General features: G+C 52.0%; 3 protein-coding genes and 1 pseudogene across 6 annotated transcripts; 2 read left to right on the top strand and 2 right to left on the bottom strand.

Moving 5' to 3' along the window:
* Nucleotides 1-21,414: 21,414 nt before the first annotated feature.
* MAPK13 (mitogen-activated protein kinase 13) lies at nt 21,415-29,329 on the bottom strand (the record flags this gene model as incomplete). Its single annotated transcript, XM_080709738.1, has 12 exons — nt 21,415-21,497; nt 21,719-21,895; nt 21,994-22,072; nt 22,231-22,310; nt 24,119-24,190; nt 24,277-24,391; nt 24,491-24,538; nt 25,328-25,357; nt 25,491-25,599; nt 27,876-27,934; nt 28,732-28,861; nt 29,211-29,329. 12 exons carry the CDS (start codon nt 29,327-29,329, stop codon nt 21,415-21,417), a joined length of 1,101 nt encoding a protein of 366 aa, XP_080565864.1.
* Nucleotides 29,330-39,196: 9,867 nt separating this feature from the next.
* Nucleotides 39,197-95,843, bottom strand: MAPK14 (mitogen-activated protein kinase 14; the record flags this gene model as incomplete). 3 transcript variants are annotated; one of them, XM_080710952.1, is made up of 12 exons in its annotated part: nt 39,197-39,264; nt 39,709-39,882; nt 41,099-41,177; nt 49,844-49,923; nt 55,978-56,049; nt 56,968-57,082; nt 57,820-57,867; nt 58,498-58,527; nt 60,052-60,163; nt 68,568-68,626; nt 73,634-73,763; nt 95,728-95,843. In XM_080710952.1, the coding sequence occupies 12 exons, from the start codon at nt 95,841-95,843 to the stop codon at nt 39,197-39,199; spliced, it is 1,083 nt and encodes a 360-aa protein (XP_080567078.1). The 3 variants fall into 3 exon arrangements, with proteins under 3 accessions (XP_080567078.1, XP_080567079.1, XP_080567080.1); XM_080710953.1 differs by lacking the exon at nt 49,844-49,923 and adding an exon at nt 42,924-43,003; XM_080710954.1 differs by lacking the exons at nt 39,197-39,264; nt 41,099-41,177 and having other exon boundaries at nt 39,766-39,882.
* On the top strand, nt 91,446-91,777 carry LOC308273651 (elongin-C-like; annotated as a pseudogene). The gene has a single exon. The product of its transcript is annotated as an elongin-C-like (transcript).
* Nucleotides 95,844-98,628: 2,785 nt separating the features above from the next.
* SLC26A8 (solute carrier family 26 member 8) lies at nt 98,629-131,029 on the top strand (the record flags this gene model as incomplete). The annotated part of the gene is made up of 20 exons (XM_080710419.1): nt 98,629-98,813; nt 103,251-103,390; nt 107,923-108,039; nt 110,689-110,870; nt 114,409-114,573; nt 115,644-115,793; nt 116,803-116,885; nt 117,404-117,551; nt 119,808-119,921; nt 121,305-121,382; nt 123,565-123,660; nt 124,709-124,815; nt 124,888-124,957; nt 125,948-126,040; nt 126,116-126,244; nt 127,372-127,731; nt 128,868-128,922; nt 129,009-129,265; nt 129,726-129,764; nt 130,631-131,029. 20 exons carry the CDS (start codon nt 98,629-98,631, stop codon nt 131,027-131,029), a joined length of 2,967 nt encoding a protein of 988 aa, XP_080566545.1.
* Nucleotides 131,030-136,322: the final 5,293 nt, after the last annotated feature.

Below are 136,322 nucleotides of genomic sequence, written 5' to 3'. Positions count from 1 at the left end.
CAGAGTCTAACAAAACATGGAAGACTGGATGTTCAAAAGACAAACAGAAGGCTATGGGACAGCAAACTACGGGAAAAGAGAAGGCGGTTAGGGCTTCAGGAAAGAAAACAGGCTGGCCCGTGTGGTGCACGCCTGTAGTCCTAACTACTTGGGAGACTGGGGCAGGACACTGCAGTGTATGAGTTTAAGACAAACCTGGACAATGTATCACGATCCTATCTTTGCCAGGCATGGTGGCTTACGCTTGTAATTCTTGTGGTTTGTGGAAAGCCTCAGCCACTTTAGCAAAGCCCTTCCCAACTTAGTGAGACCCTGTTTCAAAAATAAAAAGACTAAACACTAGGGCTGGGGGTGTAGCTCAGAGGTACAATGCCCCTGGGTTCCATCCCAAGGGCTGGGGAAAAAAAAATCCTATCGCAAGAAAAGGAGCCGGACCTGATGGCACGGGCTTGTAATCCCAATACTTGGGAGGCTGGGACAGGAGGATCACAGTTTCATGGCTAGCCTCAACTACTTATTGAGACCCTGTTTCAAAATAAAGAATAAAAAATAGGGATGGGTATAGCTCGGAGGTAGAATCCCCTTGGGTTCAATACCCAGTATTAAAGAAAAAAAAAAAAAAAACCTCAGAGAATTAAAAATCTTCCAACTCTTTTTTTTTTTTTTTTTTTGGTGATACTGGGGGTGGAACCCAGAGGCTTTCTACCTCCGGGCTATACTCCCAGACCTGTTTTTTATACTTTATTTGGAAACAGGGTCTCACTAAGTTCCTGAGAGCCTCACTAAGTAGCTGAGGCTGGCTTCGAACCTGTGCGATCCTCCTGTCTCAGCCTCCCAAGTGTGGGGATTACAGGCGTGTGACACCACACCCGGCTCTTCCAACTCATTTTTATCTTGATCACAAACCTGTCTTTTCTGTCTCTCTTGCAATGCTGGAGATGATACCCAGTTAGGCAATGCACCCTACCTCATAGACACATCCCCAAACCTTTTTTCATTTTTATCTGCGGGTCTGGGGATGGAAGCCGGGGGCATTTGACCTCTGAGCTACACCCTCTGCCCTACTTTTTATTCTTTAATTTGAAACTGGGTCTAAGTTGCGGAGAGCCTCACTAAGTAGCTGAGGCTGTCCGCGAACCGCGATCCTTTGGTCTCAGCCTCCCGAATGCTGGGATTACAAGCATGCGCCATCACACCCAGCTCCCCCAACCCTTTTATTTTATTTTATTTATTTATTTTTGGGTGGTACTGGGGGTGGAACCCAGAAGCTTTCTACCTCTGGGCTATACTCCCAGACTTTTTTTATATTTTATTTGGAAACAGGGTCTCACTAAGTTGCTGAGAGCCTCACTAAGTAGCTGAGGCTGGCTTTGAACCCATGCGGTCCTCCTGTCTCAGCCTCCCAAGCGCGGGGATGACAAGCGTGCACCACCATGCCCAGCTCTCCCAATCCTTTTAAAATTTTACAGAATCTCATTGAATTGTATAGGCTGACTTCAAACTTGACGTCTTTCTGAATCAGCCTCCTGAGTAGCCGGGATTACTTACTTATTTATTTATTTATTATTCACTTATTTATTTGCAGTACTAGGGATTGAATCCAGGGCATTTTACCTCTAAGCTACAGCCCCAGCCCTATTTTATTGTTAATTCTGAAACAGGATCTCACCAAGTTGTGGAGGGCCTCACTAATAACTGAAGCTGGCAGCAAACCTGCGATCCTACTGTCTTAGTGCCCAAAATACGATTTTAAGCATGTGCCACCATGCCTGGCAAACTTTTTTTTTAATTTTGAAACAGGGTTTTATTAGGCTGATGAGTCTGTCCTCAAATCTGTGACCCCTCCTATCTCGGCTTCCCAAGTACTGGAATTACAAGCATGCACCACCATGCCTGCCCAGTTATACTTTTACAAATTATAAAGCCCATTTCCTTTTGTTATTGCTCATATTATATTTGGAGCCTGTATAGCTACTATCATGTCCATTTTACAGATGAAGAAACAGAAGCTCAGAGCCAGGCATTCATGGGAGGGCACACCTGTAATCCCAGTTTTGTTTTGTTTTTGGTGGTACTGGGGATTAAACCCAGAGGCATTCAGCCTCAGAGCTACAGTCCAGCTTGATTTATTCCTTATTTGGAGACTCCCCCATAAATAAATAGGGCTGGGAGTGTGGCTTGGAGGTAGCATGGCCCTGAGTTTAAGCCTCAGTACAAAAATAAATAAACTGAGGGAAAAAAAGCTCAGATAGGTGCCACTCAACCCAAAGCTACCTAAGTGAAAGCTGGTCTGGTACAAAAAGGGCAAGCTCAGTTCTTACCTCGGCTGTGTATAGCCCAAAGAAAGTCAATCTCTCTGTGCCACCACCAGTAAAATAGGGGCAATAAAATCTACCTCTTTTTTTCTTTTGGTGGTACTGGGGTTCCTGGAAGCCCTTCTACCTCCGGGCTACACTCCCAGACCTACTTATCTATCGATCGATCTATCGGCAGATCGATCGATAGATAGATTTTTTGAAACAGGGTCTTTTACGCCAGTGCGGCTGGCTTCAAACCTGCGCAATCCTCCTGTCTCCGCCTCCCAAGCGAGGGGGGGGGATTATAAGCGTGTGCCGCCACCACGCCGGCTAAAATCTACCTCTTAAGGGTTGCTATACGTTAATAAGTATTATTAACTTTTTTTTTTTTTTGGTAATGGGATTGAACCCAAGGACCCAGCTTTTTTTTGGAAAGTTACAGAGGCTGGCCTTGAACCTGCCATCCTCCAGTCTCAGCTTCCCAACTCCTAGGATCACAAGTGTGTACTACCACATCCGGCCATTACCATATTTAGCTATCTCTTTATTTATTTATTTAGTGGTGTTGGGGACTGAACCAAGAGGCAGTCTACCTTTGAGTTATACCCCCAGTCTGATTTTATTTCTTACTTAAAAACAGAGTCTCACTAGATTGCAGAGAGCCTCACCAAGTCCTGGCCGCTGTCCTTGGACCCGTGATCCTCCCCACCCAGCTTAACATCCTTATTTAAAAGGCCTTCCAGGCCCAACTTGACTGGAACAAAACAAAAAACTTGCCCGAGGAACAGTGCTCAGCAGGTACACACCCCATTTGGAGATAAAGGACACAGAATCCTCATAGCAAATTTCTTTCAAGTTTCAGAGATCCTTGGCCACTAGATTCCTTAAAGATAGATTATCAGGTCCTTGGATGGAGAATATAGCACGTGCCGAGACCCTGGGTTTGACACCCAGCACAAAATAGAGCTGAGTGTAGTGCCCACGCTATAATCCCAGCATTTGGGAAGCTGAGACAGGATGAACTCAGGTTCTAGGCTAGTCTGAACTCGGTGAGACCTGGTCTCCAAATAAAAAATAAACCAGGTATGGTGGGCCACGCCTATGATCCCAGAACTTGGGAGGCTGAGACAGGAGGATAGAAGGTTGGAGAACAGCCTTAACAAGTAGTGAGCCGGGCGTGGTGGCGCACGCTTGTCATCCCCCGCGGTTGGGAGGCTGAGACAGGAGGATCGCACAGGTTCGAAGCCAGCCTCAGCTACTTAGTGAGGCTCTCAGCAACTTAGTGAGACCCTGTTTCCAAATAAAATATAAAAAGGTCTGGGAGTATAGCCCGGAGGTAGAAAGCCCCTGGGTTCCACCCCCAGTACCACCAAAAAAATAATAATAAGTGGTGAGACTCTCATCAACCTAGTGAAACTGTTTCAAAATAAAAATAAGAGCTGAGAGCTGAGTGTGACGGCCAATGCTTGTAATCCCAACATCTGGAAGGCTGAGACAGGAGGATCGCAGTTCCCGGACAGCAACAGCGTGAGCTACTTAAGTCCTTTGCAACTCAGCGAGACCCTGTTTCAAAATAAGGAATAAAAAATAGGGCTGGGGGTGTAGCTCCGTGGTAGAATGTCCCTGGGTTCCATCCCCAGGACTGCAAAAAATAAAGATAGAAAGATAAAAACAAGAGCTGGGCACAGTGGCACACGCCTGTAATCCCAGTCCTTGGGACGCTGAGACAGGAGGATCGCGGGTTCGAGGAGACCTCAGCAAGCAGCAATAGTCTCATCAACCTACTGAGGCCGTTTCAAAATAAAAAAATAAGACTGAGGACTGGGGGTGTAGACTGTAGGCACAATGTCCCCGGATCCAGTCCCCAGTACCACAAAAATGGACAAAAAATTAAAAAGAGGGCTCGGGGTGGCGCTTGGAGGTAGAGAGCCCCCGGGTCCAATCTTAGCACCACAAATACACATACTTATCTGTGACTGCGCCGGGAGGCCGAAGGCGGGGGTGCGGCCCGGCGGAAAGTGCCTGCCCGGGCGCGCCGGCAGGGCTCGGACCCCCGGCGCGAGTCGCAGAGCCGACCGCGGGCGGGCCCGGGCGCCTCCACCTACCTCGACGCCAACTTTGCAGAGTTTCCAGCGCCCCTCGCCCGCCCGGGGCGGGTCCTGCTCGCGCGTCCCCGCGGCGCCCGCCCCGAGCGAAGGCGCGCGGCCGGGCAGCGGGCGGCCGCCGCGGGGAGCCCGCCGCGTTTTGGCGGGAGCTGCCCGGCCGCCGCCCCCGGCCCGGCCGACTCGGCGTGACGCCCGCGCCCGCGCTGCAGCCGCGCCGCCGAGGCCGCCCGGCGCCCTCCGGGGGGAGCCCGACCCCGCGCGAGGAGAAAGGAGCGGAGTCACATCGCCTCCCCGGCGCCGGAGCCCGACGGACGCCGAGGGCGACCCTCGCAGAGAAAGCCAGCGCCGGCGAGCGGGCGCGCGGGGCCCGGGGGCGGCCGCCCATTGGCCGCCGCGGCTGCCCGTCACCGGGACCCCGCGGGCCCGGGGCCGCGCGGGGGGCGGGACCCGCCGCCGGCCCGGCCAATGGGGGCGCGGCGGGGGCGGGGCCTGGCGGCTCGGCTTCCCGGGCCGGGAGGAGACAAGATGGCGGGTGCGGGCGGGGGTCCTCGCTGTGGGCCGGCCCTCGCCCGCCCGCCCGCCCGCCCGCCCGCGCCCCGGCGGAGACCGGCGCCGCCCGGCCTGCGCGGACCCCGGCGGCCCCGGCCCGCCCGCCGCCGCCGCATTACCTCAGCCGCCGGCCGGCCGGCCCGCCGCGAGCGGCCCTGGGCTGGGCGGGCGGCGCGGCCTCCTCCGCGCCGAGCCGAGCCGAGCCGGCGCGCGCCGGGCCGCCGCCGCGCCCGGGGGAGGAGGCAGAGCGCGGCCGCCGCGCCGCCGCCACGGAGCCGGGAGGAGGGGCCGCCCGCGCAGGCCCGCCCCTCGCCGCCGCCGCCCGCGGCAGGTGCGCCGCCGGGCCGCTCCCGCCCGAGGCGGAGCCGGGACGCGAAGTTGGACGGCGGGCCCGAGGTAACCCGCTCTCACGGTGGGCGCGCACGCCGCCGTCTCCGCCCGCAGCCTGGCGTGGCCGGGAAGCGGCGAGTGACTGCCCTGGGGCTCTCGAAGGCCGACCCTGACACGTTGGCCACTCTGGGTTTAGAAAACAAAGTTAAGGAAGAAAAGGCCCCTTACCCGCAAGTTGAAAAGCGTGCCTCGCGCGATGGCAGGCTAAGCACCCATTTGTAATGTTTCCAAAGCGTCTGGGGCAAGCCGCCTTCGCCCGGGACGATGAGTGACCCACTCTGAAAGCGTTTCCTCTGTCCGAGCCGATGTAGCGGGAGAGACCTTCACGATTTCTTGCTTGGTTCTGATGACCCTGGACCTGGGTTCTCGAGTGGCGAGAATGAAAGCTCAAGTCTCAGGACGCAAGCCTTTCACACGTTTAAATTGCACCTTCTAGCCGGGTGTAGTGGCATGCGGCTGAAATCCCTGTACCTGGGAGGCCGAGACAGGAAGATCTCAGGTTCCAGGACAGCCTCAGCAAGTTGTGAGACTCATCAACCTAGGGAGAGACTCTGTTTCCAAATAAGAAATAAAAGCCGGGCGTGGTGGCGCACGCTTGTCATCCCAGCATTTGGGGGGCTGAGACAGGAGGATCGCGGTTAGCGGCCAGCCTCAGCTACTTAGGCCCTCTGCAACTCAGACCCGGTTTCAAAATAAAAAGAATAAAAAATAGGGCAGGGGAGCGGATGTAGCTCGGAAGTCGAATGCCCCTGGGTTTCATCCCAGACCCGCAAAAAATAAGAAACAAAGAAAGAAAATCGGGCTAGGGAGCTCAAGAGCAGAATTCCTCTGGGTTCAACCCCCAATCCCACACACAAAAATAAATAAACAACGAAATAAATAGCCTGTATTGCCTCTTTGGGAGAATAGGTATTCGTTATCCTAAGAATTTAAGTACAGAGTTTAAAAGTTTGTTTAGCCCTAGGGAGGAAGTTAATTTGCTTTAGAAAAGTGTTTTCTGAGTAGATCTTAGCATTTTGAGGGGAGAGGGATGCGAAAGACTTCTGTTAACCATCTTCTAAGGAGGAGGAGTGGTCCGTGGAGCCAAGCCAGGGCAGGGTAATGTCTTGGTGGCTGTAAAGATGAAACAGTGTGCCTTACAGTCAGGCGTTCTAATGCTCCGGAGAATCGTCATGTGAAGGGAACCTGTGGGAGAGAAGACAATTAATTGTGGAAGAGAAAGCCCTAGAGGCGAGAGAAATTGCAATTACTTTTAGTTTAAAAAGGAAAATCTGAAGACAGAAACAAATACTGAATATCATTTTTTGCCCTTTTTAAATAGAGTTATCAACCATTTTTACATATGACTGAAAAGTTATTTCTTCTTACTTTTTTTGTGTGTGTGGTACTGGGTATGGAACCCAGGGGCATTCGACCTCTGAGCTACACCCTCAGCCCTAGTTTTTATTCTTTATTTTGAAACAGGGTCTCACTGAGTTGCAGAGGGCCGCACTAAATAGATGAGGCTGGCAGTGAACCGCGATCTTCCTGTGTCAGCCTCCCGAATGCTGGGATTACAAGAGTGCGCCACCACACCCGGCTTAGTTATTTCTTGAAGAATTTGTGATGGGCAGCTCACTTTCCCCACTAAAATGAAGGAACAAAGACTTGAGAAAGTGCTGTGGCTTCTACATGTTACAAGACAATGATTGTGTGTGTGCCTGTGGTACTGGGGATTGAACCCGGGACATTCTACCTCTTAAGATACACCCCAGCCCAAATTTTTTTTATTTTTTTTGTTTTGAAACAAGGCTCGCTAGGTAGTTGAGAGTCTCACTACCTGCTGAGGCTGACCTCGAACTGTGCTCCTCCTCTCTCAGCCTCTCAAGTCCTGGGATTACAGGGCTGCACCACCATGCTCAGCTAAAGTAATGATTTAAATGCTGTTGAATACACATTGTCAACCTCACATGAGTGATTTCCAGGCTTTTACATTCAGTGCTTTCATGTTAAGACCTTATTCTCCCCCGGTGCTTCTCCTCCATCTTCACCTTCCACCTTTTTTTAATGGCAGCATCACACAGTCATCCTCGGTTTCATTTTTCACACTGGGGATTGGTTTCTGTTAGCATAACTGCACACATTACCAGTTTGCTGTGATGTAATCTCAAATGTAACATGGAACAATTATGTCATTAAAAACAAATTTGGAACATATATCAAAGATCCCAGAGGCACTGAGCACAATTGGCTTTAATCTTTAGCTATTTTCAAGAGTTTAAATTCACCAGCCCCTGGCCTTCCCATTAAACCATACAGCAATTAAGGTCAGTGAATAGGAGCAGGAGCCTTTGATTTCATATAGTTGTTTCTACAAAAAGTCCTCCATCTCGACGTAGACACTAACTTATTTGGAATAGGAGAATGCTTTACATTCAAAACTAAAAGAGGCGGGGGAAAAACTAAAAGAGGGAACAAATACAAAAGTCCCCATTACACACACACACACACACACACACACACACACACACTTTTATCTTTTTGCCCCATCATCTCTAGGTATCTTTTCGGTGTTTTATTATATCAATTCTCTCTCCAGGATAGAAACTGTGTAAAGAGTCAAATACTAAAACCACTGGATTAATAAAATATGTATAAGAAAAAATAGGCCTTGACTGATGGCTAAATTATTTTTAATAGAAGATTCCTTCCTTAGACACTTAGCTAAAAGAATTCAAAACCACAATTTGGAGGAATGTTGGAGATTGGAATCATTGTGATATTTTTAAATGCTATAAGGCAAATGTTTTAAGAATATGGTTTGCTTAGAAAAAGGGGAAAAAAGCCAGGCATGGTTGTGCACACTTGTAATCCCAGCATTCGGGAGGCTGAGACCAGAGGATCGTTGTTCACAGACAGCCTCAGCTATTTAGTGAGGTCCTCCACAACTTAGTGAGACCCTGCTTTAAAATAAAGAATTAAAAAAAAAATAGAACAGGGGTTGTAGCTCGGAGGTCAAATGCCACTGGGTTCCAACCCCAAACCTGTAAAAAAAAAAAAAAAAAAAAAAAGAGAAAAATAAAGTTTAGTTAGATTAACAACAGGTTTTAAATAGAAACCACACCCTCTGAATTTCAGTCCATTTATTTATTCCTAAAAAATACGTATTGGCCACTTATTTTCTATGTCCCACGGGTACAAGTTTCTTTGGAAAATAATGACAAAAGTTCAACCTAGAAAGGGACGAGTGATCATCTGGAAAGGCAATATTTTTTCCTTGCCTAGAGTAGATACACTCAAGAAGCCATCCAGAAATTACCAGAAAACATGCTGGAGAAATCAGATGAGGCAGTGAATAGCAGAGACACCTCAGTTCCTCAAAGAGGGCTTCTGGAGGGCGGCAGCTTCTTCAGCCAGGTTCTAGATGGGGATGGATGTGAACTGGGAATGGTGTGTGATCTGATGACAAGCAGCATGGGAGAAGGGACGGTATGGACAGCAGGGGATGGTCAGGAAATTATCCCAGCTGGTCTGTACGGGCAGGTGTTAGAAGAGACAAGGCTGGGGCCGGGCGTGGTGGCGCACGCTTGTCATCCCCGCTCTTGGGAGGCAGAGACAGGAAGATTGCGCAGGTTCGAAGCCAGCCTTGCTGGTTTAGGAGACTCTGTTTCCAAATAAAATATAAAATAGGTCTGGGAGTGTGGCCTGGAGGTAGAAGGGTTTCCAGGAACCCCAGTACCACCAAAAAAAAAAAAAAAGAAAGAAAGAAAGAAAAAAGAGAGAGAGACAAGGCTGGGCCTTTAGACCCAGCTACTCAGGAGACTCAATTAAAGCAGGAGGCTTAATTGAACCCAGGAATTCAAGACCAGCTGAGGACCAGAGTGAGACCCCATCTTAGGGGGGGGGGAGGTTAAACTGGGAAGGAAGTATGGCAGGGAAATTGGGATTAAAAGAAATACCTACATGGTGGTACACACTTGTAATCCCAGTACTTGGGAGGCTTAGACAGGAGGCTCACTGATTCAAGGATACTCTTAGCAAGTAATGAGACTCATCAACCTAGTGAGGCCCTGTTTAAAAATAAGAATAAAATAGGCTGGGGGTGTAGCTCGGAGATAGAACGCCCAGAGATAGAACGCCCCGGGTTCAATCCCCAGTATCACACACAAAAAAGAAAAATTCCCAGCCAGGTATGGTGGTGCACGCCTGTAATCCCAGTACTTGGGAGGCTGAGGCAGGAGGATTGCAGGTTCCTAGCCAGCCTCAGGAATTTAACAAGACCCTCAGCAACCTAATGAGACCTTGTTTCAAAACAAAACCAAAAAATGCCAGGTGAGTGGCACACACCTGTTAATACTAGTATTTAGGAGATTGAGACAGGAGGATGGCAGGTACAAGGACAGCTTCAGCAATGTAGTGAGACTCAGCAACTTAGTGAGACCCTGTCTCACAACAAAAATCTAAAAAGGCTGGGGTGTAGCTCAGAGGTAGAATGCTCCTAGGTTCAATCCAAAAGAGAGGGAGGCCGGGCAGACAGGCTGGCCAGAAGGAAGGTTGGCTTGCCATGAGCAAGGTGCTTACTCTATCAAGAATCCTTGCTGCACTTAACAGGAAACCAAGTCAAACTAGTTTAAATAATAAAGGAAACATGTTGACACTCATAACTAGACAGCGTATCTAGCCTTAGGGAAGGTCAAATCGAGAGACTCAAGGCATGCAGCAGGACACGCTCTTACGGCTCATCGTCTGCCAGGTACGAATGGTACAGTGGTGAGGAAGCCCTGCGGCCCGGAGGGAGGTCAGACCTGGGGCACGGCTAGGGCCAGAGGGCACGGCAGGAGGCGCTTCTCCAGAGACTGGGCACGCCCTACTGCATTTGGCAAGTCATTAGCTTCATGAGCTAGGCAGGATCGGATCCCCAGTATCCCCAGTGTAGACTAGAGATGACAGGGAGACGAGAAAGAACTTACCACGGGAAGGGAGGCGCTATGAGAGTAAAAAGGCGTCACCCAGAATGATGGGAAAGGGAGGCTCTGGCCGACACTGGCGAGCCACTGATGGAGAAGATGGAACGCAGTGTGGCTTCAGGTGTTTTCCCTGGTACAGCCGCGGCAAATGAAGAGGGGCAGCTAGCCAGTGGCGGCTCACGCACACCTGTGATCCCAGGACTCGGGAGGCTGAGGCAGGAGGAGCGCAGGTTCCCGGCCAGCCTCAGCAAGTCGTGAGAGTCTCATCAGCCTAGTGAAACCCTGCTTCAAAATAAAAATAAAATAGGCTGGGGGTGTAGTTCCAATGCGGAATGCCCTGGGTTCAATCCCCAGTGCCACAAACAAAAGAAAGAGGTGTCAGAGAGGGGAGGGGTGTGAGCTCCTGCTGCAGCTGGGACCCAAGGGCCAACCGAGTCTCTGGAGCCTGAAATGCACATGCATCCCATGATGTTTTTGTGAGCTGCTGGTCAGTTTCTGTACCATAATTATCAAGGCCAGAGAGATGAGAAGGATGTGTGTTCAGACTCAAGGCTCTTCAACCTACTCACGAGAATAACTGGAGGGGTGCGCGCCTCAGAAGCCAAGCCCCTCGGGAGCCAGCCAGCCTTGGAGCAGGGGCAGCTCAGTCCTGGGGTCGACCCCAGGCCATTCTCCCGCCTAGCGCCAGCTCAGGGAAGAGGATTTTGAGGGGATGTGGTTCAGGCTGAGCCACCAGCGTGAGGGAAGAGTCATGTGTGCCAAATAACATACCAACCAATGAGCTTCACAGATCTAATTGGCTTTTTTTTTTTTTTAACAGTACTGGGGATGGACCCAGGGGCATTCTACATCCGAGCTTCACTTCACCCCCAGCCTTATTTTTTATTCTTTATTTTGAAACAGGGTCTCACTAAGTTGTGGAGGGCCTCACTAAGTAGCTGAGGCTGGCCAAGAACCCGGATCCTCCTGTCAGTCTCCCGAATGTGCTGGGATTACAAGCGTGCGGCACAAGTGTGCGCCACCACGCCTGACTTCTAATTGGCTTTTGCTAGCAGTTTGTGAACCAGAAGGCAATCCAGTCCACGCAACAGAAAGGCGCTCCTGCTCTGGAGAGCAGGAAGTAAGCTGCAGAGCGAGAACGGTGAGCACATCCTCAGGATCCACAAGCCCGGGCCTCTCTCCTTGCACGGACGCCAACAGAGCCTCACCGGCTTAGTGGCTGCGGCTCTTATCTCCCGACTTCTCGAAGTCCCATCTTACAGCAGCACAACTTGAGTTTTGCTCTGGTGTCCTGGACCCTCAGCAGAAGTGACTCCGCTTGGGGCCTTGTCCTTTTCTTTACCAGGAGGAACAATAGAAAATTGATTAAGAAGCAGTGAAGTACCCTACGAAACGTAAAAATGTGAGGTGTGAGTGGGAAGGTGCGATGGAGTCGGAGCCAGGAGTCTGGGGGTGGGAAACAGACCTGCAAAGACCTGTCCTTGAGAGTGTGGAACAGGGAGATGACTCCAGCGACTCCCTGCTTTAAGACATGCAGGCCAAACTGGGCTTGGGTGCGCACACCTGTCATCCCAGCACTTGGGAGGCTAAGACAGGAGGATTGTGGTTCTGTGGACAAGCTCAGCTACTTAGACCCTTTGCAACTTAGTGAGACCCTGTTTCAAAAAAAAAAATAGGGCTGGGGGTGTTACTCAGAGGTAAAATGCCCCCGGGTACCACACCCAGTACTGCAAGAAAATAAAAATAAATAAATAAAAAGAGGCTAGGCGTTGTGGGACACACTTGTACTCCCAGCATTTGGGAGGCTGAGACAGGAGGATCGTGTTTTCCGGACAGCCTCAGCTCCTGAGTGAGGTCCTTTGCAATTCAGTGAGACCCTGTTTCAAAATAAAGAGTAAAAACTAGGGTTGGTGTGTAGCTCAGAGGTAGAATGCCCCTGGGTTCCATCCCCAGTACCGCAAAAATGGGGGGAGGTGACTATGAAGGCTGACACCAGAATTCTAGAATTTGAGGCTTGCTTCGTAAAGCAAGGTCCCCCTTACCTTGCCCACAGCAAGGCAGACCTCCCGTGCTCACAGTCCTTAGTGAGAGGTGTTTCTGTTTCTACAACATGAGCGGAAAACCAAAGATGGCCGCACTGAGAAAGGCCTCCCCATGCAAATGGAGCCCAAAATGGAAAACCAGAAAAACTTCTGATGCTAGAAACAATTCAGGAGACAGAATAAAAACAATAAATAATTCATATTTTCTGAGATACAGCTTGATACAGCTTTTTTCATAAAAATAAGTTGTAACTGTGAAAAATGAGCAAAGACAAAAATGAATTTTTGAAAATTGAAAACACAATTTCTGATTTTAGTATGATGATGGCATTGTTTTTATTTTAAATTTTTTGAAGGCATATAAAATAAGTAAACTGCATCCAGGCATGGTGGCAGATGCCTATCATCCCAGTACTTTGGAGGCTGAGACAGGAGGACACAGGTTTGAGGACAGAGAATAGTCTAGCTAGCCAGGAGTGGTGGCGCACGCTTGTAATCCCAGTACTTGGGAGACTGAAACAGGATTGCACGGGTTCGAAGCCAGCCTCAGCTACTTAGTGAGGCTCTCATCAACTTAGTGAGACTCTGTTTCCAAATAAAACATAAAAAAATAGGTCTGGGAGTATAGCCTGGAGGTAGAAAAGCCCCTGGGTTCCACCCTCAGTATCACCAAAAAAAGAAGAAAAGAAAAAAATAGATCTGGGAGTGTAGCCCAGAGGTAGAAGGCCCCTGGGTTTCATCCTCAGCATCACAAAAAAAAAAAAAATAAATAAAATAAAAAATAAAAAAAAACCCAAAACCTTAGCTATATATGTTTTTTTTTTTTTTTTTTTTTTTTTGTGGTACTGGAGTGGAACCCAGGGGCTTTCTACCTCCAGGCTATACTCCCAAACCTGTTTTTTATACTTTATTTGGAAACAGGGTCTCACTAAGTTGCTGAGAGCCTCACTAAGTAGCTGAGGCTGGCTTCGAACCTGTGCGATCCTCCTGTCTCAGCCTCCCAAGTGTGGGGATTACAAGCGTGCGCCACCACGCCTGGCTATATATGGGGTTCTTTAACACAGTATAATTGAATTTGAAATGAACAACAAAGGGGGTACATTTTATTTATTTATTTATTTATTTATTTATTTATTTATTTATTTATTTGTGGTACTGGGGTTTCTGGAAGCCCTTCTACCTCCGGGCTACAGTCCCAGACCTATTTTTTATATTTTTTTATTTGGAAATAGGGTCTCTTAAACCAGCAAGGCTGGCTCCAAACCAGCGCAATCCTCCTGTCTCCGCCTCCCAAGCGCAGGGATTACAAGCGTGCGCCACCACGCCCGGCAAAGGGGGTACATTTTAAAGCTCACATGTTTGGAAATATAAACAAATTATAAATAACTTATGGCTGGGTGTGGTGGTACACGATTGTAATCCCAGTACTTAGGAGGCTGCGACAAAAAGATCAGGATTTATGGCCAGCCTCAGCTACCTAGTGAAGTCCTCTGTAACTTAGTGAGGCCCTGTTTCAAAATAAAAGAATAAAAAATCAAGCTGGGGGTGTAGCTTGGAGGTAGAATGCCCCAGGGTATAATTCCCAGTACCACTAAATAAATAAATAATTTATGGACTCAGGCTGGACATGATGGCACACACCTGTAATCCCAGTACTAGGGAGATTAAGACAGAAGGATCACAGGTTTGAGGCTGGCCTCAGCAACAAAGTGAGACCTTTATCAACTTAGCAAGACCCTGTTTCAAAATAATAAAAAATATTCTGGGTGTGGTGGTGGCATGTTTGTAATCTCAGTACTTGGGAGTCTAAGACAGTAGGATGGCAAGTTCAAGGACATTCTCAGCAAGTAGTGTGAGATTCTCATCAACCTCGTGAGACCCTGCTTCAAAATGAAAATAAGCCAGTGTGTCACACGCTTGTAATCCTAGCATTCGGGAGGGTGAGACAGGAGGATCACGGTTTGCTGACAGCCTCAGCTACTTAGACCCTCCACAACTCAGTGAGTCCGTTTCAAAATAAAGAATAAAAAATAGGGCAGGGGTATAGCTCAGAGGTAGAATGACCCCAGGTTCCATCCTTGATACTGCAAATAAGTAAATAAATAAATAAATAAAATAGGGCTGTGGTGTAGCTAGTGGGCAGAAGGCCCCTGGGTTTCACCCCCAGTGCCACAAAAAAATTCTGGACCCCAAAAGAGAAACATAATGAAAATTTGGAAAGGATATTGAAACAATGACTAGCAAAACCCACACCAAACCCACAGAGTTGAGGAGGGCCTGCTAAGTGTCTGAGCAGGGCCACAGTCCTGCGTCCCGTTCCAGCCTCCCAGGTACCGAGATCACACAGCGTGCACCACCGTGCCCGGCTCTCAACATTTCCTTCCTTCCTTCCTTCCTTTCTTTTTCTTTCTTTCTTGTTGTACCGTATTGTGGGGCTGACGATTGAGCCCAAGGGTATTCTACCTCAGAGCTATACCCCAGTCCTTTTTTTTTTTTGAAACAGAGCCTCACTAGGTTGCTGAGACCTCCCTTAATCACAGAGGCTGTCCTTGAACCTAGGATTACGGGCGGGCAGCACCATGCCTGGCCACCAATATTATTTCTGGCGGTACTCATACATGTCTATGATCATTGTGTCTTTCTGATGAAGACTGGCCCCCTTTCATCTAATAACGGGGGCTGCTTCCAACCTCGGCAGCTAACAGATGGCCGACTCCAAAGCTGCCCTTTCTCCTCGGTTCTTTGAGTGTCCTCCAACCCCTGTTATCAAATAACACATTCTCATCCCTTGACTGTCAGAGGACGACTCGCACCTGTGGGTCTGAACTGACCCAAGGAAGACGTAGACCCGAACTGTGCCCTTCTGATAAACACACCAGCGGGAGCTGCCTCTGTGGAGCTTCAAAAGAAAGGACTCAGAGAAGACCAAACACGAATGACATCCCTTCCGGTGGGTGTGCCTGCGTGGCCCTGAAGAGCTAATGCTTCAAAGGGACTCGATTTCTTTGGGTAGAATTCAGGGCCGGTTCCTGAATGCTTGAATTCGCTGCTTTCTCTGATTTGATAGTAAATTAATGAATTTCTTTTTCCTTCTTCCCAAAGGATTGCCCCAATTATTTGATTTGGCAAATTGGGACAGGTGCCGGGGTTTGGTAATAATCGGATGTGCAGCCCTCTGTCTCTAGTGATGCTTCTGGTCCTGAAAAGCTTGTGCTGGATATGGTGTAGCCACTCACGGTGTTGTGTGCTTATTGTTTGCGAGGTACGTGACTGTTTAAAAATTCTAATCTAAGCCAGTTGTGGTGGCGCACGCTTGTAATTCCTGCATTTGGGAGCCTGAGACAGAAGGATTGTGGTTTGAGGACAGCCTCAGCTACTTAGTGAGACCCTTTGCAACTCAGTAAGACCCTGTTTCAAAATAAAGAATAAAAGAATAAATAGGGCCAGGCGTGGTGGCGCACGCTTGTAATCCCAGCATTCGGGAGGCCGAGACCGGAGGATCGCGGTTCACAGACAGCCTCAGCTACTTAGTGAGGCCCTCTGCAACTCAGTGAGACCCGGTTTCAAAATAAAGAATAAAAAATAGGGCAGGGGGTGTTGCTCAGAGGTCAAATGCCTCTGGGTTCCATCAAAACAAACAAACAAACAAACAAACAAAAAATCCACAAGTGTGCACCACCATGCCCAGCTCTATTTTTTTTTGTTTTCAGTACTGGGTATGGAACCCAGGGGCATTCTACCTCTGAGCCACATCCCCAGCCCTACTTTCTTATTCTTTATTTTGAAACAGGGTCTCACTGAGTTGCAAAGATTCTTTTCTATTTGTTAAATATACTTTTTTTTCATTTGAGTTAATTGAATATTTTAATCTATTTCAGTTTTTATTTTGCATTATTTTATAGTGGTTCTAGAAATTTTAATGTGTTTCCTAAACTTAGAATAGTCTACTTAGATTTAATACTGTGTCATATCACTCAGAATATAAGAATCTTGAAACAGAACAGTTCTGCTTATCCCAATCTGTCTTTTATGCTGTGATTTTCATAAATATTACATGTAAATATGTTAAACTCCACAGCATAGTGCTATATTCTCTACTTTAAATATTTGTATATCTATTTATTTATTTCTTGGCATTTGTTCTACCTCAGAGCTACACCTCCAGTTCTATTTTATTTTTAACTTTTTTTTTTGTGTGTGTGTGTGTCTGGGTCTGGAACCCAGGGGCATTCTACCTCCGAGCTACACCCCCAGCCCTAGTTTTTATTCTTTATTTTGAAACAGGGTCTCACTGAGTTGCAAAAGACCTCACTAAGTAGCTGAGGCTGCCCGCGAACCACAATCCTCCTGTCTCAGCCTCCCGAATGCTGGGATTACAGGCTTGCACCACCACGCCTGGCTTAATTTTAATTTTGAAACAGCATCTCACTCAGTTGCTGAGGCTAACCTCAAACCTGGAATCCTCCTACCTCAACCTCCCAACTACTGAAATTACAGGCATGTGCCACTGAGCCTATCAATGTGTGTGTGTGTTACTGGGAATTGAACCTAGGGGCATTCTACCATTCAGCTATACCTCCAGCCCTATTTTACTTTATTTATTTATTTATTTATTTATTTATTTATTTATTTATTGCAGGTCTGGGAATTCTTTCTCCGAACTACACTCCTAGCCCGGTTTTTTTTATTCTTTATTTTGAAACAGAGTCTCACTGACTTGCAAAGGGCCTAAGTAGCTGACGCTGTCGTGAACTGCCATCCTCGCCTACAAGAGTGTGCCAGCGTGCCCAGCTTCCTCCAGGCCATTAACTGGCCGGCTCACACCTTCAAACGCGGGTCTCAGGAGACTGCTTTCAGTTTCTATGTGTTTTGCTCTGTCCCAGGTCGGCCGTCAGCCAAGGGTTTGACTGAATTTTATATACACTTTTAAGAAGCTTCTGTGGCTTCTCCTTTTTTTTTGGAGTTGTTTCCAAAGCCTGTTCTCTGACTTGTCAAACCAGTATGACTTGCAGCTTACACTGGAATTCTGGCTCTCCACCTGCTCACAAGTTCCTCCCCTCCCTTCCTCTTTTTTTCTTATTCTTTTGGGGGAGGGACTGGGAATGGAACCCAGGGTGTTCTATCTCCGAGCTACACCCCCAGCCCTTTGTATTTTCTTTTCCTTTTTCTTTCTTTTTTTTTTCTTTTTTTTTTGCGGGTCTGGGGATGGAGCCCAGAGGCATTTGACCTCCGAGCCACACCCCCTGCCCTATTTTTTATTCTTTTTTTTTTTAGAGATTATTTATTTATTTATTTGTGTGTGTGTGTGTGTGGTACTGGGGTTCCTGGAAGCCCTTCTACCTCCGGGCTACACTCCCAGACCTATTTTTACATTTTTACTTGGAAACAGGGTCTCTTAAGCCAGCACGCGCGACTGGCTTCGAACCTGCGCGATCCTCCTGTCTCTGCCTCCCAAGCGCGGGGATGACAAACGTGCCCACCACGCCCGGCTTTTATTCTTTATTTTGAAACAGGGTCTCACTGAGTTGCCGAGGGCCTCACTAAGCAGCTGAGGCTGTCTGCGAACCAAAATCTTCCGGTCTCAGCCTCCAAATGCTGGGATTAGAAGCGTGTGCCACCACGCCCGGCTTGCATTTTTTTTTTTTTTTTTTTTTTTTGAAACAGAGTCTTGCTAAATTGCTGAGGCTGGCCTCAAACTTGTGATCCTCTTGTCTCAGCATCCCCAGTCCTGGGACTCCAGGTGTGTACTACTAACATGCCCAACGCACACCTGGACCCCTCGAGTGTCTCCCTGCTGCGGGCCTCTCAAGTGCCCTCAGATAATTGTGTCTCTTCTGATACTACACCAGCACGGCCCTGGCCCTCAGTTCTGAAGAAGAACCGACCCAATCTGGGCATGATGGCGCACGCTTGTAATCCCAGTACTTGGGAGACTGAGACAGGAGAATCGTGCAGGTTCGAAGCCAGCCTCAGCTACTTAATGAAATTACCAGCAACCTAGTGAGACCCTGTTTCCAAATAAAGAATAAAAAATAGGGCTGGGGGTATAGCTTGGAGGTAAAATGCCCTGAGTTCAGTCCCCAGTACCACAGAAATAACAATAGGCCGGGTGTGCTGGTGCACACTTGTAATCCCAGCATTTGGGAAGCTGAGACAGGAGGATGGCACAGGTTCGAAGCCAGCCTCACCTACTTAGTGAGACCCTGTTACCAAATAAAGTATAAAATTGGTCTGGGAGTATAGCCCGGAGGTAGAAAAGCCCTGGGTTCCACCCCAGCAAGAAAAGCAAAAAGAAATCCTAGCGAGTTGGGCAGGATCGCCAAGAGCCTGGAAGGCCACTGATGAGCCCGCCGTGGAGGGCGGGCGTAACATGATGCGGACCAAGTAGATGGGAGCCCAGCTATTGAGGTGGGGATGGAGAGGTCAGGAAGACAGGGGGGACGGGAAGGATGCAGTAGAGAAGACAACTGTGACAGGGAGTGTGTGTCCACTGTACCGGTGTGTTCCCGACTTCTTCGGTGTTATCACCCCCAGCTTACAGATGAGGAACCTGAGCCCAGCACAAGCGTAGGCTGGTAGGGAAGGCTGAAGCCAACACCCATGGCCGCCAGGCCCGAGGAAACCCACCTGCCGCCTGCAGCAGGCCCCTGCTCCAACTTACACGGAAGTCCTTGAGTGTGTGGAGCCCACGACCTGGGGAGAGCCGCCCAGCTTCGGTCTACCTAACGCCCCTGAGGCTGTTCCAGGTAAGAGCTTGCCAGCCACAGGTAGGAGAGATACCGTTCTGCCATTTTACATAAGAAGGGGCCAGGGGCACGGGCACACGGCGCTGCCTGGGCTGCAGCGCTCACAAGCCATCTCCAGGACAGCAGCAGGTGCGGGCCACCTGGCCCTCCCCACGCCTGGGCTGCACGGTTCTGAAGACTGATATAATTTATCGTTGCGCTGGGGATTGAACCCAGGGGCATTCTACCACAGGATACATCCACAGCCCTTTTTTATTTATTGTTTTTATTCCGAAACAGGGTCTTGCTAAGTTGCTGAGGCTGGCCTTGAAGCTGTGAGCCTCCTATTGCAGCCTCCCAAGTACTGGGATTCCAGGCGTGCAGCACCGCACTCGGGTTCCAGAGCAGCACTCCGGAGACGCTCGGGCAGAGCCACACTGTGGCTCCCGAGTGAGGTGCACCCAAAGTGAGGCGCACCCGAAGCCCTCAGGCTCCACTTTTAACTCGGGGGTCCTGACCAACAGCCGGGTGGGGAGTGCAGTGAAAGTGGCTCTAAGCACGCCTGGTAGGGTTAGGGCAGCCGGCTGGGGCGGGGACGGCCCAGGCTCACACGCACAGCCCAGGCCTGCTGAGCCGACCCACAGCCGGCCAGCTGTCTCCCAATAAGCCCCAGATCTGATGTGACGCGGGGACGCCCGACACTCCTACACGGAGCTCCTGCCAGCGCGCTTCGGCTGCTGCAGAGCGGGAGGCGGCTGTCAAGGCCACTGAAGCTCCTGCGGGCGCCGAGCAGGAGGATCAGTGTGCTGCGGAGCCAGGAAGCGGCCGTCTCTGCCTTCTGCAGCGCCTACCCCCAGGCCCACTCTCTTTCTCTCCTTTTTTTTTTTAATTGTTTTTGAGGATCTGGGGGTGGAACCCAGGGGCATTCTACCTCTGAGCTATACTCTAGCCCTGTTTTTTATTCTTTTTTTTAATGGGTCTGGGGATAGAACCCAGGGGCATTTGACCTCTGAGCTACACTCCCTGCCCAATTTTTTATTCTTTCTTTTCTTTTTTTTCTTTTTTCTTTTATTATTATTTTTATTTTTATTTTTATTTTTGTTGGTGGTACTGGGGGTGGAACCTAGAGACTTTCTACCTCCGGGCTATACTCCCAGGCCCATTTTTTATATTTTATTTGGAAACAGGGTCCCACTAAGTTGCTGAGAGCCTCACTAAGTAGCTGAGGCTGGCTTCGAACCCGCGCGATCCTCCTGTCTCGGCCTCCCAAGCGCGGGGATGACAAGCATGGCCACCACGCCCGGCTTTATTCTTTCTTTTGAAACAGGGCCTCTGAGCTGCAGAGGGCCTAAGTAGCTGAGGCTGTCCGCGGACTGCGGTCCTCCCGTCTCAGCCTCCCGAGCGCTGGATTGCAGGCCTGCGCCACCACGCCGGCTTCCGCAGGCCGGCTCTTGCTTCTTTTCTTGACTGCTCCTCCCAGCCCAAAATAACCCGAAGGCGGCACTCGGCCTCCCTCGCCAGCTTTGGCAGCCAGGTGCCCTGCGTGCGCAGTCACCAGGCCGGAGCCCAGCCCACAGGCCCTTCCTTGAGGCCACAGGGTGAGTAGGTCTCACATCCCCGCCTCCTGGGTCCTCAGAATGTGACTTGACTTGGACAGAGTCTGCAGACATAGTTAGTGGGATGGAGGGTGATCCCTGGATCAGGGTGACCTGGAGTCCTTTCGCAGTGGTTCTTTTTATTTTTTAAACAGTTCTTTATTTTTTGTGGCACTGGGGATTTAACCCAGGGACATTCTACCTCTGAGCTATACCCCAGCTCTATTTTATTTTTCGCTTTAAAAGAAGGTCTCACTAAATTGCTGAGATTCTCGCTAAATTGCGGAGGCTTGGCCTCAAATCTGCAACCCTCCCGTCTCAGCCTCCCAAGTACTGGAGTGACAGGCATGCACCACCATGCCCGGCTTCCCACCAACACTTGGATCGTGGACTTCTGGCCTCCGAATCTGTGTGAGGATCAATTTCTGTTGTTTAAGCCTCCTGGTGTGAGGTTGTTTGTTACAGCTGCTCCAGGGAGCTGGGGCACATCCGTGGCCACAGCCCCGCCTGGCTTAGCTGGCTCCTCTCAGCCCCGCGGGTGCTGGCAAGGGAAGGGCCCGGCACTGGGTGATTCCCCCACTCCTGATGATCGAGCTCTGTCTTGACTGGCATCTCCGACTTTACCCTCTGGGCCCGATGCCCGCGCCAGGGAAAGGCACTGACCTCCCTCGGGAGGCTATATTCCAATAGGGCTGAGGCTTGAGCAGTGAGAAGTCCCGGGCTCAGTGGGCAGCAGTCACAGGCTCGGCGGGCCGGGCGGGCCGGTCACTGCAGCTTCATGCCACTCCGGCGCCGCGAGTCTTTCCGGGCGATGGGGCTGAAGTTCACGATCTCCTTGTAGATGTGCTCTGGGAAAGATGGGGGGCGTGCGCTTGAAGGTGGGGGGTCCTGAGGAGGGAGCCCACCCCCTGCAGACAGTGGGCAACAGGCTCAGCCCAGGAGAACCAGGCATGCATGGAGATGCAGCCACTCGGAAGAGGGGGAGTCTGGGAGCCAGGTGAGCCCACCAAGGCCACGCGCTAAGCCTGGGTGCCAGGAACACGAGGACGCTGGAAGACCCCAGTCTTACGTTTCCACTCATCCACCGTGAGTTTCTCATGTTCTAAGGAATCGTCAAATGGCTGCTGGGCCTCTGTCTCCTCCTCAGGGTCCCGGAAGGGCTCGAAGAAGGGGTGGGCTAGGGCCTGCGAGGCCGTCAGCCGCTTGTCCACGTCCAGCTCCAGCATCTTCTCCAGCAGATCTGTGGCTACAGCAACAGGGCCGTGGTGAGCCTCGCGCCCCAGCCCAGCCGGGGAGCCCGCCCGCAGGATAGGTGGGGGCCAGAGCAGGCGGGGAGGGGCTCACCCTGTGGGCTGGCGCGCGGGAAGAGCTGAGTAAAATCCTTCTTAGGGCTCTGCGGCAGGGACTGGATATAGGATTTGGCCTGGGGGACAGAAAAGCATGGGGCCCCTCAGGGCTCGGGGCTCAGGTCAGAGCAGGAGGGAAAGCTCTAGTGAGAGTCCCTCCTGGGCCCCTGCCTGGCCTGCTGGCTGGGTCAGCCACACACTTGGCCTCCGCAGCGCAGGCCCTGCCACCACCCACCGCTTTGTCGTTCAGCTTCTGCACAAACTCCGTGCCCGGCACCCCGGTCACTTTCAGGATCTGGGTGAGCTGGTCCAGGTCTGTGTGGCTGGTTAAGGTGCAGCTTTGCTCTTTGCTGGGCCCTCTCACCCGCCCCGCCCCCAGCTGCCCACGTGGGAAGGAAGGGTCTCCTGGCAAATGCTTCGGGGAGTGTGGCCTTTCCAGACCTGGTCCCACCCTGCCAGCTGTCAGCCTCCCGGTCTCTCCCAGGACCCTCATGCTGGCAGCTGGGCCCTACAGACCTGCCTCTGCATCTCCTCACCAAAGGCCAGCCGGCTTCTGCACGGTAGCATACTGAAGGGATCTATTTTTATTATTTTGCATATCTGCATTTTAAAACTATTCTAGCTGGGTGTGGTGGCGCAGGCTTGTAATCCCAGCATTCCAGAGGCTGAGACTGGAGCATCAGTGTAAGCAGACAGCCTCAGCTACTTAGCCAGGCCCTTCGAAACTCAGTGAGACCCTGTTTCAAAAAGTAAAAAGACTAGAGCCGGGCGCGGTGGCACACGCTTGTAATCCCAGCACTTGGGAGGCAGAGACAGGAGGATCCCACAGGTTCGAAGCCAGCCTCAGCTACTTAGTGAGGCTCTCGGCAACTTAATGAGACCCTGTTTCTTTTTTTGTTTTGCGGGTCTGGGGATGGAACCCAGGGGCATTTGACCTCTGAGCTACACCCCCTGCCCTATTTTTTTATTTTGAAACAGGGTCTCACTGAGTTGCAGAGGGCCTCACTAAGTAGCTGAGGCTGTCCGCAAACCGTGATCCTCCGATCTCAGCCTCCCAAATGCTGGGATTACAAGTGTGCGCCACCACGCCCGGCTTAGTGAGACCCTGTTTCTAAATAAAATATAAAATAGGTCTGGGAGTATAGCCTAGAGGTAGAAAGCCTCTGGGTTCCACCCCCAGTACCACCAAAAATAAAAATAAAAAGACTAAAAAATAGGGCTGGGGCAGTAGCTCAGAAGTAGAATGCCCCCCTAGGTTGCTTCTCCAGTACTGCAAAAAGTAAAAAAATATTATCCTACAGGGTGCGGTGGCACAGTACTTAGGCCGAGACAGGAGGATTGGAGATTCAAGGCCAGCTTCAGCAACTTAGCAGGACCCTGTTTCAAAATAAAACATAAAGCAGGGCTGGAGGAATAGCTTAGTGGTAGAGCATCCCTGGGTTTAGTCCCCAGTACCACAAAATGAATGAATAAATACAATTAAATAAAAAGGGCTGGGAGCATAAATCAGTAGTAGAACACCTCTGGGTTCAATCCCCAGTACCACAAATAAATAAATAAATAAATAAATAAATAAATAAATAAATAAATAAATATGCCAGCTGTGGTGGTACGCTTATAATCCCAGTATTTTGGAGGCTTGAGACAGGAGGATCCCGGTTCACAGCCAGCCTCAGCTACTTAGGGAGGCCCTTTGCAACTCAGTGAGATCCTGTTTCAAAGTAAAGAATAAAAAATAGGGCTGGGGGTATAGCTCAGAGGTAGAATGTTCTTGGGTTCTATTTCTACTACTGCAAAACAACTATAACAAAATGTGATTATTCTACAGGGAGTATGTGTCACTGTCTACTAAGAAAAAGAGCTATTTAAGCCAGACATGGTGGTGCATGCCCGTAATCCCAGTACTTGGGAGTCTCAAACAGGAGGATGGCAGTCAAGGCCAGCCTCATCAATTTAGTGATGCCCCCTGCAACTTAGTGAGACCCTATTTCCAATAAAAATAGGGCTGGGGATGTAGCTCAGAGGTGGAGTACCGCCGAATGAATGAATGAATGAGTAAATAGGCGAGTTATTTTGTATGTGGCAGGAAGGAGCCCCTGCACTTGGTTTCCAGCACAGGATACAATCTTTCCCCTTGAACAGAGTCTTCCCGGTCAGCATCTCTGCCATGATGCAGCCCACAGACCAGATGTCCACTGCGGAGGGAGAAGGGAGGGGAGGGGCCGTCCATCAGACCAGGCCCAGGCTCCCAGGACGCCCACCGGCCCACGCCACCACTGACCGGTCTGGTTGTAGTGCATCCAGCTGAGGATGACCTCGGGGGCCCGGTACCAGCGCGTCACCACGTAGCCGGTCATCTCTGCATCCGCATGTCGCGCCAGCCCGAAGTCCAGGATCTACGGCTCGGAGAGTGCAGGAAGGAGGAGCCGGCTGAGGAGAGGGCGCTCCCGAGCAGCCTGCCCCACGCCGCTGCCTCGCCGCCCCACGCCACTCACCTTCAGCTCACAGTCCTCGTTCACGGCCAGGTTGCCTGGCTTCAGGTCCTGGGGGCAGAGAGGGAGCCCGGGCTGAGAAGCAGAGACACGCCTGCATGGCCTCCATCCCCTCCCTTCCTGCTGGAGGGCGCGCTGACCTCGGCCAGGGCCCTTCCCTCTCAGGCCTCGGTGTCCTCCAGCGGCTGGTCTGGTTCTGCAATGTCCCCGGCCCCAGGGGTCCAACTTGCCAGCTCAGGGCGATCGTGTGGGCAGCCATGCCCCCAGACATTCTCAAGAACATGGAGACCCTCCCACACGCCTCCAAGGCCAACGCTGGGTCTGAGCGCTCATCCCGAGTCCGAGATGCCTCCTCTCCCTCCGTTTTATGATTTTGGTACTGGGGTTGAACCCAAGGGTTTCCACTCTCTGAACTATGCCCCCAGCCCTTTTTCTGTGTGTGTGGTACTGGGGTTCCTGGAAACCCTTCTGCCTCTGGGCTCCACTCCCAGACACCTGTTTTTTTATGTTTTTATTTGGAAACAGGGTCTCTTAAACCAGCAAGGCTGGCTTCGAACCTGCACGATCCTCCTGTCTCCGCCTCCCAAGCACAGGGATTACAAGCGTGCGCCACCATGCTCTGCGCCCCCAGCCCTTTTGAAACAGGGGCTCGCTAGGTTGCTGAGGGCCACGCCAAGTTACAGAGGCTGGTCTCGAGCTTGCGGTTCTCCTGTCTCAGCCTCTCAATTACTGGGATTACAGGTGTGTGCCATCATGGCCGGCTTCTCTGCCATTCCACACTCCCTGGCTGCCAGGAGACCCCACTGCCCCAGGAAGTGGGCCCCAAGAGGAAGCACTCACCCTGTGGACAACCCCAGCTGAATGGATGTACTGTGTCGGGGTGGGAGAGAGAAGGGGAGAAATCAAGGCTGCACCGCAGGCTCAGGACCCTCCAGCCCACCCGGGCATGCTGCCCACCCTCCCAAGCCCCGAGTCCCCTCTGCCACCCGCCACCTCCGCCCACCTTAAGACCTTTGAGCATCTGGTACACCAGGTACTGGACCTTCTCCTCGCTGAACTCCATCCCCATGATCTTCTGCAGGTCGGTCTGCATGAAGGGCATTACCAGGTAGCTGGAAGGAGCGGGGACCTCTTGGTGCCACTCCAGCCTCTATTGGGGCTCCTGGCTCCCAGCCTCCCCCAGGGCCGGCTGCCAGGTTGGCAGTCGCTGGATGGAGCCAGGTTCCCGCTCTTCAAAGGTGCCCTCTCCCTGCCCTCCGTGCCCTGCAGCACCACAGAGGCGGGTTAGCAGCCTCTGCCAGTGCCTCCTCCCCTGAGGACCATGCCCGCTGAGCCTGCTGCGTGCATAGCCACGCACCGGCCCCTTGAGAGGAAGCCAAGACCTCAGGCTCTGGGGGTGGGGGAAAGTGGCTGAGCTCTTGTGCTCTGGCAGGACTCTGAAGGGCCAAGGTCAGCGAATGGTAACTGTTACTCAAGGTAGTAACAGCAGAATCCCTCCACAAAAAATAGATTAGAAGCAGGGCGCATGCTTGTAATCCCAGCATTTGGAGGCTGAGACCGGGGATCAAGCTGAGGACAGCCCCAGCTCCTTAGTGAGGCCCTCTGCAACTCAGTGAGACCCTGTTTCAAAATAAAAGAATAAAAAATGGGGCAGGGGGTATAGCTTGGAGGTCAAATGCCCCTGGGTTCCATCCCCAAACCCGCCCCCCACCCAATAGAGTAGAAAAGAAATAGTTCTGGTAAAAAAGGAGACATGATGGGGCCATCTTCAGGAACCTCTGGATGTTTGTTTTTACAGTACTGGGGTTGGAACCCAGGGCATTCTACCTCTGCCTCTGAGCTACATTCTTTTTTTTGTGTGTGGCACTGTGGGTAGAAAGAACCCAGGGGCTTTTCTACCTCCAGGCTATACTCTCAGACCTATTTTATACTTTTATTTGGAAACAGGGTCTCACTAAGTTGCTGAGAGTTTCACTAAGTAGCTGAGTCTGGCTTCAAATCTGTGCGATCCTCCTGTCTCAGCCTCCCAAGTACAGGGATTACAAGCATGTGCCACCACGCCTGGCTGGCCCTATTTTTATTTTTTTATTTTGAAACAGGGTCTCACTGAGTTGCAAGGCGCCTCCCTAAGTAGCTGAGGCTGTGAACCGCGATCCTCCTGTCTCAGCCTCTCGAGTGCTGGGATTATAAGCGTGTGCCACCATGCCTGGCTTAGTTTTTATTTTGAAATGGGGTCTCCCTCAGTTGCTGAGGGCCTCCTGGCGATTATGCTGGCCCAAGCCCACGCTGCAAGCCCAGAGCTTTCTCTGCTGAGGCCCAGATTGATTTGCCAGTGCTGATTAAACATGCAGGCGCTCAAGGCTCTCTAAGAGGGAAGGGCCCAAAGTCTTATCTTGCCCCCAAGGTCTGTTCTTCCTGCCCCTCAGTATTCCAGTCAGGAGCCCAGGCACCTCCCACCCGTGCCAGCTCACTCGGACACTGTATCCGGCCAGACACGACATTCACTTGGTGCTACCTGACCACAGGTCCCAGAGAGCCCTCGGCACCCCATCTCTGCTGCAGGCGGAGGTCCGAATCCTGAGCCCCCATCTCCGTGCCCCCCCCCCAGAGGTGCTCCCTGCCTGTGCAAAAGCACCCGTCAAATCCACCCTGACTGCATGGCCACTCTGCTCAAAACCTCCATGCAGCCAGACGTGGTGGCCCACACCCACAACCAGCAACTTGGATGACAGAGACAGGAGGATCGCAGGTTCACAGCCAGCCTCAGCAACTTAGGCCCTGTGCCATTTAGTAAGGCCCTGTTTCCAAATAAAAAAGTAAAACAGGGCCAGAGTATGATTAGAGGTAGGATGATCCTGGGTGCAATCTCCAGGACCATAAAAACACACAACAACCAAACCTCCACACTCGGGCTGCCCATAGCGGAGTTGGGACTCCAGGCCTGGAGCCGTGGGCTTCCCCTAGCACCCGGCATTCTCAGTATCGTCCCAACAGACCAGCCTCATTCGAGTAGGACACTAGCAAAGCCGGACATTTAGCCACTTCACTTCCTGGATTAGGTCACCCAAGCCTCAGGTCACACTCAAAAAAGGCCCAGGTCCCGAGCTACTCCTGGGTGAAGGGAGTTGGTAGGAACGCTGGGGGCTGGGGGCCCACCCTGGTGTTGGTAAAGCTGGGTAACGGCAGAGTAACTCTGCAGGCAGCTTCCTCGGGCAGGCACCCATGATACCCATGATGCCCCTGCCTCTCTCTCCACCCCTGGCAGAGGCCCCTTGACAGCCCAGGGACACCAGGATGCCGGGGCAGGAGGCCCCCCATCCAGGAGAAAGAATCTGGATGCCCCCCAGCTTCGTGGCCGGCAAGCCTTGGGCCCTTGTGCCCCACTCACAAGTCATGGAAGTTGCGCAGGGAGGAGGCCGGGGTGAAGACATCCAGGAGCCCGATGACCTGGAGAAGAGGTTGCCACTGAGGGCTGGGCCGCCATGGCTGCTTCTGCCCTCTCCCCAGTCTGCCGGCGCCCACCCGTCCCTGGCACCGACTTACAGCAGCAGGCAGGTCCCCAGGATGGAAGCAGTAGAAAGGGTGAGGCCAAGGAGGAGCCCCAAAGGAGGGGGAGGAGGTGGGGGGGATGGGGCGCTCACTGTGGTATGAGTGGGCTCAGACCAGAACCACAGGGTCCGCAGGGAGGGAGGGAGGGAGGACGCCTCTCCAGGCTCCCTGACCTCCGTCCAGCCCACAGGGCTGGCCTGCTGGAAGGGGATGGCAAGCCCTCTGACACGTTCCCCTCCAGCTGGGGACCCTGCAGGGAGGACCTGTGGTTCCTCTGGCCGCTCCCACCAGACAGGACAGCCCAGTGGTCACACGCTCAGGTCTGGATTCAAACCCAGCCCTACCACTCACTGACTGCACAGCCGGGGCTTTTCTGAGCCTCAGCGTGCCCATCAGTGACACCGGGAGCCGCTCCTTCCGGGTTATGGAGAGGGCTGCGAAATTAGCTCCCGCCAAACCCGCAGAGGAGGGCCTGGTGCTGCTGTTGGTAGCAGGATCCCCTGGGCCAACCTCGTCCCAGCTGGGCAGGTGCTCATAGACAAGCAATCACGCAGTGCCTGGCCTGCTTCCTCCTGACCAGCCAGCTGATGTCGGGAAGTGGGCAGGGCAGGCCCTGGCAGCCCTCCCTCCCCACCCTTCTCCCAGGCCTGCCCGGCCTCCGGCCTCCGGCCTCCCTGCCTCCCTGGCGTGCCTACGTTCTCATGGTGCATGTGCTTCAGCAGCAGGAGCTCCCGGTAGGCCCGCTTGGCGAAGATCTCCGACTGGAAGGGCCGGCTCAGCTTCTTGATGGCCACCCTCTCCCCTGTCCGCTTGTCGATGGCCGAGCTGTCGGGCGCAGGCAGGTGAGCGGCAGCCCCAGCCCACCCTCGCCTTGCACGGCGACCACCACCCAGGCGCGGACTGCGGGGCAGGGGACAGGGGAGGGGGCAGGGGAGAGGGACGGGGGGCAGGGGAGGGGGCGGGGGCAGGGGCAGGGGCAGGGGGCAGGGGAGGGGGCAGGGGCAGGGGCCGGCCCCGGCAGGCCACAGGGGCCGGGGGAGGGGGCCGGGGCCAGGGAGGGGGCCGGGGGAGGGGGCCAGGTCCGGGTCCGCCCCGCCGCCCCTGGGTGCCGAGCGCCCGGCCCCGGCCTGGCGTGTGTCTCCCTCGCGTCCGCGCAGGCGGGCTGGGGGCTCACCACACGGCGCCGTAGGCCCCGCTGCCGACGTGCGCCGGGCTCAGGTAGGTCCTGGGCAGCTCCCAGGCGGTCTTGTTGACGTCCTGCTTGTAGAAGCCCTTCTTCCGGAGGAGGCTCATCCCGGGCTCCGGTCGATCGCGGCGGCCCCGGCGAGCTGCGGCTGCGCTCTCGGCCCGCCCGCCACCTGCCGCCCGCCCAGGTGCCCAGGTGCCCGCCCAGGTGCCCGCCCAGGTGCCCAGGCGCCCGCCCAGGTGCCCGCCCCCGCCGCGGGACAGGCGGGGCGGGGCGAGAGGGCTGGGGAGGAGCCAGGGCGGTCTCCCGCCGACCCACACCCCACCCGGTTTTTTAAATTTCTTATTTGGCGATAGGGTCTCGCTAGGTTGATGAGTCTCACTAAGTTCCTGAGGCTGTCCTCGAACCCGAGATCTTCCTGTCTCAGCCTCCCAAATGCTGGGATTACCAGGTGCCCACCACGCCCAGCTCTAAACTCTTTGTTTTGAGACAGGGTCTAAGTGCAGAGGCCTCACTGAGTAGCTGAGGCTGGTCACGAACCTGCGACCTTCTGTCTCAGCCTGCCACGTGCCGGATGACAAGCATGCACCACCATGCCCGGTTCTCTCCCATTTTGAAGAAAAGCCAGGCAGCATATCATTTTGTTCATATTTTTTTGTATCTGTGAGTGATAAAGATAAAAACCCCACAAGGTCATTCTGTGTGTGGTACTGAGGATCGAACTCGGGGCATTCTGCCTCTGAGCAACACCCCCGGCCCTTTTGATTTATTGAGAGACACCGTCCCACTCAGCGGTTGAGGCTTTGCTGAATTCCTGAAGCTGGCCTCCAGCGTGATATCCTCCTGTCTCAGCTGCCCACGAGCTGGGATTACAGACGTGCGCCACCACGCCTGGCCCTTTTTATTTTTTTGGTACTGGAAATTGAACCCAGGGACATTCTCCCTCCAAGCTACACTCCCAAGCCGATTTTTATTTCTTATATAGAAACAGGGTCTCAGTAGGTCACTGGGTCCTCCAGCAAGCTGGGGTCTGCACTTCTGAGCCCCCGAGCCCTGGGCCGCAGCCCCTCCCGCACTGCCCTGCTACGGAAGGGTCATTTCAGGGCGGGCGGGGGAGCTGGATCCACGGAAGGCCCTGAAGTGTGGGCAGGGAATCCGTCTTGCTGGCAGAGTAGAGTAATAAGTATGCGAAGCTGGGCGCGTTGGCGCGTACCTGGGAGCCCAGTACTTGGGAGGCTTAGACAGGAGGACTGCAAGTTGGAGACCAGCCTCAGCAACTTATTGAGACCTTGTTTCAAAACAAAAAATAAAAAGCGGAGCCTGGTGACACACACGTGTAATCTCAGCATCTGGGAGGCTGAGACAGGAGGATAACATTCGAGGCCAGCCTCAGCTCCTTAGTGAGGCCCTTTGTCAAAATAAAGAATAAGAAATCAGGCTGGGGTGCAGCTTGGAGGTAGAATACTCCTGGGTTCCATCCCCAGCTCCACGAAAGAAAGAAAGAAAGAAAGAAAGAAAGAAAGAAAGAAAGAAAGAAAGAAAGAAAGAAAGAGGGAGGAGGTGTAGATCAAAAATAGATTGCCTGTAATCCAGCACTTGGGGGAGGCTGAGACAGGAGGGTCGCACAGGTTCGAAGCCAGCCTCAGCTACTAACTGAGGCTCTCAGCAACTTAGCGAGACCCTGTTTCCAAATAAAATAGAAAATAGGTGTGGAGTATATCCTGGAGGTAGAAAAGGCCCTGGTACCACCAAAAAGAAACAGATTGCCCCTGGGTTCCACCCCCAGTACTCCCCCCCCAAGAAATGATGAAATGATGCGATTAAGTGTATGGGATGCAAAGAGGAATCGGCCCCTCTGATACGAAGACACCTCTGTAGTGCCGCTGGGCTGGCCGTGTGCCGCCGGCCATTACTCAATGGGGCGTTTTACCCCGGCTCAGGAGGGTGAGAGACTTGTGAGTCAGTGCTGCCATTAGCCTTATTTAGCGATGAGGAGCCTGAGGTCCCCAAGGTGAAGTCACTTGCGCAGGTCACGGGGCAGGGAAGGGACAGAGCTGGTGACTGAGCTGTCCGGGTCTGGTGTCAACCCGCACGCATGGCCCCGAGGCGACGCGGTATCTCCACGCAGATGGGCCCTGGTCCCCAAAAGAAGGGCCTGTGCTATTTATGTATTTATTGTAGTGGAGATGGAACCCAGGGGCGGTCTATCTCTGAGCCACACCCCGGCCCTAGCTTATTGTTTATTTTTTTGAGGTACTGGGAATGGAACCCAGGGGCATTCTACCTCTGAGAGACACCGCAGCCCTATTGTGTATTTTTTATTTTGCAACAGGGGCTCACAGAGTTGCAGAGACCTCACTAAGTAGGATCACGTGAACCGCGATCCTCCCGTCTCAGCCTCCGGAATGCTGGGATGGCAAGCGTGCCCGCCACGCCCGGCTCGGCCTGTGTCCTAAATACCCTGCCTAACGGCCTCCCGAGGCCGTGTCTACTACCCAGCCATGTCTCCCTGGGTGCAGCCAACCCCAGGGCGCTGGATGTGTCCCCTGCCTCCCCTGGGCTCTGCTCTGGCCCTGAGCACCTGTGGGAGGGAAGCGCCGGGGTGGGTGCCAGGGTGCTGCAGGACTTGGCAGCACTAGCCAGGGCCCGGATTCGGCAGCAGGGTGGGCCCGGGGAGTCGGATTTGAGGCCGGGCTGCGGGCAGGTGAAGCTGTCCAGAGGGACCCGGGACCCGGGCCTCTCCAGGTGAGGTCCAGCAGGAAGTGGGCTTGCACCAGACCCTGGGTGGCAGCTGGAGCCTCTGTCGGGTGTCTCCGGGAAGCTGAGCTGGGGAGAGGCTGAGAATCTGGGGTGCTGCCCTGTCCGGCACCGGCTCGGAAGCCACTTGAGTAAGGGTCAGGAAGTGATTCAGGCCGTGGACTCTGCCGACACGGACCTCAACCTAGGGCCTCACTGGCCCTGTTGACTCAGAAGCCTGACGGCCTGGGTGGAAAGGCCTTGGGGTCCACCTGGAGGAATGGAGAAGGAGGACAGGGAGGAGGAGGACGGGGAGGAGGAGGGCAGGATGCTGACTCTGGAGCTCTGAGGGCCCCTGCTCCTTCTCCCCAGACACAACATGGCCGTGCCGCCCCTGGGCTGTTTTGCAGGGACAGGAGTTTGGAAAGAACCCGGCGTGTCCTTGCCAGCTCTGCCTGTACCTTCTGTGTAACCTTGGGCAGAGCTCCTCCCCTTCCTAAGCTTGTGGGTCCTCTGTGTAAAATGGGGTGATTTATTTATCTTTGTGGTACTGGGGCTAGAAGCCAGGGGCATTCTACATCCGAGCTATACTCCCAGCCTTATTTTGTAGTCTTTTAGTTTATTTTATTTGTGGGTCTGGGGATGAAACCCAGGGGCATTCAACCGCCGAGCTACACCCCCTGCCCTATGTTTTATTCTTTATTTGGAAACAGGGTCTCATTGAATTGCAGACGGCCTAAGTAGCTGAGGCCGTCAGTGAACTGCGATCCTCCAGTCTCAGCCTCCCAAATGCTGGGATCACCAGCATGTGCTGCCATGCCCGGCTTACCCTTAGCCCTTTTTACTTTTTTTTGGTGGTACTGGGGCTTCTGGAAGCCCTTCTACCTCCGGGCTACACTCCCAGACCTATTTTTACATTTTTATTTGGAAACAGGGTCTCCTAAACCAGCACGTGGCTGGCTTCGAACCTGTGCAATCCTCCTGTCTCTGCCTCCCAAGCGCGGGGATTACAAGCGTGCGCCACCACGCCCGGCGTCTTTTTACTTTTTATTTTAAAACAGGGTCAACCTTCAGTTAAAAAAAAAAAACAAAACAAAAAAACAGAGCCAGGCGTGGTGGCGCACGCTTGTAATCCCAGCGCTTGGGAGGCTGAGACGGGAGGATCGTGCAGGTTCGAAGCCAGCCTCAGCTACTCAGTGAGGCTCTCAGCAACTCAGTGAGACCCTGTTTCCAAATAAAGTATAAAATAGGTCTGGGAGTATAGCCCGGAGGTAGAAAAGCCCCTGGGTTCCACACCTAGTACCACAAAAAAGGGAAAGTCAACCATGGTGGCGCACGCTTGTAATCCCAGCATTTGGGAGGCTGAGACAGGAGGATCGCAGTTCCCAGACAGCCTCAGCTCTTGCTTAGTAAAGCCCTTTGCAACTCAGTGAGACCCTGTTTCAAAATAAAGAATAAAAAATAGGGCTGGGGGTGTAGCTTGGAGGTCGAATGCCCTGGGTTCCATCCCCAGTACCGCAAAAAAAAAAAAAAAAAAAAGAGGGGGTACAGAGAGGTCGAGGTGACTCCCCCAAGGCCACACAGCTCATGGACACTGACACCAGGACTTGGCGGAGGCAGCTTGCTGTCAGCTGGAGGCTGCTGTGCCGCAGCACTGCATGGGAAGGGCTGTTTTGCTTGTTGTTGTTGCTGGGGTGTGTGTGTGGGGGGGGGAGGGGGGTGCCTGGCATTGAACTCAGTGGCATTCCTCCCAGTTACACCTCCAGCCCTATTTTATTTTTTATTTTTAAACAGGGCCTCACTAAGTAGCTGAGGCTGGCTTTGAAACCCACGATCCTCCTGTCTCAGCCTCCCAAGTCCTGGGATTACACGTGCGCCACCACACGCGGCTTTGCCTTTGAGAATGTTTAATTTCCGCCGCGGGCTACACAGCACTTTCTGGAGATTCCTGGCTTCTCTAACCAAGAATCTCCCGCTGCCGGGCTCCCAATCTAATCCCGGGAGTGGCCAATGCACCCCAGGGCTGTCAATCGCCCCAGTGGAAACACCCCGCCCAGGCACCTTCACGCCATCAGCCCCGTGTCACTGAACACGCAGCTGAGTCGCCAAGTCACACCTCAGAGGTCACGATGAGCTGGCGTGGTGGTGCATGCCTGTAATCCAGTTGTAATCCCAGTACTTGGGAGACTAAGACAGGATTGTAGGTTTGAGGCCAGCCTCAGCAACTTAGTGAGACACTATCTTAAAAAAAAAAAGACTGGGAGTGTAGCTCAGAGGTAGAACCCCTCTGGGTTCAGTCTTGGTACCAATCATAACCGCCATTGCGAGCTCCAGGGTGCCACTGTCAGCCCAGGCAGGGCTGCAGCAGGATGAGCAGGAACCGTAGCTGGTGCAAGCCACGCGCCAGCGCCCCGAGCTGGTCCCGGAAGGAGGGCGGGCAGGTGAGAGATGGCGGCGCTGATTCACCTTCCTGACCAGAGCCGCTCCCGCCAGCAGCCGCCAGTGGCCAAAGTCCACATGTTCTGGTCTGTGACAGGCGGGCGCAGCCCTGGGCTGAGCTGTGACCGCGGGTCCGGGTCCTGGCCCTGTCCCGCTCTGCTTCACGGGGAACTCAGTTTCTCTCCCTCCCTGATTGCGCCCCTGCCTGAGCTGTCCTCCCATCTCAGCCTCCCATGTACTGGGATCAGAGGCGCGAGCCCTGTGCCTGGCTAAGTTTTCTCTTTTCGTGGTAATGGAGGTTGAGCCCAGGGCATCCTACCTACCTCCGAGCGACACCCCCAGCCCTACTTTTTATTCTATTTTGAATCAGGGTCTCACTGAGTTGCAAAAGGCCTCACTAAGGAGCTGAGGCTGTCTGAGAACCGTGATCCTGCTGTCTCAGCCTCCCAAATGCTGGGATTTCAAGCATAGGCCACCACACCTGGCACTTATTTTTATTTCAAAACAGGGTCTCGCTCCTTGCTACGTTGCTGAGGCTGGCCGCAAACCTGTGAACCTCCAGTCTCAGCCTCCCAAGTCCCAGGATGACAGGTGTGCGTCTAGCCTATCAGTGACCTTTCAGACAAAACTCAGTTGTAAGCATCTTGAGGGTATGAGCCGGATTTCTCCTGGTGCCGTCTGTCTAGGTAGCAGTGGGTCACACGTCTGGAATAAGGTGGCCCATTGACGGCCGGGGAGGAGGCGGTTCCTCCAGCTGAGCAAGCAGGTGGTTGTGTACTTTGAAGGACAGAGGCTAAGGAATTTGTAGCTTTGGCAAGACTGAAATTATGGCAGGTCCAGAAAATAATGCCCGACTCCAGTTCACTGGCATTAAAAACCTTCCAACTCATACTTTCACAGGATGAATGGACTGTGTACCGGCCACTCACGAAGGCACTGCTTTGTCTGATACTTTAGCTACAGTCAAAGAACTCCAACTGTGAGAGCGACATAAATGCTTCTCAAGTGTCTGGCCACATCTGTAAGCTCTCAGGCCTGGAGAAGCTCACATCAGCTCGTCAGGTAATATTCAATTTGTATAATAAATTATGAACCTGGAAAATAAAAAATAACAAAATAGGGCTGGGGGTGTAGCTTGGGATGCCCCTGGGTTCAATCAATCCCTAGTACCACACACAAACATTTTTTCTTTTGGTGGTACTGGGGTGGAACCCAGAGGCTTTCTACCTCCGGGCTATACTCCCAGACCTGTTTTTGGAAACAGGGTCTCACTAAGTAGCTGAGAGCCTCACTAAGTAGCTGAGGCTGGCTTCGAACCTGTGCGATCCTCCTGTCTCAGCCTCCCAAGCGCGGGGATTACAAGCGTGCGCCACCACGCCTGGCTTCACACACCACGTTTTAGTCATGCCAGGAAAGAATAATAGTTAGGAAAAGCCGAATGCTGACCACCTACATTCCAGTAAATTCAGCGCAGGACAGGAGGGGGGAAGCCACCACCTGCTGGCCGTGGGCGGAGGAGTTTCCTAACCCTGAGCGATTCACTGGCTGGCCTCCAGCTGGGGACACTCCCGCCACGAGGGCTGGCGCCATCACCTAGTCACTGCCGGCTCACCGGGCTGGACGTGGGCTCCGTCACGCCTGTGCAATGGCCTCGAGGAAATGGCCCTCCGTGTCACAGCACCTCGTGCTAAAGGCAGATGGCAGAGGCAGCTGAGCCTGGGCCTTCCCCGGAAAGCCCATCACCCAGAGGCGGACTGGCCCAGAAACAGCTCCGAGCGTCCTGTTGTTCTGCTGTGCCAGAGCCAGCTCCAGGACGGCTGGGATTTGATTTTAGTTGTTTCCCATATTTCTGGTGGCTGACACACAGATGGCGCCTATAGACAGAGATCAGAATGAATCAGGTGTAGCCGGGCGTGGTGGGCATGCTTGTAATCCCAGCATTCAGGAGGCTGAGACCTGAGGATCGCGGTTTGCGGACAGCCTCAGCTACTTAGTGAGGCCCTCTGCAACTCAGTGAGACCTGGTTTCAAAATGCCCCTGGGTTCCATCCCCAGACCCGCAAAAAAAAAAAAAAAAAAAAAAAGAAAAAAAAAAGAATGAATCAGGTGTAGTGGCCTGTGCCTGTAATCTCAGTACTTGGAAGGCTGAGCTAGGAAGATCACAGGTTCAAGGCCAACCTCAGCAACTTAGACCCTCTGCAACTTGGTGAGACCCTGTTTCAAAAAAACAAAACAAAACATACACATGTGGGTGGGGGTATAGCTCAGAGTAGGATGCCCCTGGGTTCAATTCCCAGTACCAAAGGAAAAAACAAACAAACAAAAAAAAACAGGGTTTAGTTAAATTAGAGAGCCTCATGAGGTTGCTGAGGCTGGCCTCGAACCTGTGATCCTCCTGTCTCAGTCTCCCAAGGATGCACACCGCGCTCGGCTTAGGCCCTACGGCTTGTAGGTCATTTTGTAGGTTTCTGTTACAACTCAGCTGTCCCTGGTCCAAAAGCAGTCCCGGACGATATGTAAACAAACGAGTGTGGTTGTTATCTGATAAAACTTTATTGACGGTACTGAATCTGAATTGCACATTCCTTTTCACATGCTACGAAAATATTGCTCTTTTGATCTTTCCCATCCATCTACAAACGGGAAAAGCCATTTTTAGCAAGCTGTACAGAAGCAGGAGGTGGGCAGGACTGGCTCTGACCCACCACCAGGCCACTCTCACACCCCAGGTGGTAATACAGACGGTTCCACGCAATACCTGGTTTATCTGCTTTCACGAAGCCACGCCAATTCCCGGACTCATTTCACCAGGACTATTTAGCCAAGGAGCTCTTTAAATGGCTTCTAAGTTTTACAAGTCATAGCAAGACAGTCAGAAGTGTAGGCCAGACCACAGCAGAAAGAACATTGACATAATGCCATACTATGCATTAAATAAAACGGCCAGGAGAAAAGCAGTCAATTTGAGAAGAGACTCACTGAATGTGAAAGCAGGCTTTATTTCACCAGTGGCAGTTACTGCCCGAGTCCTATGGCGTAGCCGGTTCCAGCCAAGTCTGTGAGTGCACACGGAGCGGCAGCTTGCCCCGTCCTTTGTCTCTGTTCAGGGAAACCAGGAGCTGGGAGCGTGATCTCGGAATCGGCAGCTCCTCCCACGGGCTCCGGAGCACGCAGCCTCCCAACACGTATGTGGTCCATGTGCAAAGACCTTTTCTTAACAGAAATATCTGGAACAGTGTTTCTGTTGGAAATCACACTAGCGTTTGCAACCCAACACGGCTGAGGAAATCCATCCTGCCGGACGCTGGCTTCCCTCCGAGGGCGGAGGCCTCCCTGCCTCTGGCTGAGAGCGCAGGTTCAGCCTGGCCCTGGGCACGCGTGCCACGCACTGGCAGAGGGGAGGCCCCGGGGCCTGGTAAATGCCAGATGCGCCACCCTGTCCCGTTACACACAAGGCCTAAATACCTGGGCCCGATGCTGAAAACTCAGAAAATCATGAAGACGATTCTTCTCCACCCCTGAGGATATTTCATCTTTATAAAGGCGAAAATACAAAATATCAAAATAATTTGCCCTTTCTCCCCATCTAAAGGAATCACATTTTCAAAGGATTCCTGCAAAATACAAAATCCTGAAACAAAAATTTATTTCTCCCCAAACCAAGACCAAGAGATCAGTCACCGTTCAGCTGCCTAGAGGCCCTTTTCCACGGAGGGGCAGAAGAGATACCTGTGACCTGACCGTTCAGAGGGAGAGCAGAGGAGCTTGCGGCCTCACGAGCTTTTATTTCTCGCTTTGACTTTCAGCAGTGGTCTTGGCGTTGGCGTTTGGGAGTGGAGAGGATGATTTGTGTCCCAAAGTTTGGGACAGTCCGGGGAAAGCTCCGGTAGCTCCCCAGGTCGCTGAAGCCCAGATGGCAAGAGTGAAGACGCTCTGCAGCCAGCGGCCACCGTTTCCCATCAAGGGCACCTGGAGCAACCACTGCGCAGCAGCCTGCGGCGCCGGAGCTGCGGCGGAGGGTGCAGGGGGCGGCCGGACACGCGGCCGCGCCTGCTCAGACCCAAGACCTGTCAGGCGCAGCCGCCCTCGCTGGCAGTGGCGGGCACCGGCCTCTGCACCCAGGCGAGGGCAAGCGGAGGGCAGTGGCGCAGGGGCAGGGACGCCTGGGCTCCCGAGGAGCCGCCGCAGCCCTGTCCACTTGCCTGGCTCGGAATATCAGTGCGGGGACTTTTCACAACGATACTCTCCTCTCCTCCTAAGGCACAAGCATGTCTCCAGTTTCCAACATCCGTCAAGTTCCGAGGGCCACACAGCCAGCCGTCCACGGGCCGGTGCCCGGAGGTGGCGGGCGCTGGGGGCTGTGCGCGCGGCTGGAACGGCGGCGAGGCCTGAGCAGCCAGGTGCGGGCCCTGGCTCCCGGCCCTGGCCCCCATGCTGGGGGGTCACCAGAGGCCAAGCAGCAGGCGCATGACGGGACAGGGGCCTTCGTGTTTTACTTGCGTTTGACAGACTCTCAGGCTGCCTGGGGGACTCTCAAAGGAGCAGGCAGAGGGGCAGGAGGCGGCCACGAGTCCACGCAGTCACTGGGATCAGAGTTCGCTCACGCTCGGACCCTTCCTAAAGACAGACAGACAGACACACACACACACTCACATTCGCACACGCACACACGCGGGGCGCACACACTCCCAACTCCTTCCACCACAGAGGGGATCTTCGCAACAAGAGGCACTTGAATGGTATCTGGAGAGTCCCCGCGGGAAGGTCCTCCCTCACAGTGAAGCTGGCCCGGCGGAGCGCTCAGGACTCCATCTCTTCCTGGTCGAGGGGCGGCGGCACGAAGCTGATGACTTCATCGTAGGTGAGGCCTAGCAGTGGGGGAGAGCAGCGTGAGTCTTTGCTAGGGAGCCTGTCGAGGCTGGCGGCTGACGGGCCGCCCCCAGGAGGGTCTGGTCCCTGTGCGCGGCTCCCTGACCTGCGGTTGCACAGGAGAGCAGAGCCCTCCTCGCTCCCCGTGCTGCTGAGCAGCGCGACAGCTCTGAGAAGCTCAAACTCAACGGGGACGAGAGCGGCTGTGCCCAAAGCCAGAGACAGACATCTCAAGGGCCCAGGGCCAGCGTGGGGCGCACGCCTAACCCCAGCATTCGGCGGCACTCGGTGGCCAGCCTCAGCTACATAGTGAGGCCCTCCGCGACTCAGAGGGCCTGCTTCAAAATAAAGAATAAAAAAGGGCCGAGAGTGCGGCTCGGAGGCAGAGGCCCTGGGTTCCATCTCAAGGCGCATGTGCAGGTCTTGCAGACCTCAGGACTTACTTTTCCACTCATCGATAAGGAGGTCCCTGCTTTCAAAGGACTGATCGTAAGGGTCGGCTACTGGCTCATCGTCAGGGTCGTGGTACTGAGCAAAGTAGGCGTGTGCGAGGGCCTGGGCGGCTGTGATCCTCTTGTCTGAGTCCAGCACAAGCATCTTTTCCAGCAAGTCAACAGCTGTGAGCACAAGTTGGAAGGAGAAACAGTGTGAACGTGTTACAAAAAACTATGCTGTTAATAAGCAAATACGATTCTGACCCTTCATATCCAAACAAAAGAACTCTCCAAAGTAGCTGTTCTAGGATATACACACACACACACACGTTTTTATTATGTATACATGTATGTATACATACATGAATGCACGGACATGTAGGTATATATGTATACGTGTGCATGTACACACACATACTATACACACTTTGTGTGTGGGGTACTGGGGGTTGAACCCAGGAACATTCTACCTCCGAGCTACACCCTCTGCCCTATTTTTTATTCTTCTTTCTCTCTTTCTCTCTCTCTCTTTCTTCTCTTCCCTCCCTCCCTCCTTCTTCCTTCCTTCCTTCCTTCCTTCCTTCCTTTCTTTTCTCTTCTTTTCTTTCTTTCTTGGTTCCTGGCCTCGAAGCTGTGCGACCCTCCCGTCTCCGCCCCGAGCGCGGGGATGAGCGGCGTGCGCCGCCACGCCCGGCTTGTTCTTTACTTTGAAGCAGGATCTCTCTGAGTCGCAGAGGCCTGATCAGCTGAGGTGCCCGCAAACTGCGACCTCCCGCTTCAGCCTCACGAATGTTGGCATGACAAACATGCGCCACCACGCCCGACTTCGTGTGTCTGTCGTTTTTTTTTGGTGGTACTGGCGTTCCTGGAAACCCTCCTACCTACGGGCTACACTCCCAGACCTATTTTATATATTTTTTATTTGGAAACAGGGTCTCTTAAGCTTTGAAGCCGCGCCATCCTCCTGTCTCCGCCTCCCAAGCGCGGGGATTACAAGCGTGCGCCACCACGTCCGGCTTCATGTGGTTTTTAAAAGAATCCAAAAAGAGCTGCACATGGTGGCACATATCTGTGATCCCAGCATTTGGGAGGCGGAGACAGGAGGATCTCAAGTTAGAGCATAGCCTGCAAGCAGTGAGACTAACAACACAGGTGGACCCTTTTAAAAATAAAAATAAAATAGGGATGGGGTGTAGCTTAGAAGTGGAATGCCCCTGGGTTCAAGCCCCAGTACAAAAACTTAAAAAAAATCTAACAATACAAACACAATAAACACCATGCTTATCATGCTCCAAGACTGACTTAATGGTGCTCTACTTGGTTAGAAGGAAAAACTTTAAATCCCCAACTAAGATCACAACCAATTTTACACCACAAAGTGAAGACACGGTCAACTTACCCAAGGGGTTGGCACCAATAAATACATTTGCGAAGTTCATCTTCGGCATCTGGTTCAAAGACTGGATATAGTTTCTTGCCTGTAAAAACAAGGGCTTTCAGAGTGGCTCTGTTCAGGAGGCCACTGCCCTGGATGTGCCGTGGCTCTGAGGAGGAGCAAGGGTCGGCTGGCTGTCCCCTCGCTGGCCCCGACGCCGCGCCCGACTCTGTAGGAAGGCTTCCCTCTCGCTGCTGCCCTGCCGCCCCCGTGGACGGCCACCCCATCCATCCCTGCCGTGTCCCAGTTGTAAGCAGCGAAGCCCCTTTCATTAGCGTTCCGTGAGAGCAGAGTTGAAAAACAAAGGCTCCGAGAGCTCAGACGGCCCTTCCCGAGAGCTTCCCTACACAGCTAGCTTTGCCAGAGGCGGCTTTGCGCAGCGGGCAGAATCTCTGTGATCAAAGGTAGACGAACTCCGCACACACGCCTGGCTGGGACCCCGCCCGCCTGAGCTCGTGGGCAGAAGGAAGAGAGGTCAAAAGACCCGTCTTCTGCAGAACAGCCATCCTGCCTCCACACGGCTGCAGGGGCACCTCAGCTGCTGGAAAGGGCCCGCTGTGGCGCTGCCTGCTCCCAAACCACGGAGGGCACCTAGGAAGACGTGCCCAATCACTAACCCTCAGGATGCAGGCTGAGCCGAGGCCCGAGATCCTCTTGTCTCAGCCTCCCAAGTACTGGGATGACAAGTGTGCGCCACCATGCCTGGCACCTTTAAATTTTGAAACAGTGTCACTAAACGGTTGAGGCTGGCCTTGAACCTGCAATCCTCCTGTTTGTCTCCCAAGGACTGGGGTTACAAACGTGCAACAACGTGTCCAGTGCCCATCACCTCTGATGGTCAAACTGAAATAAGGTTAAGTGACTAAGATCTGGTAAAGAAAGCATCTAAGTATTCTCAATCACTCTCTAGTATCTGTATATTTTCTTTTAAATATAGTACACCAATTAGTACTATTATTTTATTTTACTTTGCGAGCCTGGGGCTGGAACCCAGGGGCATTCGACCTCTGACCTACACCCCTATCTTGTTTTTTACTCTTTTAGTTTAAAACAAGGTCTCACTGAGCTGCAGAGGGCCTAAGTAGCTGAGGCTGTCTGCGAACCGTGATCCTCTGGCTTCAGCCTCCTGAATGCTGGGATTACAAGCGTGCGCCACCACGCCTGGCTCTAGTACTGTTATTTTATAGTTGTTTTTTTTTTTTTTTTTTTTTTTGCGGTACTGGGAATGGAACGCAGGGGCATTCTACCTCTGAGTTACACCCTCAGCCCTATTTTTTATTCTTTATTTTGAAACAAGGTCTCGCTAACTTGCAGAGGGCCTAAGTGGCTGAGGCCGTCCGTGAACCTGCGATCCTCCCATCTCAGCCTCCCAAGTACTGGGATTACAAGCGTGCGCCACCACGCTAGATTTTCTTAATAAAGAATCCCGTGATCATTAGTGAAGATTGACCCAGAGAGCATGCTTGTAAACTCTCCAGGTCATACACCTCTGGAGAAGACATCGCCGGGCAGTGTACCCTGGCGGTGGGCATAGGGCCTAAGCCAGCCGGCCCCCAGAGCACCTGACTCATGTAGTCCAGTAAAGAGAACTTTGTTTCCTGTTTACGAGCCTAGGTTACAGTCTGGAGCCCACAGATCGGATGACGTGTTATCCTGAGTGCCAGCACCCCGCAAGAGCACATGGGCAGCCACACAGTGACGTGAACAACCGTGCTGGTTACAGATAGACAGGCACCGAGAGGAGAGTGGCCTTCCGCGCCCACATCCCGGCCAGCCCGCTCCTCCTCACCTCGTGGCTCGGCATCCTGTTAATGAGATAAGCTGGGGGGGTCCCCGTCAGACGCATAATCTGCTGAAGCTGGTTAATATCTTAGATGCCTGGTCAAGGGCATTGTTAAATATATGGTGCAAAAAAACAGAAAGACAAAAACTTGCAATTCAAAAATTAAAAAAAAAAAAGTAAAAAAGCTACCCTAAAACAAGACAAAACCAAAAATCCTACTCCTCGCCCACCTCGGCAGGGGCACGTTTCAGTGAGCAGCACGCGTTATCAGACACGTAACCAGTGGGCGGCCGTGCAGGGAGCAGAAAGGAGCTGTATCTGGTCTCGGCATCAGCATCACCGTTATCACCCTCATTCTGGGTACTGGGCATGGAACCCAGGGGGCATCTACCTCTGAGTTACTCCCCCTGCCCAATTTTTTTTTATTCTTTATTTTGAAACAGGGTCTCACTAAGTTGCAGAGGGCCTCACAAGTAGCTGAGGCTGGCCTCGAACTTGCGATCCTCCTGTCTCAGCCTCCCAAGTACTAAGAGGACAAGCATGTGCCATCACACCGGTTCTGTATCCCTATTTTTAAGATAAGCTCTTGTAGACTGCTGAGTGCCTTGCTAAGCTCCTGCGGCTGGCCTCAAACCTAGAAGCAGACCCTTCTATCTCAGCTTCCCAGCTCCTGGGATTACAGGTGTGCGCCAGCACACAGCTTAGCATCATCTGTACAGTTAAATATTTTAGGCTTCCTGGAAACAGACTGATCCAGGATGATGCCAGACAGACAGCTGCTCTCAAGTACTGACAGCCAAGCCTCTTTGCCCGTGGGATGGAAGCAGACAATGATTTAGAAAAATCTGACTCAACCTCGGGCCAAATAAAACATCCAATGTATTAATTCAAGGAAGAGCCATTTCTGGGGCACAAGTTTTCCAAGGTACTCTCTCTCCCCACTAAGACACAGGGGGGAGCGTGGGCTGAGAAGTAATTAGTACATTTAAAATACATGCTACAAACACACGATGTAAGAGGAGGTGGGGGTAGGGGTCAGGGCAAAAGCAGAACAGAAGCCGCAGGTTGCACAGTATCAGAGCATGCCGCGAGGATCGCCTGTCTAAGCCTCTCCAGCGAGTGGGCAGATTAACACTGACAGCCAGGAGAAAGCGCGCAGAACATTCTAGAATTATCTGCAGAACAAAGGGCGGAGTTACAAGGCTTTCCTCACGTACAAGCACACACTTAAGTTGCACTCCAAACGTCTCCCTTTTCACTGTGCCATTAGTATCGGCACAATCCTTTTTCTTCCAAAATATTCTAAATATTCATTTATTACACCGTCCCACCGAAAGCAGGAGTGATGGTGTTACGGTTGGTTTGGAATGTCCCCTGCAGAAAAGCTCCTGGGCTGGAAACCGTTCCCCGACAACAAGGTTCCGAGGTGGGGCCGCTGGGGAAGGTGGGCCACTGGAGGCGTGGCCACCCCACAGACCTTCCCGCCCGCCAGGCCGCTCCTGTCAGGTATTCTGGTCACAGCAACACGAAGCTGAGGAAGGCAGACTGGCACCGACAAGTAGGAGTGCGCCGCGACAACCCCGGCGGCGCTCAGGGCACCTGGGCACTGGCCTGCGAGAGGGATTTGGGAAGGACTAGAGACGCAGGCCGGAGAAGTCTTAGGATGCTGCGGGCTCAGCCGAATGGGCGGTTCTGGGGGAGCGCAGAAGGCCAGAATGCCAACAGGGACGTGGACAGTGAAGACTGAGCTCGCGGGGGCAAGGAGGGCTCCACGTGGGGCGGCCTGCACGCCAGAGCTGTTACATGCTGGCAAAGATGGTGTTTTGACCATGTCCTGAGACTTTCTGTGCGACTGAATTTCAAGGTGATGGACACCTGGACTCAGAGGAGGAAGTGTCAGAGTATTCAGGCAGCAGCACGGACACTGTTGTCCACCTTCAGCCAGCTTCACTGTGAGGAGCAGAAGCAGAAAGCAAACCAGAAAGACCTTAAAACCTTGCAGTTTGGCCAGAAAAGCATGTGGGAAATGGAGCCACGGAAGGTGCATTGCTGAACAGAGGTTAAGTACTTCACAGAGACAAAAGAAAGAGCACAGAGCAGCTCCAGGGAGCAAGAGCCCGCGGCAGGCGCAAGGTTCTGAGCGTGAAGCTCGGGGAAAGAGCTGTGGGGCACCCTGCTCAGAGCGCCTAGAGCTTGCTCAGGACGCACTCCACCGCGCTCAGCCGCTCAGGCACGCAGAGGCCCCTGCAGCCCTGCTCACGGACGGCCCAGGCACTGGCGGCAGACCTCGGCGGTGTCCACGCGGTGCCGATTCTGTAGGAATGCACGACGACGCTGGGGCTGGGTCATGGAGACTTCACCCAGATCCCACGGGAAGTCCCGGGAGGCCAGGCAAAGCAGCAGGGCAGGAACCCCTGCAGGCAGGCCCTGGGGGCACAACTGGTGCAGCTGTGGGGGTGAAGCTGCAGTGGAGACCCCCATAATGAAGAGCTGTCAGGAACGAGAACATCTGGCAGGAAGGATTAGAAGCTGCAGGCGGTGGGGTGAGCACACCAGCTGCGGCCCACAAGGGCACAGGCCGTGCAGCTTCTAAAGCCCACCGTGGTCACACGCACACCATCGCCCCAGGCCTGACCGGAAACCACAGAACCGGAAGGCACCCTGCTGGGTTGGTCCCTCCCCCCCCAAGCCCCTTCCTCCCTTCTGGAGTACAAATGTCTACTCCATCCCCTCAGATACTGAAGAATGTAACTTGCTTTTTATTTTTACACAGGCCTGCTGCTGAGAGTTTACCTTGAGTCTCAGAGGAGACTTTGGACTTTTGAGCAATGCTGGAACCGTTAAGACTCCACCGGGGTAGAGTGCACTTTGTACTGTGAGATAAGCGGAAGTTCTTCATGGCCAGGGCACAGGGTTAGGGTCTGCGTCTAGAATGCTCCCTCAAGAAAGCGCATATACTGAAACATGGGCTGTGGCCTCGAGGGCTGTCAATTCCCAGCCACGACCGTTCTGTCTCCGCTTCTTACCGCCAAGACCAGGGCAGCGTTCCTTGACATGCTCTGCCCCGTGATTTCTGCCTTGGAGCCAGCCAACTATGGACTGAAACTGCATGCCCCAATAAACGTTCCCTCCTTTAAGTTATTTTTGTTTGGCATGGTGATGAAAAATCTGCCTAAAACACATGCCCGGTATTTAAAATTCTCAACATCAGGCTCACCTCTTTTTTCAATTTTATTAGTATTATTTATTGCGCTACTGGGGATGGAACCCAGGGGCATTCTGCCTCCAAACTACACCCCCAGCCCTAATTTTTATTTTTTATTTTGAAATAAGGTTTCACTAGGTTGCAGAGGGTCTCACTAAGTAGCCGAGGCTGGCCGTGAACCTGCGATCCTGCCTCAGCCTCCCGAGTACAGAGATTACAAGGCTGTACCACCTCGCCTGACTCGAAGCCCCTTTCTTTTACCTTCCTGGCTAACGGTTAACTCACTCCGCAGTTCAAGTACCTCTTTTTTTTTTTTTTTTTTGTGGTACTGGGGATGGAACCAGGGGCGTTCCGAGTTATACCCCTGGCCCTACTTTTCATTCTTTTTTCAATTTTATTAGTATTATTTATTGCAGTACTGGAGATGGAACCCAGGGGCATTCTACCTCTGAGCTACACCCCAGCCTTATTTTTTATTCTTTATTTGGAAACAGGGTCTCACTGAGTTGCAGAGGGCCTCACTAAGTAGCTGAGGCTGTCCGTGAACCATGATCCTCTGTCTCAGCCTCCGAACACTGGGATCACAAGTGTGCCACCACGCCCAGCACCGCATTGTTTCCTGAATAATTTTCCCACTTAAGTTCACCTTTGACCTCCTGGGGCCAGCCATGGGCTTCCTCCACCCTTCCTGCTCCTGAAGCCCAAAGACAGAGGCAGCAAATCCAGTCATGTATCGTTTTTCTAACACTCGAACAACAATCTGTAGATTTACCCTTCAACAAATGACATAACAAACGGTAGTTTGCACGCCAGATCAACAGAAGGGGGTCACAAGCAGCAAGGGCAGGCGGCGAGTCAGGCCTCTCTCCCTTCTGCCAACAGCACTCGGCCAGCGCTTGCTGTTCCCTTCAGTCAAATAGGCTGAAGGAGGCCCCCGCCTGCCAGGTTAAGACTCTTTCTAGAGAAGAATGCAAGTCAGGCATTTGCTTTCTTTTTATCTTTTGTGGTACTAAGGATAGAACCCAGGGGCGTTCTGCCTCTAAGATATACTTCTGGCCCTATTCTATTTTTTATTTGAAACAGGGCCTTGCTGAGCTGGTAAGGCTGGCTGCAAAATCTGTGATCCTCCTGTCCCACCCCCCAAGTGCTGGGTGACACGCGTGCGCACCACGCGGCCGGCGGGGCTTCAGCCGTCTTCAAATGATCTCGCTCTTTCACCGGTTCCCACAGGTGCTGGGACACCAACACCCATCAAGTAGGTTCTCTGCTCTCAGCCTCCATCAGGACCGTTTAGATAAACTCCCTCCCATGCCACACCCTCTCACTAACATCCTATTACTTCTTAACTGGATTTCTTCATAAACACTAACATTACTACCTCACTATGCGCACGCACGTGTGTGTGCGTGTGTGTGTGTGTGCGTGTGTGTGTGTGTGTTGCTGGAGATGGAACCCAGGGATGAGCGTCTGCAATGCTTCTGTCCTGGCCTTCCAAGTACTGGAATTAAAAGTGGGAGTCCCCGTGCCCCGGTACTTTGCTACTTCTTAGGAGTAATAGAGACAGCCCTCGGCTTTCCATTTCTGCAGTAATGTCTCTGTTAATGTTTGAAATCTTTGGACAACTGTACTTACCTGGCTTTGTTATTTTTCCATTCTGCACTCCAGAGATCAGTGCTTTTAGGATAAAAAGGGACACAGGCAGTGTCATGAACATCTGCTTAATCTTGCCTACCTTTTTGAATCCATGATTTTCTTTCCTTCCTTCCTTTCTTTCCTTCTTTCTTTCTTTTTTTGGTGGTACTGGGGTTCCTAGAAGCCCTTCTACCTCTGGGCTACACTCCCAGACCTATTTTTACATTTTTTTAAAATTTGGAAACAGGGTCTCCTAAGCCAGCGCAAGTGGCTGGCTTCGAACCTGCGCGATCCTCCTGTCTCTGCCTCCCAAGCGCGGGGATGACAAGCGTGCGCCGCCACGCCCGGCCCCATGCTTTTCTTAACTAGGCTTTTCCCCAAGCCTCCCTCTGCCTCCACGCCCGTTAGCTAACCTAAACAAATGCATAAAAGAAAAAAGACCCATCCATCCGAAGATCTTCTCTCTTCTTCCATTCACTCTAATTCATCTTCTGTATCTTACAAAGAAAAACACCTCTCCTTGTCGACACTTTCACGAGAGATTGCAGTTGAGGTCTCGTTATCAGAACACCTGGAATCTATACTCAGCTCTGCCAAACCACTCAGCGCAGGCCTGGCGAGCCACAGCTTTTCTTTCCCTTGCTCCCTTATTTTAAAAAATTAAAAGAAAATGAAATAGCGTCTACACAATCTTCTGTTGGGGTAGAAATTTAAAAACTGGTAGGCAGGTGTGGTGGTGCACGCTTGTAATCCCAGCATTCGGGAGGCTGAGACTGGAGGATCACGAATGGTGGACAGCCTCAGCTGCTTAGTGCGGCCCTCTGCAACTCAGTGAGACCCTGTTTCAAAATAAAGAATTTTTATAAAAAATAGGGCAGGGGGTGTGGCTCAGAGGTAGAATGTCCTCGGGTTCAATCCCAAGTACCACAAACAAAACAAAACAAAAAATCCAGGCATGGTGGTGCAACCTTGTAATCCCAGCATTCAGGGGGCTGAGACTGGAGGATCACGGTTCGCGGACAGCCTCAGCTACTTAGTGAGGCCCTCCGCAACTCAGTGAGACCCAGTTTCAAAATAAAGAATTTAAACTAGGGCAGAGGGTGTAGCTCAGAGGTCGAATGCCCCTGGGCTCCATCCCCAGACCCCTCCCCCCCCACACAAAACAACCCTGCATAACTAGACGGTGGTACTCTCCATCTTATTAGGGACGCGGTGCGCAGCTAAAACTCACCTGCTCGTGCCTGCATCAGCCCACCCAGCAGCCCTCGCACCAGGCAAGGAGGCCTGGGCAGGCGAGCTGGGGCCGGGCTCCAGTCGCGTCCCCTGGCCCGAGCGCCTGGCAGCAGACAGGGGAAATGGGGAGGCTGTGCTTTCACGGCTTCTCTCCCACCTCTGGCCCCCAAGTGGCCAATGGCAGGCAATGAGGGCCGTGGGCAGAGTGGCATTATCTAATGTCCCAGCCTTTCCACGGCACAGAGGCCGGAGGGAGGCTGGCCAGCACCCACCCCCACGGGCCCGGGAGAGCAGGCTGGAGGGTCTCCGCGGAGTGCTGAGGGGTGGGGAAGACCCCCCCACCCCCCCGCACACAGTGAGGGAGCTGCCGCGTCTAAGATAAACAGCCAAGTCGGCACCGGGGAGGACACAGCGGTAAGCAATGCGCGTCGCGTCTGGGGTGTCCCTTCCTGCCTCGTCCACACTGCGCTCTATCAGTGATGGGTTTACAGAAAGGCTTGGTAAAGGTCACGACCTGGGATCGAACACTGAGCAAGATGCAAAAAGCGCTCTTGAACATAAGCAGGACTTGAAGAGAGATGAAGTCAGGACTCGAGAAGACAGAGACAAGTTTCCCAGAAATCTCTTAAATCAGTCGGAGTCTTGGATCTCATTTTTGCTAAGAGGCAGTAGCTCAAGAGAGGTTCCCGTGATTTAAGAACATACCCAGATAAAGACAGAAGAAAACACACGCTCCCGCAGGCAGGCAGGCACAAGCATGCACACAGGCGTGTGCTCACACACACCAGGGTCAAAGGACAGGGCCAGCGCCAGAGCCCCGGGCAGAGGGCACAATCGGAGCAGAGGGTCCACTCACAGACTCCGAGGAGATTTTCTTCAAAAGCTCAGCCCCTGGGGTGCCGACGAGTCTTAAAATGAGCTTCAGCTGATCAATATCTAACGGTGGGCTATAAAGGAAAACGCTGGGACAATAAAATGCAACGACACGCAACGACAAACACAACATACAGACAAGACGCCGCCGGCTCCATGGCCGGCTCCTCCGTGGCGTGCACGTGGCGGCTCCATGGCCGGCTCCTCCGTGGCGTGCATGTGGCCCTCGTCGCCCAGCCGGCCAGGCCAGCACCCTCGGCAGCCTGGCTGTCAGCGACAGCGGCGCAGACACAGGCTCGGTGTCCACCACGGCGGCAGCGGGCCCATTGGGGCCCGTGCCCTCGCGCTTCACAGAAAGCGCTCGCGGGGCAGCAGAGGCCGGCTCGGGTCCCCGCAACCAGTCAGGGACCGAGGAGGCCCCCAGCCTCGTGGAGACAAGGCAGCGATGTTGGAGGCGGGGCTCGGTGTGCGCACATAAGTCAGCAGTTCTGGACGGTGACTTCCTAGGGCGGCCCCCACCTCCCCAGTTAGAGCCAGCAGCCTCTCCCTCCTGCTCTGGCTGCAGGCAGGGCGTGTGCGGCGTGACCGCCAGCCAGCAGAGGGCGCCCTGCCCCCGCGTGGCCTAAGGAAACCTCAGGCAGGCCAACCCAGCAGATGCCTCACACCTTGGAAGGGCTCTGGCCTAAGCCTGGGCGCCAAGCCTCCACCTGCAAGCCAGCACCTGGGGTGTGCACCAACCGGAGGAATAGGGTGAAGGAGGGGACGTCGGCCAGCTTGTGCTCTGCCCTCCGATTTCTCGGCACTGGGATTGACCCAGAGGCGCTCTACACTCAAGCTACACCCCAGCCTGACTTCCTTATCTGGAGAGGTCTCCCTAGGTTACCGCAGCCGGCTGTGAGCTTGGGGTCCTCCCGTCTCAGCCTCCCAATACTGGAATTACAAGCGTGCCACCACGCCTGGCTACTTTTTATTCTTTATTTTGAAACAAGTTCTCACTAAGTTGCAGAGGGCCTCACCATGCAGCTGAGGCTGGCCATGAACCTGTGATCCTCCTGTCTCAGCCTCCCAAGTACTAGGATTACATGTGTGTGAACCACACTTGGCTTTTATTTTTATTTTAAAACTGGGTTTTACTAGGTTAACGAGAGTCTCACTACTTGCTCAGACAATCCTAGAACTCGCGATCCTCTTGTCTCAACCTCCCAAGTACGGGGATTGTAAGCGTGTGTCAGCATGTCGGCCGATCACGCTTTTCAACTCCACTCTGCCCTCCACACCAGGACAACCACAGCCCATGGCGAGCAGTCCAGAAGCAGCACCTCACTCGATACCGGGCTCCACAGAGGCCTCACGCGTGCACCCACAAGAACAGGCAAGTGTGGTGCCCACGGAGCACAGACAAGGCAAGCCTTGATGGCCTGGCCGCCGACGATCAGAGGTGTGCGAACCTGACGTGGAATTAAACACGCCCAGGTCTGCAAGCACCGGCGTCAGGAGACGTCCCCACAGTCCTCAGAGCTGCCGGCTGGCCCACGGAAGCACAGGCCAGCCTCCCAACAGGAATGGCTGCTGCGAGGCCCCGGTGCTATCTGGGCGGCCAGAGCCAGCTGGGCCGGGAGCGTGCCAGGCGGGTTGCTGCGTCCTGACAGCCCCCCGCAGCAGCCTCGGCCTTCTTCCCCAGACACAGGACGTGCCTCCTGTAGGGTTAAGATGGGCTTGAACTGTAATGGTCACCCCGCCAATTTGAAATGCCTAACTCTCCCAAATCTTTCTAATGGAAATGAAGACGACAACCACTCTGGTCTGAGACGGCTTTCTTATCTACTGGGATTAAACCCAGAGGCAATCTACTGCCCAGCAACATGCCCAGCCTCCGTTACTTTTGTTTTGAAACAGGGTCTCGCTAGTGGCTGGAGCCTGCAGTGCCCCACCGCCACCTCCTGGGTGCTGGAAGCACAGGCCTGAGCCCCCGTGCTGGCCCAATGACCACCTCTGGGAGCAAGCTCTCTGTAACAGAAGGAAGAGGTGGTCGCATGAACAGTAAGCAGGACAGACAAACCAGCAAGCAGGCCAGAAACACCGACCGACAGGGAACGGGGGCTCGGACACGGGGCAGGCGGGCGTCCTACCACCTCCACGCACTGGGCGCTCCCATACCCTCCCCGTGCAGGGAGTTGGAGAAGAACACTCCAAAATCAATAAACAGTAAGCAAAGCGGTAGATAAATAAAAAGAGGACGAGCACCAGAACAGGCTGCAGGACCGAGCTGCTTCAATGAAGTAACTCCAGAGACGGAAGCTGACCCGTGTGTGTGGGGTGGGCGGGAGCCCCGAGAGTGACGCAGGACAGCCTCCTCCTTCTCTTCTGGGTTGTCAAGTCATTTCTCCTGTCACACAAAAATTTCCTAAGAAACCTGTTAATTGATGAACCCGAGGACTCAAGTCTTCTCTCAAAATACAACGTCAAGAGAAAACAAAGGACCATTCTAAAATATTTTTCTTCTTCAACATTTATTAAGATACTTGCTTTTAGCATCTATAGTAAAACTGCTTTTGAAAAATGAAGAGCCGGTGTGGTGGCGCACGCTAGTAATCCCAGCATTCGGGAGGCTGAGACCGGAGGATCACGGTTCACGGACAGCCTCAGCTACTTAGTGAGGCCCTCTGCGACTCAGTGAGACCCTGTTTCAAAATAAAGAATAAAAAAATAGGGCAGGGGGTGTAGCTCGGAGGTTGAATGCCCCTGGGTTCCATCCCCAGACCCGCAAAAAAAAAAAAATAAAATAAAATAAAATAAATAAATAAATAAATAAAATAAAAAGACTAAAATATAGGGCTGGGGATGTAGCTCAGAGGTAGAATGCCCCTGAGTTCCATTCCCAATACTGCAAAAAAATAAAAAATAAATAAAAAAAAAGAGAAAAGAAAAGTGAAGAAGAAAGCTGGGAGCAGTGGTGTGCACCTGTAACCCCGGTACCCGGGAGGCGGGACAGAGGAGCTCAGGATTGAGGTCAGCCTCACAACTTAGTGTAACCTGCGGGCACACTGGGTCCAGCCCCAGCCCCACAAACAGGAAGGCGGAAACAGAGAAGCGTATCTGAAACAGCGAGTGCCCGGGGGGCTCGTGGCCGCCGTGGCTCACCACCCGGGCAGGGAGCACACGGGAACTTGTGGTGCTGCTCTTTGTCGTGTGGCTTGTCTGAACTCTTTCACGATGTTTGGAAAAGAACAACAACAACAACAACAATAAAAAGGAGTCCACACGCAACACGCGAGCCGGGAGCAGCTGACCGCCAGGGGCTCCCAGCGCGCCGCCTCCCACCACACCGTGAGAACCCGCCTCTACGGGGAGCTCCTGCACCGAGTGTAGTGACCTGACGCCCCGGGACAGGGCGATGCCGAGCAGCGTGGAACGCATAACAGGGCTGAGGATTCACCTTCTCTCTTCCTTAAGCTGCCGCGTCAAGCGCCAGTTACATCCTGAGTTCAAAGTCAGCGGCACCTGAGTGAGTCGGCACTGCAATCCCCAGCCGGGACGCGCGGCACAGCGGCCATCCCCCGCGTCGAGGTTGGGCTGGGCCCGGGCGCCTACCCGAGCCACTCCCCTGCCCTTTCTATTTTGCTGAGGCTGGCCTCAAACCTGTGACCCCCTCACACGGCCTGCCAAGTACTAGGGTCACAGGCGTGTGTCTCCATGCCCGGCTGAGGGCTCTTTTCTTGAATCTGCAAAGTCACAAGAATATTAAGACAGTGGAGAAGACTGTCCAACACCATGAATATAATTAATGCTAGCAGATTATATAGTAGATATATACAATATAATGAATGCCAGTAGATTGTATACTTAAAAATAGTTAAAGTGGTAAATTTTGTATTATATATTTAACCACGAAAGTCCTTTTTTGTGTGTGGCGCTGGGGACTGAACACGGGGCATTCTTTCAGCTACTCCCAGCCTTTTCATTTCTTGTTTTTGAAACAGTCTCACTAAGTTGCTGAGCCTCAAACCTTGTTGCTGAGGCTGGCTTCAGACCTCCCAATACTAGGATTACAAGCCTGCGCCACCAGGCCTGGCTCACAAAAATGCTTTGAACTCAGTTTCTAAGTTCTGAAAGGGTCTGCCATCTGAGAACACAGCAGCCATGCCACAGGACTTGAAGGCCTCAAGAACCACACTGCCACCTCTAACTGGCCCCGGCGTCTGCCCTTCACTAGCACAGAACCGAAACCAGCGTCGGCACCGTTAGTGCCACACAGGCACCATGGGGTGGGCGGAGGGAGGAGCAATGTCCGCCAAGGCCCGAGAAGACAGGCTCCGGGCTGAGCGCTTGCTAGACAGCACCTCACGGAGGCCTCGCGGCAGCCTCCTGAGCTCTGCACCACCACATAACGAAGGAATCCGGGAGGCCTGTCAGGCTGCTGGAGGCAAAAGAGCTAAGACCCCACCTTACGCCTGACCCCTGGTCATGGCTGCGATGCTCACGGCACTGTGTCCACGGAGGCGCACGGCTCCAACAGACCCCTCAGGAGAGCCACTGCTGCAGAGGAGGCGCCAAGGGGAGGCCAGACTTTACCCTAGTTCTCTCTGCCTGGACTGTAAACTAACTCCCCCCAACACACACTTGCTAAGAAACAGGTGTGTGGTAACAGAAATAAAGAATAAGAGAGACATACTAGGATTAGACTAACTTAAATCCAGCGGTGGGCAAGAGGCGGCGGGCGACTCAAGGACTGCAGGTCGGAGAACAGTCTCAAGTAGTGAGACTCTCGGCAACCTAGCAAGACCTTGCTCCAAAACAAAAAATTAAAAGAGCTGGGGGTGCAGTTGGGAGGTAGAGCGTTCCTGGGTGCAACCCCCAGCAACGCGCACACACCGGTGCAGGGGTGGGTACGAGGTGAGCTACGCAGGGAGCCCGAGCTCCCGCCATGCAGTCCTAGCCAGAGAGCAGCTTTACCTGGGGAACAGAGGCTTTACGGTTCATGAGGAAAGTACACTGTCTAGCAGATGGTTAGAATGGACACACGGATAGATAACATGAACGTCCTGGTCACCACAGAAACGCTCTCCAAGGGTTAGGGAAGGCAACAGACGCTCTGGTTTATAAACTCAGTGGGTTCAACGTGGGGGAGAGCTAAGATGGCTTGAGATCTCTGAGTGACTGAGCAGAGGTAAACTGGCACTTCTAAAGCCTAACCAAGGCCGCTGGAAGGCCAGTTCACTGAATTTTATCAAAACAACCCCAAACAAATTCTAGACTTTTTTTTTGTACTGAGGATTGGACCCAGGGGTACTCTACCTGGCCCTAGCCTTTTTAATTTTTATTATTTTGAAATAGGATCTAAGTTGCTGAGTCTGCCTTGAACCTGCCGTCTTCCTGTCTCAGCCTCCCAGGCAGTGGGCTTACAGGTGTGCGCCACCACTGCCACCAAGACACGTTTTAACAATGTCTCTCCCCTAAACAGCTCTCCCAGGTGGAATGAAGGGAGTTCCCACAGACTCCACTTTGATGACAGGATTACTTAACTGTAAAAATAAGAATGCGGTGATGAGGAAAGGGGCTGAAATCAAGCGGTGATCAGCCATGAACTAGATGGGGTTTAGGGATAAGCCTCGGTTTGTCAGCCACGCGTGCTGGAGAACACAGGCACAGGGGGACGCGACCGTCTCGCTCCTGGCGCGACACAGTCAGCGGACACATCATTGCGGGGATCCAGCACAGCACACACAGAGCGGCCAGGCACGACACCCTCGCATTGTAGAGGGCACCTGTGCTCACTGGGGTTTGTCCGAGGACACCGACCCTGTCGCTGGGCCTAGAGCGTCCCCTGAGTGTGTGCGGATCTCTGAAGAGCTGTGGGCGGTCACAGAGTAAGGGATTTGCTGAGGAAGGATGGCAGGTGAAAGGGGTTTTCAGCTCATGAAAAGTTTTTTCCAACTCACAAAAACAAAGTAAAGCCTGTTTCCTGGCAAACTCCTCAGCGAGAGGGCAGACCTCGTAACGCACGTCCAGAATGTAGACAAGAAATAGAGAAGCTTCCCTGCAGGTGAGTAGAGCGAACACACGTCCACGGACACTGGGAGACAGACCCACCGGAAGCCGGAGCTTCTTAAAGGATACGGTCGGTACCAGGAAACAAGGTCCTCCCGGTCAGCAGCTCCGCCATGATGCATCCCACCGACCAAATGTCCACTGGCAAGAGGAAAGAGAAGAGGCACGCGGTCACTGCGGCCCGCCTGCCCAGTGGAGCCGAGACCAATGTTTAAGACGGCTGAGGTTCAACATCATACTCTCCTTTGGCGGGGACTGAGCGCGGGGGTGTCCTGCCGCCCAGCTGCTCGCTCAGTCCTCTCTTACTTCCTGTCTCAAACGTCCTGCGAGGTGGCGAAGTGTCTCACTGCTTGTGGGGATGTCCCAGAACCTGCGATCCTCCCGCCTTAGCCTCCCACATACTGAGATTACGGCCATGCGACACCATACGTGGCTTCATACTCATTTTTATAGAAAAAAATAAGCTTATTAAGGCCTTTACCTCAGTAGAGGGCTTCACAGGTGGGTAAGTCAGAACATGCTTAAAAGAACTAAGCTCTTCACTGACAAAGTAGTGGGCTCCCCCGAGTGTTATCAGGGTTCAGATGATGAACCAAGCAGTTGTCTTAGGTGGAGTACTCAGGAAATGGCACGGACATCTCAACACACACACTCAATGGGTCGTCACGCAGTGTCAACGCTGTGTGGAAAAGCCACTTCCCGTGTGAGCGACTGCAATACGCTCTACTGCGAGCTATAAAAAGGGTTCCTGTGGGAAAGAAGTCCCTCCTTCCCGCCACCTCTACTTCCATGACTCTCAAGTGCATCCAGTGTAGTCTTTTGTTTGAAATTTTGATTTTTTCGTGTGGTCTTGGGATTGAACCAGGAGTGTTCCACCTCTGAGCTACACCCCCAGCCCTATTTTTTTTAGCAGGATCTCACTAAGTTGCAGAGGGACCGTGCTCACTTGCCGAGGCTGTCCTCGGCTCACCACACCCCGTCCCGGCGCCCTAAGCGTGGGGACGACAGTGGCGGGCGCCGTGCCCGCCAGCAGGGTCCCCCGCAGACCCGCAGCAGCACCTGTCTGGGTGTAGTGCATCCAGTTCAGCATGATCTCGGGGGCCCGGTACCACCGCGTGGCCACGTAGCCGGTCATCTCGTCGTCCGTGTGCCGCGCCAGCCCGAAGTCCAGGATCTACGGGAGAAGAGACACCGCCGCTGAAGCAGCAAGCTGCGAGACACACAAGGCGGGCAAGAGAATCTGTGCTGTCACGCCAAAGGGACTGGACGGCACTTCCGTGAACAGAATTCTTCGTCCAGGCTGAGAATGCACGGTAGACACCCTACAGGGACATTAAAATATCAAAACAAAAATGTTCTCCCTCCCAGCACTCGGGAGGCTGAGACAGGAGGATTGCAGGTTCACGGCCAGCCTCAGCTACTTAGTGAGGCCCTTTGCAACTCAGTGAGACCTGTTTCAAAATAAAGAATAAAAAAATAGGGCTGGGGGTGTAGCTCAGACGTAGAATGCCCCTGGGTTCCATCCTCAATACCGTAAAAAAATTTTAAAAAGCTAAAAAAACCCTAAAAAAAAAAGGCCTGGGGGTGCAGCTTAGAGGCTGAATGCCCCTGAGTCCAATCCCCTGTACCACACAAAAAACAAAACAAATAAAGAATAAGTGATACACTGCATTTCTAATTTAACTTTACTTTAAAATAAAAACATACCATCAAAACCCATTTTCAATGTCTGTTTCATTTTAAACACTGACTCAGTCTATGGCTTGAATTTCAAAGTCTGATCTTCCTCAGGACCACTTGAATTTTCGGATACAAAGCCATCGCTTCCAAATCCACTCCCCTAGGAGTCTTCCAGGTCAACCCAAAGTGTAGGCGGGACGGAAGCCAGCGAGTAGTGTCTTCTCCCCTTACCTTCAGCTCACAGTCCTCATTCACAGCGAGGTTGCTGGGTTTTAGGTCCTGGGGGCGAGCAGACAGAGGTCACGATTAGGAGCCTAACAGGTCACGAGGATCCCACAACAGCAAGAGCCCATTCTGCTAGGAACAGCCAATCTCCATCCGGCGTCAGTATCTAGACCCAGTTAGATCAAAACTGACACAAACAATCCTCCCCCTTCATTTCCTGTGGTACTAGTTAAGCCCAGGGGCGTTATGCCTCCCAGCTACGCCCCACCCTATTTTCTCTATTTGGAAACAGGGTCTCACCAACTTGCTGAGTCTGGCCTTGAATGTGCAATCCTCCTGTCTCAGCCTCCCAAGTACTGGGGTTATAGGCATGCACCACCACGCTGGGCCTAATCTTTCCTAATCAGTCTGAATTTGGAGCAAAGTTGCAATCAATTGACAAGACTGCTTGGAAGGCTGAGACAGGAGGATCACAGGTTTGAAGCCAGCCTCAGCAATGTGCTGAGATCCTGTTTCTAAATGAATCAGGGCTGGGTGTGGCCTGGAAGTAGAAAGCCCCTGGGTTCCATCCCTAGTAGAACACCCCCCGAAAAAACATTCGACCTGCCAGAACTCTGGTGAGCTACCCCTCTTCCACTCCCCACCCCACACCCCAAGCGTTTCGATCAAAGCCACGATACATACCCTGTGAATGATGTCGGCTGAATGTATGTACTGCAAAGAAAAAGAAAAGGAGTTCAACGAGAGCTGGGCGCCTCGGCCGCAACCTCTGCAGCCTCGGCTTCTTTGTAGATCGTCTTCATTCACCGTGAGCACTGCCGGCTCAGAGCCAGGCCTGGGGGCGCACGGGAGGCCGGGACAGGAGGATCTGGGCTCGCGGCCAGCCTCCGCTACTTAGCGAGGCCTCTGCAACTCAGTGAGACCCTGCTTCACAATGAAGAAGGAAAATAGGCCTGGGGGCGCAGCTTGGAGGAAGAGTGACCCTGTGCTCAACTCCCAGGACCACAAAAAACCACAAAAACAAATAAAACCTTAATTATGAGCACGTCATTCACCTCCCCAGTGAGTTTGCACTGCGTGGTGCTAAGGCCGGGCTCCGTAAGGGCTGGGGCCACTAAATATCAAGGACAGTTTAAATTTAGAGCTCTGTTTATCTGCTCCTCCCGCAATTAAATTAGGTCCTTGAAGAGGTTTTAAAGCCTCAATATGACAGTGACTAGATAAGTAGATTGTTATCAATAAACTATTATATTTCAGATGTAACAATTAAATCCTTCTGTCTCAGATATTGTGTGTGTGTGTGTTACACTGGGAATTGAACCCAGAGATATTCTACCTCCGAGCTACATTCCCAGACCTATTATTATTATTATTATTATTATTATTATTATTATTATTATTTTGTGGTACTGGGGATGGAACACAGGAGCATTATACCTCCGAGCTACACCCCCTGCCCTATTTTATATTCTTTTATTTTATTTTGAAACCAGGTCTCACTGAGTTGCAGAGGCCCTCACTAAATAGCTGAGGCTGTCCGCGAACCACGATCCTTCTGTCTCAGCCTCCTGAATACTGGGATTACAAATGTGAGCCACCACACCCGGCCTAAGTAGCTGAGGCCCTATTTTTTTATTCTTTACTTTATTTTTTATTTTATTTTACTTTATTGTTATGTTTTTTGGCGGTACTGGGGTTCCTGGAAACCCTTCTACCTCCGGGATACACTCCCAGACCCATTTTTGTTTTTATTTGGAAACAGGATCTCTTAAGCCAGAGAGGCTGGCTTCAAACCTGCGCCATCCTCCTGCCTCCGCCTCCCAAGCACGGGGATTACAAGCGTGCGCCACCACGCCCGGCTATTCTTTATTTTGAAACAGGGTCTCACTAAGTTGTGGAGGCTGGCCACAAATGTAGGATCCTCCTGTGTCAGCCTCCCAAGTACCAGGATTACAGGTGCACATCACCACACCCAGCTTCGGTCTCAGGCATTTACACTGAAGTGTCTGTGGATGGGATGATGGTGCCTAGGCTTGCTTTAAAATAATCTGTGACTTGGGAAACACAAAAGACATAAGGTAAGAAATAGTTTTGGCCAGAGTGAACATGATACAATCTTTACTGTGATTCTGCATTTGAATTTTCCCTAAGAAAAGTTATTTATTTCTTTTAAAGCCTTAAACGGGAAAGAGGGGAAAAAGAGGAAATTAGCTTCTCAAATATATGCTCTCGCCGCACCTTCAGACCTCGGAGGATCTGGTAGATCAGGAACTGCACGTGGTCGTCCGTCAGCTTCTGGCACTTCACGATGTTGTTCAGGTCGGCCCCCATGAGATGGGTCACCAGATACCTAGGGAGAAGGAGCACCAGTCATCCACTCCAGGCAGGCTCCTGTCTTCAGAAGACTGTCACAAGTTTTCAGGCAGGCACCAGGCTCAGGGGCAGGGGCTTGCCCAGCATACCTGAGGTCCTAGTTTGCATCTCCAGTACTGCCAAAAACATGTTAGGCTGGGAGAAGAACTCCACGTGAACGGTGCTCTCACGTGTGCACGGGTTCCTAGGTAGGATCCCAGGCGCGCACACACACACACACACGTAATTTTTTAGCCAGGTACAGTGGTTCAGGCCTGTAATTCCTGTATTTGGGAGACTGAGACAGGAGGACCGCAGGTTTGAGGACAGCTTCAGCAACTTACTGAGACCCAGATTCAAAATGTAAATAATAGCTGGGCGTGGTAGCACACGCTTGCAATCCCCGAGCTTGGGAGGCCGAGACAGGAGGATCGCACAGGTTTGAAGCCAGCCTCAGCTACTTAGTGAGACCCTGTTTCCAAATAAAAAATATAAAATAGGTCTGGGAGTGGAGCCCGGAGGTAGAAAGCCTCTGGGTTCCACCCCCAGTACCACCACAAAAAAAAGTAAATAATAATCATCATCATAATGATATTAATGATAAAAGGGCTGCGGGTGTAGCTTGAGGGCAGAATGCCCAGATTCAAGCCATAGTGGTAACTAAAATCTCTGCGACTACTTACTGAGGGGCAGTGGCAGCAAAAGCTCATTGTGACGCCCTGTTCTAATCTGACCACCAGCCACTGTGTCTGAGTTTTACGGTCATTCCCGTCTGACTCATCTTTCCCGTTTCTCTAGAGTAGAGAGCAGCACGGGACGAGCCGGCGCGCCGGCGTCCGCTTGGTCGCAGCGCTCCCCTCGCACGCTGAGTGCGTTCCCAACCCACCAAGGGTGTGCGCCTCCAGGCAGCCGTGCCCGCTTGCAGCTCCGGAAATGGAGTATCCTTAGATCTCCAAGCGCGACTCTCCCCTCACAGGAGCCCAGTCAGAGGCCGCCGGTGACAGCACTCCTGCTGAGGGAAAGGCAGGCAGGAGGAAGCCTCCAGAACGCCTTCGCCCGCAGCGCGCGGTGCTGCGGATGGGCGCCATCTCTACGGGGAGATGAGCTTCACGTCCAACAGGTTCACCTCGGAAATTCTAGACACAAGACCTTAACCCACTCAGTACGGCATTACACGGTAGGAGAAAAGACCGGCCTGGGACTAAAGCGGTTACATTTTAAAAGTTAAGGTAGGTGTTTTCCTTCCTAGAAGAGGAATTGAAATTCTTCTTTGTCCTGATCTTAAGGTTAGACTTCAGCATTTCTCTTATTTATTTATTTATTTATTTATTTATTTATTTATGGGTCTGGGGATGAATCCAGGGGCACTCGACCTCCGAGCTACACTCCCTGCTCTATTTTTTATTCTTTATTTTGAAACAGGGTCTCACTGAGTTGCAGAGGGCCTCACTAAGTAGCTGAGGCTGTCTGCGAACCACGATCCTCGGGTCTCAGTCTCCCGAATGCTGGGATTACAAGCGTGCACCACCACGCCCGGCTTCAACATTTCTTATTTTTATTTATTTTCATTTTATTTTATTTTTTTGGTGGTAGTGGGGTAGAACTAGGGGCTTTCTACCCCTGGGCTATACTCCCAGATCTATTTTATATTTTATTTGGAAACAGGGTCTAAGTTGCTGAGAGCCTCACTAAGTAGCTGAGGCTGGCTTTGAACCTGTGCGGATCCTCCTGTCTCAGCCTCCCACGAGAGGGGATTACAAGTGTGCACCACCACGCCTGGCACATTTCTTATTTTTAAAACATGCATGTCTGTATTACTTTGAAGAGAAGGTAAATGAACCCTCAACATAATTTGTGTGTGTGTGTGTGTGTGTGTGTGTGTGTGTGTGTGTGTGTGTGTGGTACTGGAGTTCCTAGAAGCCCTTCTACCTCCAGGCTACACTCCCAGACCCTTTTTTTTTTTTTTTTTTGAAACAGGGTCTCTTAACCGCGATCCTCCTGTCTCCGCAGGGACTACAAGCGTGCGCCATCACGCCCGGCGAACCCTCAACATAATTTAAAGCATAAACTAGACTGGGTGTGTGGGGGGACTGGCCTAGGACCTCTCGCGTGCTAGGCAGGTAAGTTAGACTCTTTGAAGCGCTTCCTAAAGGCAGCTTTGGTTTCAGAGGAGCCGCAAGCACACAGGAACGGGCGGAGGCGGCAGCTCCTGCGGGCCTCGTCCCTCGGCTCCTCCAGGGTCCCAGCAGTCTGCACGCTGAGCCTCACAGGGGCCCCGCTGCATACAGGAGGAAACGAAAGAGGACGAGGATCGAGAGCCTGCTCAGGAGAGGGGCTCAGTCCCTGGCATCACAGAACAAGAGCGGAGCCGCGTACTCCAGGACGCAGAATCAGAGCGCTATCTTCGGGGAGCTCCCCCAACAGTTAATACTTATGATCAATAATGACCTCTTTTCTTAAAATTGATACTGGGGATTGAACCCCTGGGCATTCTACAACTGAGCTACCCCATGGCTCTATTTTATTTTTTATTTAATAGAGCCTCGCTAAGTTGCTGCGGATCTTTAGTCTTAAGAAGAACTGCCAAGTCATTATGCATTTTTTACCTCAAATTGGCCTTTATTCTGGTCAGTGTGAGAACACTATGGAAAGCTGCTTGTTGGTGGTGCTGGGGCTGAACCCAGGGCTTTGTTTAGAGCATGCAGGGCAAGTGCCCTGCCACTGAGCTCTCCCAGCCCAGCTACAGGCCTGAAGTCAGAACTTCCCTCGAAAATCTGGGGTAATGAGGCCAAGACTGCAATGCTAATAACGACACAATTCACAGGCGGAGGGACACAGAACCCACTTTCAGTCTCATAAGCATCGTGTACTTTTGGTGGTACTGGCAATTAAACCCAGGGGCATTCTACTTCTGAGCGACACCCCAAGCCATATATATATTTGGTGGTACTGGGGTTCCTGGAAGCCCTTCTACCTCCAGGCTACACTCCCAGACCTATTTTATATTTTCACTGGAAACAGGGTCTCTTAAGCCAGCAAGGCCAGCTTTGAACCTGCGCGATCCTCCTGTCTCCGCCTCCCAAGCACAGGGATTATAAGCGTGCGCCACCACGCCCGGCTATTTAATTGTATTTTAATAAAGACAAATCCAATATTGTCACTGTAGTTGTCAAATTCCTAAGATAAATGAAGGGCAGTCTGACGTAAGCACAGGTGGAAAGCTATGTTGTTCTCCCATCTTTATGAAGATGGACTCCTTGGAGTTTAGTCAAAATAGAAAGGGCATAACCCACATTCCTCAAAGGGTCTGGTGGGGAGCAGCCAACAGGCCGCGGGTGGTTTTCAGCACTCTAGACAGCACCCCTGCCCGAGCCTCGTCTGCTCAGCACGCTTGGGTAATACCCATCTGTCGAGACCTCCCTCTTTGAAGCGTGCGATACAATCAGAAAGAACCTGCGCAGGAAAAACATGTACGCCTCTAGATGGGTATCTCCGCTGCAAAGGCCATGTTCAGAGCAATTGCCAGAAGGCGGAAAGCACTGCTTCCCTGTTTAAACAGGTGTTTAAAACAATCACAGGAACTGGCAATTTGTAGCCACAAGTCTCTGAGACACGGCCCATGGTCCTCAGGATCACTACAGGCCCTTGTCAACACAAGTGGCAGAGTCTTCAATAAACTCAGCAGGTGTGGTGGTGCACACCTGCAAATCCCAGAACTTGGGAGGCTGAGACAAGAGGATCACAGGTTGAAGCCAGTCTCGGCAACTTAGCAAGAATCTGTTTCCAAATAAAATAATTAAAAAAGGGAATGTAGTTCAGAGGTAGAAAGCTCCCGGGCCCAATCCCTAGCACCACAAAGATAAAATCAGAGAAAATATGAAAAACATAAGGGCTGAGGGTGCTGCTCAGATGTAGAACAACCCTGGGTTCAATCTCCAATACAAATAAATAAATAAATAAATAAATAACTCAGCACATGCCACTCCTCTCCTCAAAAGACTCCCTGCTACACCCGAGTGAACTACAGAAACCCTTCACCACCCCGCGCTGCCCGCTCCAGGCTGACGTGGGCGTCTCCGCCACGGGCCTTTGCCCTGACTGCACCTGCTGCCTGGAGTGCTCTTCCCCGGAGCCAGGCCTGCCTTCCCAGAGTGTGCGCAAAATCCACCTGTGGCGGGTGCCCTTCCTGCTCAGGCCTCCGGCCCTCGTGCCCGCCCCGTCCCTGCGCTGCCCTTCTTGTCTGCTACCACACTGGCCCTTCCTCTCACAAGCTCACTCCTATCCAGCTATCCAGCGCTCACGGGTTTGTGCGTGGAGTACCAAGAACTGCCTCCGGCAGGTACATGTGAGCACTCAGTTCCTCCTGAGCCGCGTGACTCAGGGCAACTCATGAGCGTCGGAAAGACCAGGCCAGGCTGCGCTTTCCTGAGCGCGCAGCCCAAGCCTCGCCTCTGGTCAGCAGACCATACGTCCTGGTGTTGGGTGGAAGACCATTCGGGGCAGCTCGTGAGCCTGTCTCGTGACCGTGACCACCGTGACCGTTCTCATCTGCTGCAAAGACACCCACCAATCAGACTCGCTCGTCGAGCACACAGTCCCAGCAGAGGATAAGACAAGTTAAGACGGGCACCGTGCCTGTCAACGCACCACTGATGCTAGCCAGGTAGGCGGCGGCAGCACCGGCCACCGTGCACTCAGCCGCTCTGCAAACGCTGCCCACAGCAGTGGGACAGACAAACATGGGGTCTAGCGAGGAGGGTGCACAGGAGCGCGCGGAACGGCCAAGCACGACCTTAGTGACAGGGTGTCGCCGTCAGGCGTGAGATGCACAGAAGGCCACACGGAGCCAGCCTCCCACAGACTTCTTAGAGGCTCGCACTCCCAGCAAGGCCTTGACGTCTTTACCCACCCACCTCTTTTTTTTCCCCTCCGGTACTGGGGATGGAACCCAGGAGCATTCTACTTCCGAGCTGCACTCCCAGCCCTATTTTTTGTCTGTTTATTTTTTAAACAGGGTCCCGCTGAGTTGCAAAGGGCCTTGCTAAGTAGCTGAGGCTGTCCGTGAACCGTGATCCTCCCATCTCTGCCTCCCGAATGTCCCCCCACCCTTTTTAAAGAAAGGTGGCATTTAATGATTGTGTTGAACAAAACTGAATGGTAATTTTTCTTTTCCTTTTTGTGGTACTGGGATTGAGCCCAGGGCCTACACAGGGTAGGCAAGCATTCTCTGCTCTGAGCTGTGTTCCCAGCCTGAATGGTATTTTCTTAGAGGATGTGTACTTGAGCACACGGTAACTCAGCAAGACCATGTTTCCAGGGCTGAAGTTAGCTCAGTTGGAATGCTCCTGGCTCAATCCCCTGTAACACACAGGTGTGTGTGTGATTTACTTTTATTTCAAATGAGTCAGGAAGACATCTATAAGGTGCTTTACTAGCCACCGCTGGCATTTCCACAGACCTCTCTGATAGGTTAAAACAACAACAAAACTGCCAGCAAAGGCCGGCGCAGGGGCCTGTCATCACAGCTGCTCAGGAGGCGGGGCAGGAGGATGCTGGAGCCCGGCAGCGTGAGCCCAGCGCGGGCAGCACGGCTAAGCCTAACCCGGGCCAGCGCGGGCAGACGGGAGTGTTAGAGCAGCTGGTGCCAGTCCTCTCTGCAGGCCTTCCTGAGCAGTCTGCTCTCTTCTCCCAGAGTGAAAGTATTTCTGCCAGCCCGAACAACCAGGTGGCTTTCTCTCAGTGATGGACAAAGGAAGGCAGTACTTCCCCGCTCCCAAACACACACCCCACAGGAAAAAGCAGAATTCAGTCCAGCATGGTGGCACACACCTGTAATCCCCACACATGGGAGGCTGAAACAGGAGGATCACAGGTTCACAGCCAGCCTCAGCCGCTTAGTGAGGCCCTTGGCAACTTAGTGAGACTGTTTCAAAATAAAAAAATAAAAAAAATCGGGCTGGGAGGGTAGCTTGGAGGCAGAGTGCCCCTGGGTTCAACTCCCGAGACTGCAGTAGCCCTGAGGTAGAAGGCCTCTGGGTTCCATCTCCAGTACACGCACGCACGCACGCACGCGTCAGGACCAGCTAGAGCTCAGTGGGAGAGTGGTACTCGAGGAACAACTGAACGGACGTACAAACACAAGCCAATAAACACACTGCACCCGTCGCTGGAGGGTGAACGTGTCGTCGGTGCCCTCACACAGGACAGAGCCGAGGTTCCAAACGGCAACTGCCTCAGTTAAGTCTCTTCGCACAGACAAGGCTGGTCCTTCATCCAGTTCAAATGGCAAATGAGCCCGAAACCCAACATCTGCCCAAGGGAGCAAATGAACGCATCGTCGGTGAGACCGACCCTCGCTTACCCGGAGGCTGGGCGAGGCTCAGAGGCGGCGCGCGTGACCCACGAACGAGTGGCCGAGCTGCCTCACGTCTAGGAGCGGCCAAGGCGGTTATTCTCAGCGGCCTCTTTTCAAGTACAGCCCGCGGCAGGCCCCGCGCCCAGGGGGCGAGGACACACAGCCTATGTGTTCAGGAACCGCCAGCACCTGCCTTTGCTTGTGTCTCTTCTTCATGGTACTGGGGGTGGAACCCAGGGGCATTCTACCTCTGAGCCGTACCCCAGCCCTATTTTTTAATTTTGAAACAGGGCCTCGCTAAATTGCAGACACTGACCACAAATCTGCAGTCCTACTGTCCCGGCCACCCAGGTACGGGGCTCACAGGGTGGCCACCACCCGGCCTTGCTTGGTTTTAAACCTCGCTCAGCAGCAGGAAGGGTCTTGCGGCCATGATTAAACTGCCAGCACTCGTCTACTCCCGGCCAAAGCCATCCCAAAGCGGTGCGATGGCAGGAGGCCCTGCGGCTTCGCCCACGGCGGCATCTTCATTCCTCTCCCTCCCTCCCCAGCCCCTTCCAGACAGTGTGCTCACTCCGTGGGGGAATATGAAGGGCGCCCGCACGTGGCCCAGGACCCGCACTGGCTGTAAGAGGGAGGGGCTGTCATCTGGATGGTGACTGGCTGCGGGGCTCAGGTGGGGTCATGCTCTTAAAGGGGACCACAGCACCCATCCTGCCCCCTTCCTCCTCCGCTCCTGCAGGTCTGGCTCTGCAGTGCACACCGCCTCCTCAGGGCCGCCAGCGCCACCACCAGAGGGCCTGAGAGCGACGGGCTGCAGCCTCTGAACTCATCGGCCAGGATGAACCTTCCGCGCTCATGTTAATCACCTCAGGCACTTGCTACAGGGTGGGAAGCTGCCAACACAGGCTAAGGAAGAGCAGTCACGGCCAGCAATTCTTCCTGACTTTTAGAGTAATCACCTTTTCCCCTGGGGAACGCCAGCACTGCAACAGGACCGAGCGTGAAGGTGTCCGTCTCTCCTACCGGACAGTACGCCTGTGGCGTGGAGATGCGGGAGGAAGCTACTACGGCGGAAAGCTCGTGCAGGAAGCTGCTGCTGGACTCTGTCTTGCCCACAGGCACCGACCTGGAGGGCCACGCCCCAGCCGCGCTCTGCCGAGCGTCGAGATGCCAGCCCTGCAGCGAGCGCGATGCTGACGGCGGTGACCAAGCCACAACACGGCCTAGAGAAACCTGCGCTCCTTACTGCTCGTCTTCCCGTGCTCCGCTAACGGCTCCCGGGAATTCCAGGCCCTGCACTGCTTCGCTCCTGAGGCTCAGAGGTTACAACAGACTGGCACAACATCAGGAGAAGGGGCTCTTCTCAACGTGTGGGGCCTGCCCTTGTCCTAGCGCAAAACTGTGGTCCCTCAAACATCGGCATGGAGTGCTAGCATCGTCTCCCACATGTGTGCAGCAGACCAGCAAGAAGCCTGCATGGAGCTGGGGCTGCGCCTCAGCCCTCAAAGGCACTTGCAAAGGCTGAAGAGGCGGGCGCAGTGGCACACCTGCAATCCCAACACTCGGGAGGCTGAGGCAGGAGGACCGCAGGTTCGCGGCCAGCCTCAGCTACTCAGTGAGGCCCTCCATCACTTAGTGAGACCCTGTTTCAAAATAAGGAATAAAATAGGGTTGGGGTGTAGCTCAGAGGTAGAATGCCCCCCCCCTCGATCCCCAGCACCACAAAAAAATAAAAATAAATAGGCTAGAACAGGCATTTTGAGAAGAAAAATCTCAATAAAGCTCCCCCTACTCTCTTCTCCATGGGACTTGTATAAAAACACAACACTGGCTCTCCAAGAGGGCTCAGTGCTCCGGCCACGGTGGGTGGACTGAAGTGTACCACCTATAATACACATTTTCTGCATCCACCCACCCACCAGAGCATCAGGAATAGGAGCAGAGTGCTCTGAAGCATGCAAGACACTCCGTGGTCCAGAGTGAGAGCTGGACCGCTGAGCTTCACCCTCTGGCTGAGGACGGTAAACGCAGAAGATGTACTCACACATCGCTGAACTCCTGCAGGGACCGCGCGGGCGTGAAGACGTCCAGCAGACCAATCACCTGTTAAACAGCAAAGACCAAGCAGTGAGTAAACACTGATCCTACTGTAGTACCCGGCAGGCTTTTACAGGAAACTGATTTCAGATTCAGCTACTTCAGTCGATCACACCTACAGCATCGTGTACTTAATGAATCCAAATGCTCTTCTATCCATATTTTGCTTTTGATTTTTAATATCACTTCTCATAATGACACATTTTGCCACTAAAAATCTTCATCTGTTGAGACTTTGGCCATAGAGAGCCAGTAGATTATCCGAAGACAATGAGACTAGGGTTTTGCCTGTCTTGTGCCCTGTGAGCAAGGTCCAAGGAACAAACAGCAACAAAAGTCTTTTTGTGTGTGTGGCACTGGGATTGAACCCAGGGGCATTCTACCTCTGAAATACGCCCCCAGCCCTATTTTTTATTCTTTATTTATTTATTTATTATTATTATTTTTTTTTGGTGGTACTGGGGTTCCTGGAAGCCCTTCTTCCTCCGGGCTACACTCCCAGACCTATTTTATCTTTTTGAAACAGGGTCTCTTACGCCAGCACGGCTGGCTTTGAACCTGCGCGATCCTCCTGTCTCCGCCTCCCAAGTGCGGGGATTACAAGCGTGCACCACCACGCCCGGCTTTTATTCTTTATTTTGCAACAGGATCTCACTGAGTTGCAAAAGGCCTCACTAAGTAGTAGCTGAGGCTGTCCACGAACCACAATACTACTGTCTCAGTCTCCCAAACGCTGGGATTACAAGCGTGCGCCACTATGCCCAGTTTAAACAGTGTTATAATTTAGCCGGGCATGGTGGCACACACTTGTAATCCCCATCCTTGGGAGGCGGAGACAGGAGGATTGCGCTGGCTTAAGAGACCCTGTTTCCAAATAAAAATATAAAATAGGCCTGGGAGTGGAGCCTGGAGGTAGAAGGGTTTTCAGGAACCCCAGTACCACACACACACAAAAAAAGTTAAAATTTAGCCAGGTGTGGTGGCGCAAGCTTGTAATCCCAGCATTTGAGAGGCTGAGACAGGAAGATCGTGGTTCATGGACAGCCTCAGCTACCTAGGGAGGCCCTCTGCAACTCAGTGAGACCCTGTTTCAAAATAAAGAATAAAAAATAGGACTGGGAGTGTAGCTTGGAGGTAGAATGCCCTGGCTTCCATCCCCAGGACTGAAAAAGAAAAAAAAAGTTAGTTTATTTGCCACATGCCCAGCCCGTTTTATAGGTGTCTTGATACGAAACAAAGGAAAGCTAAAGAATCCTCGCCAGCTTATTGCTCTAGACAGCAAAGCTAAACATTTCTGAAAGTAAAATAACACTCAAAACGCTGTCATAAAAAGAAAACAAATGAGGCCGTTAATGCCACTTATCCAAATATCAGACTTCTGAACCCGAGGCGGTGTGGGGAGGTCCTGGGAACACAAGAACTCCCCAGGCCGTCTTCTCAGTACCTGGGAGGCTGAGACAGGAGGATGGCAGGTTCAAAGCCAGCCGGCAGGCAACCTGGGGAGACCCTGTCTCAAGCTAAAAATGAAATAGGGCTGGAGATATAGCTCAGACACAGAACCCTGCTGGGTTCAATCCCAAGCACCACAGAAAAGTGAAATAAGAACTTCGAGTCTATGCAAACTGTTCCAAGGGAAAAACAGTCACTCATCAGATCCTCATCTACACACAGGCGAGAAAAACAAAATCGCGGGCCGGGCGTGGTGGGCACGCTTGTAATCCCTGCGCTTGGGAGGCGGAGACAGGAGGATTGCGCAGGTTCGAAGCCAGCCGCGTGCTGGCTTAGGAGACCCTGTTTCCAAATAAAAATGTAAAAATAGGTCTAGGAGTGTAGCCCCGAGGTAGAAGGGCTTCCAGGAACCCCAGTACCACCAAAAAAAAAAAAAAAAAAAAAAAAAAAAACCAACCAACAAACAAAAAAAAAACCAACAAAATCGCTCGCTCACGCGCAGGCGCTGCGACCAGCACCGACACTGGCGTGGCCGCCCGATTGTGCCGGGACACAGACCTCATCGGGGCGCTGCGTGGTTTTGTGCCCCGCCCACTCCACATAGGATGACTGCTCTCGGTCTGTATGTTGCTTGCTTGTTTTGTGGCACTTAAGGACTGAGCCGAGGGACATCTAACCTCTGAGCCACACTCTTGGTCCTATTTCTTTCTTTCCTTCTTTCTTTCCTTCCTTCCTTTTCTTTTTTCCTTCCTTCTTTTCTCTCTCCTCCCTCCCTCCCTTCCTTCCTTTTTTTGAAGAACTGGGGATGGAACCCAGGGGCATTCTACCTCTGAGCTACACCCTCAGCCCTATTCTTTACTCTTTATTTTGAAAAAGGGTCTCACTGAGTTGTGGAGGCCTAAGCAGCTGAGGCTGGCCGTGAACTGTGATCCTATCTCAGCCTCCAGAATACTGGGATTATAAGCATGCACTACCTCGCCTGCTCCATTTTTAACTTTTCTGTGTAGGAGCTTTTACAAAATACTTTTCCATTCGCTGTATTTATGTCTTTAAGTTTCTCATAGCCGGGCGTGGTGGCGCACGCTTATAATCCCCGCGCTTGGGAGGCTGAGACAGGAGGATCGCACAGGTTCGAAGCCAGCCTCAGATACTTAGTGAGGCTCTCAGCAACTTAGTGAGATGCTGTTTCCAAATAAAATATAAAATAGGTCTGGGAATATAGCCCAGAGGTATAAAGCCTCTGGGTTCCACCCCCAGTACCACCAAAAAAAAAAAAAAAAAAAAAAAAAGTTTCCCATCATTAAAACAGGATTGGAGAACATGTTAGGAATATTCCATCTACTCAATTCTCGCTTCTTAAATAGAAATTCCCTTTTAATTCAAGCCATATTTTGGCCTATTTCCTTAACCCTGCCATTATGTTAACTTCCGGCAGCTAAAAGTAACCTAGGAATCACATTTTCAGAAGACTTTCCTTGTGTGTGTGTGTAACTGGGGGCTGAACTTGGAGCTTTTTACCTTCCAGCTACATCCCCAGCCCTTTGTATGCTTTGTTTTGAAACAAGGGTCTCTCTAGGTTGCCGAGAGTCTCACTATATTGTTAAATCGGCCTTGGAACCTATGATCCTCCTGTTTCAGCCTCCCAAGTACTGGAGTCACAGGCATGTGCTGCCTTAGAAAGGAAATTTTATAAAACAAACAAGCAAAAAAATATCTCTAATGATCCTCCTACCATGGTCCAAAGGTCAATGAATAGAAATTATATGTTTTTATTAAACTGGCACACAACCAAAAACAAAAACACTATGCAATCAAAGACAACATTTAATGTCTTTAACATAATCCTATCAAAACAATCACGTGTTTATTGCCATGGTGAATTAAAACTAAAGCACTCTCAAATAAAATTTACACAAGAATTCTCTTAAGTACTGGCGATTGAACCAGGGGCATTCTACTCCTGAGCTACACCCCAGCCTTATTTTATTTTTTATTTTAAAACAGGATCTCACTAAGTTGCTGAGGCTATCCTCAAACCTGTTATCCTCCTGTCTTAACCTCCCAAGTACTGGGATTACAGGCGTACGCCCCTGCACGCAGCTCCTTTAGCTATTTTTATTCAAGATGTATAGCTCCCAGGCCCGTGGACAGGCCATCTCTGCAGTAACTGCAGAGAGCAGGAGGATGCTGCTGGCTGGCACTCTCGTGAACGGCCCGTGGAGCAGGTGTCCCTGGGCAGGAGTCGTGAGTGCAATCCGGAGCAAGCAGCTGCCTCTGCTCAGCGGGGAGCGCGCCCTGTCACCGCAGCCCTCCCCTAGCACTAATGTGATCACTGGGAAGCTGCCATTCCTTGTCACTAAGAAAAGGAACAGCTCAAGATGAGCCGGCGAGGGATGTTTTCGTGTAAAGGATCACATGCGCATTCTGGCCCTAAAAATTCTACTTGTTACCAACACCTAAAGTTTTCAAGGGTCTTAAGCTACTAGTACTGCTAGCTTTGCGGGCCAGGTAAACAGATAAACTAGATGGTGAACCAAAACAGTCATTAAAAAATGTAGGCCGGGCGCGGCGGGCACGCCTGTGATCCCAGCACTCGGGAGGCCGAGACAGCCTCAGCTACTTAGTTCGCAGACAGCCTCAGCTACTTAGTGAGGCCCTCTGCAATAGGGGAATTGTAGGTTTGAAGGTAGTCTCAGCAAGTAGTAAGACTCTCATCAACCTAGTGAGACCCTGTTTCAAATTTTAAAAAAAATTAAAATAGGGCTAGGGTGGAGCTTGGAGGTAGAACACCCTTGAGTTCAATATCCAGAACCACACACGCACGCACGCACGCACGCACGCACACGCGCGCACACACACACACAGAAATCTTTTACTATTTTTTTTTTTTTTTTTGGTGGTACTGGGGGTGGAACCCAGAGGTTTTTCTACCTTTGGGCTATACTCTCACACTTATTTTATACCTTATTTGGAAATAGGGTCTCACTAAGTTGCTGAGAGGCTCACTAAGTAGCTGAGGCTTCGAACCTGTGCAATCCTCCTGTCTCAGCCTCCCAAGCGCGGGGAGTACAAGCGTGCCCACCACGCCCGGCCTATTATTTCCTTTTCATCATCCCTAAAAAAAATTGTGCTGAAATCGGGAGTGGTGAATCACGCTTGTAGTCCCAGTACTTGGGAGGCTAAGACAGGAGGATCGCAGTTTACAAGCAGCCTCAGCTACTTAGTGAGGCTCTCAGCAACTCAGTGAGACCCTGTTTCAAAATATAAAGAATAAAAAACAGGGCTGGGGATGTCACTTGGAGGTAGAATGCCCCTGGGTTCCATCCCCAGCACTGCAAAAAAAAAAAAAAAAAAAAAAAAGTGCTGTTTCATGATGAATTCTCTTTTATTCTAAAGCTTACAAAAACACTTCCCTCTAAACATCTTTGAGGAACTTAGAACTCTGAGGCTCTGACAGACTGACGGGTGGTCACCGAGGGGCCGAGCGCAGAGGGCACGCGGCTGACAATTCACACGCGGTTCTGCGGGTTCGGAGAGCAGGGCGCACCTGCCCGGCCGACTCACGTTTTCATGTTTCATGTGCTTCAGCAGCCGCAGCTCCCTGTACGTCCTCTTGGCGTGAATGATGGACTGGAAGGGCCTGGACAGCTTCTTCACCGCCACGCGCAGCCCAGTCTTTGTGTCAAAGGCCGCACTGGGGAGAAAGAAAACCAAAGCAATCCCACATGAGAGCGCTCTGAGTGCCATTTCTAAACGCTCGCAAGGCTACTGTGTTTACAAATTAAATGGGGCGCTTCTGCTTATTTATCTGTGGCACTGGGGGCTGAACCTGGCGAGTTCCACCTGTGAGCTGCGCCCCCGGCCCTGTTTTACTCCTATTTTGAAACAGGGTCTCACTAAGATGCAGAGGGCCTTGGCCTCGCTGAGTTGCTGAGGCTGGCCGTGAACCTGAGATCCTCCTGTCGGCCTCCGAGCACTGGGATGCCAGGCGTGCGCCACCACGCCTGGTGAGCACACTTCCTCTTACCACTCGGCACTCGCTCTAGGGCTCCCCTCGCTCTGCTTCCAGACCTTTGCAAATGTCCTCACACTGCAACTCCCAATTCTGAAAGGCTGCAGTAAGCCTTCAGGCTCTTCTGACTCTTCCCTCTATCTCTGTAAAACCAGGCTGGCGCCTTGAAAACACTCGTCCTCTGAGAGTCCTGCCAGTAGAGGGCGCTCTCCCCCAGCCGAGGGCACCTCGCAGGGTGGGTGTCTTCCTGGTCTACACTCCTGTTTCAAGACCACTACTGTCCACTTTTTTTGGAACCCCTGCTCACCAGCCTGAAAAGGCCCTTCCTCTCTGCTGCTGTGATCGACTGAATGATGGAATTTTCCATCATCACCCAAAAGTTAGCCCGTCTGAAAGTCTCTCCACCCCAACTTGCCACCGTTCCCGGCAGCCTTGCGCCCAGGTGGAAGGCATGTGCCGTGTCCGGTTTCCTGGCCTCTCTAGGAAACCCCACCTCACTCACCACCGCTCTGGCTGCCACAGCCCAGCCCTCCAGCCCCACCCGAGGGCTGGCCCACGAAGCCAAGCGCGATGCCCAGACTCCTGGGCTAGCCTCCTAGCTCTTTGTTTACGTGCACTTGACAGCAGCAGTGCTGATCTAATTACCAGGTTGCCTGCTTCTACCCTTCAGCTCTTCCCAGTCTTCATTCCTCTTGCTCAAGGAGGGTAATTACTCCCTTCTCCCCCCACATTCACCTGGATAACCTCTAACCTTAGGTGACCCCAACCATTTAATTCCCCGTATCCGAATCCAAGCAAGGACCCAAGAGTATATCCTGGCAACCCCAGTACTTGGGAGGCTGAGACAGAGGACCTGTTTGCAGCCAGCCTCAGCTACGCTGTCGTCATCGTCCTCCACCTCATCGCCGGTGTCACCAGCGCGCCGCTCACGTGGGCTCTGCTCCCTGACTTGTCCCTTCTGACAGTCCGTTTACTAGAGATCCCAAACAAGCTTTTGAAAAGAAAAGTTGACCACACTCCTCCTCTGCATCAAACTTCAAGGAGCTTCCTTGGCATACAAAATAAAATGTAAATTCCTGTTTTGAAATGTTTTTGTGGGCACACTGGAATTCTACATGACAGTGAGGGTCAGTGTGGCAAACACGCACGCAGCGCTCCATGCGGCTCCCTCCAAGCCCCTGGCGCCCTGGCGCCCGCCGGCCCTAGGCTACCTGCGCTGCCTTGGCAAGCCTGCTCACACCGCGGCCTAGTCCCGCCGCCGTGCTCGCCTCAGCTGACTGAAGCCCTTTCTTTCCTATTTCTCTCTGGCTTCCACAGGAGACCAAACACACCCCTGCCTCTGCCGGGAGGGACGGCCAATCTCACCCAGCCGTTCTCTAGTTCCACCCATTTTCCTGCAAATGGCACCCTTCCCTCTCCTGTAGGCCAGTTCCCATTAGCCACAAAGGCGCCCTCACCCACCCCACGGCCCAGGACTAACGTCTTCTCCTCCAAGCACTGGCTTGGCCACTCGGGTGCTCGGTCCCCCTTTAATCAAGGGAGGGTTGCTCCTCTACTTCCCGGCTCCTGTAACCCACAAAACCACTCCTCCCTCAGGCCTACCGAGTTCCTCATCTTTAAGTTCAGTTCTCTAAACTAGCTCTAAAGGAGGAAGAGTCCTGGCAGCTGCGCCTGCCCTCTCCAGCACCAGAGCGGTGCGCGAGCAGTTCACGGCAGAGTGGGAGGAAGCAGAAGCCCGCCTGAGCAGCTGCCCAAGCCCCTCCAGGCCGGCTTTGTCAGCCCGCCGGCCACACTCCTGCCGGCGGCCCAGGCTTGGCCAGTGCCCTCGACCCAACACCACCAGCGTGGTGCGCGGCTACCACCCGCCCAGCACTCACGTAAGGGCCTGGGTTCAACCTCAGCCCTGCCACTTAGTTGCTGCACGATCTTTAGAAAGCTAATTAAACCCCGCCAAGTGAAATGAGGCTCATGCTCACATCTCATCTGCAGGGCACCGTTAGGATTCAAGGCGATACCTTTTGTAGTGGGTTTAGCAAATAGCCTGGCCTGTGGCAAACTGCCAACATTGCATGTTAATAACGCCTGCCTTTCCCACCCATTCTAAGTAGCTTGAGGACAGGAGATGTATCTGCTTTACTCAGTCACATAGAATTTAGCACAATGCTGGACATGCAGCACATCTCAAGAAACGCTTCAGAACGTATGGAGCATTTTATACTGTACCTCTCTCAAGAGGCGGAAGAAAAACTTCAGCCTCTTCTGTCAGTTTTTATAAACCTCGTATCATCCAACAAGAAATCGATATTGTTAAAAACTAACGCTCAGCCAGGCTTGGTGGCCCACAAGTTAGGTCAGCTGAGCAAGACCGAGTTTTAAATAAAAAATAAAATAGGGTTGAGGTAGAATGCCCCTGGGTTGAACCCCTAGGATTAAAAAAAAAAAAGAAAGAAAAAGAAAAAAGTGTAATGTATGATTCCAGCTTCTTCTCAGATGAGCAGCGGAAGCACAAAAGGTTAAGCAAAATGTCCAGGGAATGGGTAGGAAACGGCAGACCTGGCTCCAATCCAGGCAGTGACTCTCAGCACGGACCCTTCGCTGCCACACCATGACCCACAACCAAGTCCAACCTTATTAACAAACAGTCCATCCGTTTACAGTCTGCAGCCAGCCACGGTGCTCACGCTTGTGATCCCAGCACTCGGGAGGCTGAGCCAGGAGGATCGCGGATTGAGGACAGCCTCAGCTACTTAGTGAGCCCTTCGCAACTCAGTGAGACCCTGTTTCAAAATAAAGAATAAAAAATAGGGCAGGGGGTGTAGCTCGGAGGTCAAATGCCTCTGCGTTCCATCCCCCAACCTGAAAAAAAAAAAAAAAAGAATAAAAGATAGGGCTGAGAGTGTGGTTCTTGATTCCACCCCCAGTACCAAGAAGAAGAAGAAGAAGTATATATATCTGTATATACACTAAAGTATGGTCCAGATGGGCGTGCTGGTGCACACCTGTAGCCCCAGCCCTTGAGTGGCTAGCACCACAGGACTTGGGGTGGAGGCTAGCCTTAGCAACTTAGGGAGATCCTGCTTCAAAATAATATATAGAGTTGTGGAGTGTAGCTCAAAAGAAGAACACCCTTGAGTTTAATCCCCTATACCACAAAAAACGGGGGGAAAAGTAAAGCATGATATACATACATGGAAGAAATGTCCAATATACTCCAGGTTTTTGCATTTCAAATATTTCTACGCTGATTTTTTCTAAAAAATGAGCTTATGCCAAGTGTGGTGGCGCTCCCTTGTAATCCCCGCGCTTGGGACGCTGAGAGAGGAGGATGGCACAAGTTCAAAGCCAGCCTCAGCTACTTAGTGAGACCCTGTTTCCAAATAAAGTATAAAGATAGGTCAGGAAGTATATAGCCCAGAGGTAGAAAGCCTCTGGGTTCCACTCCCAGTACCATGAAAAAAATATATATATAAATGAGCTTATACCTTTTAATAAGGTCATTATTAAAGTTAGAAGCATAAATCGTCCATGTTGTTTTAGCAGGAGGCATTCTTAAGTTTATTAAAATCATCACTAACAATTAGATTTCCTCAACTGGCCGTGGTGGCACACACCTGTAACCCCAGTACTCGGGAGGCTGAGACAGGAGGATCGCAGGTTCACAGCCAACCTCAGCTACTAAGTGAGGCCCTCTGCAACTCAGTGAGGCCCTGTTTCAAAATCAGTTGCGGAGGTCCTAACTAAGCAGCTGAGGCTGGCCGTGAACCTGTGATCCTCCTCTCTCAGCCTCCCGGCCTCCCACACCCAGCACATGTCTTATTTTCAAAACAGACAAGCAAGAATTGTCAGAGAAACTACTCTCTACTTTAGGAGTTAGAAATTCCTACAGCAAAAGCAAGAAATACATGGTCTATCCCTGATCCCACTCCTAAGCACTGACATGCTTTTCCTGACTTCATGTTTCAAACACTTAAAGAGCCGCACTTAGCCAGGCGCAGTGGCACCTGCCCGAGGGCCCGAGGATCCAAGCCCGCCTCAGAGCTTAGCGAGCTCTCAGCACTAAGCAAGACCCCGTTTCCAGGTAACAAAAAAAGACAGGGCTAAGCGTACAGCTCAGAGATAGAGCACCACCGGGCTCAATCCCCCCAAAAGGCAGTATTTTTAGAAGGAAAACATTTTGTTCTAAATTTCAAATTATAATTACCAACAGCAGAAATTCCTATTAAAAAAAACACAAATCCCACTTGACAAGACCACTGAGCACTCAAGAGAAAGGCGCTGGAGAGCTGACGCCACACATTACTGACTGTGGCTAGCCTTCTACCTGGTCAGGTGGCTGCACTTCTCTCCCACAAGCAGCCAGCGCGGAGAAGCAGTGACTCACTTGGCCACTCGGCTCGCGCAGCTGGGCGAGCTCACACCTGTCTGCCCTCAACGTCCCTCTTTTCCAGGACACCAGCCTCCCCGGGATGAGGCCACTGCTCTGCCTTCACCACGAACGAGTCACTCACCAGTGCTCCCAGCTAGGAGGAGGCCGCCCGAGCACCTTTTAAAACCAGTGCTTCCAACTACAGCCCTGTTTTTCTAAGACGGATTATAAAATGGGGTTGTCTGTGTGATTCTTGGGTTCTTCAAACTAAAATCTGGCGTGTGTGTGTTAACTAGAACCTGTAGCCTCATGCATGCTAGAAAAGTGTCCTACCACTGAGCTACACCCCAAAGCCTAGGACACAACGTTAACAAGCCCCACCCCATCGGTAACTGTACACAAGTCTTCCAAAGTTATAAAAACACATTTTATTTCCAGGCACCGTGTGCAGGCTTGCGATCCTAGTCCTGGAAGGCTCGCCAGGACTGCAACGGGCTCAATGCAACCATGGCTATGTATTTGTTTACACACTTTTGCTGGGCAGTGTGGTGGCGCACACCTGCCACCCCTCTGCTTCCCACTGCTTCGGAGACCGAGACCGACTGTCCGTTCAAAGCCAGTCTTGGCAACTGTGTATCTTCTGACAAAACAGTAACTAAGGGAAGGTAAGTAGGATTAAATAACAAGGTCTGTGTGGGTGAGTTTAACATATACCACGAGGTCTTTTCTAAATAAACACCAATTAGAAGTGGGCCTCAGGCAGGCGTGGCAGGCACGCTTGTAATCCCAGCATTCAGGAGGCTGAGATTGGAGGATCGCGTTTCGTGGACAGCCTCAGCTACTTAGTGAGGCCCTGTGCAACTCAGTGAGACCCTGTTTCAAAATAAAGAATAGCCAGGTGTGGTGGCGCATGCTTGTAATCCCCGCACTTGGGAGGCGGAGACAGGAGGATCGCACAGGTTGGAAGCCAGCCTTGGTGGTTTAGGAGACCCTGTTTCCAAATGAAAACAGAAAATAGGTCTGGGAGTGTAGCCCGGAGGTGGAAGGGTTTCCAGGAACCCCAGTACCACAAAATAAAAAAAGGAAAAAAGGAAGGAAGGACGGACGGACAAAAATAGGGCTAGAGGTGTAGAGGTAGAATGTCCCTGGGTTCCATCCCCAGTACCTCAAAAAATTAAAAATTTAAAAAATTAAATTTAAAAAATTAAATAAAAATTCAGAATAAGCATGCATGTGTCACTGTGGCTCTGATGGGGATGCTCTGCCACTCTGGAAAAGGTGCCATGAAAAAAAAGGGCAACTTTCTGCAAACACAGGAGCTCAAATTTCAAGTTAGTAGCAGGGCGTGGTGGCGCACATGTGTAATCTCAGCATTTGGGAGGCTGAGACAGGAGCATCACAGTTCAAGGACAGCTTCAGCTACTACTTAGTGAGACCCTGTTTCAAAATAAAGGAAAAAAAAATAGGGCTGATGGTGTCACTCAGAGGTAGAATGTCCCTGGGTTCCATCCTCAGTACCAAAAAACAACAACAACAAAAATAAAAACAAGCTATAGTGCTGCTGGGCATGGCGGCTCACACTTGCAATCCCAGTGCTTGGGAGCTGACACAGGAAGATCGCAGGTTCGTGGCCAGCCTCGGCAACTTATCGAGATCGTTTCAAAATAAACAATAAAATAGGGCTGGGGCATAGCTGAGAGGGAGAACTCGCCTGGGTCCGAAGCACAGCACCGCACACACAGGCTGACATGCTGTCAGCCGTTGCCAGGATCGTCATGTGAAATGGCGTGCTGCTAGAGCAAGCTCGATACCTCGCCCATGACTGCAATTACATATGGACGTTTTTAATGTCTGGAGTTGAACCCAGGGACATTCTACATCCGAGCTACACCCCCAGCCCTGTTGTATTGTTTATTTTGAAACAGGGTCTCACTAAGTTGCACAAGGCCTGGATAAATGGCTACGGCTGGCTTCCAACCTGTGACCTTCCTGTCTCAGGCCTCCCGAGTACCGATCACAGAATGTGCATCGCCGTGCCCAGTTTGTTTTGTTTTACGAGGGATTCGTTTCCAAAGCCTTATAAAATTTGATCACCTCAGGTACATTTTTCTACTTTTGCATGTTTTGAAAATTTCAACAACACATGTTCTCGAAGTTACCATTATATAATTTTAACTCTGTTCAAGCAAATCTGACATATTAAATAGACTAATCATATGTTACATTGTAATTATTTAGTCTTGCCTTGCTCCTACAATTAAAAGGCTTTTATGGTAACTGTTTATAGGCTTCACGTCTACTCTACACATACACCCTATGAACATGATGACATAGGTACACAGCACAGCTGGGTGTGTAGTGCACGCCCCCGACCCCAGTACTTGGGAGGCCAAGACAGGAGGATTTACAGGTTCAAGGCCAACCCCAGCAACTTGGTGAGATCCTGTTTCCAAATAAGTTAGGCTGGGAGTGTAGCTCAGAGGTAGAATGCCCCTGGGTTCTATCCCCAAACCCACACAAAAAAATAAATAAAACAAAATAAGCTGGGCATGGTGGTGCACGCTTATAATCCCAGCATTTGCGAGGCTGAGACAGGAGGATCATAGTTCATGGATGGCCTCAGCTACTTAGTAAGGTCCTTTGCAACTCAGTGAGGCCCTGTTTCAAAATAAAGAATAAGTCAGGTGTGGTGGCGCACGCTTGTCATCCCCTAGTTTCTGTGGGTCAGCAAGACTGTGGCCACAGCGAGAGCCTCCTGTAGACTCGACGGGGGAGACGCGGACTCAGGCTACTGGCGAGAGCCACCTGGCCTCTCCACAGGGCTGCATCAGCGTCCGTCTCCCCAGCGGGCAGCCGGCTCGCCCCAAAGCACTGCTTCTCGGCAGAGGGCTGTCTGTCCCTCGGGGTCTTGTAGCTACACCGAGTCAATTTCAACATACTTTTATATGTTTTGTTTTGCATGTGTGTAGTAATGGGGGCTGAACCCAGGAGCACTCTACCTCTGAGCTATACCCCAGCCCTTTTTACTTTATTACTTGGAACTGGAAACAGGTGTAAGTTCTAGCGGGCCTGACTAAATTGCTGAGGCTGTTCACAAGCCCGCAATCCTCATATCTCAGCCTCCCAAGTACTGGGATTAGACATGTGCCCCTGCGCCTGGCTTTAATATATACTTTTAAATCTTACTCTCAAACTGAAGACTGAATGTATCTCTGAAATAACAGTGAAACAGACATTAAAACATAAAGAAAGCGCTAAGCCTTGATCAACAAAGCTGCTACCAGTCTACGGATAGCCACTGTTTCTACGAGTGGAAATGCCGTTGACCCGCCAATTCCTAGGGAGGACCTCGGACTACAAGCGGCAGAACGCTCTAAACACGGAACGCAAACAACGACTCTGTGGTATAGCAGTCTCCCCAGGTCAGGCTGTGAGGAGAGCTGCAGCTCTGGTTTATCTACTTATCTTCAGAATCGGGCCCAGAACACAGACATAACAGTCAGGAGCAGAGGGCTCTTGACCGGAGGCGGAGAAGCCTGAGGAGCAAGAGCAGAAAGACTCGTAAACACAGGGGCCACGCTTTTACAACATGGCGCGCCCACTACCCCAATCCACTCTGTGATCATGTGCCAGCCGCTCTGAGCTTAAAACACATTTCCAGCTAGGTGTGCAGACATACATCTGTAAGCCCTCAGCCCTGTACTTGGGAGGCTGAGACTGGAGGACTGTAGTTTCAAGACCAGCCTCAGCAATATGGCCAGACTCCCAGCAACCTAGCAAGACCATGTTTCCAAATAAAAAGTAAAAAGTCCTGAGGGGATAGCTCAGAAGTAGAATACCTAAGTTCAATCCATAGTATCAGAAAAAAATAATAATACCAGGCGTGGTGGCGCACGCTTGGAATCCCAGCATTTGGGAGGCTGAGACAGGAGGATCATGGTTCGCAGCCAGCCTCAGCTACTTAGTGAGGCCCCTTGCAACTCAGTGAGACCTGGTTTCAAATAAAGAATTAAAAACAAAAAACAAAAAAAAACAGGGCTGGGGGTGTAGCTCAGAAGTAGAATGCCCCTAGGTTCCATCCCCAGTACTGCAACAGAAAGAAGGAAGGAAAGAAAGAAAGAGAGAAAGAATAAAATAAGCCAGGTGCAGTGGTGCACACTTGTAATCCCAGTACTTGGAAGGCTGAGACAGAAGGATCACAGGTTCCAGGCCAGCTTCAGCAACTTAGCAAGACCTTTAAGCAACTTAAGAAGCCCCTGTTTCAAAATAAAAAAAATAAAAATAAAAAGGGCTAGGTATATTGCTCAGAAGTAGAATGTCCCTGGATTCAATTCCTAGTACAAAAAAAAGAAAAAATAAAAAGAAAGAAACCTTCAGGTTACTGGCTCTTCTCCTAATTAAAACCTTCGTGATCATTGTTACTACCGGTGCCAGTGATGAGACCCCTTCAGATATCAGCTTTGTACATGTGCGAGGCAGAACCATAGAGACATCCAACAGGAATCCATTCTGAGGGAAGGCAGTGCTCTGTCTCCCAAGGGCACAGTCAAGAAATATGTAGAAGCCGGGCACAGAGGCACGCTCCGGTAATCCAGTATTGAGAGGCTAAGAGGATCATGGGTTCCCAGCCAGCCTAGGGAATTTGGTGAGGCCCTCAGCAACTTAATGAGACCCTGTCTGTTTCAATATATAAAAAAAAAAAAAAATTAAAAAGGGCTGGAGGTGTAGCCTGAAGTCTACGTAGAAGGATCCTGGATTCAATCCCAACACCCTCCCTCCAAAAAACGTGTGCAGAAAAATAACGGAGGGGAAGATCACATTTCAGTAGACTTGGCACCTGGAAGGCCAGCCTCACTGTGTCAGGCTGGGAAGCGCAGCACAGTCAGGACCAGGAATTCTAAAGAAACAAGCACAGAAAGAGAAAAGAGAATTCCAGAAGGGTGGAGGAGGGGGAGATGAGATAAGATGGTAGGGAAGCAGAGGAGCCAGCGGCAGAGCACTTGAAGGAGCTGGGCGGACGGCAGGCACTGACCACGGGCAGCGGTGCTCGCCAGCCCTGCCCCTGCTGCGCGGCCCTGCACCAGCACACACTCAGGACAGCCGCGGGCGTGTCCACCTCCAGGCGCACTAGGAGACCAAGAGCGCAGCGGCTTCTTCAGGCACGGCTACCTGACATCTACCACATCACTCAAAACCCACTCTGTTGTCAAATAGTTAAGACTAAGCACTGCTTGGCAGACACCTTCTAAAACCTAAATGAAATAAATTTGGGTTTTGTTTTTTTGCAGTACTGGGGATGGAACCCAGGGACATTCCACCTTCAAGCTATACCCCTGCCCTATTTTTTATTCATTATTTTGAAACAGGGTCTCAATGAGTTGCAAAGGGCCTCACTAAGTAGCTGAGGCTGTCCGCGAACCATGATCCTCCTGTCTCAGCCTCCCGAGTGCTGGGATTACTAGTGTACGCACATGCACGCACTGCTGGAGACTAAACCTCTGGGCTACCCTCAGCCCTTTTATTTGGGAACAGGAGGTGGCTAATTTGCTGATGTCTCAGCCTCCCAAGCACTGGGACTACGGGCATGCACACATTCCTGCCTCTGCCAGCTCTCTGAATTTGCTGATTTTCCTTCTGCTCTAACACCAATTTTATTTAGTATTGAGGGTGCGCATACCAAAGCAGAACATTCAAAGCATGGGGCATTTCGAACGCTAAATTTGGAATCAAGCAAATGAGGTAAGCCAGTCTTTGTAAGTCAGTAACAGAAGCACGATCAACAGAAGATGCCAACTCCTTCCTCACTCCCTCCCCCTCCCTCTCTTTCTTTCTCTCTTTCCTGTAGTGGGATAGGACCCACAGGCATTCTGCCTCCAAGCCCCTTTTTGTTTTGTTGAGGCAGGGCCTTGCTAGGCTGGTGAGAGCCTCGTCACGTTGAGCCTGCAGTTCTCCTGTCTCGGCCTCCCAAGTCCTAGCATTACAACATGCACACCACGCCTGGCTAACATCGGTATCTTAATGCAATTTAACACTATGATCATTGGAGTCATGTTTTATTGTACTGAATGAAGACAGCAACTAAGATATTCACCAGCCTCTGGTTGCCTGGAGAAGGTATAAATAGAAACTTTATTCTAATGTCTCAAGTCGAAGAGACTCAAACTAGCTAAAACCCAAAGCAAAGATTTAGCAGTGGGAGCGAGCACCAGCTACTGGGGACGTGACGGGTACAATGGTCATGTGTGGGGACCAAGTCAGACCGCCGTGGGAGGAGACAGGCGAGCTCAGCACACACCTGCACGCACTGGGTGTGCTCACCTCCAGCGAGCACAAGGAGTGAGGCATGACTGTGGACCTGGGTTTGTAGCTGAGAAGACTGTTACAGCAAGCCCGGTGGCTGTGATAGGGCAAACACCTGTAATCCCAGTCCTTGGGAGGCTGAGACAGGATTGCAGGCTTGAGGCCAGCCCCGGCAACTCAGGGAGACCCTGTTTCAAAATTAAAAAATGAAAAGGGCTAAGGTATAACTCAGCGGCAGCATGCCCCTGGGTTCAATCCCCAGTACAAAAAAAGAGCAGGAGAAGGAAGAGGAGGTGGAGAGGAGGCGGGGAGGACAGCAGACGAGCCGCTGGGAGAACAGGATGAGTTAAGCAAGCACTGGAGGCCCTTTGCCCTCACAGCTCTGCACCTACACAGAGCAGGAGTCGGCCTCTCCTGGGCAGAGGCAGCGCCATCCCTCCCCAGAGCTGAATCATCGGACGAGAAAGCAGCCCGACACAGCCTTCCAGCCCTCACACTCGCATCAGGTTGGACACACAAAGGGACCCATGTGCCAACAAACTTGAGAAGGACAGAAGAGAATGCAGAAAGGTTCAAGACAAGGATGAGACGGAGATTTGAGATGACCGCTTAAGCTAAAAGAATGTAGCAAAGGAAAGCTCGAGGATTCCGAAGCAGTCTGGGCCTTCCGGCTCTCTACGCTCTGTAGGAAAGCTCCGCCGCCGACCTGGCAGTGCTGGTTAGCGACTTCATGGAAACGAAGGGGCAGCTGGTTTGGTTTGGTTTTCTAGGGTTGTGTTGTGTTGTGAGATGTCTACACTCTGTACCTAAGCTTAACAGCACAAGCACTACATATTTCCGGGTGGACTGGCAGGCGCAAACCCGCCTCCATTCCTGTCTCAGGCCCTGGGACGAAACCAACCCAGCCAGTGAGAGGGTTTTGAGGGAATCTGTAACCACATCATTCAAAGTGAGTGACAGGCGCCGGCATACTCAGGGTCTAACGTTAGTCAAACAGCAGACCCAGACAAAACCAACATTTGTCCTTCTACCTTTCTGTATGCCACATCAGAAATCTGTGTTTGTAGGGACTTCCTTTCTGCAACCAGACAACAGGGCAGTGAAAGGGGAATGGTTTTGGCGACAGCGGAGGGGAGCTGATCTGAACGCAGGCAGGGAGACAAAAAGTAACACGGGCTCTCACAGGGTCACCTGTCTGTGGAATCTGTCCACCTATGAGATCTAATCGAGTTAACAGAGAAGTCCTTGGGGCCCCACGGCCAACAGTCTGACTTCTTCTGAAATCACTGTCGCAGGGCTAAATAAGATAAAATAAGGGAAAAATAAGGGAAAAAGCTACTTTTAAAAGACAACCCAAGCCGGGCGTGGTGGGCACGCTTGTAATCCCCGCACTTGGGAGGTGGAGACAGGAGGATCTCGCAGGTTCAAAGCCAGCCTCAGCTACTTGGTGAGGCTCTCGGTAACTTAGTGAGACCCTGTTTCCAAATTAAAAAAAAAAAAAAATAGGTCTGGGAGTATAGCCCAGAGGTAGAAAGCCTCTGGGTTCTATCCCCAGTACCCCCCCCACACACACACACTACCCAATAGTAAGAAAAACCTAGAAACCAACGCGGTTAGAAAACACTCAATGTGCCAGGAGGCTGAGCCTCTTCTGGTTGAACTCTGCAGCTAATCTCTTTGCTCCCTTCCTTTTGGCAACAAAACCCTGAAAAAGTGGAGTAAGTCTGTATTATTTAGAGAACTGGAACAGAACACACTGGGCTTCTATTTCTAGGGCCCAGCAAAAACCCTGTCTCAGGCACCATGGGGCTGCTGCAATGAGCCGGGTGGGCGCGGAGGCGGCCGTGCAGACCCCCCCCCCCCCCCCCCGTGTCTCTCTCATTCTGTCCTATTCAAACAGCACCTTTGTAAGGAACAGGGGAAAAACAAAAACAAAACCAGGAACCTGGAGCAGAGCGCTCTCTTAGGCAGATTAGATCATCTCCCTTCCCGGCCTCCCCTCTTACTTAGACCGACTGTCAGAGCCCTGACAGACCAGCACCGCCACTCCTCCACGGCCAGCACCGCCCCACTCCTCCGCGGGCCCTGACTCACCCACTTCCAGCCTTGGCATCTGCAAGCCCCTTGGCCTGGAGTGCTCCTCCCTCCCTCCCAGGGTCCGACCAGTGCGCTCACCGCCTTACATCTTCATTTGATCACCTGCCTAAAAAGCGCAGCACACAGCCGGGCACGGCTATCATCCAGGACCTGGCAGGCTGAGGCAGAGGACAAGTCAGAGGCCACTCTGGGCAGCTGAGCAAGACCTCAGGGCTGAGAGTGTAGCTCAGGGATGCAGGCTCCTGCGTCGGGGGGAACAGCCGCCACCCAGCGGCGCTCCTCGGCAAGCTTCATTCTCCCCATCTGACCCGGGGTCAATTTTATTCACGTACTGTCTATTTCCTTGTCATCCTAATAGAGCTTCTTGTTGTTGTACTGGGCATTTGACGTCCAAGCTACACCCCCAGCCCTGTTTTATTCTTTATTTTGAAACAGGGTCTTGCTAAGTTGCTGAGGCTGGCCGCAATCCTGCGATCCTCCTGTCTCAGCCTTGAACAGCCCGGTCCCATTCCTTCCCTTTCCCTCCACAATCCTGTACCGGGTAACACTCCAAAGTTCAGAAAATGGCACTGAAATCTCCCCATCTTCCCCAGACCCAAACTTACGGGCTGCCATTTCACTCACCTGAACCTCTTCCCTCCCACAGAACCTAGGACTCCTGCAAAGTGCGGAACTCACAGGCCCTTCTCTAAAGCCTCAAAAGGCGGGAGCCTGGGCTAATCCTTAACACATATACATAATTTGTGCAAGCACAGTAAAAGACAAACTATTTTTATTTTTAGTACTGGGGATTGAACCTAGGGGTATTCTACCTCTGAGCTACACCCCAGCCCTGTTTTTTATTGTTTTTTATTGCTGACAATAGAGCTCTCTAAGTTACTGAGGAGGCCTTGAACCTGTGATCCTCCTGTCTCAGCTTTCCCAAATACTGGGATTACAGGTGTGCAACACCATGCCTAGCTAAGACAAACTACTATTAATATTGACAGCTTTTTAAACAAAAACCATTTCAAGCTTGCAGGGATTTTTGGTTTATTCTGTAAAAGGATGTTCATGACTTTCAAGTCCATGACAACCATGAAAGGCATCTCCAGGTTCCAAGACAGGGGACAATCAATCTACCTATTTATTGGTGCTGGGGATTGAACCCAGGAACCCTCTGTCTCTGAGCTACACCCCCACCGTGTGCGTGCGTGTGTGTGCGTGCGTGCGTGGTACTAGGGATGGAACCCAGGGGCATTCTACCTCCGAGCTCCATTCCCGGCCATATTTTTTACTCTTTATTTTGAAACAGGGTCTCACTGAGTTGCAAAGGCCTAAGTAGCTGAGGCTGGCTGAGAACCCAGATCCTTCTGTCTCAGCCTCCCAAGTACTGGGATGACAAAAGCGTGCGCCACCACTCCCAGCTCTCCCCCACCCTATTTTTACTTTTTGTTTTGAAACAAGGTCTCACTAAATTGTTAAGGCTGTCCTTGAGCCTCCAGTCTCAGCCTCCCAGGTACTAGGATGTGCCAACACACCCGGCTGGGAACTCACTTTAGAATGAGGTTTTCTGAGAACTACACTAAGTAATTAGATTTCTTGGATAGGAAAAAAACAGCTTTCTACCAAATTTCACAGAAAAAGAACAAAAATTTGATGTATTTTTAAAGGTCTGCATAGGATTGGTTATTTCTTTTTATAGTTTATACTTATATAATGCAAACATGGTTAGACAGTTCCAACTCTACATGAATGCACCCTGAAGAATTTCAAACCAATAATGCTCATAAATTCAGGAACTGACTATATACACTGTCTGTCTATCTTTTTTTTTTTTTGTACTTGGGTTGAACACAGGGGCAGTCTACCTCTGAGCTATATTCCAGCTCTGTTTTATTTTAATTTTGAAAGTGGATCTCACTAGCTTGATGAAAATCTAAATTGTTGGGGCTTTTCTTGAACCTGTGATCCTCCTGTCTCAGCCTCCCAAATACTAGAATTACAGGTATGTGTCATCAGGCTCAGTTTACACTGTCTAATTCTTGCAAAATAATAATAATAATAATAATAATAATAATAATAATAATAATAATAATAATCTGAGCCAGGTGTGGTGGCGCAGCTTGTAACCCCAGCATTCGGGAGGCTGAGACCGGAGGATTGCTGCTTGCAGACAGCCTCAGCTCCTTAGTGAGGCCCTCCGCAACTCAGTGAGACCCTGTTTCAAAATAAAGAATAAAAAATAGGGCAGAGGGTGTAGCTCGGAGGTCGAATGTCCCTGGGTTCCATCCCCAGTGCCTCAAAATCAGCAGCAGCAGCAGCATCTGGGCAATGAGTTCATTTCAGGTTTATCTGGGCAATGAGTTCATTTCAGGTTTATCAATTCTGAGGAAGAGACATACTGTGTGTGTGTGTGTGTGTGTGTGTGTGTGTGTGTGTGTGTGTGTGTGTGAGAGAGAGAGAGAGAGAGAGAGAGAGAGAGAGAGAGACAGACAGACAGACAGACAGACAGACAGACAGACACACAGACACTACTGAGGATTGAACCCAGGGCATTCTACACCTCTGAGTTACACCCCCAGCCCCATTTTGCTTTTTCTTTTCCAACAGTCTTGCTAAGTTGCTGAAGCTGTCCTCGAACCCGTGAGCCTCCTGTCTCCGCTTCCCAAGGACTGGGATTGCAGGCGTGCACCACCGCGCACAACTGAGATATGACTTTAATGGGGTAAGTCACTCCCCCTGAAATGGGCACAGAAACTGGTGGACTGTCTTGCTGAAGTCACAGCTCCACTGCAAGTGACTCAGCACCCTTCACAGCACAAAAGGAGGCAAACTGCACAGGAGGAGGCCCACAGCTTGAGCAGCCCACACCGACAGACACCCTGAGTTGCACAAGCCCTGCCCCAAACCCCAGGCAGCAGGACAGAATTCATGGCAAATATCTGTATTATTGATACAAAAAGACTTTTAAAAGGGTTCAGTCCAGCCAGGGGTGGTGGTGCACACAAGCAAGTAGTGAAACTCTCCTCTAACCTAGTGGGACCCTGTCTTCAAATTAGAAATAGAATTGGGCCGGGTGTGCTGTCACACACTTGTAATGCCAGTATTTGGGAGTCTGAGACCGGAGGACCGCGGTTCGCAGCCAGCCTCAGCTCCTTAGTGAGACCCTCCACAACTTAGTGAGACCCTTATTTCAAAATAAAGAATAAAAATAAGTTAGGGAATGTAGCTCAGAGTAGAATGCCCATGGGTTCCATCTCCAGTGCTGGAAAAAAAAAAAAAAAAATCAGGCTAGGGGAGTAGCATGGAGGTGGAATACCCCAAGGTTCAATCCCCAGCACCAAAAACTTACAAAATAAAATATTGACTTTAACATCAAAAATACAAAAATAGGCCGGGCGTGGTGGCGCACACTTGTAATCCCCACGCTTGGGAGGCGGAGACAGGAGGATCACGCTGGTTCGGAGCCAGCCTTGCTGGCTTAGGAGACCCTGTTTCCACATAAAAAAATATATAAAATAGGTCTGGGAGTGTAGCCCGGGGGTAGAAGGGCTTCCAGGAACCTCAGTACCACCAAAAATATATATATATATATATACAAAAATACAAAAATAGAAACAGCATGGCATGGTGGCTCACGCTTATAAACCCACTACTTGGGAGGCTGAGACAGGAGGATCGCAGTTTGTGGACAGCCTTAGTGAGGCCCTTTGCAATTCAGTGAGACTCTGTTTGAAAATAAAGAATAAAAAATAGGGCTGGGGGTGTATCTTGGAGGTAGAATGTCCCTGGGTTCCATCCCCAGTACTACAAAAAATAAATAAATAAAAATAAAACAAGCCGGGCGGGGTGGCACATGCTCCTAATCCCAGCACTCGGGAGGCTGAGACCGGAGGATCATGGTTCACAGGCACCTCAGCTCCTTAGTGAGGCCCTGTGCAACTCAGTGAGACCCTGTTTCCAAATAAAGAATAAAATACAGGGCAGGGGGTGTAGCTTGGAGGTCGAATGCCCTGGGTTCCACCCCCAGACCCGCAAAAAATAAATAAATAAATAAACAAAGAAATAAAATATGACCATACAGCCCGCTGGCCTGAACTCTTTAAAGTCTTTCTGTATCAATAATACAAATATTTGCCATTCATTATGTCTGAAGGTTTCTTATTGATTGTCACTAGTGCCACGAAGCCAAATGCTTTGCTTCTGATTACAAAGAAAAGTAGATGGAAGGAAACCAGCAGGGAAGGGAAGGGAAGAGCCGGCGCCACACTGCGCCCCAGCTTTACCAGGAAACAACCGAAGTTCCTGTGGAACCAAAGTGGAATTCATTCATTCCTTTCTTCCTTCCTTTCTTCCTTCCTTCCTTCCTTCCTTCCTTTCTTTCTTTCTTTCTTTCTTTCTTTCTTTCTTTCTTTCGTGGTCCTGGGGATGGAACCCGGGGGCCTTCTACCTCCAGGCTACACTCCCAGACCTATTTTATAATTTATTTGGAAACAGGGTCTCTTAAGCCAGCGCGGCTGGCTTCGAACCTGCGCGATCCTCCTGTCTCCACCTCCCGAGCGCAGGGATGACCAGCGCGCGTCATCACCCGGCCCAAAGTAGAGTTTCATAAGCGCACGATGCATGGAGAGAAGAACACCTCTGGTGCTGTGAAGGCCCTTGTGCCTGATGTCAAACTCATGTCTTCAGATGGGGATGGACTTGCTGTAAAGAGAACACTTACATCAGGAAAAGAGCCGTGTTGAGTGGCCCAGGGAAGTCTGCTGAAAACAAAACCAATGAAGGAAATTCTAGAGCAACCCTTCACCTGTGCTGTCAAAAGTATGCATGTATTTTACCTACACGGTTCACTCCACTAACAGCTCTACAGAGATTCCTGAATCCTGAACTCCCAATTGCACCTGAAACTGCACTGAAGCTTCTGATGGCTGCAAACTTCTTACATTGTTAAATAAATCATAATTTTTTTTGCACGGGTCTGGGGAAAATCATAATTTAATAAACCAGCAAGGTCCAGTGACCAGCACTGGGGTAAAGACACACCCTTCCCACCCCCAAGTGTCAAGGAAGCCCTCTCTGCACACCTGATGAGGCTGGGTCTTTATCTGTTCCCAGACCATTAAAAATCTGTACATAGCCGGGCGTGGCGGGCACGCTTGTCATCCCAGCACTCGGGAGGCTGAGACCTGAGGATCGTGGTCTGTGGCCAGCCTCAGCTACTTAGTGAGGCCCTCCGCAACTTAGTGAGATCCTGTTCCAAAATAAAGAATAAAAAATAGGGCAGGGGGTGTAGCTCAGAGGTCAAATGCCCCTGGGTTCCATCCCCAGACCTGCAAAAAAAAAAAAAAAATCTTTACATTAAAGATGGTGGGTAAGCCAATCACCACGGTGCATGCCTGTAACCCAGTACTCGGGAGGCTGAACAAGGAGCATCTCAGATTCAAGGCCAGTCTTAGCAACTCAGTGAGTCCTCTACAACCTGGTGAGGCCCTGATTTCTTGTGGGGCTTTGTTTTTGTTTTTTTTTTTTGCAGTACTAGGGATTGAACCCACGGGCATTCTATCTTCAAACCACACCCCCAGCCCTATTTTTAATTCTTTATTTCAAAACAGGGTCTCACTAAGTTGCACAGGGTCTGAGTAGCTGAGGCTGGCTATGAACCTGTGATCCTACTGTCTCAACATTGCAAATACTGTGTTGTCCAGCACTCCATCCCAAGAACCCAGCCCTATAGCTGGCACTCCACAATACTGCTGGCCAGGAGTGGTGGTGCACACCTGTAATCACAGTACTTGGGAGGCTGAGATAGGAGGATCAAAGGTTCAAAGCCAGCCTCAGCAATGTAATGAGACCCTGTTTCAAAATAAAAAATAAAATAGGGCTGAGAGTGTGGCCCAGAGGTAGAAGGCCCCTGGATCCAATCCCCAGTACATGTGTGTGTGTACACGCACACACACACACACGGCTGAGTCAGGTCTAAGAGTGATCCTCAGTGATCACCCATTTTAGTCACCAGGCCCATCTTCTCTACTCAACCGCCAGGACTGGAAAGGCCACCCCAGAGGAAGGCGCTTCAGTTCCTTAAACTCACCACAAAGATTCGCACTTAGGACCCAAAGCCACAAAATCAACGCCTTGCAACAGTGGGTCAGAAGCAGTTTTGCATCACTCCCCTCGGAGCCAGGCGCACGTTCCTCAAAACTGCCCGGCTCCCTTTAGTCCCCTTTTCCTTTCAAGAGAAACGCACCGTGTCAAAGCCATCAAGTGCCCGCTCCGGTCTGACCCCTGAATGGCCGTCACAAGCGGCTACTTGTTTCTCTGTACTATCTACCTACTTAGTACAATCTGAGTACAAAAACAGGCTTAGAATTAAAAACCATTTTTAAAGCTATACATCAGCATGTACCACACTATAGAGAGAAAACTTGGGAAACGGATAACTACTTCAATGATGTTGCATTCCTTTAAATAAGATTCGGAGGTTCTTTTTCAGAATAAACCTCAGGTCCAGATCCACGAGTCTCACACACACACACACCCCCTCTGTCATTAGTTCCACGTCTTCTGTGACCTAAAGCACTGTCATCAACTGGATTTTGCAACCCTTTTCATCAGGCTTGGATCCAAATTCCCCAAATTATTTGGGTTCAAATTCACTTTGCTGTTCCCTGACATGAAAGCTGCTCTCAAAGGATAAAGAGTGGAGAAAAGTAACACAGACTCGAGATTCAAAGAGAAGCTCCAGGCAGGGAGGCACACGCCTGTCATCCCAGTACCTGGGAGGCTGAGACAGGAAGATCACAGGTTCACAGCCAGCCTCAGCAAACTGCAGGGCCCTCCATAACTTAGTGAGACCCTGTTTATAAATAAAGCATAAAATAGGGCTAAGGGTATAGCTCTGTGGTAGAATGCCCTGGGTTCCATCCCCAGAACAGAGAGACAGGAGAGAGAGAGAGAGAGAGAGAGAGAGAGAGAGAGAGAGAGAGAGAGAGAGAGAGAGGAGAGGGGGGGGAGACAGGAGAGAGAGAGAGAGAGAGAGAGAGAGAGAGAGAGAGAGAGAGAGGAGAGAGGAGAGAGAGAACAACAAATACATAGAGTAAATATAAAATGCTGCAGAACAGGAGACAGATTTCAAGGCCAGTGACATCTGCAACATAGTTCAAGCAGCTTAAACTTGAAAACGCAATATGATCTGTTGCTGGACACAATTGCACAATCCCAATTACCCAGAAGATTCTACCAAACAGGAAATTCTTGATGTGACTTTAAGAAAGACAGGAATCATATTTAAAGAGCAACTCATCAAGAACCCTGGGTTCCATGAAAATTACTCCAAAAACAAACAACACAAAAGCATTTCACAGACTTCTTTTTAAAATAATGCGTGCACAGGAATTACTAAGACACAGAACAGGAGCCGGCGTGGTGGCACGCTTGTCATCCCCGCGCTTGGGAGGCTGAGGCAGGAGGATCGCACAGGTGCGAACCAGCCTCGGCTACTGAGTGAGACCCTGTTTCCAAATAAAATATTAAAAAAAAAAAAAAAATAGGTCAGCCGGGCGTGGTGGGCACGCTTGTCATCCCAGCATTCGGGAGGTTGAGACCAGAGGATCGCAGTTCGCGGACAGCCTCAGCTACTTAGTGAGGCCCTCTGCAACTCAGTGAGACCTGGTTTCAAAATAAAGAATAAAAAATTGGGCAGGGGGTGTAGCTCGGAGGTCAAATGCCTCTGGGTTCCATCCCAGACCCGCAAAAAAAAAAAAAAAAAAAAAAGGTCTGGGAGTATAGCCCGGAGGTAGAATGCCTCTGGGTTCCACCCCTAGTACCACCAAAAAAAAAAAAAAAGACACAGAACAACCTAACAATTAAAATGATATTTAATTTCAGATTAGGAGATCTTACATTACAGTAAACCTAAAATACAATGTCTATAACTTGTATATACAATGTCTATAACTTGGAAATTAGAGAGAACTTGGTAAAATACTTGAGGTCTGAAAATTTCACAAGCCTGGCGTGTGGCCCACACCTGCCATCCTAGCACTTGGGAGGCTGAAGACAGGAGAATCTCAAGTTTGAGGCCAGCCCCGGCAACTTAGCAAGACCCTGTTTCAAAAATAAAAAAATAAAAAGGGCAGGTGGTGTAAGCTGGGAGGTAAAATGCCCCTGGTCTCAATCCCCAGTACAAAAAAAAAAAAAAAAACAAAAACACCCTACACTCACGGTGTGAATTAAATTCTTTTGCTCTAAGTTCCAGTCCTTATGAAAACCACCACGTAGTTCAGGCCATAAATGTACATTAAGTTCCCTGCACACTGTCTAAGGGGCTCTAAAAACACAGCACTCCCAGGAATTATCTCAATTTTAAAATATTTACAATAGCTCCCAGCACTGTTAACAGCTTTCTGACCTGAGGGGCGTCCCGCAGATCTGAGCCTCTGTCGTCCGACCAGGCTCAGGCGGCGGGGGTCGGGCTCAGGGTCTGGGGGCTCGCCCGCCCTCGGGGGGTCGGGCTGGGGTCTGGGGGGTCGGGCTGGGGTCGGGGGTCCGCCCGCCCTCGGGGGGTCGGGCTGGGGTCTGGGGCTCGCCCGCCCTCGGGGGGTCGGGCTGGGGTCTGGGGCCCGCCCGCCCTTGGGGGGTCGGGCTGGGGTCGGGGGGTCGGGACGGGGGTTCGCTCGCCCGCCCTCGGGGGGTCGGGCTGGGGTCTGGGGGCTCGGGCTAGGGTCTGGGGGGGTCGGGCTGGGGTCTGGGGGGGTCGGGCTGGGGTCTGGGGGGGTCGGGCTGGGGTCGGGGGCCCGCCCGCCCTCGGGGGCTCGGGCTGGGGTCGGGGGTCGGGCTGGGGTCGGGGGTCGGGCTGGGGTCGGGGGCCCGCCCGCCCCCGGGCCCCGGCCGCGCACTCACCACACCGAGCCGTAGGCGCCCGAGCCCACCGGGGACAGGTTCTGGTAGCGCTCGGGCACCTCCCAGACGGTCTTGTTGAGCTCCTGCCGGTAGAACGCGGGCCGCTCCTGAGACATCTTCGGGCGCGGCGGGCCCTGCGCCCGCTCCGGCTCCCGCTCCGGCTCCCGCTCCGGCGCCCGCGCCCGCGCCCCGCGCTCCCCCAGGCCGCCGGCCGCCCGCGGGCTCCGTGGCCAGCGAGCCCAGCCCGCGCAGGAGGCGCCGCCAGCTCTCGCGAGAGCCGCCGGCTCGCCGCGCCGAGATCTCGCCGGGCCGGGGCGGCCAATGGGAGGCCGCGAGCGGGCCAGGTCTCGCGAGAGGAGGCGCGGGCCGCGGGCGCCGCCCGGTGGCGGGGCCGAGACCGCGCGCCCGCCGAACGCCGAGCCCGGGCGTCCCACCCGAGCCGGCCGCCCTGATGTCGGGGCCGCCGCGGCCCGCCATCGAGTGCTGGTGTGCGTGGAGCCGGGGTCGCCGGCCACGGGCGTGCCGCCCAGCCCAGCGTGCCCGGCGGTTCTCCGACACAGGGAGGAATGGCCTAGGACTTTCTAAAAGCAGGTTCCCGGGGTCCTCTGACAAAGCCGAGCTGGATAAGTCCGAGCCAGACTCCATCAGCCGCGGTGCTCGGGAGGCTGAGACAGCAGAACTCCGCGGCCGCCCGGCAGCGACCTAGCGATAGCCGCCTCAAAGCAAAGCAAAAAGGGCGCGGATGGCCGCAGGCAGAGCCCCGAGGGCCCCTCCCGGACCCCTCCTCCTACCCCAGCCGGCCAGTGCTGGGTGGCGAGCGGCGCCACCACGCCCGGCGCACTGAGGAGCACTTTTTAAGACCATTATTCCGAAAGATGTCCAATTGGCCCCCGGCCCTAGGAGCCGTGCAGCGAAGATGATGCGGACGGCTTGATGCCGGACTCGGGCCGGCGGCGCCGAACGGAGGCAGGGCCGTGACCTTTCTCAGGCCTCAGCTCCAGCGGCGGCCAGAGCCGCCCCGCCAGGTGAGGGTGGGCGGGAGGGGCGGGGTCGCCAGGCCCACACCCAGGGCCAGGCCTCTCTCTGCCGTCGGTTCCCACAGTCCACGTGGGCCCTGTGGTGGTCTCAGCCATTGCCAGAAGTCCGGAGGTTCAAGTCAGAGAAGGAGCCTGGCACGAGCACGGCCCCAGGAACGCTCTCTCCGCCCCAGCGTCCAAGCCCTCCTCCCTGGCCGCACTCGGCCCGCGCCCGCCCGCCCCGAATCGCCGGGGGATTCGGTGGCAACGGCCAGGGAACCGCCCGACAGGCCGGACGGACCGGTGGGACTTCGGCGGCCGGTCTCCCGCCCCCTCCCCCGGCGGACCAGGTGAGCCCCTGCCCGGAGCCCCCCGGGAGCCGCGGCTGGGGGAGTGCGCCAGGGCGCCTGCCCGGCCACCTGCAGGCCCGGAATGGCCTGGCTGGCGGAGGCAGTAATTCACGCTGGAGGTTTATCCTTCCAGGATTGTCTCTTCTTAGAAACAAGCGTTCGTCTGTCTGTGTGGTCTCAAGCCCGGAACTAGCTTCAGGCCTGGCGATCACGCCGGTAATCCCGGCGCTCGGGAGCCTGAGACCGCAGGGTCGCCGGTTCTTGGCCAGCCTCGGCCACTTAATGAGGCCCTCCGCAACTTGGTGAGACCCTGTTTCAAAATAAAGAATAAAAAAAGTCTAGGGTGTATCTCGGAGATGGAATGCCCCTGGTTCCATACCCCCCAAATAAAATAAAAAATAAAAAGAAATGGCAATTTTGCTCCCAAGTATACAGCTAGTTAGAAAGGCAGCCAGGTTCGAATCTCAGTCTCCAATGGCTCCCGCGCTGCCTTTCCCGCAACTCCAGGTGCCACCGGCTGCAGACCTGCGGATCTCGCGAGAGGCGTGTGCCCGCCGGCGGCGGCGGCTTCGCGGGCTGCGGGGACCCAGCCTTGAACCAAGTCCCGGCCCCTGGGTTCACCTCTCCTGGGGGCGAATCGGCAAGTGTTGAACCAGGCCCCGGCAAGCATTCTGTTTTAGACAGAGGAGTTGGAACACACTGGGATCAGACTCTAGCACTTCCAGCAAAAATTGGTTACCAGAGCGACACAGTTGAACAGAACAGGAAGCCAGGCGCCCTGGCCAGGCACAGGCTTTAGTCTGGAGCCTAGTTATTACCAAACAACCGAGGCCTTTGCGCTTCCGAGCTGAGCGGTGTCTTCTCCATTTGGGAGAATGAGGATTACATTCTCCTGCTCTCGTGCGGGGGAGCTTTGAGAATAAAACTGAAGAACATTGAGAGCGTTCTGTAAAACTGCTATGCAAGGGGAAAACATTATTACGTGGAAAGTATTTCCTTAAAAATGTGCTAAACACCTAGGTTATTTATTTATTTATTTATTTAACGGCACTGCAGATGGAACCCAGGGGCATTCTACCTCCAAGCTACACCCCCCTCGGCCTTGTTTTTTATTCTTTTTTTTTTTTTTTTCTTTTGTACTGGGGATGGAACCCAGGGGCATTCTACCTTTCAGCTACACCCCCAGCCCTATCTTTTTATTCTTTATTTTGAAACAGGGTCTCACTAAGTTGCAAGGGGCCTCCCTAAGTAGCTGAGGCTGGCCATGAACCACGATCCTCCTGTCTCAGCCTCCCAAATGCTGAAATTACAAGGGTGCGCCTTGTATTCTTTATTTTGGCTTGATTCTTTATTTTGAAACACGGTCACACTGAGTTACAGAGGCCCTCGCTAAGTAACTGAGGCTGCCCGCGAACCTGCAATCCTCCTGTCTCAGCCTCCCGAGTCCTGGGATTAGAAACGTGCACCACCATTCCCAGCTTCAGATTTTTTTTTTTTTTGATGTTTTAATTTGATCTCTTTCCACTCATTCAGAAATGATGCAGATATCGAGGAGTGCTCCGAGTTTCGGCTCCAAACACAGGCAGAGTTCCTTCACATATGACGTCAAGCGAGAGGTGTACAATGAGGAGAATTTCCACCGGGAACACAGGAGGAGGGGCCTGTCCTCTGGGAAGGTGGACATCGACATCACCACCTTCAGACACCACATCCAGTGCCGGTGCGTGCGTCCCCAGGCTGGGCAGGAGTCCTCCTCCCTCCGTCGCCAGCTTCTCTCTTCCTTCTGTGACTCTGTCGTCAGAAACCCCACAGCTGATCGTGTAACCTTCCACAGTTGTATTTTTGCGCTTTGTCTTTCTTGATTGTAGACTTCTTGGTATTGCTTAGGCTGTTTTCTTTTTCTTTTTTCTTTTTTTGTGGTATTGTGGATGCAACCCAGAGGCATTCTACCTCTGAGCTGCACCCCCAGCCCAACTTTTTTTTAATTCTTTATTTTGAAACAGGGTCTCTCTAAGTTGTAAAGGGCGTCACTAAGTAGCTGAGGCTGTCCACGAACCACGATCCTCCTGTCTCAGCCTCCCGAATGCTAGGATTAAAAGCATGCTTGTAATTGTTTTTTTATTGTGGAAAAATATAACATGAATGTGGCTACTTTGATATTTTTAAGTAAACACTTGGGGAGTACTACTGACATTCAGTATGTTTTACAACCTCCACCACTATTTATCTGCAGAACTTTCCTATCACCTCAAAGAGAAACTCTGCACTCATTAAGCAGTAGTCTCCTCTTTCTCTCCTCCCCAGCCCCTGGCAACCTCTCTCCTACCTTCCATTTCTATAGCAACGCCTCTTCTCACTCTCTGATCTCAGTAGACTCATGCAGAGTGTGTGTGTGTGTGTGTCTGTGTGTGTGTGTGTGTGTGTGTGTGTGTGTGTGACTGAGGATGGAGCCTCGGGATTTCTACCTGTAAGCTACATCCCCCTATTTTATTTTTTATTTTGAAACTGGCTCTCACTAAGTTACTGAGGTTGGCCTTGAACTATCTCAGCCTCCCCAGAACTGGGATTCCAAGCGTGCTCCACCATGCCTGGCTACTTCATTTCCTTTTATGGCTGAATCATAAACATTGTGTTTTTATATATTGTGTTTATCTGTTTATTTCTTTCCTTTTTTGTGTGTGGTACTGAGGATGGAACCCAGGGGCGTTCTACCTCCAAGCTATACCCCCAGCCCTATTTTTTATTCTTTCCTTTGAAACAGTGTCTCACTGAGTTGCAAAGGGCCTCACTTAGTAGCTGAGGCTGTCTACGAACAGCGATCCTCCTGTCTCAGCCTCCCTAATGCTGGGATTACACGCGTGTGTCACCATGCCCATCTTTTATTTTTTTATTTTGAAACAGGGTCACACTAAGTTCCAAAGTGCCTCACTAAGTAGCTGAGGTAGTCCACAAACCAGGATCCTCCTGTCTCAGCTTCCTGAATGCTGGGATTACTAGTGTGTGTCACTCTGCCCTGCTTATCTGTTGATTTCCTAATGGGCACCTGGGTTGTTTCCCTCGTTTGGCCATTGTGAATGACGCTGCTAAGAACATTGGCATAGAAAATCTGTTTGAGGCTGGGTGTGGTGGCGCATGCCTATAATACTAGTACTTGGGAGGCTGAGAGAGGAGGATTGTAGTTTCATGGCCAGCCTCAGCTGCTTAGTGAGACCCTGTTTCAAAATAAAAAATAGAGCCGGGGGTGGTGGCGCACACTTGTAATCCCCGCGCTTGGGAGGCGGAGACAGGAGGATCAGCAGGTTCGAAGCCAGCCGCACTGGCTTAAAAGACCCTGTTTCCAAATATAAAAAAGTATAATATAGGTCTGGGAGTGTAGCCCAGAGGTAGAAGGGCTTCCAGGAACCCCAGTACCACCAAAAAAATAAAAATAAAATAAAAATAAATAAAAATAAAACATAGGGCCAGGGAATAGCTCAGAGATCGAATGCCCCTGGGCTCAGTCATCCCCAGTACCACACACAAAACGCGTTTGTAAAGTACCTAAGAGAGAGGAAGCCCTCGATGGGTGAGCTCTGGTTTTGTAGTCAGTGGGGTCATCGGCGCCGTCTCTTCCTTTCTGCAGAGGAGCGCTCATGTCTTCCCTCATTTTTCCCTCTTAGTAAACCACGGCAAATACTCCTTCCTGTCAAACCTTCCCCGCGCTTGCACACCAGCCCCCATAGTCCTCACTCAAGACGCCGGTAACCAAAATCCAAATTCACGTCTCGACTGGGTGCAGCGGCACACACCTGCGATCCCAGAACCCAGGAGGCTGAGACACGAAGATCCCGTGAGCCCAGCAACGTAGTGAGATCCAGTTTCAAAAGAAAAAAATAAATAAATAGGGCTGGGGGATATAGCTCAGAGGCAGACTTCCTCTAGGTTCAAACCCCAGGACCACTAAGTAAATATATTAACTAATTAATGAATGAAATCGAGCTGAAGCCCAGCTCAGAGGTAGAACGCTCTTCCTGACAGAAGCCCCCGTCTGTCCGCCTGTCTCTCACACACACACTCCACATCTGTGTGTAAATGGGTACCTGTTCCGACACTAGCTTCCGTCCTGCTCCTCCCCCGGCCCCTGCGTGGCTCCCACTCCTGGCCCTCCTGGCCCGGCCCTTCCATTTTCACCATGCCAAAGGTTCAGGTGACTTGCACTGTGGCTGCTCTTCAGCGAAGCGAGGCAGGGAGGCGGGGTCCCGGGAGCCACGTGGCGTCCGGCCAGACCCTCCTCTCCCCCGCAGACACTGGTCAGGGGGAGCGCTCCTGGGACCCTGCTCCAGAGCTAGCCGTGCCCTGTGCCTTCAGGAGCAGCCATGATGCTCACGACGGCCAGCAGCATCCACCAGCCGTGAGCAGGGAGCCAGGGAGCGAGGAGGCAGCAGGTGGACAGAATGCCGAACAAGGAGGGTGGGACCGGCTCCAGCCAGCCCTGCGCGCTTCCTGCTGTGACTGCAGCAAGGTCATGCAGACTTCCTGGGCCCTAGGCCCCCAGAGATGGCAGTCCCCACGGTTGGGAGAGTTGGGCATGTGTGAGATGCTGTCTTTTTTTTTTTTTTGCTGGCCTGGGGATGGAACCCAGGGGCATTCGACCTCTGAGCTACACCCCAGCCCTATTTTTTTATTCTTTATTGTGAAACCTGGTCTCACTGACTTGCAGAGGGCCTCACTAAGGAGCTGAGGCCGTCTGCAAACGCGATCCTCCAGTCTCAGCCTCCCGAATGCTGGGATGACATGCCCACCACGCCCAGCTGAGATGCCGTCCTTTCTGGACCTGTGCTTTAGCACTGCAGACAGCAAAGTTCTTCTGTTGTGACAAGCAACCCCAATGACCTGGCACAGCACACAAGGGAAAGCCTTTGATCCTTTGCTTTCAGCCCGTGTGAAAATGTAAGCCGCAAAGGGCGGTGGAGACGCCATCGTTCTGATGATTTGCTTGGCTGGTGCTGATTCTGCTATTTTTATTTGTACAGGAATTGAGCCCAGGGGCATTCGACCTCTGCGCTACACCCCTAGCCCATTTTTCTTTTTAAGCACAGTCTTGCCAAGTTGCAGAGGGCTTCATGAGGTTGCTGAGGCATCCTCAAACCTGCGATCCTCCTGTCTCAGCCTCCCAAGCGTGGGGATGACAGGTGCGCACCACTGCGCCCGGATCTCTACTAGAAATTTGTAGCTTTAGTCTTTTTTTTTTTTTTTAACAATACTGAGGATTGAACCCAGGGGCATTCTGCCTCCAAGCTACAACCCCAGCCCTATTTATTTATTTACTTATTTATTTTTATTTTATTTCTTTTGCAGTACTGGGGATTAAACCCAGGGGCATTTTACCTCCGAGCTACCCCAGCCATATTTCTTATTCTTTTTTTAATTTATTATTCTTATTTATTTATTTTTGGTGGTACTGGGGTTCCTGGAAACCCTTCTACCTCCGGGCTACACTCCCAGACCTATTTTATACTTTTTTTTATTATTATTTGGAAACAGGGTCTCTTAAGCCTCCAAACCTGCAGGATCCTCCTGTCTCGGCCTCCCAAGCACGGGGATGACAAGCATGCGCCACCACACCCGGCTTTTATTCCTTACTTTGAAATAAGGTCTCACTAACTTGGAGATGGCCCCAATAAGTAGCTGAAGCTGCTCACAAACTTGGAATCCTCCTGTCTCAGCCTCCCAAGTACTTGGATTACAAGCATGCACCACCACGCCCAGCCTATTTTTTATTTATTTTGAAGCAGGGTCTCACTAAATTGCAGAGGGCCTCACTAAGTAGCTGAGGCTGGCCACGAACCTACGATCAATCCTCCTGTCTCCACCTCCCAAGTGTTGGGATTACAAGTGTGCACCACCACACCCGGCTGTAGCTTTATTTAATCTTTGCAGACACCCAAGAAAACACAGATCGAATTGTATACTACATATATGGTCTCAGCTCTTGCCACGCACAGCACGAGTTCTCCAGTGACTGGAGATGGTTTTTGGTCACCACATCTGGGGGAGGAGGCCAGGGTTGTGGCTCCATACTCATGGGGTTGATGGGAACAAGGCTGTGCGCCCTGTCTCGGCTCTGCGGGCCGTCTCCGTGGAGAATATAACCAAGTCTCACCCTTCTGTCTTACAGCTGCTCATGGCACCGATTCCAGAAATGCATGATAACAGTCTTCCCCTTCCTGGAGTGGATGTGTCTGTACAGATTCAAGGACTGGCTTCTTGGAGACTTACTTGCTGGGTTAAGTGTCGGCCTTGTGCAGATTCCCCAAAGTAAGGAGGATGCGGAGCCTTTCCACCCAAAGACAGCCTGCCCGGCCTGGTCCCCTGCCACAGAGGCAATAATGACAGTGCATTCTCCTTGTTCCCCTAATGCCAGCTCTCTGAGCCCCTGCCCCAGGACTTGGTTTAGTCTGGCGTGGTGGCTTGCGCTTGTATTCTCGGTACTTGGGAGTCTGAGACAGAAGGATCATGGTTCTTGGCCAGCCTCAGCTACTTAGTGAGGCCCTCTGTACCTTAGTGAGACCCTGTTTCAAAATAAAGAATGAGCCAGGCGTGGTGGCATATGCTTATAATCCTTGCACTTGGGAGGCTGAGACAGGAGGATCGCACAGGTTGGAAGCCAGCCTCAGCTACTTAGTGAGGCTCTCAGCAACTTAGTGAGACCCTGTTTCCAAATAAAATATAAAAAAATAGGTCTGGGAGTGTAGCCCGGAGGTAGAAAGCCCCTGGGTTCCACCCCCAGTGCCACCAAAAATTAATAAATAAATTACCATACAGTAAAGCGTATTCTCCTTCCTAGCCCTACTTTTCTTTTCTTTCTTTCTTTCATTCATTCTTTCTCTTTTTTGCGGGTCTGGGGATGGAACCCAGGGGCATTTGACCTCCAAGCTATACCCCCTGCCCTATTTTTGTATTCTTTATTTTGAAACAGGGTCTCACTGAGTTGCAGAGGGCCTCGCTAAGTAGCTGAGGCTGTCCGCGAACCCAGATCCTCCTGTCCCAGCCTCCCAAATGCTGTGATTATAAGCATGTGCCATAATGCCTGGCAAAGAGTCTCACTAAGTTGCTGAAGGTCTTCGCTGACCTCAATCCTCCTGTCTCAGCCTCCTAAGCACTAGGATTATAGGCGTGCGCCACCACGCCAAGCCCAATTTTTTATTCTTTTTAAATTAATTAATTAATTACTTAATTTTTTGTGGGTCTGGGGATGGAACCCAGGGGCATCTGACCTCCGAGCCACACCCCCTGCCCTATTTTTATTCTTTATTTTGTAACAAGGTCTCACTGAGTTGCAAAGGGCGTCACTAGTAGCTGAGGCTGTCCTCGAACCACGATCCTCCTGTCTCAGCCTCCCAAATGCTGGGATTCCACGCGTGTCACCACGCTGGCTACGTAGATGCATATAATGGAGTCGTGGTATTCATGTATACCACTCTCTCTACTATTACACTGCCCTTACCGTCTATCTGTGCCATAACATGGTGCCTTGATTACTTTTTAGTAGTATCGCTGGCCTAATACTTTTGGTAATTAACTCAGTCATCCCATCTTTATTGTGAAATATAACATGTAGATGGCAAGTGGGTTAAGACAGATGTTTGTGGCACACACTCAGCAGAGCGCAGAGGCCAGGCCTGGAATCCCAGCTGCTGAGAGGCTGAGGAAGGAGGATGGCAGGGTAGAGGCCAACCTCAGTAGCTTACTGAGACTCTTTTAAAAAAATTAAATTTTTAAAAGATCTGGGGGTGCGCTCAGAGGTAGAATGCCCTGGGTCCATTCCCCAGGACAAAACAAAAAACAAACGAAAAGTATCCACAATCGGACAGGATCGCGTTCTAACCCAGATGTGAGACAGGAACGTAGCTAGTTGTGCACGATTGCACAGCCATTTAGAAAACAGTTTAGCATTATGTAGAAGTTAGGATTACGGCTGTACCATCTCCAGGAGCTTGCACATCTGCATGCCAGGAGAATGTACAAGAGTATCCTCAGCGATATGGTTCTTACCAGCCTCCAGCCAGACACAGACGGGAGCCCACGCGTCCACAGAGACCAGGGAGAAGTGGAGACAGCAGCGTGGTCCTGAGGGCTTCAGGACGTCTCCCATCCTCATGAGGCCCGGGCCCTCGTGCCCCTTGACACGTCTCCTGTTTTGCTTGAGCTGGCTTGAGTGTGTTTTCCGTTTCCCACACTCAGCAGAACCTGGAGGGGAAACGTGAACCCGTGGATGACCACAGAGTAGGAGACAGCCCGCCCAAGAGAGGCCCACCTCCGCGTCCTGACTCCCCAGCAAGGCTGGAGGACAGAGCCACGTGAGGACAGGCCACAGTGTTCCAGCGATCGCCCCGAGCCCGCCACGCCTGGCCCTGGCCTCTCCCAGAGCGCCATCAACTCGCCCCAGCTAGAGGAGCCAGGTCCACACAGGGCGGCTGCAGGCCCGGCTCGTCCCCGCCTGAGCCTCTCTGGGCCTCTCGAGCACCTTTGCAGCCTGGTGCCGGGTGGGACCAACTCCATGTGTAGGGCCCGACACAAAAAGAAGACTCAGTGGGGCGGGTTTGAGGACAGCCGCGGCAAGTAGTGAGACTCTTAGCAAGACACAAAAATTTTTTATTGTGTTTCAGAACACAAATAAAATAGGATGGGGGTGTAACTCAGAGGTAGAATCTCTTGGAGCTAAACCCAGTACCAAAATGGGGGAGGCTTGCTTGTATAAAATGATAAACCAGCTCACTGGACTCATAACTGAGTATAAATGGGTCTGTTAGCTGGGCATGGGGTACAGGCTGGTAATCCCAGTACTTGAGAGGCGGAGACAGGAAGATTGCAGGCTCAAGGCCAGCAAAAAGGAATTTAGCAAGACTGTTTCAAATAAAAAGCAAGCCAGGCCAGGCGTGGTGGCGCATGCTTTTAATCCCCACTCTTGAGAGGTGGAGTCAGGAGGATGGCGCAGGTTCGAAGCCAGCCTCACTGGCTTAAGAGACCCTGTTTCCAAATAAATAAATAAATAAAAGGTTTGGGAGTGTAGCCTGGAGGTAGAAGGGTTCCCAGGAACCCCAGTACCACCACCAAAAAAAAAAAAGAGTAAACCAGGCATGAAAGTATACACTTATAATCTCAGTATTTAAGAGGCTCAGAAGAGGGCCAGTTTAGCTACTCAGGGAGGCCCACACAACATAATGAGACACTGTTTCAAAATTAAAAAATAAACTGGCTGTGGGTGTCTACTTTGTAATCCCAGCATTTGGGAGGCTGAGACAGGAGGGTGGCTATTCCCCTACAGCCTCAGCTACTTAGTGAGGTAGGTCCTTTGCAACTCATTGGGACCCTATTTCAAGACAAAGAATAAAAAAGAGATTTGGGGGTATACCGCAGAGGTAAAATGCCCTTGGGCCCCTTCCCCAGTACCAAAAACAAACAAACAAAAAACCGTGGAGGCACACTTGTCATCCCAGCATTCAGGAGGCTGAGACTGGAGGATCACAAGTTCGCAGCCAGCCTCAGCTGCTTAGTGAGGCCCTCTGCAACTCAGTGAGACCTTGTTTCAAAATAAAGAATAAAAAATAGGGCTGGGGTTGTAGCTCAGAGGTAGAATGGCCCTGATTTCAATCTCTAGTATCACAAAAAAATAAGTAAATAAATAAAAATTTAAAAATAAACAAGCATGGTGGTGCACACTTGTAATCCCAGAATTTGGGAGGCTGAGACAGGAAGATCACAGTTTCGAAACCAGCCTCCACAACTTAGTGAGACCTTGTTTCAAAATAAAGATTAAAAATAGGGCTGGGATGGGAAGGGAAGTTAGGAATGAGAGAAGATGGTGAAATTAGGAGTTGACTATCAAGGTATACTTTTTAGCACATCCAGTCGGCTATGCACACAGATGGTTGTTTTTGTTTGTTTGTTTGTTTGTTGTTTGTTGCTTGCAGTACTTGGGATGGAACCAGGGGCATTCTATCTCCCAGCTACACCCCCAGCCCGATATGTTATTCTGTGTTTGAAACAGGGTCTCACTAACTTGTCAAGGGCTGCACAAGTAGCTGAAGCTGGCCGTGAACCTGTGACCCTCCTGTTTCAGCCTCTCAAAAACTGGGATTACAAGCGTGGGCCACCACACCTGGCTTGTCCATCTGTTCTGAAGCAGAGCCTTGCTCTGTGGCCAAGGCTGTCCTCAAACTTGCGAGCCTCCCACCTCATCCTCCCCCGTGACTGGGATTACAGGCATGCACCACTGTACCCAGCTTCATGTTTGTTTTTTAGTACTGGGGGTGGAATCCAATAGCATTCTACCACAAGCTACACCCTCCCAGCCCGCCCGCCCTTCCTTCCTTCCTTCCTTTCTTTCTTTCTTTCTTTCTTTCTTTCTTTCTTTCTTTCTTTCTTTCTTTCTTTTTGTGGGTCTGGGGATGGAACCCAGGGGCATTTGACCTCCGAGCTACATTCCCTGCCCTATTTTTTTTAATTCTTTTATTTTGAAACACGGTCTCACTAAGCTGAGAGGGCCTCACTAAGAAGCTGAACCTGTCCGCAAACCGTGATCCTCCGGTCTCAGCCTCCCGAATCCTGGGATTACAGGTGTGCGCCTCTGCACCTGGCCTCATTCTTCATTTTGAAACAGGGACTCGCTGAGTTGCAGAGGGCCTCACTACGTAGCTGAGGCTGTCCGCGCACCCGGATCCTCCTGTCTTAGCCTCCCAAATGCTGGGAATACGAGCATGCACCACCACGCCCGGCCCGGCAGTTTATTTTTATTAAGATGGCTTCTGAAGGCACGCCACCTTTACTTGAAGTGCCTTGCTTTCCAGGTCTGACGCTCAGCCTGATGACCAGGCAGCTGGTCCCGCCTCTCAACATCGCCTATGCAGCTTTCTCCTCTTCGGTAATTTATGTAATTTTTGGATCATGTCATCAAATGTCCATTGGTGAGTTCAGTGCTGAAACCACAGGAGGCAGGCAAAGTCTTGACCTCAAATCTCTTACCCATTGCTAAGGAATCTATTTAAAGTTATCTTAGGTAGAAAGAAGCCAGGCTTAGTGCAAGAGGATCACAGGTTCAAGGATAGCCTCAGCAGTATAGCAAGACTGCTTCAAAACAAAAAGTAAAATAGAAGTACACTAGGGGCAAACCCAGGTAGAAAACCCCTGGGTACACACACACACACACACACACACACACTAGAAAGGAAGAGCCAGGTGCTGTGGAACACACCTGTAATCCCCGTAGTTGAGAGGATCACAGGTTCAAGGCCAGCCTTAGCAGTTTATCCAGACCCTCAGCAATTTAACAAGACCCTGTTTTGAAATAAAAAATAGGCTGGGCATGATGGCGCACACTTGTAATCCCAGTACTCAGGAGGCTGAAATAGGAGAATTGCACATTTATGGCCAGCCTCAGCTACTTAGTGAGGCCCTCCGCAACTTAGTGAGGCCCTATTTCAAAATAAAGAATAAAAAATAGGGTTGGGAGTGAAGTTCAGAGGTAGAATGCCCCTGGGTATTCTCCAGTACCACAAAATAAGTAATAAATAAATAAATATGGCCAGGCATCGTGGTGCATACTTGTAATCCTAGTACTTAGGAGGCAGAAACAGGAGAACTGCAGGGTTGAGACCAGCCTTAGCAACTTCGAGAGGCTCTCAGCAACTTAGCAAGACCTTATTTCCAAATAAGAAATAAAATAGGTCTGGGGGTGTAGCCTAGAGGTAAAAGGGTCCTGGGATTCTCATCCCCAGTACCACAAAAAAATAGAAATTAAATAAAAGGGCTGGGGGTAGAATGTCCAAGGGTTTCATCCCCAGTACAAAAAAAAAAAAAAAAAAAAAGGACATTGTGTCCCTCTGACAAGTAACCAGATCACAGAGATAAGTGCTTTCCCTGGGGATGAAAGGGAGCAGGTGCTTGTCCTCAGTGGGACCGCCTCTCCTGTTTGCCCCTCCCCAGAAGACACAAGGTTTTCCAGGGCCCAGAGCAGATCAGTTGGACCTACAGTAGCCACCTCTCTGGGGCTGTTTGTCAGCTTTTGAGTTCACCATGAGAAAGCACACTCTCCTAGTTAGGAGAACGTGCCAGCGCACAGATACACCGGCTTTCTCCAAGGTAAAAGTCCACTACTAATTTACAATTAGAAATAAGGGTCACAGGGAACAGAGTTCAAGGGGACACAGTCAGTACATTTACTTAACCGAGGTGAACCTAGATCTGATCGCTGAACGCCCTGGCAGACGGGGCGGCAGCATGCCAGGTGGCGCTGCCCTTGCTCGGCACTCCGCACTCCTGCCCAGCACCCACACTGCCCCTCACACCGGCGCCTCCGTCCCGCTGGTGCCGCCAAACTTCCTCCGAGGACCACTTTTTTTTTTTTTTTTTTTTTTTTTTTTTTGCAGTATTGGGGCTAGAACCCAGGGACATAGTGCCTCCAAACCAGACCCTCAGCCCTTTTTTTTTTTTTTTAATTTTTAAATTTTTGAAACAGGTTCTCGCCAAGTTGCAAAGGGCCTCACTAAGTAGCTGAGGCTGTCTGTGAACTGCAGTCTTCCTGTCTCAGCCTCCCAAATACTGGGATTACAAGCGTGTGCCACCATGCCTGATTCCTATTTATTTATTTATTTTGCAGTACTGGGGATAGTACCCAGAGGCAGGCATTCTACCTCCGAGCTATACCCCCAGCCATACTTTTTTCCCCCTCTATTTTGAAACAGGGTCTTACTGAGTTGCAAGGGCCTCACTAAGTAGCTGAGGCTGTCAGAGAACCACAATCTCCTATCTCAGTCTCCTGAATCCTGGGATTACAAGTGTGTGCTACCACACCCGGCTCTGTCTCCTATTTAATTTTTTTTTTTTTGTACTGGGAATTGAACCCAGGAACATTCTACCTCTGAGCTATACCCTCAGCTTGATTTTTTAATTTTTATTTTGAAACAGGATCTCAGTAGTTGATGAGAGTCTCACTACTTGCTGAGGCTGTCCGTGAACTTGTGATCCTACTGTCTTGGCCTCCCACGTACTGGGATTCCAGGCACAGCCACCACACCCAGTTATGTGTTATGATCTTCTTACCACTATTTCACTTTTAACTTTCTCTAAGTGCAAAGACTTTGGCTGAACCTGACATTCCTCTCGCACGAGCTTCTCTTTGAAGCCCCCCCACCCCCCGTCCATGGTGAATTCTTGGGCCACAGCATCCCAGTCCCGAGCTGGTGATCATATGTAGAATCCTCCTCCTCTCCCACGCTCCTCTGACTTGCCAGTGGTCACGTTCAAATACGTAGAGTTCGTTACATCAAAGGCAATACAAGAGCCAGGCGTGGTGGCGCCGGCTTCAACCCCAGTGCTTGGGAGGCTGGAACAAGAAGATTGCAGGTTCGCGGTCAGCCTCTGCAACTTAGCGAGACCCTATATCCAAATAAAAATAAAATAGGGCTGGAGGTGCAGCTCAGAGGTAGAATGTCCCTGGCATCTATCTCCAATACACCAAAAGCAAACAGTACAATAACACAAAGCCCACCTAGCCTTCCCCACTATCTGCCGGCGTCCCGACCGAGCCTCACCTGCTGCTGGCGTCTCCTCCACAGGGCCCTTCTTCCTCATGAGCGCCCTGCTCATCAACGTGCTGAAGGAGAAGCCATTCAACAGTGGTCACCTGGTCCTGGGGACCTTCCTCCAGAACGACTTTGCCGCCCCCTCCTACATCTCCAACTATAACAAATCCTTGAACGTGGTGGCCACCACCACCTTCCTGACTGGGATCATTCAGGTAGGAGCTGAGTCTCTGAGCCCCTGAAGAGGAGCGGTGGGTCATGGCAGGCGCCCGCCCTGAGTGCTCCGGGGCCGTGGGAGGCATCGGGAACTCCAGGCGTCGTCTCTGAGGACTGTGTGGGCGCGCAGCGAGGCTGTCTTCTCTACGATGATCCTTCTCCCCTGCAGAAATCGCCCCCACCAATTTATGAAAAGATACAGAACTTCACCAACAGTCTCTGCGCCTTTAAGACCTTCAGAGACAGGTCCAAGGGTCCAGAGTTCCTCTCCTGATTTTACCTTTAAAAAAAAATCTTAGCTAGGCGTGGCGGCGCACACTTGTCATCCCCGTGCTTGGGAGGCTGAGACAGGAGGATCACATGGGTTCCAAGCCAGCCTCAGCTACTTAGTGAGGCTCTCAGCAACTTAGTGAGACCCTGTTTCCAAATAAAACATAAAAAAGGTCTGGGAGTATAGCCCGGAGGGAGAAAGCTCTGGGTTCCACCCCCAGTACCACAAAAAAAAAAAAAAAAAATCTTAGCCAGGCGTGGTAGTGCACGCTTGTAATCCCTGTGCTTGGGAGGCAGAGACAGGAGGATCGTGCTGGTTTGAAGCCAGCCTCGCTGGCTTAAGAGACCCTGTTTCCAAATAAAAAATATAAAAAAAAGGTCTGGGGGCCGGGCATGGTGGCACACACTTGTAATCCCCGCGCTTGGGAGGCAGAGACAGGAGGATCACGCAGGTTCGAAGCCAGCCGCGCACGCTGGCTTAAGAGACCCTGTTTCCAAATAAAAATGTAAAAATAGGTCTGGGAGTATAGCCCGGAAGTAGAAGGGCTTCCAGGAACCCCAATACCACCAAAAAAAAGGTCTGGGAATGTAGCCCAGAGGTCGAAGGGTTTCCAGGAACCTCAATACTATTAAAAAAAAAAAAAATCTTAGAAGCCGAGTGTGGTGGTGCACGCTTGTAACCCCAGGATTTGGGAGGCTGAGACAGGAGGATGTGAGTTTGCCAACAGCCTCAGCTACTTCTTAGCGAGGCCCTTTGCAACTGAGTGAGACCCTGTTTCAAAATATAAAGAATAAAAAATAGGGCTGGGGTGTAGCTCGGAGGTAGAATGCCCCTGGGTTCCATCCCTAGTACTCAAAAAAAAAAAAAATCTTAAAATCTTAACTACCTTCGAGCTGGGCATGGTGGCGCAGCCTGTAGTCTCAGTGCTTGGGAGGCTGAGACAGGAGGATTGATTGCAAGTTCAAACCAGCCCAACAGGTAGTGAGACCTAGAGAGACCCTGTTTCAGAATAAAAATAAAAATAGGTCTGGGCGCGTAGCTTGGGGTTGAATGGCTCTGGATACAGTCCTCACTACCACACACATACACAAATAAATTACTTTAGCCAGATGTAGTGGCACATGCCTGACATTCCAGAATTTAGGAGGCTGAGACAGGAGGATTGCAGATTCAAGGCCAGCCTGCCTCACAGTTGAAACCCTCAGAAACTTAAAGAAACCCTGTTGCAAAATAAAAGATAAAAGGGGGCCAGGGATGTAGCTTGGAGGTGCTCGGGGTTCATTCTCCAGGAATCTCTCGCAGAAACGTTACTTTATATTATTTCAGTAAGAACAGCAGTCTTGGGCTTTCAAGCTGCCTTTTCCGCCCTATCTCTAGTTTCCTCTGAGAGTCTAACAGCCTGGACAAAGCTTTGCACACAGATCTCTAGTCACGGCTTCCAGCTTTGTGTCTCTCTCTTCTCAACTGTAATCCGCCTCTAAATGGTTTTTATTGGTCCTTCATTAGACAAGGGTTTACTGGGAGCCTGCAAACTTGGGCCCTTGACTCCAGCCCCGACGCTAATGAGCCATTCTACATTGGTAGAATGTTTTACCTGTGGCCTCCGTTTCCCTGTGTGTCGAGAGGGGGCACTGTGTTCTTTGGGGATAAAGGGAGACTGCCTGTGAGGTGTTCATCTCAGAGCCAGTCACAGAGAAAGCATCAGTAAGTTACCACCGTCAGGATCACAGAGGCCAACGGTGCTTTCAGGAGACCAAAGAGTAAGAAATCCAGGCCAGGCGCGGAGCGCAGGCCTGCAGTCCCGGCTATCCCGAGCCCGAGGCTAGAGAGTCTCTGGAGTCCAGGAGACTAGGTTCAACTTGGGTAGCATCACAATGCTTCAGTCCACTATCAAAGAAGTTAGTAACACAGGGAAAAGCCAGAGCTGAGACCCACAGAGACGGCAGCCACGCGGCCGGGGTGCACAGACACATCTGTGCATTCAGAGGGCTCGATCGGGAGGCCACATCGAGTCATGGTCAAAACTGCGAAAACGCAAGACGAAGGCCCCAGTCCTGAGAGCCCACAAGAACGGCCTCCCCATGGCGAGGATGGTGCAGGGGCAGCCCAAAGGGCACGCACCAGGGGTGCGGCATCTGTGAGCACATCACTTGGGGTCCCACTGTGTTGTGCAATTACAATGCACCTATTACAGGACTGTTTGTGTGTGTGTGGAACCCAGGGGCTTTCTACCTCCGGGCTATTCTCCCAGACCTATTTTACATTTTATTTGGAAACAGGGTCTCACCAAGTTGCTGAGAGCCTCACTAAGTAGCTGAGGCTGGCTTCGAACCTGTACGATCCTCCTGTCTCAGCCTCCCAAGCGCGGGGATGACAAGCGTGCACCACCACGCCTGGCTTAAGATGACATTTTAAAAAGTAAAAGACGCCGGGCATGGTGGCGCACGCTTGTCATCCCCGCGCTTGGGAGGCAGAGACAGGAGGATCGCGCAGGTTCGAAGCCAGCCGCGTGCGCTGGTTTAGGAGACCCTGTTTCCAAAATGAAAATGTAAAAAATAGGTCTGGGAGTGTAGCCCGGAGGTGGAAGGGCTTCCAGGAACCCCAGTACCACCAAAAAAAAAAAAAAAAAAAAGTAAAAGACGACGCCGGGCGTGATAGCGCACGCTTGTAATCCCAGGACCTGGGAGGCTGAGACAGGAGGATATCAGTTCGCAGCCAGCCTCAGCTACTTAGCGAGGCCCTTTGCAACTCACTGAGACCCTGTTTCAAAATAAAGAATACAAGATAGGGCTGGGGGTGTAGGTCAGAGGTAGAATGGCCCTGGTTCTCAATCCCCAGTACTGCAAAAAATAAAAAAAAATTAAACTAGGGATGCTAACATGTCCTGAAAAGGGCTACCAAGCACCTAGTCAGCAGCCTTTGGGCAGCCTGTCCTGGTCACCGTGTGACGCCTCCTCCTGGACACCCAGAGGGTGGCGGGTCCTAGGCAAGAGCTCAAGTGTTGGCAGTGCTGGGGAGAAAGAAGCGGGAGTGCTTTGGTGCTTGTTGGGAGCCTGTGGATCGACAGGCAAGCACGACCTGGTGTATTTTGTAGACTTCTGCTCCTTGGGGAAAGCAAGACAGAAAAGCCCTACAAGGGCGCCACCTTGTGTTTCCTTGGAAACCCTTCTTTCCTCCGAGAATGGCTGTGGGGCCAAGGGGAGTGCACTGGCTACTGTGCTGACACTTGCTCTCTGGTTTCCTCTCCATCCCAACCCTGACTGCAGCTGTCCATGGGCATGCTAGGCATGGGCTTCCTGGCCACGTACCTCCCCGAGGCGGCCATCAATGCCTACCTGGCCGCGGCGGCCCTGCACATCGTACTGTCCCAGCTGACTTTCATCTTCGGGATCATCATTAGCTTCCACTCCGGCCCCATCTCCTTCTTCTATGTGAGTGACTTCAGCCGCCACGCGCAGTTACAGATGCCCCTCCCGAGCCTGTCTGCAGCTGGCGAGGCTCCTGCCCTTTCCCAGGAGGTGTGGCCCCCGACGGGCAGCTCAGCCTAGGAGGGCCTGGAAACCACCCACCGCTTGTAAACTGAGGGCCTCGGCTGACCGTGGAAGCCAGCTGGACCACGCTCACAGCTGGAGTGACGGCTTCAGCCTGGCCCGTGCGCTTCCGTGATGCCTTATCACAGACGCCGCTCCTGAAACATCCAGAGCATATGGGATACGAAGTAGTCCCCAGGAGAAGGATGAAATAGCTCAGCTGACACACACGGGCTGGGGGTTAACCGGCTAGTAAACGGAATTTCTAGGTCTTTCCTGTTACTTTGAAACGTGCAGTGTATTCTCTTTTTATCAAACCATTCTCTCTCTCTCTCTCTCCTCCCGTCTGCAGCGGGGAAGGTGGTATTGGAGATGCCTACTACCCATCCATATCCTGAGCCCTATTTTTAATTAATTAATTATTTATTTATTTTTGTGGGTCCAGGGATGAAACCCAAGGACATTTGACCTCCGAGCTACACCCCCAACCATATTTTTACTCTTTTTTTTTTTTTTGGTGTGTGTGTGTGTGTGTGTGTGTGTGTGTGTGTGTGTGTGGTACTGGGGATGGAACCCAGGGGCCTTCTACTTCCAGGCTACACTCTCAGACCTATTTTATATTTTATTTGGAAACAGGGTCTCTTAAGCCAGCTGAGGCTGGCTTTGAACCTGTGCGATCCTCCTGTCTCAGCCTCCCAAGTGCGGGAATTACAAGCGTGCGCCACCACGCCCGGCTACCCTTTATTTTTTAAAACAGGTGTCACTAAATTGTGGAGGGCCAAAGCTTGGTATCAGACAAAATAAATTTAAATAAATTTAAAAAATGCATTAGCCCCTGACCCAGTCTTGTCCTCACTGGTCTAGCGATGCTCAGTAACTCTGCCTAGGGACCACGTTCACCCAGAATGTGCTTTTCCAGATCTAGGCAGTTATTATCTCTTTCTAGCCTCTGGGATTTTGTTTTCTTTCAGAACATAATTAACTACTGTCTAGGTCTCCCAAAAGCCAACTCCACCAGCATCCTGCTGTTCCTCACCTCCATGGTCACTCTGAGAATCAACAAATGTATCCGAATTTCTTTCAATCAGTATCCCATCCAGTTTCCTGTGGAATTATTTCTGGTAGGTTTTTTTTTTCCCCTTTTTTCTTGGTACTAGGGATGGAACCCAGGGGCATTCTACCTCCAAGATACACCCCCTGCCCTATTTTTTTATTCTTTATTTTGAAACAGGGCCTCACTGAGTTGCAGAGGGCCTCACTAAATAGTTGAGGCTGTCTGTGAACCGCGATCCTCCTGTCTCAGCCTCCTAAGCGCGGGGATAACAAGCGTGCGCCACCACACCGGGCATTGGTAGGTATTTTCGATGTCCTAATTTCATGTTTGTTTGTTTTGGGGTTTTTTTTTTTGATACTGGGAATTTAACCCAGAGGCATTCTACTTCTGAGCTACATCCTTCCAGACTGATTTTCTTATTTGGAAAAGGGTCTCACTATGTTGCTAAGAGCCTCGCTAAATTACTGAGTCTAACCGTGCATGGTGGCACACACTTGTAATCCCAGACTTTGGGAGGCTGAGACAGAAGGATCAGGGTTCGCAGACAGCCTCAGCTACTAATGAGGCCCTTTGCAACTCAGTGAGACCTTGTCTTAAAATAAAGAATAAAAAAATAGGGCTGTGAGTGTAACTCGGAAGTAGAATGGCCCTGGGTTCCATACCCAGTACCGCATAAATAAATAAAATAAATAAATAAATAAATAAATAAATAAGGCCGGGCATGGTGGCACATGCTTGTAACCCCAGCATTCGGGAGGCTGAGACCAGATGATCGCGGTTCGCAGACAGCCTCACCTAATTAGTGAGGCCCTCTGTAACTCAGTGAGACCCGGTTTCAAAATAAAGAATAAAATATAGGGCAGGGGGTGTAGCTTGGAGGTCAAATGCCCCTGGGTTTCATCCCCAGACCCGCAATAAATAAATAAATAAATAAATAAATCTATGCTGTCTTTTCTCTTTCTCTCTTTTCTTTCTTCTCTCATTCTTTCTTTTCTTCCGTCCCTCATCCTTCCTTCCTTCCTTTCCTTTCTTCTTTCTCCCTCCTTTCTTCCTCTGTTTACTGTGACCCTGTCTAGATTCTTGGTTTCGCTGCATTTTCACACAAGATCAGCCTGGCCACAGAAACAAGCAGCACGCTGATGGACACCATCCCCTTCAGGTCAGCCACTCCGGTCTCCAGCATTTCCCTTTTCTCTGACCGCGCCACGTGACAGGTGTTGCCTGCCAAGGGCTGCGGCCACGGCCCAACCCACCTCCGAGCCCAGAGGCTGCCGAATGGAGGAGGGCAGGGCGGCTCCGTGCCTTCTCCATGCCGCCGGTGCCACTCCGCTGGGTGCCAGGAGCGGTGGCTCATGCCTAGCCCCTCAGCACTCGGGAGTGAGACAGGAGGGTCGCAGGTTCAGAGGACAGTCTCGGCAACTTACAGACCCTGTTTTGAATTAAAAAACAAAAGTAAAGGACTAGGATGTAGTTTAGAGGTAGAATTCCCCTGGGTTTCATCCCCAACACCACAAGCAGAACAAAACAAAAAGAAACATGGACCTTGGTCCACTGGCAGGTGTGGCTCCCCGTCCTGTCACTGTTGAGGAGGGCGGGACCAGGCTGGCCCTGCTGGGAGCGAGGAGGGCCTGTGGGGACCCCGCTGCTTTCCAGGAATAATTCCATATTGTATTCCAGCTTCCTGTTCCCTGCAATGCCAGATCTCAGCAATGTCCCGCAACTCATCTTACCAGCGATGTCCTTGTCTCTGGTGAGCTCCTTTCTGCTCATATTTCTGGGCAAGAAGATTTCCAGTCCCCATCACTACAGAGTCAACTCCAACCAGGTGAGAGGGCTGCTCTCTTCTGAAGCTTGTTCCTGTTCTCAGCCTCCTTCCAGTGCGAAGAGTCACTTGACCAGACCCATCTGGAACCTAGTTTAGACTATCATCACAAAGGGAGTTTTTTTTGTTGTTGTTTTTTTGGTTTTTTGGTACAGAGGATGAAACCCAGGGGCATCCTACCTCTGAGCTACACCCCTATGTTCTCTTTATTTTTTGGTACTGAGGATGGGACCCAGGGGAATTCTACTTCCAAATACACCCTCAGCCCTATTTTTTATTCTTTATTTTGAAACAGGTTCTCACTGAGTGGCAAAGGGCCTCACTAAGTAGCTGAGGCTGGCCGCAAACCGTGATCCTCCTGTCTCAGCCTCCCAAATGCTGGGATGACAAGTGTGCGCCACCACGCCAGGCTTTTTTATTCCTTATTTTGTTTGTTTGGTTTTTGTGGTACTGAGGGTGGAACCCAGGGGCTTTTCTACCTCCAGGGTATACTCCCAGACCAATTTTTTTTTTGAAACTTTATTTGGAAACAGGGTCTCACTTAGTTGCTGAGAGCCTAAGTAGCTAAGGCTGGCTTTGAATCTGCGCGATCCTCCTGTCTCAGCCTCCCAATCGCTGAGATTACAATCATGCGCCACCACGCCCGGCTTTATTCCTTATTTTGGAACAGGGTCTCACCAAGTGCAGAGGGCCTCGGCAACAGCTGCAGCTGCCCGCACCTGTGATCCTCCTGCTTTAGCCTCCCTAGCACTGGGTTGTAGGCATACACTACCACGCCCGGCCCGCAAGGGGGTCTTTAAGGGTAAAGGACACTTAATTTTGAAGCCACTTGGATTAACATGAGTGTCATTCCCTTACAGTGGTCACGTTGTTGACCTACAAGAGCTCCTTTCTTCTTAATTTTCTTTCCTTTCTGTTGTTTGTTTTGTGATGGCGGGGATTGAACCCAGGGTCTTTCTACCCTCCAAGTTATACCCCTAGCCCTTTTTATTTTTTCTTATGAAACAGGGTCTCACTAAGTTATGGAGACTGGCCTCCAACCTGGGTTCCTCTTGTCTTAGCCTCCTAAACACTGGGATTATACCTGTGTGCCACCACACCTGCCTCCTACCTTCCTCATTTTATTTTTCTTTACATCACATCCTTAGCAGTCAACCACATCCTAAGGCATACTAAGAAATGCTGTGGGAGCCGGGCGTGGTGCGCACTTGTCACCCCAGCACTCGGGAGGCTGAGACCAGAGGGTCGCGGTTCGCGGCCAGCCTCAGCTACTGAGTGAGGCCCTCTGCAACTCAGTGAGACCCTGTTTCAAAATAAAGAATTAAAAAACAGGGCGGGGGTGTAGTTTGGAAGTCGAATCCCCTGGGTTCCATCCCTAGTACCACGAAAAAAAATAAAAAATAAAAATAAATAAATAATTTAAATAAAATTAATAGATGTGGGGATGTGGCTAGAGGCACAGAGCTGTGGATTCAGTCCCCCCTGAAGCAGAAAGAGCTGTCTCAAAAAAGAGCTTGGCTTTCACACGGTATAGAGGGAGAGGAGCACTGTGCTTCTCCCTGCTGTTCTAAGTCCCTGTGACCATGTGAAAGAGGATCCAGAGTCTCGGTTACTCACTCAGAAGAAGAGCTTCCAGCCGGGCACGGTGGGCACGCTTGTCATCCCCGCGCTTGGGAGGCTGAGACAGGAGGATCGCGCAGGTTCGAAGCCAGCCTCAGCTGCTTAGTGAGGCTCTCAGCAACTTAGTGAGACCCTGTTTCCAAATAAAGTATAAAATAGGTCTGGGAGTGTAGCCCGGAGGTAGAAGACCCCTGGGTTTCACTGCCAGTACCACAAAAAAAAGAAAAAGAAAAAAGAAGAGCTTCCCTCGTGGTGGCTCGAGGCAGAACTTCATCTGTAGCATCTCATCTGCCATCCTGTCATTCTAAGAAATCTCAGTTTGTAATATGAAGAAATATAAACAACCCTATCTTCATACACAAAAATAAACAGCATACCTTTACCTCAAAGTCAAATTTGCTGCTGGGTCACACCTGTTACCCTAGCACTTGGGAGGCTGAGAGGAGAGTCGCAAGTTTGTGGTCAGCCCCAGCCAGTGAGTGAGGCCCCCAGTAACATATCAAGACCCTGTCTCAAAGCACAAAAATGGAAAACATAGCTGCATGTACCTAAGAGGTCGAATGTCCCTGGGCTCCATTTTCAGCACATTTGCATTCTTGAGCAAAACACGGGCTCATGGGCATCTGTGCTTCTCCACAGGACTTAATAACCATCGGCCTCTGCAACGTCGTCAACTCAGTGTTCAGGTCCTGTGTGTTTACTTGTGATGTGGCCAGGACCATTATCCAGGATAAATCTGGAGGCAGACAGCAGGTGTGTTGAACAAGAATCTGACCTGTGTCGGGCGCGGTGGGCACGCGTGTCATCCCAGCACTCGGGAGGCTGAGACCGGAGGATCGCAGTTCGAGGACAGCCTCAGCTACTGAGTGGGGCCCTCTGCAACCCAGTGAGACCCGGCTTCAAAATAAAGAATAAAAAAATTGGGCAAGGGGTGTAGCTTGGAGGTCGAATGTCCCTGGGTTCCATCCCCAGACCCGCAAACAAAAAAAAGAATCTGACCTTTAATACGCAGAGAGATGAGCCGGGCGCGGTGGGCACGCTTGTCATCCCAGCATTGGGGAGGCTGAGACTGGAGGATCGCGGTTCGCGGACAGCCTCAGCTACTTAGTGAGGCCCTCTGCACCTCAGTGAGACCCTGTTTCAAAATAAAGAATAAAAAATAGGGCTAGGGGTAGAGCTCAGAAATAGAATGTCCCTGGGTTCCATCCCCAGTACCACAAAAAAAAAAAAAATAGGTAGAGAGATATTTATGTTAACTCATATTTATAGACATAGCATGGGGCTGTGGGGCTTTATCTTGTTCTAATGTCCTACTGGGGAGGGAAGACCTCTATCAGGGCTTGGGTTCCATGCTTGTCTTAATTTTTTATCAGATTTTGTCTCAAGAGCTGTTGATCAGCTGGGCGTGGTGGTCCACACCTATAATCCCAGTACTTGGGAGGCTGAGACAGGAGGATCGTAGGTTTGTGGCCAGCCTCAGCAACTTGACAAGGCCCTCAGCAATTTAGTGAGACCGTGTTTCCAAATAAAAAATAAAATAAGGCTGGGCATGTAGCTCAGAGGGAGAGCGCCCCTGGGTTCAGCCTCTGTTTTGCCAAGCCCACTGAGCCTCACGTAGTCGGCCCCGGGGCCTGGGGCCGCGGGGCCAGCCCCGCGTGAGCTGCAGGAGGGAGAGGGAGGGGCGCCGCCAAGAGAGCCCCGCTGCACTGTCGGGCAGCGCCCCAGAAGCCGCATGGGACTTCCCAAGCTCCCGTCGGGTGAGCGGGGCGGCAGGACCCTTCATGAGGGGCCTCAGGCCGCCCACGGAGCCGGGGAGGGGGCCTCCATTGACAAGGCGAGGCTGGAGATCGGAGGGAATGCCGGCGCCCGAGGAGGCTTCAGGCCGACAGCACAGAGCCGCGGGTCCAAACGCCCAGCAAAACGCAGAACTCTTCAGACAGCATTCACACGTTCACTCAGCAATGTTTATTGAGTACCTACTATGTGCTCAGCACTTTCATAAGACCTGGACATGTCACGCAACGAAAATGTGCTTTTGCTGAACCCAGCTCCTTCTGAGAGGCGGTGGCCGCTGCTCACCACGCAGGGCCGCAGGCAGGGCCGGGTCCTGAGCTCCCCGCCGCCCTGTCTCCTCAGTTCGCGTCCCTGGCCGGCGCAGGTCTGATGCTGCTCCTGATGGTGAAGATGAGGGACTTCTTCTACGAACTGCCCAACGTGAGTAGAGCCGAGCGGATGGCCAGCGCCACCAGGTGGGCTCCCTGGATCGTGTCCGGGGGCGCCGCGAGGAGGGTGCATCTGGCTCGCCCCAGGGGTTCTCTAGCCCGCCTCTGGCCCTTTCCCTTTAGAATAATAGCACCTAAGCTGGGCGTGGTGGTGGTCTGTGATCCTGGCAACTCAGGAGGCTGCGATGGGAGGACTGTAGTTTTGAGGCCAGCCTCGGCAACTTAGCAAGACCGTGTCCTAAAAAATTAAAAATAAGCCAGGCATGGTGGTCCACACCTATAATCCCAGGACTTAGAAGGCTTAGATGAAGGACGGCCAGCCTCCAGTCATTTAGCTGCAAAATGAAAACTAAATTGAGGCTGGTGGGTGGCTCAGAGGTGGGATTCCCCTGGGCTCAGTTCCCAGGATAGAAGGAATGAAAGAAAGGAAAGAAGGAAGGAGGGAGGGAGGGAAAGCCAGCCAAGTGTAGTGGCACACACTCGTAATCCCAGTACTTGGGAGGCTGAACGGAAGGCTCACAAGTTCACAGCCAGCCTCAGCAACTTAGTGAGACCCTTTTTCCAATAAAATATAAAATAGGCCTGGGAGTGCAGCCCAGAGGTAGAAATCCCCTGGGTTCTACCCCGAGTACCACTAATAATAATAATGATAATAATAATAATAAATAAAACAGGGCTGGGAGTATAGTTCGGAGGTAGAAAGCCCCTGAATTCAAGCTCCCAGTACTGCAAAAAGAAAAAGGGGGTTTTGGAAGTAGAGCTCAAAGGTAGACGGATACAAAAAAATACAAAATACAAAATACGATACAAAAAAAAGTATCTCACTAGGGAAACAGTTACAGCATCCGTGAGGCGCTGGAGAGCAGCCAGGTGAGAACCGTTTTAGGTTTTGTGAGCAGAGGTTCTCTTGATTATCACCCCTCTGAGAGGCGTTTCGAGATGGTGTGGAACACGGACACTTGTGAGGCCCAGCCCAGGAGCTGCAGGTGCCAGCCCGTGGCTCCCCTCACAGGAGCGGCACCACTGCTCAGGAGGCCGCGGCGGGAGGGTCCCGGGTTCTCAGCCAGCCTCAGCTACGCGGTGAGAAATAAAATATAGGGCTGGGGGTACAGCTCAGAGGTAGAATGCCCCTGGGTTCCATCCCCAGTACTGCAAAGGAGGAGGAGGAGGAGGGGGGGGGCTGCATGAGCCAGGTGTGGTGTAGCATACCTGTAAATCCTAGTACTTGGGAGGCTTAGATAGGAGGATCACAGGTTTGAGGCCAGTCTCAGCAACATAATGAGACTCTCAGCAACCTATAGAGACTTTCTTTCTTTCTTTCTTCCTTTCTTCCTTTCTTTTGTTCTTTTTTTTTTTTTTTTTTTTTTTAGGGTCTGGGGATGGAACCCAGGGGTATTCGACCTCCAAGCTACACCCCCAGCTCTATTTTTGAAACAGGGTCTTACTGAATTGTGGAGGGCCTCACTAAGTAGCTGAGGATATCCACAAACCGTGATCCTCCTGTCTCAGCCTCCCAAATGCTGGGATTACAAGCATACGCCACCACGCCTGGCTTAGAGACCCTGTTTCTAACAAAAAAGGGAAGGTTTCCAGGGATATATCTTGAAAGTAGAATATCCCTGGGTTCAGCCGGGCGTGGTGGCGCACGCTTGTCATCCCCGCGCTTGGGAGGCGGAGACAGGAGGATCGCGCAGGTTTGAAGACAGCCACACTGGCTTAGGAGACCCTGTTTCCAAAAATTAAAAAAAAAAAAGTATAAAATAGGTCTGGGATTGTAGCCCGGAGGCAGAAGGGCTTCCAGGAACCCCAGTACCACCAAAAAAAAAAAAAAAAAAGAATATCCCTGGGTTCAATCCCAGTACCATAAGATGAAACCCTAAAGAAGGGCTGGAAGACTGTCACCTCTGGCTCCTTCCTTCTCTGTGTGAGGCTCCAACTCCCGGAATCTGAAAGGGGCCAATTGAGCTTTGCTGCCTGAATCCATCAGCACTTGACCTTGGCACGACCTTGCCCAGGTGTTTGACAGGTCCCAGAGGAGAAAGAGGCAGGTGCAGAGAGCACTGATCTGGCGAGCCCCACCCCATGTTAGCAGCCGGGGGCCCTTCCGTGGGGTGCGGGAGTTGCACACACACATCCAGGAAGGAAAAGGAGGCAGGATTTGTCTTTCCCCGCAGGCGGTGCTGGCTGGTATCATTGTGAGCAACGTCCTGCCCTGCTTCGACACCATCTTCAGCCTGCCTCACCTGTGGAAGCAGGACCAGTATGACTGCGTGAGTGTCCTCCCGCGCCCAGGCTGAGGGACCGAGGGTGGGGGCCGGAGGCTGCGGCCGCCGTGGGAGAACCCCAAAAACTCTCTGCCCTACACTCGAGTTTTGTTTTTAAAAAGGAGAGGCAAGCCGGGCGTGGCGGCACACACTTTTAATCCCCGCACTTGGGAGGCTGAGACAGGAGGATCGCACAGGTTCGAAGCCAGCCTCAGCTACTTAGTGAGGCTCTCAGCAACTTAGTGAGACCCTGTTTCCAAATAAAGTATAAAATAGGTCTGGGAGTATAGCCTGGAGGTAGAAAAACCCCTGGGTTCCACCCCAGTACCACGAAAAATAAAATAAAATACTCTGTCAGAAGCCAGACTGAGACTGTAGGCTTGCAGGTTCAAAGGCTAGGGTATAGCTCGGAGGTAGAACACCCCTGGGTGCGGGCTACTGTCTGGTACCACAAAACAAAAGCAAAACAACTTGCAATAGCTGCTATAGATCTTAAAATAGTTATTACCTTGCCAGGCGAGGTGGCACGCACCTGTAATTCCAGCATGGGAGCTGAGACTTGAGGATCACAGGTTCAAGGGCAGGCTCAGCAAAACAGTGAGGCCCTCAGCAACCGAGCAAGACCCTGCTTCCAAACAGAAAAATAAAAAGGGTTGAGGGTATACCTAAGAGGGAGAATGCCTCCTGGACTCGATCCCCAGTCACACACACACACACACACACACAGGCTCCCACCTGTGGGCCAATGTCCTGTTTTGCTCTAGTAAAGAGGCTGCTCATCTTGGCAAAGCCTGTAAGGCAGGCATCACTGCCCCTGCTTTGCGCATGAGGAAACTCAATTATGGCAGGTAAGGGAATGAGAGCTGGCCTTGCTGCAGCCTCGAGGGCTGCCGTGCGCCTGGCCCCGCGCACGCCAGCTGTGAGCCCCTCCGGCCGCTCACCGCGCCTCCTGCCTGGGCCACGCATGCCGGCTGTGAGCTCCTCTGGCCGTGAGCTCCTCCGGTTCCTCCGGCCGTGAGCCCCTCCGGCCGCTCACCGCCCTCCTGCCCGCCAGGTCATTTGGATGCTGACGTTCGCGGCCGTCATCTTCCTGGGGCTGGACGCCGGGCTCCTCATCTCCTTGGCTTTCGCCTTCTTCGTCATCACGGTCCGCTCGCACAGGTACTTGGTCTCGGTGCTGGGAGGGAGCCAGGTCGGCCCCGGTGAGCTCAAGGCAAGAACGTTTCCTTTCAGAACTAAGATTCTCCTCCTGGGTCAGATCCCCCACACCAACATCTACAGAAGCTCCAGAGACTATCGGGAGGTGAGAAGCCAGGCCCTGCCGCCCCTCTGCCAAGGGCTGGGTACCCGCCTGGGCCTGGGCCTTAGCATCGCTGAGAAACCCCTTTGCCGTGGTTGGCTGCGGAGCAGACACGTGTGTTACGGGAGGGAGGGCGCTCAAACAGCCAAGTCCTCCTCCTCCCGCAGCCAGCTGCAGGCCTCTTAAAATGGATTTTTTTTTTTTTTTTTTTTTGTGGTACTGGTGTTTCTGGAAGCCCTTCTGCCTCTGGGCTACATTCCCACGGGCTACACTCCCAGACCTATTTTTTAATACTTTTTTTATGTGGAAACAGGGTCTCTTAAGCCAGCACGGCTGGCTTCGAACCTGCGCGATCCTCCTATCTCCACCTCCCACGCGCGGGGATGACAAGGTGCCCACCACGCCCGGCTCCATAAAGGAGAGGATAATCGAGATGGACAGAAGAGAGGGATGGGGTGGGGAAAGGCGTCAAGGCAGGGGAGAGAATTCTCTGAACGTTTTTGTTTGTTTTAGTGGGTGCTGAACTCAGGGACATTCTACCTCCAAGCCTTTTTTTTTTTTTTTTTTTTTTGCTGGTACTGGGGGTGGAACCCAGGGGCTTTCTACCTCCGGGCTATACTCCCAGACCTTTTTTTATTTAAAATATTTTTTACTTGGAAACAGGGTCTCACTAAGTTGCTGAAAGCCTCACTAAGTAGCTGAGGCTGGCTTTGAACCTCCTTTCTCAGCCTCCCAAGTGCGGGGATTACAAGCGTGCGCCACCACGCCAGGCTCCTCCAAGCCCTTTTTAAGTTGTATTTTAAAACAGGGCCTCGCCAAATGGCTGAGGCTGTCTCAGCCTCCCAGATTCGGGGCTTACGGGTGTGTAGCACTGGGCCCTGCAGAGCCGTGAGGTGGGCGGGAAGGGCGTGGTTCTCCAGGAGGCTCTAAGGACCGCGGCCTCCCCGGAGGCGAGCTGGGCTCCTCACCGCGCACGCGCACGTTGCCTTGCAGGTTGTGAGCATCCCCGGGGTGAAGATCTTCCAGTGTTGCAACTCGCTCACCTTCATCAACGTGCACCGGCTCAAGCACAAGCTGCTGGACGAGGTGCGCCCTGCGGCCACGCCGCCCGTGCGCGCACGCGCGGCCGTGTGAGCCCGTGACACCGCTTCTGTCTTGCAGCTGAATATGGTGAGGGTGCCTCTCAAAGAAGAAGAAATGTTCGCCCTGTTTAATGAAAGCAGCACCAGCGTGCAGGCAAAGATTTGCCAGTGCTCCTGCAACTGCGAGGAGATGGAGCCGCAGCCCCGGGTCAGAGGCCTCTCTTCTCCCCTGCGTTTCTCCCCACACTTAGGAATAAGTGCACTAGTAGTTTCTTAGAGAGAGAGAAAAAGACCACAGAAATTGGAAACTAAGGCTCTCTGCTCAGAAAGGGAGGCATAGACTCCCTGTGGACGGTCAGATCTTGGGCAGCGTGTGGGCGGGAGGCAGCGGCCTGACTCTTGAAGCCCGCTATCATCTCCTGGCTGCACCTACTGCCTGGTGCTGAGCCGCCTTGCACTAGACAGAAAAATTGTTTTCTGTTTTTTAAATTAATTTTTTTTTTTTTTTTTTGCGGTACTGGGGATGGAACCCATGTACCTCTAAGCTACAACCCCTGCCTTATTTTTTATTCTTTATTTTGAAACGGTCTCATTGAGTTGCAGAGGGATCACTGAGTAGCTGAGGCCGTCCACAAACCGATCCTCCGGTCTCAGCCTCCCGAGTGCTGGGATCACAAGCGTGCGCCACCACACCCAGCTCAAAAGATTTTCTAATTCCAGTCAGGGCAGGGTCCAAGTGGTTGGGTTTCTCAAAGACCCGCCAGGGTATCCTGCAGTGTCCTGAGCTGGAGGAAGGTGGAGAAGGCTGCAGTGTGGACGAGCGCCCAAGGCCAGCTGGACTTCCGGCATCTGAAGGCTGTTCAGCTGCCTTCAGGTGCTCGTGGTTTCTAACCTGGACTTGGTCTAAACAGTCCTTCCTCACAGGCAGGGCTGCTCCTGCTCAGCTCCTGGGCCCTGTCGTCACCACTAGTCTAGAGCCTGCCCCCTAGAGGGGCAGCACTACACACACACACACACACACACACACACACACACACACACACACCCCAGCCTCAGCAAGTGATGAGACTCCAAATAAATAAAACCCAGCTGGGGTGTAGCTTGAGGGTAGAATCCTTCTGGGTTCAATCCCCAGTACCAAAATAAAGAAAGAAATAAAGAATAAAATAGGGCTGGAAGTGGAGTCTAGAGGTAGAATTCTCCTGAATTCTATCCCCCAAACCCAAACAAACCCAACAACAAAGTCAGCGGAGGCCGCCTGGAGCCTTTCGGAAGCAGGAGCCGGCAGGCGCGCGCTTCCCGGCCCTCGTCGGAGTCTTCTCTCTGTTCTCCCAGATCGCCTACACAGAACGCTTTGAGTATAAGCTGGATTCTGACGCGTCCTCCATCAACCTGGTCCGCTGCTCCCACTTCAAAAGCGGGACCGTGAATGACAGCTCCTCTGATGAGCAGGTCCCGCGCACGGGGTCCTCCCCTTCTCAGAGGAACCAGGAGCAGAGCTCCGAGGATGTGGAGGGAGGCCGGTCTGCCGCCAGCCCCTCTCGGAGCCGCTCGCTGTCCCAGCCCGCCATGTCCCAGAGCAGGTCTATTGCCCAGGACTCCAACGGCGTTCCCCAGCCCAGCGTCCACACCATCATCCTGGACTTCTCCATGGTGCACCACGTGGATGCCCAGGCCCTGGTTATCCTGAGACAGGTGCGACGGACACCCGGCCACTCGCCACCCCGCTCAGACCCACGCCCCATTCCCATTTCTTTCTTTTTGTTATAATACTAGGGGCATTCTACCTCCAAGCTACATTCCCCAACCCTATTTTATCTTTTATTATTTAATTTTTTGTGTGTGGTACTGGGGATGGAATCCAGAGGCATTCTACCTCTGGACTACACTCCCAGAACTATTTTGTATTTTATTTGGAAACAGCGTCTCACTAAGTTGCTGAGAGCCTCACTAAGTAGCTGAGGCTGGCTTCGAACCTGTGCGATCCTCCTGTCTCAGCCTCCCAAGCGCTGGGATTACAAGTGTGCGCCACCACGCCTGGCTCCTAGCCCTGCTTTTTATTCTTTATTTTGAAACAGTCTCACTGAGTTGCAAAGGGGCTCACTAAGTAGTAGCTAAGGCAGTCGGGGAGCCTAGATCCTTCTGTCTCAGCCTCCCAAATGCTAGGAATATAAGCGTGTGCCACCATGCCTGGTTCCTATTTTATCTTTTAGTCCAAAACAGGGTTTCTGGTGAGTTGCCCAGGCTGGCCTCAAACCTGCCATCCTCCTGTCTCAGCCTCCCAAGTACTGGGATTACAGGTGTGCACCCTCGTGCTCAGCTCCAAAGGGGTTTTAAAGTCCACCAGGCGTGCACAGGGATGCATGCCTATAATCCCAGTACCCAGAGGAGGACAGCAGGATCACACGTTCAAGGGCAGCCTCAGCCACCTGGCCAGACCCTATTGGAAAACAGAAAGGCCTGGGGGTGTGGCTGGGAGGCAGAAGGCCCAGGTCCAGCCCCAGCTCCATCTCCAGTCACTTGGCTCGGCTGCTTAGAAGTCCTTTCATTAGCCGGGCGTGGGGGCACGCTTGACATCCCAGCACTCGGGAGGCTGAGACAGGAGGATGGCAGGTTCGCGGACAGCCTCAGCTACTTAGTGAGGCCCTCTGCAACTCAGTGAGACCCAGTTTAAAAATAAAGAATAAAAAAATAGGGCTGGGGGTGTAGCTCGGAGGCAGAGTGTCCCTGCGTTCGGTGCGGAGCCCCCAAGCCCAGTGACTTGGCTCAGCTGTTTAGAATTCCTCTCCCTGGTGGGCAGGGAGCCCTGACACTGCCCTCTCTCCCTGCAGATGTGCAACGCTTTCCAAAACGCCAACATTTTAGTGCTCTTCGCGGGGTGTCACCGTAAGTACCCTCCCCGCTAGGAGGGGCTGGGGCTGCGCCTGCCGCCGCCCCCGGGCTGACCCTGGGTGTCCGACTTTGCTCGGTAGCCTCGGTGGTCAGGATGCTTGAGAAGGACGATTTCTTCGACGAGGGCGTCAGCAAGGCCCAGCTCTTCCTCAGCCTTCACGACGCCGTGCTCTTCGCCCTATCGCAGGGGCCGCCGGAGCCCTCCGAGCTCAGCGAGGACGAGTCGGAGACCGTGATCCAGGAGACCTACTCGGAAAACGACAAGGTGGTGCGAAGGAGGCCTGGGGGCGGGGCCCCGGCTGTCAGGATAAATGAACCAGTGGCCAGCAGAGGCAAGGTCAGGCGCGCTTGGGAGTCGCAGGATTTACCCAACTGCTGTGCACGTCGGGTGCTGTGGTCACTCGTGAACACTAAGACCCAGGCCTGGCTCTGCCTCAGCGGCTCCAAGTCAGTATCTGTGCGAGTGAAAGGTTTCCCAAAGCCTGTGGCGCACACCTGTCATCCCAAGACTCGGGCTGAGACAGGGACCGCAGGTTCACAGGCAGCCTCAGCCACTTAGGGCGGCCCTGCACAACTCAGTAAGACCCTGTTTCACTATAAAGAATAAAAAACAGGGCTGGAGGTGTAGATTGGAGGTAGAATATCCTGGGTTTTAGTCCCCGCAAAAAAAAAAAAAAAAAAAAAAGAAAAGGTTGATACTGAATGTGTTGTTTTCTTTCTGGGCATCTAGAGAGGGGACACTAGAAGAGGTCTAAGCTGTGCTTGGTACGCTCCTCAGCGTACCTGCTAACATGTAGACAGGGCTGTCCCTAGGGGAGCAGCATGAGAACCTCCAGGTGGGTCAGCTGAGCTGACATCCACTGGCCTCCGTGGATGACCTGCAGGGAAGGGGAGACGGAGGAGAGGAGGGTCCCGGGACTCAGAGCCAGCCCGGCCGGCATTACGAGTCTCCTGTGCAAAGCAGAGAGCACGGCAAAGAGGCCGGGCCACAGGGAGCAGGAAGGGGAAGCCCTGAGTGTGCGCAGAGGCGCAGAGGCCTCCGCAGGGCAGCTTTGTCCAGCCACAGGGCAGGCCTTGTCCCGGTGGAGATTAAGGACCAGGCGCCCCCTGATGGAGCTGAGAGCCTAGCACGCGACACACGGCACGTGGGGCCACGTTATCTGCACAGCGATAGGGGCGTGATGAGCTGGGGTCCCGCTCGCCCCGTGGCCAGGACGGGTGGGGACGGAGTACAGTGGAGAGATGGAGGCGGGCAGGTCAGGGCAGAGGAGCCGCTGGAGCAGGGGTGAGCGGAGCCAGGCAGTGCTGGGTACCTAGGCCCAGAGCCAAGGGGGTGCCACGGAGGAGATAAAGCTAAAGAGGGGGCACGAGGCCAGCCCCCCAAGAGCCTAATGTGCCCTGCTGGGACTGGCAAGACCAGGAAGGCAAGGTGGCCGTGGGGACCACTGCTGCTTGAATGGCCCATCAAAGACACCTCGCCTGGTCAGAACAGCCCGAGAGGGCAGGACATAGGGATAGACTGACCCAGTGCAGAGCCCCTGGTAAGCTGCCAAAGCGCAGGGGAGGGAGAAGGGGGTCCAGGCGAAAAGTGGTCTCCACCCTGCCAGGGCCCTGGCTCTGCGCCCCATGTCCTATTACATCCCGAGATTCCTTGACGTCAAAAGCTAACGGGAACTTTCACCCCACCCCGTGTGCATTTCAGAATTACAAGCCAAGCCCTGATCTGGGCGGCAGTTTTGCAGAAGGCCCTGCTGCGGCAAGTCCAGGCCGTGCCAAGACCCCAGAGGCAGCAGACGAGGAGTCGTTTGACCTGGAGCTGGAGCCCATGCTGGAGCCGGAGCAGGAGTCTGGGCTGGACGTGGACTTGGCCCTGCCTCCGGAGCTGGAGTCTTTTGAGCTGGAGCCCGATTCTGAGCTGGAGCCCGAGACCGATCCCGACACCCAGCCGGAGCTCGACACGGAGCCTGAGACGGACGAGCTGGAGGCAGAGAGGAACTTTGGGGCCGAATTCAGGCAGAGGGCCCCCACTCTCCCTCCGCAGCACTACTGGCCTACGTATCACTCTGCGCGGCCCACGTCCCTGCGGCAGACTCGGCCCTAGGTGCCGGTGCAGAGGAGACAGCCGTGCATGGATCGGTGTCCGGGAGCCACAGCCGCGAGGGCGTGAACTGGAAAGGAGAGGCAGCCAGCCTGGGCCCATCCTGCCCATCAAAGGCACCGCTTGGCCGGGAGGCCACGACTGGGCACAGACGGGAGCACACCCTGGGCACAGGGGCCACGCTCTCAGACCACGTGACTCTGCCCACTGTCGCCCCCCACACCTGCCCAGCCCCCTCACCTGGGGTGGCCCTTCCAGGGAGGGACCTCTTTTTTGATGAAGCCTCTCTCTAGGGCCTCTGTCACACCAACTCTAGCTCATTCCTCTACCCCTGTTCCCCTCCTCCAAAGAGATGAGGTACAAATAAAATGTCCAGCTCTAGTTCCGCTTGGGTCCTTCCTGCAGGTCCCCTGCTCTGCTGTAGATCTCCAGAGAACGCCAAGGGAGGGATTCCAGAGGGAGAGGACTCAGCCGGCCAAAAAGACAGTCAAAGGAAAAATGGGAGGCCCCCATGCCCGCCTGTAATCCCAGTGCCTGCGAGACTGAGACGAGGATGGAAGGTTTGTAGCCAGCCTCAGCTACTTAGTGAGGCCCTCTGCAATTCAGTAAGACTCTGGCTCAAAATAGAGACTGAGGCCAGGGTGGTGGCCCACACTTGTCATCCCAGCATTCGGGAGGCTGAGACAGGAGGACCACGGTTCGTGGCCAGCCTCAGCTACTTAGTGAAGCCCTTTGCAACTCAGGCCCCGTTTCAAAATCAAGAATAAAAAATAGGGCTGGAGGTGTCACTCAGAGGTAGAATGCACCTGGGTTCCAGCCCCAGTACTGCAAAAAATAAAGTATAAAATAGGTCTGGGAGTATAGCCCGGAGGTAGAAAAACCCCTGGGTTTCATCCCCAGTACCACCATAAATAAATAAATAATAAAATAAAAAATAAAACAGAGTCTCACTGAGTTGCAAAGGGCATCACTAAGTAGCCGAGGCTGTCCTCAAACTGTGATTCTCCTGTCTCAGCCTCCCAAATACTGGGATTATAAGCGTTCATCACCTCTCTTGGCAAAAAAAAAGTTTAACACCAGGTGTGGTGGTGCATCCTGTAATCTCAGTACTTGGGACGGTAAGACTGGAGGGGGCGCAGATTTGAGGCCAGTCTCAACAATATAGCAGGACCCTGTTTAAAAAAAAAAAAAAAAAAAGCCGGGCGTGGTGGCGCACGCTTGTAATCCCCGCGCTTGGGAGGCAGAGACAGGAGGATCGCGCAGGTTCGAAGCCAGCCGCGCGCGCTGGTTTAGGAGACCCTGTTTCCAAAATGAAAATGTAAAAAATAGGTCTGGGAGTGTAGCCCGGAGGTAGAAGGGCTTCCAGGAACCCCAGTATCACCAAAAAAAAAAAAAAAAAAAAAAAAGGCTGGGGATGTAGCTTGGAGATAGAATGCCCCTGGGTTCCATCCCCCATATTTCTAGAACTGAAGAGTGACTCAGGGGTCAGACTTGCTCTGATAATAATTTTTTTTTTTTTTTTTTTTTTGGTATTGGGGATTGCAGGGGCATTCTACTTCTGAGCTACACCCTTAGCCCAATTTTATTTCTTATTTAGAAACAAGGTCTCAGTAGATTACAAAGTTGCCAGGGCTGGTTTTGAACCTGCCATTCTCCTGTTTCAGCCTCCCAAGTACACTAGCCTGTGCCACCATGCCTGGCTCAATAACTTCCTCTTGAGAGCCCTCAGGGGTCCCACAAAAGCCACCTTGATCCCTTCCCAGGGCAGCTCCCCCAGACCCCCGCTCACAAAGGCTCCACGCCGTCTCACCACACCATCGCCCTGGACAAAGCTCCCGACGGTCCCACAGCGCGAGCCAGCGGAACCAGGTCAGGAGCTTCGTTTCTCCACGGTCACTCCAGACAACGGACTCCCCCGTGCACCACGTCCAGTCCCGGGTACTAAAGATACGGGATGAAGAGTCTAGCTGGGCCGGGTGTGCTGGCACACACCAGCAACTCCTGCTCTCGGGAGGCTGAGACAGGAAGGTTGCAGGTTCAAAGCCAGGTTCAGCTACTTAGCCCTCAGCAACTTCTCAAGATCCTCTTTCGAAATAATAAATACAAAGCTGGGTGTGGGGGCACATGCTCGTGATCCCAGGATTTGGGAGACCGAGCTAAGAGGATATCAGGTTCAAAGCCAGCCTCGGCAACTTAGCAACACTCCCAATAACCTAGTGAGACTCAGTTTCCAAATAATAAGCCGAGCATGGTGCTGCACACTTACAATCCCACTACTGAGAGCTAACACAAGAGGTTCACGGACAGACTCAGCTGCTTAGCGAGGCCCTCTACCACTTAGTGAGACCCTGTTTCAAAATAAAGAATAAAAAATCATGCTGGGGATGTAGCTTGGCAGTAGAATACCCCTGGGTTCTATCCCCAGTACCACAAAATAAATAATTAAGCCAGGCATGATGGTCCACTTTTGTAATCCCAGCACTTGGGAGGCTGAGACAGGAGGATAAAGGTTGGTGGACAGCCTCAGCTACTCAGTGAAGCCCTCTACAACTCAGACCCTGTTTCAAAATGAAGAATAAAAAATAAGGCTGGCGTTATAACTTGGAGGTAAAATGCCCCTGGGTTCCATCCCCAGTACCACACATAAAAAATATTATCATTATTATTTGTACTGGGGAAGTTGAGCCCAGAGACATTCTCCCTCTGAGCTACAGCCCCAACCGCATTTTACTTTTTGTTGTACTGGGGTGGAACCCAGGGGCCTTCTACCTCCAGGCTACACCCCCAGACCTAGTTTATATTTTACTTGGAAACAGGATCTTACTAAGTTACTGAGAGCTTCATTAAGTTGACGAGGCTGGCCTTGAACCTGCGATCCTCCTGTCTCAGCCTCCCAAGTGCTGGAATGACAGGCTTGCGCCAGAGCGCCTGACTGAGAGTTCGGCTGTGGACCACCCCCATATCCCTGGTAGAGGCGGCAGCCAGCCACGTTGGAGGCATGGTTCTGGGGCAGGTCGCTGCTGCCACCAGGAGCTGATGGTAAGCTCTCTCCTTCTTGCCTCTGCCTAGAGATAAATTCTGTTAGTATTCTAGGGTGTCTACTCTACCACAGAGCCTGGGCTTTACCATCTGACTAGGGAAATTGCCCCTGGGCCGGTCGTGGTTGTCACACACAACCCCAGCACTTGGAAGGCTGAGACAGGAGGATCGCAGTTCATGGCCAGCCTCAGCTACTTAGCAAGGCCCTTCACAACTCAGTGAGATCCTGTTTCAAAATTTAAAAAAGACTAAGAAAATAGGGCTGGGGTGTAGCTCGGAGGTATGTAAATGCCCTGGATTCCATCCATAGGACTGAAAAAAAAAAAATTAAGTTCAAGGGACCAGGGAAACACAAACAAAAGGCCCACTAAGCCGGGCGTGGTGGCGCAGGCTTGTAATCCCCAGCTTGGGAGGCGGAGACAAGAGGATCGTGCTGGTTCGGAGCCAGCCTCGCTGGCTTAAGAGACCCTGTTTCCAAATAAAAATATAAAATGGGTCTGGGAGTGTAGACCAGGGGTAGAAGGGTCTCCAGGATCCCCAGTACCAAAAAAAAAAAAAAAAAAAAAAAAAGGCCCAATAAACCCCAGCCCTATTTTTTTTTCTAAGTTATTGAGGCTGGCCTCAAAGCTGCCATCCTTCTGTCTCATCCTCCCAAGTACTGGATGGCAGTGTGGGCCACCACGCCTGGCTGTGTGTTACCTTTTATGAAGTACTTAAAATAGACTAGACGCCGGGCACGGTGGGCATGCTTGTCATCCCCGCGCTTGGAGGCAGAGACAGGAGGATCGCGCAGGTTTGAAGCCAGCCGCGCTGGCTTAAGAGACCCTGTTTCCAAATAAAAAAGTATAAAAAAAAATAGGTCTGGGAGTGTAACCCGGAGGTAGAAGGGTTTCCAGGAACCCCAGTACCACCAAAAAATAAATAAATAAAAATTAAAAAGTTAAAATTAAAATAAATAAAATAAATAAAAATAAAATAGTCTAGAGCCTGGCCAACCTTAAAGGGTCATTGATGAGGATGGACTACTTGCAGGCCACTGGCCAACATGCAGGTTTCCTGGGGGACGGGGCGGCCCAGGTGCCAGAGGTGTGGAAAGCAGGTCTTTGCAGGCGCTTGTCTCTGCGTGCCCGCCACAGCAAGTGTCCTGAGAGCACAGAGGCTCAGATGATGGGGAGGGAACCAGTGGACCAGCCTCAGTGCCCTGCAGGCTGAGGGCACCTGGGCTGCTGCGCCAGAAGAACCTCTGCTTTCTTCCACCCAGGCCCAGGACGTCCCCAGGCCCCCAGCAGGGGGCGAGCGGGAGCGCATCCTGCTCCAGGCTCAGCCGCTGCTCTGGCAGGGCGCTCCCGCTCGCTCTCTGCGCCAATAGGGCTCCTCCTGTGAACCCCAGACAAACAGAAGGCTCGGCAGGTGCCCGCTATTCCTTCAGGGGAGAAGTGGGGAGGAAAATGGATGTCACCGCCTGGCTAAAGCCAGCCTCTCCGGGCCTGGAGTGCAGCTGTAAGTAGACCAAGGCTGCCTTTTTTTTTTTTTTTTTTTAATGGTACTGAGGATGGAACCCAGCAGCATTCTTCCTCCGAGCTACACCTCCAGCCCTAGTTTTTATTCTTTGTTTTTTGGGTTTCTTTTGTGTGTGTGTCTGTGGCACTGGGGGTGGAACCCAGGGGTTTTTCTACCTCCAGGCTATACTCCCAGACCTATTTTATATTTTTGGAAACAGGGTCTCACTAAGTTGCTGAGAGCTTCACTCCATAGCTGAGGCTGGCTTCGAACCCGTGCGATCCTCCTGTCTCAGCCTCCCAAGTGCTGGGATTACAAACGTGCGCCACCACGCCTGGCTTTTTCTCACTGAGTTACAAAGGGCTTCACTCCAGTCTGCGCGCGGCAGACTGGCTCAATCAGGATGGCTGCTGAGTCCTTTCAGACCGAATTATCTCAGAAAGGTGGACAAAGGTTTAGGTGGTAGTTCTGCAGCCACTTATCTGCAGCGATTCTTTCCCTTTTATGAAATAAATTCCTTTAAGTTCCTGTTCACGGCGCGGGAAAGAATCTGACATGGACAAAAGCCTCTTGTGCGATTGACACTTTATTACAAGAACCCAGAAAATTTATATCCTTCACCAGTGAGATTAATAGTAAAAAAAAAAAAAAGAAAAAAAGAAATAAGTGTAATCATCATAAATCAATAGTGAAGGACATGTAAACAAAGTAAAAAAAAACTAGTCCGGGAATCCAGCCCCCTGTCCTTGAGCCCCCT

This window comes from Muscardinus avellanarius (genome assembly GCF_963383645.1).
Source record: "Muscardinus avellanarius genome assembly, chromosome: 14".
In the NCBI taxonomy this organism is placed as follows: domain Eukaryota; kingdom Metazoa; phylum Chordata; class Mammalia; order Rodentia; family Gliridae; genus Muscardinus; species Muscardinus avellanarius.
The sequence above is the reverse complement of the archived record's forward strand: the minus strand, read 5'-3'. Positions and strand labels throughout refer to the sequence as shown.